Below are 126,083 nucleotides of genomic sequence, written 5' to 3'. Positions count from 1 at the left end.
AAGCTAGATTGATGGCGGCATTCATGAGAGTCCGGAAAGTCTAAACCTTGTCTGTGGTATTCCGAGTAGGACTCTGGGATTGAATGACTGTGACGAACTTCAAACTAGCGAGTGCTAGGCGTAGTGACAGACACAAAAGAAGGGTGAATCCTATTCCAGTATGATCGAGAACCTCAGATGATTAGCCGTGCTGTGACAGAGCATTTGGACCATTTTCACAAGAGGATAGGATGCAGCCATTGACAAGGGTGATGCCTCCAGACGATTAGCCATGCAGTGACAGCGCATCGGACCATTTTCCAGAGAGGATTAAAAGTAGCCATTGACAACGGTGATGTCCTTATATAAAGCCAGCCATGGAAAGGAGTAAGACTGATTGGATGAAGACAGCAGGAAAGCAGAAGTTCAGAGGAACGAAAGCATCTCTATACACTTATCTGAAATTCTCACCAATGATATATATAAGTATTTCTATCCTTATTTTCTATTTATTATTAATATTTGAAAACTTCATAACTATTTTATATCCGCCTGACTGAGATTTACAAGGTGACCATAGCTTGCTTCATACCAACAATCTCTGTGGGATCGACCCTTACTCACATAAGGTTTATTACTTGGACAACCCAGTGCACTTGCTGGTTAGTTGTATCGAAGTTGTGAATGAAAAACGATTTATTAAGACGTGCGTACAGAGTTTCTGGCGCCGTTGCCTGAGATCACAATTTCGTGCACCACCTAGGCTAAGGGAATTGAGTGACCTTAAGTCATTGGGTCTCATTGAATTGGTGATTTGAGAATCCTTAGTGGTCAACTTGATAACCATTGACTCTAGCCTACTACTAAGTCAATTAGTAGCTAGGTTAGGACTTATGGATTGATGTTGATCAAGCCGTTTGACGTACTTCAAGCCTAGGAGTAGATATTACGTACTCGAGACTTTTGTAAGTAGACTTAATGAGCTTGGTTCCTCACAATTGTCAATACATGGTTTGTAGACAAGGATGGTGATCTCAATTACTTATGTCTAGCCAAGAGTTCTTTACCTTGCCTTTATTAATTCTGGATTTACTTTTCTTTCCCATTTAATTTCTTGCCCTTTTATCAATTAAACCCCTTATTCTCTCATAGCCAATAATTGACCACTTCATTGCAATTTCTTGTGAGATGACCCGAGGTTTAAATACTTCGGTTAATTCTTATTGGGGTTTGTACTTGTGACAAAACCAAATTAAATTTGATGTGAGAATTGTTTGTTGGTTTAGAGCTATGCTTACAACGAAGTTCTTATTTCTATAAGAGAAATTCTAGACCGATGATAAATCTCATTGTTAGTTCTTCCACCTTGAGTATTGTTGAAGCCTTGTTGAGACTTCTATTGATCCTTCCATGAGAAGTTAGGATGATTTCTCCAGGAGGAGTTGTAGGTGTTTCCATAGGGTTCTTCCATATAATTCACCTCTTCCATCATGGGTTGATCAGTATCATAGGCATCTCCTTCATAGGAGGTATCTTGAGTGCTGCCAGTTGCAGCTTGCATTCCAATCAAATGCTGAGAGATCATATTGACCTGTTGGGTCAAGATCTTGTTCTGAGCCAATATGACATTCAGAGTATCAACTTCTAGAACTCCTTTCTTCTGAGCTACCCCATTGTTCATAGGGTTCCTCCCAGAAGTGTACATGAATTGGTTATTTGCAACCATTTCAATGAGTTCCTGTGCCTCTTTAGGCGTTTTCTTCAAGTGGAGTGATCCACCTGCAGAATGGTCCAAGGACATCTTGGACAGCTCAGACAGGCCATCATAGAAGATACCAAGATAGACCACTCTGAGAGCATGTCAGGAGGACATCTCCTGATTAGTTGCTTGTATCTTTTCCAACCTTCATAGAGGGATTCACCCTCTTTTTGTCTGAAGGTTTGAACTTTCACCCTGATCTTGCTCATCTTTTGAGGTGGAAAGAATTTGGCCAAGAAAGCATTGACCAACTTCTCCCAAGAGTCTAGGCTTTCCTTAGGTTGAGAATCCAACCACATCCTAGCTCTGTCTCTAACAGCAAAAAGGAAAAGCATAAGCTTATAGACCTCAAGATCCACTCCATTGGTTTTAACAGTATCACAGATTTGCAAGAATTTAGCCAAGAATTGATGTGGATCTTCTAGTGGAAGTCCATGAAACTTGCAATTTTGTTGTATTAGAGAGACTAACTGAGGCTTTAGCTCAAAGTTATTTGCTCTAATGGCAGGTATGGAGATACTTCTTCCATAGAAGTCAGAAGTTGGTGCAGTGCAGTCACCAAGAACCTTCCTTGCATCTCCTTCATTATTAGGCTCGGCTGCCATGTTATCAGCTTCTTGTTCGAAATTCTCTGTGAGGTTTCTTCCGAAGTGTTGTGCTTTAGCTTATTGTAAACGCCTCCTTAGAGTCCTTTCAGGTTATGGATCAGGATTAAAGAGAGGTTCTTTATCCTTGTTCCTGCTCATAAACAAGAAGAAAGAATACAAGAAGAGAAGAAGAAAAGGATTCTCTATGTCAGAGTATAGAGGTCCTTTGTTAGGTAGAGATAGATTAAGAAGAGAAGAAAAGAAGATATCTTTTAATAGAGATAGTTTTCGAAAATAATAAAGAGAGAAGGTGAGATATTTTCGAAAATAGAGAGGAAAAGAGAGAAGGAATTTTTCAAAAAGAAGAGATAGAAAGTAGTTAAGAGATTTTGAAAAAGAAAAAGAGAAAGGATAATAGAAAGAGAATAAGATAAAACATGTAACTAATTAAGAAAGATTTGAAAATAAGATAAGATAGAATATTTGAAAAATATTTGATTTTGAAATTGAAATTGAAACAAGATAAGATAAAGATTTGAAAATAACTTGAAAAGATAAGATTTGAAATAAGATTTTTGAAAAAGATTTGATTTTGAATTAGGATAAGATAGGATAAAGATTTGAAAAAGTTTCGAATTTTAAAATTTAAAAAAAAAAGATAAGATAGAAAAGAATCAAACTAAAAGAGAAGATTTGAAAAGATTTTAAAAAGATAAGATTTGAAATTTGAAATTAAGATAAGATAAGATAATGATTTGAAATTAAAATTTGAAATTTTTTTTTCTAATTTTCGAAAAAAATTTTGAAAAAAAAAAGATAAGGAAAGATATTTTTTGATTTTTTTGAATTATTAAAGAAAGAGAAAAACAGCCAAAAGACACCAAACTTAAAATTTTTAGATCAAAGAGTACTGATTTTCGAAAATTGAAAAGAAAAATACCAATAGACACCAAACTTAAAATTTTTAAGATCAAAACAAGAAAAGAAACAAGAACAACTTGAATACTAAGAAAGAACACAAAGAACAATTCAAAAAATTTAAAGAAAAGATAAACACACAAGGGACACCAAACTTAAGAAGTGACACTAGATTCAAACAAAAGACACTATTTTTAAAAAAATTTTTGAAAAGAAAGAAAGAAAGTTCGAAACTTTTATCAAGAACAAGAACAAAAGACTCAAACAAAAGACAAAGATTGATAAAAAAAAGATTTTTTTGAAAAAATTTTTGATTTTTTTTTTTTGGAAAAGAAGATAAGACTCAAACAAAATATTAAAAAGTACCTAATTTAAGCAACAAAATAATCCGGTAGTTTGTCAAATTCGAACAATCTCCGGCAACGACGCCAAAACTTGGTGCACGAAATTGGCTCCGCAGAATTCGCACAGGTAGACCGGCAAGTATACCGAGTCGTCCAAGTAATACCTCAGGTGAGTGAGGGTCAATCCCATGGAGATTGTTGGTTTGAGCAAGTAGTGGTTACCTTGCAGATCTTAGTTAGGTGGATAGAAAATATATTTTGTCACGGAGAACGCATAAAAACGGATAAATAAAGTTAGAAATACCAGATTGATTGTGAAAACAGTAATGGATAATTAGTTAAGGCTTCGGAGATGCTTTGTCCTTCCGGATTCATCTTTCTCACTGTCTACTTCAAAAGCCTTCAGATTCACTCAATGGCAGCCGTAAGTGATTAACTCATGTCCTCTCATCAAGTTAACCTCTTCCACTGCAACAATCCACCATGTTGCAAGTAACTCATGTCCTCTCATCAAGCCACTGCTAGGTTTCTCACTGTAACAGAAAATGAAGCTCTAAATAGTCCACTCCCCTTCACGATCCTACTCAAGGTGCCATAGACAAGGTAGATCTTCCAGATCAGAAAGTTATACTTCTCTAACCCTAGCCTTGCGCCACAGGGACCTCACGCACCCATAGTCAACAAGATTTCATGTCACGCTATCCAAAGTTGCTCAGATGCTCTATTGGAATCCGCAATGCAATCTCTAGCTTTGGTTCAACACTATCCGGGTCAAGACTCGCACAGAACCCATATAGAACAAGGGTGATTGTCATGGGTCACCCTCAATTCATGAGATGAAGAACGAGAATGCATAAGAGAATAGAATCAGAATTGTAGTGAAATGGAATAGTAATATTATTAATCCATGAAACTCAGCAGAGCTCCTAACCCTAACTTAGGAGGTTAGTGACTCATGCTGATAGAAAAATAAAATAAAAACGTAAAAGTGGGCAAGAGTCCTCAACAAGGGTGAACTCTTATCTATATATACTAATCTAATGACCAAGGATTACAGAAATAAGGTAAACAAAGTTGATAGTGTAAAAATCCACTTTTGGGGCCCACTTGGTGAGTGTTTGGTTTGAGCTTGAGTGTCTCCCACGAGCTAGGGTCCCTTAGGGGCGTTGAACACTGGCTAAGGATCCTCTTTTGGGCGTTGGATGCTAGCTACTCCTTTGTGGGCGTTGAACGCCAGGAATGGGGCAGGTGGCTGGCATTGAATGATAGTTTTGGGCCTTCATTTTCGAAGCAAAGTATAGACTATTATATATTTTTGGAAAGTCTTGGATGTTAGCTTTTCATAGCCGTTGAGAGTGCACCATTTGGACTTCTGTAGCTCCAGAAAAGCTCTTTCGAGTGCATGGAGGTCAGATCCTGACAGCATCTGCAGTGCTTTCTCTGTCTCTGAATCAGACTTTTGCTCAAGCTCCTCAATTTCAGCTAGAAAATACCTGAAATCACCATAAAACATACAAACTCAAATTTGAATCCAAAAATATGAATTTTTCACTAAAACCTATGAAAACATAATAAAACTTAAATAAAACATAATAAAAACTATATGAAAATGATGCCAAAAAGCATATAAAATATTCGCTCATCAGCAGTCGAAGAGGCTGGAACAGATCCTTTCATTGCTAGACCATGGCCATGTTCCTATCGATTCTGGATTTCGCACCATTTATTCCCCTATAACTAGGCAACACAATAGGTTTGAAGTGTTATATTTGTCCTCACATGGTTTTTTGAGGTACTTAGTATAATGTTACCAATTTTTTGTGGCAACTGACCCTGGTGTATTCATGATTCAGTGATGACTGCGGAGTTTTTGTGTATAAGTATCTTTAGTAGTGGTTGCCTGAAGCATTATTGCCAGCTTATAGCCAGGTGAGGACACTTTCGTTTCGTTCAGCTATATTACGATCAGAACAGTTATAACGTTGTGGTTTTGTAAATTTTTCATCTCCTAAATATTCAGGAAGAAGTTCTGAGTTTCCAAAAAGATCTCCTATCGTGCGCTCTGAGTGGGTTGAACACTAACCGGGGTGTTCTCCGTGGCCATGTGAAGGAGTACTTTCGTGAGGCCTATTCGAGAGGAATATTCATTAAAGTCCCCATTAAAGTGCATGCCAAGCAGTCGGGGATAGCCGCTCGAGTAAAGAATAGGCCGAGACAGACTAACAGAAGACGAGGTTGGAACCCAGCTCACTGGGTACGGTGTCTTCGACGAAGGAAAAAACCCCTACTAGGATGAATAAGTGAAGCAGTTTCACCTTGTGCTCTCTACTGTTATCGCATTGTTATGGTTTCACGATGAGGCGTAAGAGGCCTTGTCTTTGTGATTATTTTGGATCGAAATCGAACAGGTTGGGCCTTATCCTGTAGAACTGGGAGCAATTTTTTGTTTAACATTTTGATTTTCATAACACTACGTTGACATAAATATTGAGAAAATTTTTTTTTCTTATGTGATTGAATTGTTGAATTTTTCATGAAGTCAAAATTCATAGGCTGGATGGTGAAAGATTTTTTTGTTGTGACGAATTGGTGTCATCTCTCACCCATAACAAAGTGTTCAAAGGTCATGAAAAACAATGGATAATTATAACACAAACAATTGAGCAGAAATAGGCCAACATACACCAAAAAATTTGGATTCTATCGTAAACTCCCTTTTACACCAACGTAATACACTAATACCAATTATCCAAAATTTTCAAAAACACAAATAAATAATAAAACAACTAAGCTGAACCTACAAATAAAAGTTAGTACATCGAACACTCTAAAACCCACAGCCTAAGTCTACTCCCTATTCCACCTGGTCTTTGCATGCTTCTTGCTATACAATTGTCTTCTTGAAATTACGGTGCGCCTCTTATGCTAACCTCTGCATAATCTGCAACATCAACAACCTCATTTTGTCATCAATCAAAGAATATCATTAAAATCACAATAAAAATGTAACATGGACAAATAATGACTACAACAATCTACTTCCTCATGAGAAGATCTTTGTCAAGCACACTAACTTGAAAACATTATAAGCCATCAAGCCATATGTTCATTTCCTTAAAATAATTTCATTAAAAAAGACTCATCATGCTGATGTTATCAAACATTGAATAAAATGCTCATGATCAAATCCAGTTCATGGCAAAAAAATTTCTATATACATAAGAGAGCTATGGTTATAAATTCTATCAAGAATCATCGATGTTCAGCTAAGATAATTACAACTCTAGTGACAACAATTGTTCAGTTGTTACGATAATCACTTTGTGTGCATTAATAAAAATATCTATTTAGAGTTTCAGCATGTTAGTATCTAGTAAACACAGCAGCTCTTGATTATAGAATAAAATTTTATTATATAAGTGGATTGTACAATCAAATTGTAGAAATTGCAGAAAAATCCCTGTTGAAGCTATGCATCTATTAAACACTAAGACAATATAGAACGAAATAATATAACATGTATAAAGATGTTCTGAACAGACGCTAGGACTATACTTTTTCACAAATTTCAGCATTAATGTATCAATTTCACTCTCTAAATCTAGAAAAAAAAATCAAGACTACTTTACATTTTTAATGCATTAGCATTTTCAAATGGATAAAGATAGAGGACTGGCACATGTATACAAAAAAGAATAATTCATTAACTCATACTTCATAGTTATTTTTTAAAGATGGTATAAAACTAGCAATATAATGTAATTTTATTTCTACAAATGATAAAGTTAATGTGAACATCATATTCTGTAAAAGTCTATTTCTATGCTTTATATCTGTGACTTGTGTTATGTATTATGTATGTAAGACTACAACTAAGCTATTCTATTAATATTAGAATTTTGAAGAACAAATAGAGATGGCTATATAAAGATTGCAGATTACATGTAAACAAGTCTCAAATAAATTAACTCACCCACAACAAGTTTCAAATAAATTAATTCACCCACAATAAGTTCAACTCACAAATCACGATAACAACAACAAGTTGCACGAATAGAAATTTAATTTCAAATTATAATAACAACACACATCATGAAATTAATTGAAATAGATTGTATGAATACAAATTTAATTTCAACAACATCAATAAAAAGAGAAACACAATAATTAAGTACAACTTTGAATCCTTCCATTAATCGTTTCAGATCCTTCAGACCAGGAAAAAAAGAAAAAATAAACAAATTCACATTAAAGTTGAAGTTTTAGTGTATCAAAGTTAAAATCTAATTCCGGAAACACTCGAAAAAGGAGATGACATCAATGAGAAGGAGAAGTGAAGTGGAAGACTTACCATATTTATTGGATGTCTCCGGTACAGGTTGAGAGATGGATCGGGAACTTGCGGGTCGAGGCGGATGCCGGACTATTTGACTGGAGCAAAAAAGGGGGGTGGTACCTGCAAAGACACTCCGACGCTCAAGTCAGAATGGATCTAAGAGGTAAAAAGTGTGAGGAATGAATGAATACCTGTAGGGACTTGGGTCCTCTATTTATAGGTGATGGAAGTTATCTTATCTTATCTTGTTTGATCAAGATAGGGAAGACGTTTGAATTCGAAAGTCGGTTAGGAGTTCTAGAGGGCCAGTTTCGGGCCTTCTAGAAGAGGGAGGCGGGTCGAACCCGGGAAACCGGGTTCGGGTTCAACCTTGGGTCCGGGATCCGTGGGCCGGATCCGTAACAGTTGCCCCCGCAGCAGAAGAGCGAGCAAGGTCGGTCTGTCCCTGGAAGGTGTGGTCTTGACCGCGGGCTAGGTCTTTAGTTTTTCTCGGGCGTTCGTTTGGTTCTTTGGAGGGAGATCAGTGTCTCGGCCCCGATTTTGCTGAAGGTTCGTCTGACCGTTTTGGTTTGACGTGACTCTTCCGAGTCCACTGCGTCCATTGTGTTCTTCGAGGCGTGCTTTATTAGTTTTTTTTTTTTGAGGGGGGCATTTAATGTGAGGGGACATTTTCCTCTTTTGCCCCTACGCGCCTTACCTTGCTTAGGGTTACTTGTGTCTTTCTGCCCCCCCCTTTTGAAACCGTTTTGGCCTTTTACTTTAGTTCCCTCGTTCATTTCATATTCCTTTTGTTCTCTCTTCTGGAAAAAATCTCCTCTTCTTTCTGTGATACTGCTCTCTGGTGTTGCTGCTGCTTCTGCTTCTCAAGCTTTCCCAGGCTTATCTTCTGCATTACTAGGTTGGCATGCTTCGCTTTTCTTGTTTTTTGTTTTGTGGTGCATCTGTTGTTCTGTTTTTGCCATGCATTGTTCTGTCTGTTTTCTCTTTCAATTTTGTACTGCGTTTGGTATTTTTGGGAGGTGGTATTTGAAGGGGCTGAGCACCGCCGTATTTGGTTAGTAGTGGCGGTGCACCACCGTGTTGGGTTGGTAGTGGTGGTAGATTTCTGTCTTGCTTCTGCGTAGGGTTAGTAGGCTGATGGTGGTGCTCCTCCCTGTTTTAGGTATGCATCGGGGGAGAAATGAGGGTGTGGGTGCCCCAATTGCCCTCTTCCAGGGGCATCCCCGCTCGTTACACTTGGGTGACTAGCGATGTGTGGGGCGTTCCGTCACGGATGACGGAGGATGATCTTCAGAGGCTCCATGATCAGGGGGTGATTTATGGTGGTGGTGATGGGGAGAGGCAGTATGAGCTCGTCCTCCCGGATGCCGACGAGCGCGTTTGTTACTTGAACCTCCATTCGCCCACTGTGCCGGACTGGAAGTGGGTTTACGAGTCGATGTTCACTCGGCTCGGCGTGCGGTTCCCTTTTTCTCCGTTTGTTCAGGATTTGCTGAGTCGGTGTTCCGTGGCACCGTCTCAGCTTCACCCGAATAGTTGGGCTGCCGTGCGGTCTTTTGAATTGGTGTGCCGGTATCTTGATCTTCCGGCTTCTGTTCCTGTTTTCCTCTTCCTTTTTTATGCACTCTTCCGACTAAGGAAGGGAAGCATAAGAAGGGGTATATGTCATTCCGTGCTCAGCCTCATCGTTACATTTTTGGGTTGTTTGAGGATTCCTTTCACGGTTTCAAGAGGGAGTATTTTAAAGTGCGCCCTGTCCAGGGGCATCGTCCGTTTTGGTTGACGTCAGAGGGCAAGCGCCGGTTCCCGACATACTGGATCTTCGGTGCCGGCCTGTCGGTTTTGACTAAGGTCACTTATGATGGTCTGTCTCCTGAGGATAAGGACATTTCTAGTGTCCTGTGGCATCTATTTGGCGAGCACCCGTTAAATCCTCGAGACGTCATGGGGGATCCCGAGGCTTGTCGGACGTATATTGGTGTGTGGCTCTCTTTTTTGGTTTTTTGCTTTTGTTCTTCCCGATTTTGTAACTTGATTTTTCTTTGGCTTCTTTCAGTTGAGATGGCTGGTGGTTTGACTTCTTTGGCGCGGTTGAAGGCGGCGATGGGTCGGGAGGAAGGATCGTCGTCTCCTGCTACCCCTGTTTCTAATCCCGTTGTGGATTCTTAGGCTGTTTCTCATGAGGTGGTTTCATCGGGGGTGAGGGCCGACGCTCGGGCTTCGCCTGGTCCTATAAACTCGCCTGAAGTCGTCGTGGTCTCGGCTGCCGAGGCTTCTCGGAAGAGAAAGAGGCCCGAGGAGCCTAGCAGTGAGACTTTTGAGGAGGAGGGTGCTGTGCCAAGTGTTATGGATCGGCGTTTTGATGCTTCTGGGTTTATTGATCAGCACTTGATGCCTGGGACGGAGTAGTTTTTTGACGATTGTGATGTTTCGTTCCAGGCTAAGTCGGTGTATCGTGCCCTCCTCTGATCTGCTGTTGTTGTTTGGAAGGCCGAACCCGTGATGGCTCAGGTTGGTTTATTGGACAAAAACTTCGTCATTCGCACGCTGAGGTGGCTAAATTGAAGGAGCAGCTTGAGGCTGCCGAGGTCGCGAGGGAGAAAGCAGTGAAGTCTTCCGAGGAGGCTGGGGCAGAGATCCTCCGTCTTTCCGAGGTAGAGACTTCACTTCTTTTCCAACTGAGCGCAGAGCGGCAACGGGCTTCCGACGCGGGTTCTCAAGCTGCCGTGTTTCTTAGCGAGCTGGAGGTTCTGAAGGCTGAAGTTGTAGCTCTGAAGAGGGAGAAGACGGAGTTGTTGGCTGATGCTAAGGATGCGATCGCTGCTACTGAGGAGACGATGAAGGCTCAGGCCTTGGTGTTGGCTCCCGGTGTGGACGTGTCTATGATGGGGGCTTTCAAGACCGTCTGTGATGGCCGAATTGTCGACCTTGAGTAGCTTTATATCTTGTATTTTGAATTATGCTTTGAACTTTAGTTTTTCTTTGGGTGTTTGGTTGGCCGTGGGCCATGTAACCGTGAACTCGTAGTTTAAACTTCGTTTAATGGTGTTTGGGCTGTTCGGGCCTCTTTTTGTATTCCGTTTTAAGCTGTTCTATTGTTTATTTGTTCCCTATTTGGGGTGAGCGGACCGTCGTGAGGTCGGTTTTTACATGGATATCCGTATTTCGGGCCTGGGGGGTGATCGGTCCCCCAGTGGTGGCCGTGTTTTTGTTCCGTATTTGGGACACTTTTGAAAAGGAAAAGAGAAAATAGCTTAATGGAATTTTATTGATAGTTGGGCCTCGTTAAAACCCTCCGTCTATTGGCGGGAAAGAGTACCCGGGATTGTCACTTGGGCGATTTCTGAAATTTAATATTGTGAAAGGGGAAGGTAAGTAAAGAAAAGAGATAATGATAATAATAAAAAAAAGGGTGACCTAGGGAGGTCGGTCTAAGTGTAGTATCGTCGTAAGTTGGCGGCGTTCCATGTCCTCGGGACTTCGTTGCCGTTGAGCCGTTCGAGCTTGTATGCTCCCTTTCCGATTGCAGCCTTGATTCTGTATGGTCCTTCCCAATTGGAGGTGAGTTTTTCCTCTCCTGGGGTTGGGGGACCGATGTCGTTTCGTCGTTGGACGAGGTCGTCAGTTGCGAATTCTCGCCGGATGACTCCGTGGTTGTATCTTAGGCTGATTCTCTGTTTTAGGGCTAGCTCTCTGAGATGGGCTATGCTTCTTACTTCGTCTGTGAGGTCTCGTTCTGCTTCTTCGTCGTTACCCCCGATCGTTCTCCGTAGACTGGGGTCTCCTATCTCTAGTGGGATAACAGCCTCCGTGCCGTATGTTAATCGGAAGGGGGTTTTCCCGGTGGCTGTCTTGGGGGTCGTGCGGTACGACCACAAGACCGATCCGAGTTCATCCGCCCATAGTCCTTTGGCTTCGTCGAGCCGTTTCTTGAGTCCTTTGACTATTATTTTGTTTGCGGATTCCACCTGTCCGTTCGTTTGGGGGTGTTCAACTGAGCTAAAACGGTGGGATATGCATAGTCCTTTTAGGAATTCTCTGAATTTTTTGTTGGCGAATTGGGTTCCGTTGTCCGAGATGACGATCTCAGGGATCCCGAATCGGGTGATGATCTGTCGCCAGAGGAACTTTCGACATTGGGTTGCCGTGATAGAGGCCAGTAGCTCGGCCTCGATCCACTTAGTGTAGTAATCTATGGCGACGATGAGATATCGGAGTTGGCCGGGTGCCGTGGGGAAAGGTCCGACAAGGTCGATCCCCCAGGTGCTGAATGGCCGTTCTGCCGATATGATGCTGAGCTAGTGTGGGGTGGCTTCGTGGATATTGGCATGCCTTTGGCATTTGTCGCAGTTTTTTACTAGTTGCATGGAGTCTCGGATGATCGTGGGCCAGAAATAGCCGGCCCGGATAATTTTTTGGGCAAGGGTTTTACCTCTGATGTGGTGGCCGCAACAACCTTCATGGATTTCGCAGAGTATGTACTCCGTGTCCCTGGGCTCGATGCATTTGAGTAGGGGTTGCGAGAATCCGCGTTTGTATAGTTGTCCTGCGACGACTGTATAGTTGGCGGCTTCCCTTTTTGTCTATTTTTCTCTTTGAGGTCCTCGGGCAGTGTTCCTTTGAGGAGATATTGCAGGATGGGGTAGGTCCATGATCCTTGGTGGGAGAGTGTCAGGTAGGCGTTAGCCGTCGTGGATATAGACGGTGATTTGATGACTTCCTGAATTAGGAATTTGTTGCCGTGTCCTGGTTTAGTGCTGGCTAGTTTAGAGAGGAGGTCAGCCCTAGCATTACGTTCCCTGGGGACGTGCCGTATGGTTACGTGATTGAATTCTTCCTTTAATTTGTTAACTTTGGCAAGGTACTGTTGTAGCAGGGGATCTCGTGTTTGGTAGTCTCTATTAATTTGGGAACTGATTACTTGTGAATCCGTGTTTATTTCCAGGACCTTTGCTCTGACTTCTTTGGCTAGGGCTAAGCCCGCCAGGAGGGCCTCATATTCTGCTTGGTTATTTGAGACTGAAAATTCGTATCGTATTGACTGTTCGATCACGACTCCGTTTTGACTTTCGAGAATGACTCCGGCGCCTCCGAAAGTGACGTTCGAGGAGCCGTCAACGTGTAGTTTCCATGATTCGGGGGTGGAGTTTCCCGGTGTCATCTCGGCGATAAAGTCGGCCATGGCCTGCGCTTTGATAGCGTATCGGGGTTCGAACTTGATATCGAACTGGGATAGTTCGATGGACCATGCTAGCATTCTGCCCGCTAGGTCGGGTTTTTGTAGTACCTGTTTAACCGCTTGGTCAGTTCGAACTATCATGGGGTGGGCCTGAAAATATTGTCGTAGACGTCGGGAGGCTGTGAGGAGGGCGAAGGCTAGCTTTTCTAGGCGCGAGTAGTGGATTTTCGTGTCTTGTAGGACTTTGCTTTTGAAGTATATGGGTTTTTGTTCTTTCTTTTCGTTTTCGCGGATAAGTGCCACCGCGAGTGCTTCTTCTGTTATGGAGAGGTACAAGTAGAGAGTCTCCCCTGTTTGGGGTTTGGCGAGGACTGGTGGTTCCGCTAGGACTTTCTTGAAATGTTGGAAAGCTTCTTCACATTTTGCTTCCCATTTGAAGGGGGCTCCTTTTTTCATCAGTTTGAAGAAGGGTATTGCTTTTTGAGCCGATGCTCCGAGAAAGCGAGATAGTGCTGTTAGTCGGTCGGTGAGCTTTTGGATGTCGTTTATGTTTTTTGGGCTTGTCATTTCAAGGACGGCGCGACATTTTTCTGGGTTGGCTTCAACTCCGCGTTGTGTGATCATGAAGCTGAGGAACTTCCCTGCCTCCATTCCGAAAGCGCATTTTGTCGGGTTGAGTCGCATTTGGTGCTTTCGTAGTGTGTTCATTATGACCTTGAGGTCACTGATGAGTTGATCGCCGGAGTCGGTCTTGGCGAGCATGTCGTCTATGTAGACTTCTAGTTTTGTTCCGGACAGGTCTCAGAATATTTTGTTAACGAGCCGTTGGTAGGTGGCTCCGGCGTTCTTCAAGCCGAAGGGCATGACTGTGTAGCAGTACGTTCCGTCGGGGGTGATGAATGCCATTTTTTCCTCGTCGGGTCGGTGCATGGGTATTTGATTATAGCCGGAGTATGTGTCCATGAAGCTGAGGTATCGATGTCCGGATGCGGCGTCCACCAATCCGTCGATGTTTGGCAGGGGAAAGGCGTCTTTTGGACAGGCTTTGTTGAGGTCCGTGTAGTCGACGCACATTCGCCACTTCCCATTGGACTTTTTTACCAGTACGACGTTTGCTAACCACGTCGTGTAGCGTAGTTCTCGGATAAAGTTTGCTTCGAGTAGGGCTTGTACTTGTCTTTTGACCTCGGTCGCTCGGTCTGACGACATTTTCCGTCACCTTTGTGCCACGGGTTTGGCCTTGGGGTCTACGGCTAGCCGGTGGGACATTAAGTCGATGTCTATCCCCGGCATGTCGGCTGGCGTAAAAGCGAACAAGTCTCTGTTTTGTTTCAAAAATTGGGAAAGGTCTTCTTTAAGGTTATATGGGAGGTTCTTGTTGATGAAGGTGTATTCGTCCTTGGTTTGCCCCACTTGTAGTTTTTCCATGTCGCCTTCCGGTTCTGGCCTAGGTTGGCCGTCTTGTCGGGCATCCAGGTCGGCTAGGAATATCCCATCCGCGTCGCGGGATTTTTTCCGTAAAGCCAGGCTGGTGTTGTCGCATTCTGCCGCGACTTCCCGGTCTCCATGGATGGTTCCGATGGAGCCGTCTTCCGTTATGAACTTCATAAGGAGGTATTTGGTAAAGATGATGACCGAGAAGTCATTGATTGTTTTTCTCCCGAGGATGACGTTGTAAGCGGTGGAGTCTTTTAGGACCACGAATTCAGATAGAATTGTCATCCTTTGGTTGCCTGTTCCTATGGTGAGGGGGAGGGTGATGGAACCTTCTGGTTTGAGAAAGTTGTCCCCGAGTCCCGTGACGTCGTTGCGGTGTGTTTGGAGATTTTCATTGCGGAGCCCGAGCTTGTCGAAGGCTCCTCGGAAAAGGATGTTGGAGTCTACACCGGTGTCCACCAGTATTCTCCGGACGAGTCCTGTTCCGATTCTTGCCAAGATGACGAAAGGGGCGTCTTCAGCCGAGGTGCCGTGTTGGCAGTCCTCGGGTAGGAAAGTTATCGTTTTACCGGTGGTGGTGGTTGGAGCTTGGTCCCTAACGGCCAGGATTTTGAGGTCCTTTTTTAGTGTTGTTTTCGATTTACCTGATACGTCCTTGCCCGTGATAACGTTTACTATTATGGTTGGGTCGTCTTCTGGGCTTTCTCTGGGGGTTTGTTTTTGCGTCCTCGGGTTGCGCCCTTCTCTCTCTGGCGACCTATCTCTTTCCACGCGCTTTGGTTCTCTGATGATTTTGGCGAACTCTGGGAGTTTGCCGTCCCTTATGGCTTGTTCGAGGGCGTCCTTAAGGTCAAAACAGTCTTGTGTCCTGTGCCCGTATCCTCGGTGGTAGTCGCAATAAAAGGTTTTGCTGTCGCCCGTTCTTTCTTTTAGTTGCCGGGCTTTTGGGATGATACCTCTGTCCGCTATTTGGTGGTATATCTCGGTAATTGGGGCTGTTAGGGGTGTGTAATTAGAGAACTTGCCGATTCTGGGCGGTCGGTCGGCGTTTGTTGGCTTAGGGTGGTCCCTCTGATTTTCTCTGGGTGGTGGGTTATGCCGGGGCGCCGAACTGCCGTGCTGGGTGTTGCCGTGTTTCCGTTTATTGGCGGTGACGACCTAGCTGACTTCCTCGTCATTGATGTAATCTCTGGCGATATTCTGGATCTCGTGCATGGTCCATACTGGTTTGGTGGTGAGGTGTTTGCGAAAATCTTCGTTCATGAGCCCGTTGGTTAGGCAGAGGCTTGCGACGGAATTCGTGAGTCCGTCGACTGTTAGGCTTTCATCGTTGAAGCGGTCGAGGTACTTCCTTGTGGATTCGTCTTGTTTCTGGGTGACCCCTAGCAGACTGATGGGGTGTTTGGCTTTAGTGATTCTGGTTGTGAATTGGGCCATGAATTTTCGCGAGATGTCGTGGAAGCTGGTTATGGACCCGTTTGGGAGGGTGTTGAACCACTTGATTGCTGGCCCCGCTAAGGTTACCGGGAAAGCTCTGCATCGGACCGTGTCGGCCGCTCCTTCTAGGTTCATTCTGGCCTTGAAGACCGTTAGGTGTTCCTGGGGATCTTTTGTTCCGTCGTACTTCATATCCGTGGGTTTATCAAAACCTTTGGGGAGTTTTGCTTTTAAGATCCTTTCCGTGAAAGGGGTAGCTCCCATTATCGTGTGGTCGTTCCTTGTGCACTTGGTGTCTCGGTGTCGTCGGTCGTCCTCCGTGTAAACGGGGTCGCGGGAGATACTGCGGTCGTATCTTTTGTTATGTCGCCGTTCCAGTGATCTGTCACGTCTTTGACCGCATGAGGTGCTTCTATCATGCCTTTTGGCGTGTCGCCGTTCTGGCGATCTGCCGTGGCGGGATCTGGATCTAGAAGTCGCGTGACTTTCGTTTCCCGTGATGTGTTTTTCTTTGGTGGTGATCCGGCCTTCGAGTTCTTGTACTCGGTGGCAGAGTTCCTAAATTATTTGGGCTGACTTTTCTTCCAGGTTCTCGGGGTGCCGGGTTTTTGTGATGATGGTAGTGTCATCTTTGTTATGGACAGCGCTTGCAATTCTTCTGTGGAGTATGGCTTCTTGGTTTTCCGGGGTAGGTTTTGCGTTCTGGAGTCGTTTCGATGGCTGGCGGAGTGTTCTTCAAATTCGTTCGCCATTCCGACTCGACCGGCCTAGTGTCCCCACAGACAGCGCCAATGTACTGGATGTCTCCGGTACGGGTTAAGAGATGGATCGGGAACTTGCGGGTCGAGGCGGATGCCGGACTATTTGACTGGAGCAAAAAGGGGGGTGGTACCTGCAAAGACACTCCGACGCTCAAGTCAGAATGGATCTAAGAGGTAGAAGGTGTGAGGAATGAATGAATACCTGTAGGGACTTGGGTCCTCTATTTATAGGTGATGGGAGTTATCTTATCTTATCTTGTTTGATCAAGATAGGAAAGACGTTTGAATTCGAAATTCAGTTAGGAGTTCTAGAGGGCCGGTTTCGGGCCTTCTAGAAGAGGGAGGCGGGTCGAACCCGGGAAACTGGGTTCGGGTTCAACCTTGGGTCCGGGATCCGTGGGCCGGATCCGTAACACCATACGTAACGGCGATAATGAGCAATACTTGTTATTATAGACTTCCTACGAACAACAAAAAAAGCCACACAGCTCTTGCGACAACAATAAGAGAGAAATCCCCAAAGGGAAGGATGCGAGCAACATGGTCCATGATTATTTCAAAAACCTTACCCATGGAGGCACTTGCACGACCAATGGAGAAGCTGTGCATGCCCCGTGAAGAACCTCATAAACTCTGCCACTGAACTCCTTCCCTTCCTCCAATCGCCGGTGACTGGGAGTGACTTGGAGACTCTTCAAGGGACCACGAATCAGTACAGAATACCAGAACGGGAGAAACAGTGTGAAATGGCCATGAATGAGTGAAAATTGAAAAAAATTGTAGAATGATGGAGACTCGGATTTGATGGGCATTAAAATGGAGTAAAAATCAGAGTATAGTTTGTGAGAGACACAGAGATATTTACTGAGATTCATTTTGGCGGTTACCACTTCGAATTTTTTAATCTGGGTAAAAGACCATCAAACTGAGAAGTTGAGAGAGAGATAAAACACGCGTTGGTTGTTTCAATTGATTGAGAATAGCGCGTTATTTCCATCCGCAATGAAAAGGAGAAAAGAGAGTTTGTACAAAACATATGTATGTGTATCGTAGTTAACAGTTGGTAAAGTGCGTATTTCGTTGGTGAAATAGACTTTAGATAATTGTACATTTTTGTATTATTTTAAAAATTATTATATATTTTTAGCATCGTTTAATTATGTTTATTTTTTTAAATGATTGTCGTTATTGGAGAACAATTAATGTTTGTAATAGTCTAAAATTAAAAAATAAAAAAAATATATGTTAATACTTTGAGTTCTTCGAAATATGAACCTTAAAGTAAATATATATGATTATGATTAATGATCATAATTGAAAGGCTTTATTTAATTTCGAAGTTTTTTATAACATGTTTGCCTTCAAATTTTATTTCTTTATTGATTGCTATTGTTTTTTTCTGGATTTAATTGTCATTAGTTTCTATCAAATAAAATCTATAGCTTGAAAAAAATGGACATATATTAAAAAAAAAAAAAATTATATTTTTTAATAAAATATTTATGTCACTTTAGTTTTTTTTTTTACACCATATATTATATTTTTTATAATTAAAAGTTTTACACATACAAAAAAATATCAAATTACTAAATATATTATTAAAGATAAATTATTAAATATATTACTAACAAGTATATGTGATACTTACCATAATTTTTATTTTTAATAACAAATATTATTGTATCAAAGTAATGTGTTTTAAAATGTATAATGTGATTTTGATTTAAAAAATATTTACAAAATAGTAAATACTATTTTGTGTTAATTTTATTCTTAATATTTAATTTTAATTTTACTATTAACATTTTAATATATTTCAGTTATACCACTAGAATGAACAACAATAATTATAACTAATCAATTATAATAATTATTTGATTTGAATAACAAAAATATTAAATTATTTAATAAATAAAAATAAGGAAATGAAATAATCCATGAATTCAATTTAAATTATTCTCTTATTGTTATCTATATATGTGAAATCTCTCTCTCTTGTTTTGTATTATTTTTTATTAATAATTCTTAAGCATATTATATTTTGTTTATTAATGTTTCAAATATTTATAATATTTTTGTAGAACTTGATAAATATATTTTTTAATATAATATATTTTTTTAATTTTTTTAATAAGAACATATTTTGGTTTTTGTCTTTTGTCTTTTATATTCATTGCTGATTATAATAGAAAAATTATAAAGTATTTTTTATCAACTATATGCATTGTGTTTTATATCTTCTTCTACTTCTTTTAATTATTTTTTTTACATTATTTTTAATTGAGTAAATGATCAAATTCGTCCTTTTGAATCAAATTTGTCTTTTAAAGATTTTAAGTTAGTCACATTAATTCTTCAACCACTTTTATTATTGACAACATCAAAATTTGCTGATATAGCACATTAAATAACACTATACTCACCACAGCACACACCTAACAGTCCTAATTACATGCTAAAATGATATATTTATAAAATTATATCAAATAAACTCAAAATTGAGGAGGACTTTGAGATATTGCAATTTCTCAATTTAAGATTGATTTGATTTAATTTCATAAATTTATCATATTAGCAGCTAATTAAGACTGTCAGGTATAAATTGTGGTGTTATTTAATGTATCATATTAGTAAATTTTGATACCATCAACAGTGGAAGTAATAGAAAAACTAATTAATGTGATCAACTTAAAATCTTTGAATGACTAATTTGATTTAAAAAAAAATTTCGAAGACTAATTTAGAGAACGAATGACCTCTTAAGGATGAATTTAACCATTTACTCATTTTTAATTAGTTTTTTTACTTTTACTCTTTATATTATATTTTACTTTATCTTAGTTTTAATATTATAGTTATCTTTCAATTGTGTAAAATTAAATAGTTTCTTTCAAAACATGCTTAATTATATTATTATATACAATAATTATAATAAATAAACAAACATAAATTGAATATATAATTTAATTTGAATTTAAAATAAAAACTGAATGAATTTTCAAAAACCAATTTTGTTTTTGTAGTAAATCTCTCTATAGTTACCATAGTTAAAATTATTAATTTATCCTAATTTATGTATACATAAATCTATTTTTTAAATTTAGTAACTCTAATTTCTACTTTCAATTCGAATTCTTCTTCTTTCTTCCTTCTCATCCTTGATTTCACATCTCTCTCTAACTTACTTTTTCTACCTCTCAAGTCCATTACTATGTCACACAATCTCACCTAAAAAAATTATGTTATATTATTATATTAAAAGATATTTTTTATATTTTTCTTTTAAAATATTATTTTTTTATAATAAATATATTATGAATTGTGTTGAATTATATTGACTTGATTATTTTATGATTATTATATTATATATTTTTTTTTTCAAATTATTTCAAAGAATTTCTATAGATACCTGCGAATATCTATATTTTCTGTGGAGATAATTAAATGAAGACTTACAACTAGGGGTGGAAATAGGCCAAACGATCTGTTAGGAACCTGCAATCTGGTCTGTATTTGGCCTGTCCTATTGTAAAATAGGCACATGCTCAAATTTTTATAAAAGTATTAATATGTTAATAAGTCAAGTCTTGATTCAGTAATTAGTTTTATCAGCTTATCAAACTTCCTTGAGCTTAAACTTGTTAAAATATAATTAAATATATAAATATTTTTTAGGGTAAAGTATCGTTTTTGTCCCTAACGTTTGGGGTAAATTCTATTTGTGTCCCTAACGTTTAAATCGTCCTATTTGTATCCCTAACGTTTGTAAAATTGATTCAATGTTATCCTGCCATCAATTACACATCATGAACGCTTTAGTTTGAGTTTTAAAAATCTCTTCTTGAAGTTAGAATACAAATTTCTAGGATAGAATCGATGATCCACTCCGAAAAATAGCTCATCAAAAGTTGAAACTAATTCCTACAACATTTACATAATTCACTTTTCTAGGGATATAATTGAATCTAAACACAAATAGTGGGTATAATATTAAAATCGAACACATCCAAGTGAGATCTAATTGAGAGTGAATATATCCAAATGAGAATAATTGAAAAATATAATCTGATTTGTTAGTATAATTGATAGTAGGATAACAGTGAATCACTTTTATAAACGTTAAGGATACAAATAGGACGATTTAAACATTAAGGACACAAATAGAACTTACCCCAAACGTTAGGGACAAAAACAATACTTTACTCTATTTTTTATTATTAACAAAATTATTAGATATTTTAAATAATTTAAAGTTTACATTTTTTATAAATATTAAATATGACATAAAATATTTTTATTAAAAAATAGTATTTTTTTAAATTACATTTTTATTTTTGTATAAAACAACAATTGTCAAGTCTTTTAACAGATTTTAAGTTTGGTGAGGCTAAATAATAAATCATATTTAGTATTTTAAAAAAAGTTTATAACACATTCCAAACTAAACTCAGACCAATTATCTGTGTGATAAATTTGGCCTGTTAATAGCAAAATCTGATCTAATATATTTTTACCCCTAATCTGTAGCGCTAGCACAACGCAAGGCAACGCAACGCAACGTGATTGGCTAATATCCCTCGACCCTCATGTCGTTATCTAGTTCCCAAAGTTCTTATTCTTCTCTTAGAAGAATGAAGTCACCACCAATCGCTCACTTACTCACAGCAAGAAGAAAAGAGAGATATGGGATTAGCCTCCGTTGTTCACAACGGCATCAAAATCCCATTCAAATTCCAACACAGTGACAGGGTTTCACTCTCACACTCCAAATTCTCTCCCCTCGTCTCTTCCTTTTCCTCTGGTCTATCCTCTCTTCTTTCTATTTAACTTCATATCCTAATCATTTATCGTCTCATCTTCCTTTTCTATAATTTCTTCTGCATTTATAAATTATAATATAACATGAGAGTATCTAACCTTAATTTCCTTTTTCTTTAGCACCTGACAAATTCTATACTTTTACAAAATAATAATAATAAAAAAAATGTGTGGCAGCTTGTCATTCTCGCGGTGCTCTCTTTTTTCCAATTTTGGGCTTCAAACATGTAGATAAGGATGGTAGATTAACTCCCTCAGGTAAATATCTCTGAATAAAAAAGAAGAATTATTTAATTTTTTGTGGATTTTGAAATGTTCATAGCTTTCAGATTATTCAAAATGTAGAAAATGAAAATCAGATTATGCAAGCTCATGACTTGATTTGCTGTTCTAGGTTTGATAAACGATAATAGTGCTGACAATTTTGGCCTGAATGTTAAATGGGCTGAGGCTAAGCTTAAACTTTCGACATTTCGAATTCGATTTATTAGTTCATGCTCTTTATTGATACACATATTCATAGTCAATTTCGTTGAAACAATTAATTGAACCAATAACACTTGAGTTTAAGGTGTTAGTATTTGATGGTATTCTTTTACTGACTCAGTTTTATTTTGTAGCTGAGTGTACGTGTGAAAAGAGATATATTTGTTGGATATTATTCGTTGAGCTAATACGGTTTGGATAATGGTCAATGACCAAATACTAATAGTATGTTTGTTTATTGGTTCATTGAGATTCGAGTGTTTGTGACCATTGGAGTGGTTTTGCGCTTGAGCTTGAGCTAAGAAAATAGGTTTAATATCCCATTGCCAGCCCTATGTATAGATATCTATTTATGGAAGATACCTCTTTCAGATGGAGGCTAGGTTAATCTTTTTGGGTGAATCCCCCTCCCTATTACCAAAGAAGGAGATTAGCCCCCTTTATTTCGAGCAACACTAAGTTTGCTTTTCCAATTGGTGTTCTCTCCAGGAGTAGAACCCATGTTAACTATAGGGTTGTAGTGTTTCTCTGTCATTGTGCCAACAACTTTGTTCATATAGCGCATCTAATTCTGGTGCTTTTATCTCGTTTTTATGATATTTTTGTTGCATTATTCATAAGTGATAGTTGGATGAACATGCAGATGTAAAGAGAATCTACGCTCAACCAAAAGAAGACATTAGCAAGAAGGAGCCATCTAAGGATAAAAGTACACAAGAGTCTCTGGGAGATAAAACTTACAGCTCTTCTGTTAGAAATGTGGTCTTATGGGTTGGAAAATCTCAGCTAACTGTAGTTGATTATTTAGTTTTAGAATGCTTCCTTTTGTATCTTATTTGTTTGTTTATGTTCAAGTTAGTTTATTTATGATTTATCATAGGTGAGCGCGGCAGTGGCATTTGGTGTTGGTTTGGGATTTAAAGAGGGTGTTGACAAGGCATCTGAATTCTTTGCTGGGTAAATTATACAGTTCTAGCATAACTAATGTTCTTGAGGAATCAGACACAGTAATTAGCAAAATTTTCGTTTCCTTATCCATTATGATGTGGCATGCTCTAGATGCTTTCATGCTAGTTTTAATGAACCAGACTTCATCTTGTGTTCTTCTTCTCTACTACCCTTCTTTATATGGGCCTAGAATAGTGTGATTACTAGACTGATCTAAAGCAGGAGTTAAAAGTTAACACATGTTGGATGTTTATTTATAATAACTATGGTTAGATAAAATATTTTATACAAATCTTCCATTCCTCTTTGTTTTAACTTTCTTCAACTTCTTATTGTATTGAACGGGATGGTGGCTTTTGACCATTGTGCACTATTAGATACATATTGGAGCAAAGTCTTTCTGTAGATAATCTCTTTGTCTTCGTTCTGATATTCAAATACTTCAAAGTGCCAATTATGTACCAGGTGATGCATTAACTTCTTTGCCATCATTTTCTTTCTGGATAAACTTGTTGCCATCTTAAACTATGAGATATTCCAAATTGTTGTTGCTCAACTCGTTAATATTGCATCAAATATTTAAAAAGAAAATCTTTGATTGCAAATCAGTTTTTCATTTACTTCTTATTGAATACAGAATCGTGTACTTTCTTATGGTATTGCTGGTGCAGTTATCTTTCGCCTAACGTTAATACTTCTTGGAACAGCCACCCTTGAGGTATAATTTTCTCTTATCATGTCTATGTATTTTCAGTTAGTAATTGGTTAAGCTTAAACTTTCTGATCATCCTGTATCATTTATTATTACACTGATTTCAGACGTTTGAGGCAGTCAACCTTCTATTGGCCGCTATATTACTTTACTCGTCATTTAAGGTGAAGATTTGTAATTTCCAATGTGTTCCCCACATATTTTCTTGGCACAACACTTTCTATGTCTATTACTTTAAAAAATCAATGATCCTTAAAGCATAGAATGTCGTGCAGAGTTCACGTTTCTCTAGCACTAATCTAGGCTTTGACAGGGAAAATGAATATGCCAACTTTATCTCACAGTGGACCTAACATTTAATTATGAACATGAGAGTGGCAAGATTGAACTCTTGACTACCTGGTTAATTATTATTGTATCCTATGAATTCTATGCTTCTCATTGTGATGTTCAGAATTATATGGAATATCGATTTGATTGCAGCATTTTCTTGTTTTTATGAATAGCTATTTGCCGGTGAAGATGATGAGTCGGACTTATCTAATAACTATGTGGTGAAGACATGCCAGAAATTTATCCCTGTAACAAGTAATGTTCTGTGGTCATGCTTATTTCTCTCTTTCCCTAGTTGGAATTTGCTGCTGATTAATCCTGTCATCATTTTTTTTATATTCTTAATTTAGATTGCTTTTAATATAAATGTTCCATTTTGTACTGCTTGATTAGCATATGCAGATATATATACAGAACCACGCAGGCATTTGAACGTATATGTTACTGTTGACAAATCAAGATGGGGAAAATATGCTGTTAGCTTTTGCATTTTGACTTAGCATGTTTCTACCATTCAGCTTATTGAAGTTGTTTTTTTACATTTTGCAGCATATTACGATGGAAATCGTTTCATAACAAGTCAAGATGGACTGTGGAAAGTAAGTGCTTTATAACTGTCCGACCGTTCATTAGTCAGTTACAAATTGATATTACTTCCTTATTGTCTTGGTTCATTCCGTTACCTTCCCACATCTCAAAACCCTTGAACTTCGCTACATTTAGATTCATTGCTTCCCTTCATTTTCAGTGACTATAAATCTGGATTAAATTAATTTCAACTTAATTTCTAACAGGGATAAAACATTTTGGGCAGGCCACCCCTTTGCTTCTTACTGTAGCAGTTGTTGAGTTCAGTGACATTGCATTTGCAGTAGGTTTTCTAATCCCTCTTTGCCATTGCAGCATTTTCTAGTCAATTTGGTACTTGAATGTTGACATGATGTTTTCATTTAGGTTGACTCAATACCTGCAGTTTTTGGCGTAACTCGGGATCCGTTTGTAGTATTTTCGTCTAATCTTTTTGCCATTTTGAGTAAGTTCTGTTGCCTCATTCATTTTTGAATAAATACTAATATATTTGAACTTGGTTCTTGTATAGTTGTATGCCTTAGAAATTATTTTTTCAGTATAATATTTGACATCTGGATTCTTGAAACCCTACAAGTACTTTTCTGCCATGTAAGGGTATTTCATCAGTTTGATTTTCTCATTGAATACATAATGAATAATCTTATGAATGGTAATTCGTTACAAAAAATGGGGTTCTTTTATTCCACAAAATAGACAAATAATTAAACAATTTTTCTCTACTGCATGGCCATGTGAGGTTGGACAGGTGAAAAGATTCATTTTTGCTATTTATCTAACTTCTAAGATGTGAATCTGTCTTAACAGTCAGTTGTGCAAATTGATTTTCGCATGAATAAGCAATAATAAAGTGCTTCCATATTTAATTGTAGGTTTAAGGTCACTTTACCCAATAATATCTGAGGGCATGTCAGAGTTGGAGTACCTGCAGGTAAATGTGACTTAAATTTATATCCCTTTGGTTGGTGCGAGTATTCTTGTGTTTAAGTGTATATATCCCTTAAAAGAAGCAAATATGTTTCTTCTAGACTAAGGTTCAGTTGCCACTCTATCATTGGTGTTTTACTTTAGCATCTTGTCTATGAAGAAATTTGCTACTTCATCTAAATAGTGTTTGAAAATAAACTGGTGCACATGAGCACATAGGAAAGATTGATTTGGGTTATGTTCCTTCTGTCATACCTATTTGACTTAAATTCTATCTGTTAATTTATCCTGAAGGGAAGGTAAAATTTCCATTTCAGCAAAAGGGAAGTGGAAGGTTACATTATCATTGCTCTTATTTGAAAGAATAATTTATTTGCATAATCTGCTACTGAGAATCCCATCTTTCACATAGTTTTAAGCTCAAGGTAATCAATCTCGGAAGGTTACCTCGACTTGTGTAAACATAAATCATAAAATGCAATTTGAGGACCTGAACTCGAGTTTGATAACCTTGTTCAGGCTATTATTTCAATTATGAGTTTGAGATCCCATCCTTCTCACTGATATCTGTCTTTTCGGTCTTGTTAGCCATCCATTGCTGTTGTTCTGGGATTCATTGGGTGCAAGATGATCCTGGACTATTTTGGTGAGTCTGTACTATACAATGAGATGATACTCAATTTGGTACCTAAGTTCTCACTTGATGATCAGTTTGGTTTTTAAGTTTTAAACATACTCCATTTGATCCCTCACAATCATTAATCAAGTTGGTTTTCTATCACCAATCTAGTTAACAGAATGTTTACAGTGTGGTTAACCGCCATTAAAGCAGTTTTACAGCTAGTCCATTCGGTTAACTGTATTGGCGACGAAAGGTTCACTAATTCACGGTTCTAAAACTCAGACCAAACTGAATATTTGGTGAAAATTCAGGGCCTTATATAAGATCCACTATAATTGAATGTTCACGCCTCCTTTCATTAATACAGGAATCCATGTATCAACGGAGGCTTCTCTTGGATTTGTAGTCATATGTCTTACTACAGGAGTGTTATTAAGTGTGGCCAAGAAATCTGATTAACTTGGTAAAACTCCAAGTTTGGGTAGGTTAAGCTGTATTTGGTCGCGCATGTTATCTTGTAGACCTTGTAGTTCCATATTTTTATTTGGATTTAGCTATTTTGTATTTTAAAAGCACATTTTAAGAATATAATAATGTTATTTTTTAAAAAAAAGAATTTGATGTATTCAATTTATTGGAAATATAAAAAAAATTATTTTTTCAATCATTTCTAGTAAAATGTTTTTATAATATTTTTAAATGTCTTTAGAACACATTACCGAAACTCCCTATTTTTCCTTATATTCTAATTTTTTTCCTTCAATATTGGTGTTGACTGCTTTTTGAGTAATGGCTTTAAGGACATGTTTAACGCCAACGCATGATTGGCCATTAAAATTTACAAAAAAAAAAAAAAAAAAAAAAAAAAAAAAAAACACTTTTACTAGTCATACGGGTCTTTAATTCTTTTTCTTTTTATATTGAACAATATTACAAGTTTTATATTTTTTAAGGATTTAGTCTCTAAACACTATGTTTTGAGACATTTCTTACTCTATGAAAGTCTTTGAAATGAACTAGCCTTGTACTTAATTTAAACATGGAAGACGAGTAGATCCAATCATGTAGTTGGTCATTTATTCGCAAATGCTGGTATCTGGAATTTTAGTTTGAGTTAAATCTCAAAGTAGTCTCTGAACTTGCCCTCGTGACTTAAAGTTGTCCTTAAACTTGCATTAGTCCTAATGTTGTCCTTGAATTTAATAAAGATGACTCACGGTCGTCCCTGAAGCATTTTTCAGTGACGGAAAGATGACTTGAATTGACGGATGTCACGCTGGAAGCCAAGCTGGATTTTCAAAACGACGCCGTTTTTTAATTGGCGCCCAAATTGCATAGAAACATCGTCGGTTAGTGTATTAGAGGGGATTTAACATGCAGTGACTATTTCTCTCAATCCAACATAGTCTCTTCTCTTTATTTTCTTCAATGATGCCACTTTGAGAGGGATTTTCTCTGATGCTTTCTGTCAAGCAAAGCAAGCAGTCTTTATTGCACACGTAGTGGTCTGATGAGAAGCATCTTGATTGTTAGAGGTAACCAAAATAGAAAGGAGAAACAAAATAGCTATTATCTACTCCTCTGTTTTTCTTAATCATGGCTTTTTCTACATTGTTAAGTCGATATATATTCATTCGTTCATCCCTTTTATAATGTGTTTTTTTTTTTTTTAAATGTGTTAGGGTTTTCTTCGTATGTTGTTGTTGCATTATTATTGTTTGTTTTTGTCCGTGATGATGGTAGCTATGGTTGTAATGTGCTGAAACTAGTAGTATGTATGTAGTTTCTGTTTCTGCGTATTAGACATATTACGGACACGACACTCATCAACTCTCGTCCTCATATGTGTCTGCTCTCTATTGTGTCTAACCGCATCTTGATAAAAAATAAATTTTTTTTTCAGAGATATTTGGACATACCAAAATATCATCACGTGTCAGCATGTCCAACTTTATTTTCAACATGTATTCTTGGAATGCATCTAGAAATAATATATTATTATTTATTAAAATAAATTTTTTTAAATATTTTATATAATTAAAAAAGACATTAAAAATCATTAAAAAATTATTTTATGTTTTAATATTAATAAAATATCAAAATATCATTATAATTTATCTAAAAAAATATTTTATACTTTATATATATGTCATGTCTCGTATCTTATAAAATTTTAAAATTTGTGTATCCACGTATCCCGTATCATATCGTATCGTGTCCCGTATTTTTACATCATAAATTCTCACTTTGTCTTTCATGTGTTTTTTTTTAGATGATTCAATTTTTTATTCAGAATTTCTTCTGGAAACTTAACAATATCATCACCTCAAGTCATTGATAAAAGAAAAAAACAGGAAAAGGAACTAGAAAGAGAAAAAGCTGAAAGATCTCAAAAGTCAAAACTATAAAAGTGTGCTGGATCCCAAAGTTGTTTCAATAATCCAATTCCAAAAAGAGTAAGAATCTAATAATTGAATCAGATCATATATTCAAACTCTCAAAAAACTTGATTCGGTCAAAACTATGAAAGAAAAACTTAAAAACAATTTTATAAAAATCAAGTTTGATATCCAGTCGTAAAAAAAATAATCATTAGGATTAATAATGTACGAAAAGAAATTGGACGAAATAGGAAAATTGTCAAAAATCAAAACATAATTAGTTGCCCAAGACTATGATCATGAAAAAAGAATTGATTGTGAAAAAATCTTTAAACCAATCACAAGGTTAGAAATAATTGAAATCTTGCTTGTTTTTATTGCTTCTCAAATGATCTCATTGTTCCAAATGGACGCAAAGCCAACCTTCTCAAATAACTTCATATCTAAGAAAATATATGTAAAACAGCCACCTATATTTGAAGATAAGAAGTATCAATTTCAGATGTTTTTGAAAGCATTGTATGATCTCATCAAATTATTTTCTTCCCCGTTTATACTATGTTTTTCTCTTTCATTTCCATCTTTTTCTTGCCTTTGCTGACAGAAATGTCATCGAATACTTTCTAGTATATTATAGGTAATGCATATATATCTCTTTATTACTAATTAATTTATTATCACAATAGTACATGTATCATCAAAGATCACAAGTTGTTGTTACATAGAACATTATTGATTATTATGACACATAACAAACAGACCAATATCTAACTGAACATCAGCATCCCATGAATGCAAAACACTCTATTGGCCGCGTTCTTTTCATCTTAGAGGCCACACTGCAATTCAAAAGTTCACTGCTGTTGGGGCTGCAAAGAGAATATGTAAACAAAGTCATAAATCAATCAAATTAGGACTCTTCAAACATTAACAGTGAAAAAGGATACGTAGCAGTACCAAGAAACGTCTCTTGTAAAGATCAACAAGTTCCTTTCTGTCAAACCTTGTTTGTGTATATGCATCAATCTTGTTCACCTCCTACAAAACATTGAAGAAATTAAGTTTTACTCTCAAATGAAAATCTCTTCCGTAACTACGAAAGTTTGAACATGTTAGTAGCATAGTTAGACATCTTATTATCAATCCCATAGACTGAATTTCAGGGCCAAATTCAAATAGAACACTCTGCTACCACTATTGGTTATTGACATATCGAATAAACTTGTTATTTATATAGAAAATAGCTATCCAGTATCCACATAATGGTAATGTAAGCTATGCGAGACTTCAGAATAACACAAGGAAAAGAAAAGAAATAACCAAAATGACAGCATAAGCAATGTGAAACCACTAAGGCACTCGCAACATGAAAACATAGAAAAGAAAAGTAATAATGTTGTTAGGTCATATGACCCATGGAAACTCCAAGTAATCTAAAGACATGTACCCCTGCGTCAAATTAGCTAATCATATAAATTAATGAAAAACATTGCAATTTCGACAGAAGGGGGAAGAAAAGTTTATAGATAAGAGGCTATAGGGTACCTCAATGAATGCTCTAAGTTTAGGCCTTCCTTCAGTGATGTCATGCTTGAAAACCTCAGCAAAGACCACGTGGAATCTTTCAATGAATGGAAGATAGGCGATATCCACCTGATTATCACAAGCATTTACAAATTATAAAGGGAGAAAAGTCACATATTCATTGATGTAATCATGAGTAAACACCAAACCTCATACCTAATAAAAAAATTGGTAGGATAATGTCGTATTTAAAAATGACAAATTCATTTCCCACCATTAGAGAAAGTGTGACAAATCAATACATGGTGGGTTTGACTACATTGTTTTATGTGAGTAAGGGTTTACAGGTTTATTCTACATTGATTTTTTGCCACTTTTGGGTAAGTGAAACTTTCTTTTATCAAATGCATCATGATGAACATCAGTATCAGTTCCAATTTCTTGAGGTATGAATTAAGAAATCTACTTGAACTTACCCAGCTGAATTGACCAAGGAAGAATGGCCCATCATCAAATTTTCCAAGAGCATTCTCAAAGGAATCAAAGATAGGACCTAATTCAGAGAACCAATTTTAAGACACATTTTTACGTTTGAGAAAACACTCTCCTCAATCAATAAACCTACACTCTTACTTGCTTGTCGTATAGCATCCCCTTTCAATGCAGCATACAAATCTGTGGTGACTGAATCAACTTGTGACACCAATTGCTCACCAAACTCTTTCTTTGCAGGATCCTATAAAAAGTGTGTTCTTAACATCATTAGTTCATTACTCAATTAACTACTGAAAAATGATTAGGGGCCATAATGTGCAAAGAAGAAAGAGATTCGGCAGTTCAAAGTTCTTACCGTTGGAACAAGAGATGGCCCTTCAAAGTTGGCATCTATATATTTGATCAAATCAAGACTTTCTCCAATTACCTTACCATTGTGCTCCAATGACGGCACCTGTAAAAATTAGCAGGAGACGAAAGTCATATATGTGCGTGCAGTAAATTAGTTAATCAAGTGAAACATGTTGTACATAAACTAGAAATGAGTCTATTGAGAGCTTTTTATAAATAGGTAACACTACATTAACAACTAAATAGTTGTCTCTACAAGACAACTTCCATAACATCAAATTTCAGTGTTGATTGTTCTGGTTATTAAAACAAAGAACCATTCATTTACATCTACCATGACTTAAGGTTAATAAGAAATTGTTTATGCATAAACTAGCAAGCAAATTTATTTATCTTCTATCACTAACACAAACTAAAACATATTTTCATGGTAGACTTTCTCCTTGTCAGGATCTCTTTTTTAAAACTATGCTAGCACTGATGTGAGCCTAAGAGTTCAACTGCTATTATCCCATTCTTCTAAATAAAGATTAAATTCCAAGACGAGTTAAAATTTTCTATTTGTTAAAATATAAAACCATTCATGTGCATCTCTATTAAGAAACTGTTTATGTATAAAATAGCAAAGCAATTTATAATATTATCTTTTATCATAATCATCAAGTTACATACCTTATTTTGAGGGTAGACTTTCTCCTTGTACCAAGCAGGCCTGTTTCCAAGGTCAATAGGAATCAATTTGATCTTCTCTTGCAGCCCCTGTAACCAACAGAAGAAACAAATTAAAAGTGGCAAGACCTGAAAAGTATAACAGCAGCAGACCAGAAGAGTAAATAATAATAGAATCATACACTTTTATGACTTAGCAAATAATAATTAAATACATGAGTACTAGTCAACAGTTGATATCTTTTGGGCGTTAAAACTAATTCCATTCTTTTAAGAACTATTGTGTCAGCAACAAAATCATTCAAGTGCTACGTTGGTGGTTCCCTGTTTATTCAATGTATGATTCATAATCATATCAAGGGTGACTAACTAATATGTAATTCATCAAGCAATTGAATTTACCATTATACAAAGATTCAACTATAAAGAAAAGGAGAAAAGGACAAATAGGTCCTTGACCTTTTGGTCAGCGGTCATTTAAGTTCCCGATGATTTGAAAATACATTTAAGTCCTTGACCTTCTTAAAAGCTAGACATATCGATTCTGGGTCTAAATTTATCTCATTTTAAAAACTTTCCTACGTGAGCATCCGTATATCGCTAGATCAGTACAACGGAAGCCATGTTTGATTTTTCCGTTGGGTCTGATAGACCTAAGTAAACAGAAGAATCGATGTGTCTAGGTTTTGAAAATGTCAGAGACTTAAATATATTTTAAATTCTCGGAGACTTAAATGTTCGTGGACCAAAAATCAAAGACTTATTTGTCCTCCAAAGAAAAGGAATAACCTTGTAATTTCTGGTGATCCATGCACGTTGTGCATAGGGGCAATAATAACAGATGTACAACCTAGATAAGAAATTGAGCATGTCAGTACTGAATTTTAGTAAAAACTTGGAAAATCAAAATGTTAAATTACTCTGTCAGTTCATATAGCTTTTACTAAATTTATAATTAAATCCTCATATTTTAAAAGCTTTTGATTAGATCCCTACTCATTTTAAATTTTATAGTTAGGTCATTATCGTACAAAAAATATCAAAATTAATAGAATATTCCCTTTCAAACTTAAAGATACCTATATGTAAAGGATAAATCTCTAAATCTAACCTCTTCTTATTTTTAGAAGATTCTCGTTAACTCTACCATTGGTAACATAAAGACCTAATTACAAATTTACAAAACAGCATAATACTCAATTGAAAGCTTTTAATCTATAAAATTTTAATTACAAATTTTTTGAAACTACCGACCGAATAATTTAACCAAATCAAAATTTTACCGAAAAATAATAAAACCTAGAAAATAAGCAGTTTTATAACAGAGAATGAGAAAGAAAGGAACCTGGTAGTTCCATCAAAAAGAGGCGGTGGTTCGGAAGTTGAAGTTAGTGGAGCAGGACGAGCTTCTTGCACACCACTAAACGTTACACAGAAATTGAGAGAAGATTTAACAAAGAGGAAATTCAAGTGACATAGATATAAGGAAAGTAAAGAATGTAGAATTGACATACGCAGTTGCCATGATCTTGATTCTCTTCAGCGAGCGAATGTATAGTAGTAGTTTAAAGAGTAATTTGATTGTAATTTGTGATGCACAAAACTTTTGGTGGGTACTCACACGCGAGTGAGTTCAAGTATTTATAGTAGCTACCTTGAATTGCATCAGATGTCATCACTGACGATAGATTGCTGTCAAGAAAATTCTGGAAAAAGGAGTAACAAAATTGGACACTGCAAATCCTCGTACGCCACCTACTATTTCACTTATAGTTATGCATTGCGCATCTTATAGATATAGACTTCTGCTACTAATACTAAGTCTTTTTGTATATAAGTCATACAAGTTAATTTTAACCCAACAAAATCTATTTAAATAATGTGCGTTTAAAATCACATTATTCCTCTTTGTATCCCGTGCTCTTTCTCCTCTACCTCTTCTTCTTTCTTATTTTTCTGAGTTTTTCCTCCTTTTTCTTCATGTGTTTTATCTTTATCATTATTTCTTTTAGGAAAAACTACCAAAAGTACCCATGAAGTTTACGAATGCTGACAAAAGTACTCATAAACTAAGAAAATTAACACTGTACCCATGAAAGATGGGTTTCGTATGACAAAAGTATCCAAATCTTAATTTTTTGTTGATTTTTTAATAAAATTTCTAAACTACCCTACACTCAATCTCAACTCACTTTTTCAACCTTTCATAACTCAATTTGCACCAACTCTTGCCATGAAGTCCAAAACTACTCCTACGACAAACCAGACCAAAATCAATGGTAGTGGTGGTGGTGATAGAGAATCGGACCTCAACCGATTCACTCATAAGTTTATAATCCATACCCAAACCAAATTAATCAAACACCAAAAAATACTCAAAACATAAAAATTTTCAAATTCATTCATCCAATTTCAATTCACTTTAGCAAAATTAGAAATAGAAAAAGCCATCAACCATAAAAAATCAACAAATCCATTCATCCAATTTGAAATTTATTTCAGCAAAAATCAGAAGTAGAAGTAGCCATCAACTGGGTCTTCTGTAAATCAATCTCAGCCTTCATAAAAAATAGAAGCAGATTTAAAAAAAAATATAACAGTATCATTTTAGTAGTAACTAAATCAATTTCTGAAAAGAAGAAAAATAAAATAAAAATGTTTAAAAAAAAGAAATACCTTTTTCTTCGCCGGCCGACTGTAACATCGTCAATGGCAAAACCTCCATCCACAGTGGCGCCTCCCTTTCTTCTCTGATTTCTCTTTACCGAACTCGCTTTCTGCATGCAAGAGTACCACGACCCTTCTCTCTCTTCTCAGGTGTGCAACGACGGTGTTCTCCTCGACTGCAACAGGCGCGCCACGGCAGCATTCTCCTCAGGTTGGGTCACAGGTGTGCGATAAAGATGTTGTAGTCACCTTGATAGTGAGAGAGAAAAGCAGTGAGAGGGGAAGAGATTGGCGGTAATGAAGTAGGTGGGTGGCGGACGGCAATGAGGAGGTAGGAGGAGAATTTCTGTGACTCTGTGAGGGTTTTTGAGGGATAAGTGAGGAGAGAGGAAGAAGAGAAGAGAGGGAGTAACAGTAGAATGGGGTTAGGGTGGGGTAGTTTAGGAATTTTATTAAAAAAATCAATAAAAAATTAGGATTTGGATACTTTTGTCATAGGAACCCATCTTTCATGGGTATAGATTTAATTTCCTTAGTTTATGGGTACTTTTGTCAGCGTTCGTAAACTTCATGGGTACTTTTGGTAGCTTTTCCGTTTCTTTTATTACTGTTGTTGTTGCTGCATTTTTTCCCTCCTTCTCTTTCTATTGATTTTGCAATCTTACGTATTTTTTTATTTGATCTTTTCTTCCAAAAAGAATTATGAGAATATGAAATAAAAAATAAGAAGAAGAAGCAACAGAAGATGAGGAGGAAGAAGAAGAGTTTTGAATTATACAAAACTTATCAGCATATATATACCGAAAATTCTTAAATAATACACTTAAATATCTTCGTGTTACATCCAAATTTACTTGCAAATATAGAAAAAATATTTCCTCTACTGCTGTATTTTTTTCTTCTTCTTTTTTCCTTCTTTCTTTCTTTTAGTTGAATGAATGTAAGTTCATCATCTTCCAAGTAATTTTGCAGCATTATGTATTTCTTCTTTTTCTTTTTCTTTGTTTGATTTTTTTTGTTTTTATTCTTGTTAAGAGAGTAAAATAAGAAGAAACTTGAAAAAATAAAATAAAAAAAGAAGAAAATGGTGATAATGTGAGAAAAAGAAGAAGCAGTAGAAGATGAGGGGAAAAAAGTTGAAGAGTTTTAAATTATGCAGAACTTATCAGCACACATACACTGAAAATTCTTAAACAATACGCTCAAATATCTTCATGTTACACCAAAATTTGCTGTAAATACAGAAAAATATTTCCTCTAATGCTACATTTTTTTCTTATTTCTTTCTTTATTTTAGTTGAATGAATAAAAGTTCATCATCTTTCAAGCAATTTTGCAGTATTATGTATTTTTTCTTATTCTTTGTTTGATTTTTTTGTTTTTATTCTTCTTAAGAGAATAAAACAAGAAGAAACTTGAGAAGGTAAAACAAAAAGAAAAAGATGAATAAGAAAAAGAAGAAGAAGAAGATGATGATGATGATGAAGAAAAGACGAAGAAGCAGCAGAAGATGAGGAGGAGGGAAAGGAAGAGTTTTGAATTATGCATAACTTATCAGCACATATACACTGAAAATTCTTAAACAATACACTCAAATATCTTCATGTTACACCCAAATTTGCTGCAAATGTTAGAAAAATATTTCCTCTAAGACTGTATTTTTTCTTCTTTTTTTTTTCTTATTTCTTTCTTTCTTTTAGTTGAATGAATGTAAGTTCATCCTCTTCTAAGTAATTTTGTACCATTATGTTTCTTCTTCTTCTTTGTTTGATTTTTTTTATTCTTGTTAAGAGAGTAAAATAAGAAGAAACTTGATAAGATAAAGCAAGAAAAAAATATGAATAAAAAAAAAGATGATGATGATGATGATGAAAAAGAAGAAGAAGAAGCAACAAAAGATGAGGAGGAGGGAGAAAAAGAGTTTTGAATTATGTAGAACTTATCAGAATAAAAATACACTGAAAAAGTTCTACAATACACTGAAAGATTTCCAAAATACACCGAAAGTTTTCTAAAGTACACCGAAATGAGAATGGAACAGATTCATCACAATAATAATTTAGATTCATAACTCCAACACTGAATTTTTTTATTGATTGCGACACACAAATTCAATTTGAAAATAACACACAAAAATGACTAAATTATCAACAAAACACATCCAAATCAATTTTGGATCAAGCAACGTCATTAATATAGCAAAAATTCTACAATAACGATAACAATAACGACGACAACAATAACAATGATTAAAAGAGTATTTTCGTCAGTTAGAAATTTCACACAAATAATTCCATTGATAGTATAGTTCCCAACCAATAAACAACACTCAATCAAAATTTAATTTTGTTTGTCACGAGTGCAAACCAATAAAAATACCGAGAGTATTAGATCTCGGGTCATCTCTCAAAGGAATTGCAGTGAGGTATGCACATTATTGGTCATAGTATCCAAGGAAGTTTGCAAATAAGGGGACAAGAAAATAAATGACAAGAAAAGTGAAGCAAACAATTAAAGAAAGCAATTACTAAAGAGATACATTCATGGCAAGGATTAAGAATATAGGCTTTCTATCCTAGTCATTAATCATAATACAATAATTATCAAGAGCTAATCCTATTTAGTCATCTCCAACATTGGAAGAAAGTATAATGTTATCTTCACATGAGAGAAAGTCAAATAAGACTAGTTAATCTCAATCCAAAAGTCCTAATCAACTCACTAATTGAATTAGCAAGAGATTAGAGTCAATGAAAATAATATTAACTAACAACTCTAGATCACCAACATGAGTTGGATCTTAATGACTCAAGATTGCCTAATTTCTCTTTCTAAGCCAAGAATGCTCAAAAAGCTACTCTAATATCTAACCAAGCATTTTGTCAAACACTTGGAAGGCATAAAAGGAAAGCATCATAAATTTGTAAGAAATGTAAATCTACAACTACCCAATGCAAGAAATGTAAGATTAACAACTCAAGAAGGCAATAAAAGACATGGAAACATAAATTGCATTAAATAAAATCCAAATCCAACAAGAGTTCATCAACATAAAAGTAACAAAATAAAGGAAATGACAAGTCAAACGAGAGGAGCTAAGGGAAATCAAGACAATAGAACAGGAAATTGTAAAAAAAAAAAAGATAGAAACAAGAAATTAAACCTAGATTTAAGAGAAATTAACCTAATTTTAACCTAATTCTAGAGAGAAGAGGGAGCTTCTCTCTCTAGAAAACTAACTAAAGCATCATCCTAGCTAATCTAATTGCTCTCCCTTTGACTCATCTTAAATTCTGCATGAAATAGTCTCAAGAATCAGTTGAATTTGTGCCTAAGAAGCTTCGAAATTGCCCCCAGCATTTTCACTTTAATGAGGTCACGTGCTGCTTGTGACGTGTACGAATGGGCCACGCGTACGCCTCGTCTGGCGTTTTTCATGTCACGCGTGCGCGTCGCTTGATGGAGGAAAAATGTCGGTACAGATTTTCACTAAATTTATCACGTTTCACGTATAGTCTAAACCAACAAATTATCCTCAGTAAATATTTAAATTGTTTGTCACAACGCAAACCCAATAAAATTAATCGAAGTATTAAACCTTGGGTCGTCTCTCAAGGAATTGCAGGAAAGTATAGTTATTATTGGTTATGCGAAAGTATATTTTTGGGTTTTGAAATAAGGAACAAGTAATGTAAATAACAAAGAAATAAAATAATAACTAAGTAAAAGTCTTAGCAAGGATTGATAATTGGAATTCCTATCCTCATTATCATAGTCACTTGTGATGGTAATTGCCTTTTGCTCTCACTTAGTTAATCTCTAACAATTGAAGGTAAGTCAAGTAAGTAATTCAACTTGAGTTCACAAGTCCTAATCAAAGACTAGAGTTAGTGAAGCTCAAGCCAACTAGCAATTTTCAAACACCAATCAGCAAAAGACTTTTGATAATTCAAGAGTCTCCAAATTACTCAATCTAAGCTAAGAATACAAAAAGCTAGTTTAAAATCCAACCAAGCATTTTATCAAACATTTGGAAGGCACAAAATAAAACCATAGAAAATTAATAAGGGATAATAAAATCTAAACAACTAATTGCAAGGAATCAATAATAACAAATGAAGAAAGAAGCAATAAATATGAAATACTTCAAATTGCATTAAAAGGAAAATTGAATCTAACATGAAGAGTTCATAAACTAAATTGGAGAATAAATAAATCAACAAGAGAGGATAGATAAACTAAAGTGCTAGAACAAATAAGAGTAGAAGAAAATTAAATTAAAACAAGGTAGAATTTTGAAATTGAGAAAAGCTAAACCTAAAAATCCTAAAACCTAGAGAGAGGAGGGAGCCTCTTTCTCTAGAAAACTACATCTAAAACCTAAAGTGTATGAATGAAGTGTGAATGATTGATTCCTCCCATCTAGCTCTACTCTGCAGCCTCTAAACTTCACTTTCGGGTTTGAAACTGGGCCAAAAGCAGCCCAGAAATCGTCCCCAGCGTTTTCTATAAATTGCAGCACGTGACGCTCGTCACACGTACGCGTCGCTGAACAAAATCCTGGTCACACGTACGCGTCATCCACGCGTACGCGTCGCTTGTCTGCTGCACTGGTCACGCGTACGCGTTGCCCACGCGTGCGCGTCGATGCCAGCTTCTCAAAACTTCAATTTCATGTGTTCCTTCCACTTTTGCATGCTTCCTGTTCATCATCTAAGCCATTGCTGCCCTATAAACCTGAAAACACTGAACACACGTATCACGACATCGAATGGTAATAAGAGAGGATTAATAATTAGCGAATTTAAGGGCAAAGAAGCATGTTTTTAATTACAGCACAAAAATAGGAAAGAAAATGTAAAACATGCGATTTATATGAATAAGTGTGAGAATAATGGATAAAATCTACTCAATTCAATACAAAATAAATCGTAAAATATAGGTTTATCAATCTCCCTACACTTAAACATTAGCATGTTCTCATGCTAAGCTCAAGAGAAGCTATAAAGAGTGAAGAGGAATGGTAAAACTTATGAAATGCAACATATCTATATGAATGCAACTAAATGCAAAATACATTTACCTACTTGGTTAAAAATAAATAAATCTTTTAAGAATAAATATGAACTGAATTCCACTAATCAAAATAAAGTATAGATACACTTGCAAGAAGAAAGCTCGTGAAAGTCGGGAACAAAGAATCGAGCATCGAACCCTCACCGGAAGTGTATACACTCTAATCGCTCAGGTGTTTAAGGTTCGATTCTATCCATTCTCTACTAATCTTGCTTTCTAAGACTTGCTCTTCTTCTACTAATCAACAAAAATTTAATGCACAAATACACATATCAAGAGGTCTTTTAAGGGTTGTAATGGGGTTAGGGTCAAGGTAGGATTGTATTTGGTCAACTGGACTAAAATCTGAATCCTCAATTAACCTAAACTTCCCACCTAACTTGAAACAATCCATGTAATCAAAATACAAAATCTAACTATCAATTAACCATATTTACCACATATTCATGCATCCCAATTTTGAGTACAGTGCATATGCATTGCTATCACCATTTACTTTGGGGTATTTGTCCCCTTTTATTCTTTGCTCTTTTTTTTTTCTCTTTTTTCTTCTTTTTTTGTTTTTCTCAATGAATATGATTAAAATATTGAATACATGAACATTGTCATGACCCAAAATGAGCCATGACCGGCTGATGAGCGGATAATTTATACGCTTTTTGACATTATTTTTAGTATGTTTTTAGTAGGATCTAGTTACTTTTAGGGATGTTTTCATTAGTTTTTATGTTAAATTAACATTTCTGGACTTTACTATGAGTTTGTGTGTTTTTCTGTGATTTCAGGTATTTTCTGGCTGAAATTGAGGGACTTGAGCAAAAATCAGATTCAGAGGTTGAAGAAGGACTGCTGATGTTGTTGAATTCTGACCTCCCTGCACTCAAAATGGATTTTCTGGAGCTACAGAACTCAAAATGGCGCGCTTCCAATTGCGTTGGAAAGTATACATCTAGGGCTTTCCAGAAATATATAATAGTCCATACTTTGGCCAAGAATAGACGATGTAAACTGGCGTTCAACGCCAGCTTTCTGCCCAAATCTGGCGTCCAGCGCCAGAAAAGGAGCCAAAACCAGAGTTGAACGCCCAAACTGGCACAAAAACTGGCGTTCAACTCCAGAAAGGACCTCTACATGTGCAACACTCAAGCTCAGCCCAAGCACACACCTAGTGGGCCCCGGAAGTGGATTTATGCATCAACTACTTACTTCTGTAAACCCTAGTAGCTAGATTATTATAAATAGGACCTTTTACTATTGTATTAGGCATCTTTGATCAGTTGTATACAATCTTTGGACGCCTGGTTCTTAGATCAGAGGGGCTGGCCATTCGGCCATGCCTGGACCTTTCACTTATGTATTTTTAACGGTAGAGTTTCTACACTCCATAGATTAAGGTGTGGAGCTCTGCTGTTCCTCAAAGATTAATGCAAAGTACTACTGTTTTCTATTCAATTCATCTTATTTCGCTTCTAAGATATTTATTCGCACTTCAACCTGAATGTGATGAACGTGACAATCATCATCATTCCCTATGAACGCGTGCCTGACAACCACTTACGTTCTACCTTCGACTGAATGAGTATCTCTTAGATCTCTTAATCAGAATCTTTGTGGCGTAAGCTAGAATAATGGCGGCATTCAAGAGAATCCGGAAAGTCTAAACCTTGTCTGTGGTATTCCGAGTAGGATTCAATGAATGAATGACTGTGACGAGCTCCAAACTCGCGATTGCAGGGCGTTAGTGACAGACGCAAAAGGATAGTAAATCCTACTCCAGCATGATCGAGAACCGACAGATGAATAGCCGTGCCGTGACAGGGTGCGTTGACCATTTTCACTGAGAGGATAAGATGAAGCCATTGACAAGGGTGATGTCTCCAGACGATTAGCCGTGTCGTGACAGGGCATTGGATCATTTTCCCGAGAGATGACCGAAAGTAGCCATTGACAGTGGTGATGTATCACATAAAGCCAGCCATGGAAAGGAGTAAGACTGATTGAATGAAGATAGCAGGAAAGCAGAGGTTCAGAGGAACGAAAGCATCTCCATTCGCTTATCTGAAATTCTCACCAATGAATTACATAAGTATTTCTATCCCTATTCTATTAACTATTATTCGAAAACACCATTATCAATTTATATCTGCCTAACTGAGATTTGCAAGGTGACCATAGCTTGCTTCATACCAACAATCTCCGTGGGATTCGACCCTTACTCACGTAAGGTATTACTTGGACGACCCAGTGCACTTGCTGGTTAGTTACACGGAGTTGTGAACCATGGTCTTGGCATCATGTTTTTGGCGCCATTTCCAGGGAAAGAAAGAGCAATGAATTTTACATAATTAAAGTGTAATCACGATTCCGCGTACCAAATTTTTGGCGCCGTTGCCAGGGATTGTTCGAGTTTTCAGCAAGCTTTTGGTCCGGTAACATCAGTGCCAAGTTTGATCCGGCAACAACACCAAATTTTTGGCGCCATTGCCGGGGATTGTTCAAGTTTGGACAACTGACGGTTCATCTTGTTGCTCAGATTAGGTAATTTTCTTTTTGTTTTCTTTTCAAAAAATTTTCAAAAATATTTCAAAATTTTCTCACCTGTTTTCGAAAAAAAAAAAGAGGGTTTTAAAATAAAAATGTTTTCAAAAATATATTTTCTTTTCAGAATTTTTAAGAATGAATTCTAGTGTTTCATGGAGCATGTTGAAGCCTGGCTGGCTGTAAAGCCATGTCTAATTCCTTTGGGAATGAGTATGTCAGGCGTGTCATGTCTGAGTTACTTACTAAAGCTTGGCTGGCTATTAAGCCATGCCTGACCCTTTGATTGGAGCTTTAGAGCATAAGATTCCTGGAATTCATATTAAAAATTTTGGAATCCTTATTTTCTTTTTCAAAATAATTTTTCGAAAAATATAAAATAAAAATCCAAAAAAATTAGAAAATCATAAAAATCAAAAATATTTTTGTGTTTCTTGTTTGAGTCTTGAGTCATATCATAAGTTTGGTGTCACTTGCATATGCATCTTGCATTTTTCGAAAATTTCATGCATTCATAGTGTTCTTCATGATCTTCAAGTTGTTCTTGGTAAGTCTTCTTGTTTGATCTTGATGATTTTTTGTTTTGTGTTGTATGGTGTTTTTCATATGCATTCTTGAATTCTTAGTGCGTAAGCATTAAAGAATTCTAAGTTTGGTGTCTTGCATGTTTTCGTTGCATTAAAGATTTTTCAAAATTGTGTCTATGATGTTCATCCTGACATTCATAGTGTTCTTGGTGTTCATCTTGACACTCATAGCATTCTTACATGCATTCATTGTTTTGATCTAAAAAATTCATGCATTGCATAATTTTTATGTTTTTCTCTCTCATCATAAAAATTCAAAAATAAAAAAATATCTTTCCCTTTTTCTCTCATCAAATTCGAAAATTTGGATTGACTTTTTCAAAAAATTTTAAAAAAATCAAATTGTTTCTTATGAGTCAAATCAAATTTTCAATTTGAAAATCTTATCTTTTTCAAAATCTTTTTCAAAAATAAAATCTTTTTCAAAATTCTTAGTTATTTTCGAAAATTCTAAAAATATTTTTCAAAAATCTTTTTCTTATTTTTATATCAAATTTTCGAAAATAACAATAACAATTAATATTTTGATTCAAAAATTTCAAGTTTGTTACTTGTTAAGAAAGATTCAAACTTTAAGTTCTAGAATCATATCTTGTGATTTCTTATGAATCAAGTCATTAATTGTGATTTTAAAAATCAAATCTTTTTCAAAAACTAATTTCTATCATATCTTTTCAAAAATATCTTCTCATCTTATCTTTTTCAAAAATTTGATTTTCAAAATATCTTTTCTAGCTTCCTAACTTCTTATCTTTTCAAAATTGGTTTTCAAATTTATTTCAACTAACTAACTAACTTTTTGTTTCTTCCCTCTTTTTCAAAAATTTCTTTTTTATTAACTAGTTATTTTTATTTTTGATAAAAAAAAAGTTTCGAAAAAAAATACTAACATTTTTCAAAAATTATTTTCAAAAATTCTTGCTCTCCCATCTTATTCTATTTATTTATTCATTTACTAACATCTCATCTCACATCTCTGCCATCCTCACAGTTGTGTTTCTTCCATTATATTACATTCTTTGTCTCCCCCTCTTCTTCTACTCACACAGGGATCCCTATACTGTGGTATAAAGGATCTCTATTATTATTATTATTATTTTTCTGTGCCCTCTTCTTTGTCATATGAGCAGGAGCAAGGATAAGAACATTCTTGTGGAAGCAGATCCAGAACCTGAAAGGACCCTAAAAAGAAAACTAAGAGAAGCTAAAATACAACAATCCAGAGATAACCTTTCAGAAATTTTCGAACAGGAAGAGGAGATGGCAGCCGAAAATAATAATAATGTAAGGAAGATGCTTGGTGACTTTACTGCACCTAATTCCAATTTACATGGAAGAAGCATCTCCATTCTTGCCATTGGAGCAAACAACTTTGAGCTGAAACCTCAATTAGTTTCTCTGATGCAGCAGAACTGCAAGTTTCATGGACTTCCATCTGAAGATCCTTTTCAGTTCTTAACTGAATTCTTGCAGATATGTGATACTGTTAAGACTAATGGAGTAGATCCTGAAGTCTACAGGCTCATGCTTTTCCCTTTTGCTGTAAGAGATAGAGCTAGATTATGGTTGGATTCTCAACCCAAAGACAGCCTGAACTCTTGGGATAAGCTGGTCACGGCTTTCTTAGCCAAGTACTTTCCTCCTCAAAAGCTGAGCAAGCTTAGAGCTGATGTTCAAACCTTCAGACAGAAAGAAGGTGAATCCCTCTATGAAGCTTGGGAAAGATACAAACAGTTGACCAAAAAGTGTCCTTCTGACATGCTTTCAGAATGGACCATCCTGGATATATTCTATGATGGTTTATCTGAGCTATCAAAGATGTCACTGAACACTTCTGCAGGTGGATCCATTCACCTAAAGAAAACGCTTGCAGAAGCTCAAGAACTCATTGACATGGTTGCTAATAACCAGTTCATGTACACTTCTGAGAGGAATCCTGTGAATAATGGGACGCCTATGAAGAAGGGAGTTCTTGAAATTGATACTCTGAATGCCATATTGGCTCAGAATAAAATATTGACTCAGCAAGTCAATATGATTTCTCAGAGTCTGCATGGAATGCAAGCTGCATCCAACAATACTCAAGAGGCATCTTCTGAAGAAGAAGCTTATGATCCTGAAAACCCTGCAATAGCAGAGGTAAATTATTTAGGTGAACCTTATGGAAACACCTATAACTCATCATGGAGAAATCATCCAAATTTCTCATGGAAGGATCAAAAGCCTCAACAAGGCTTTAATAATGGTGGAAGAAACAGGTTCAGCAATAATAAACCTTTTCCATCATCCACTCAGCAACAGACAGAGAACTCTGAACAAAATACTTCTAATTTGGCAAACTTAGTCTCTGATCTGTCTAAGACTACTGTAAGTTCATGAATGAAACAAGGTCTTCCATTAGAAATTTGGAAGCACAAGTGGGCCAGCTGAGTAAAAGGATCACTGAAATCCCTCCCAGTACTCTCCCAAGCAATACAGAAGAGAACCCAAAAGGAGAGTGCAAAGCCATTGACATAAGCACCATGGCCGAACCCAAAGAGGGAGAGGAGGACGTGAATCCCAAGGAGGAAGACCTCCTGGGACGTCCAGTGATCAATAAGGAGCTTCCCTCTGAGGAACCAAAGGACTCTGAGGCTCATCTAGAGACCATAGAGATTCCATTGAACCTCCTTATGCCCTTCATGAGCTCTGATGAGTATTCCTCTTCTGAAGAGAATAAGGATGTTACTGAAGAGTAAACTGCCAAGTTTCTTGGTGCAATCATGAAGTTGAATGCCAAACTATTTGGCATTGATACTTGGGAAGTTGAACCTCCCTTGTTCATCAATGAACTAAGTGATCTAGATCAACTGACATTGCCTCAGAAGAGACAGGATCCTGGAAAGTTGATAATACCCTGTACCATAGGCACCATGCTCTTTAAGGCTCTGTGTGACCTTGGTTCAGGAATAAACCTCATGCCCCTCTCTGTAATAGAGAAACTGGGAATCTATGGGGTGCAAGCTGCTAAAATCTCATTAGAGATGGCAGACAATTCAAGAAAACAGGCATATGGACAAGTAGAGGACGTGTTAGTAAAGGTTGAAGGCCTTTACATCCCTGCTGATTTCATAGTCCTGGATACTGGAAAGGAAGAGGATGAATCCATCATCCTAGGAAGACCTTTTCTAGCCACAGCAAGAGCTGTGATTGATGTTGACAGAGGTGAACTAGTCCTTCAATGGAATGAGGACTCCCTTGTGTTTAAAACTCAAGGATCTCCCTCTGCAACCATGAAGAGGAAGTATGAAAAGCTTCTCTCAAAGCAGAGTCAATCCAAGCCCCCACAGTCAAACTCTAAGTTTGGTGTTGGGAGGCCACAACCAACCTCTAAGTTTGGTGTTGAAGTCCCATATCCAAACTCTAAGTTTGGTGTTGGAGAGTTTCAACAAAGCTCTGCACATTTGTGAGGCTCCATGAGAGCCCACTGTCAAGCTATTGACATTAAAGAAGCGCTTGTTGGGAGGCAACCCAATTTTTATTTATCTAACTATATTTTTCTTAGTTATATGTCTTTGTAGGTTCATGATCATGTGGAGTCACAAAATAAATATAAAAATTGAAAACGGAATCAAAAACAGCAGAAGAAAAATCATACCCTGGAGGAGCATCTGTCTGGCGTTCAGCGCCAGAACAGAGCATGGTTCTGGCGCTGAACGCCCAAAATGGGCAGCTTTTGGGCGCTGAACGCCAGAACAGGCATGGTTCTGGCGTTCAACGCCAGAAATGGCACACAAATGGGCGTTGAACGCCTAAAATGGGCACCAACCTTGTGCTGAACGCCCAGAGTTGTGTGCAAGGGCATTTTACATGCCTAAATTGGTGCAGGGATGTAAATGCCTTGACACCTCAGGATCTGTGGATCCCACAGGATCATCTCAGGATCTGTGGACCCCACAGGATCCCCACCTACCTCATCATCTCTCTTTCCATTCATGATCATCCCTTCTGTTTTCCATTTACCACTCACATCCATACACCCACTACCTTCAAAATTCAACATCTCTCTCCCACCCAATCCCACCCATATGGCCGAATACACACATCCATCCATCTCCTCCATATCTTCTTCTTCTTCTTCTTCTATTCTTTCTTCTTTTGCTCGAGGGCGAGCAACATTCTAAGTTTGGTGTGGTAAAAGCATAGCTTTTTTGTTTTTTCCATAACCATTGATGGCACCTAAGGCCAGAGAAACCTCTAGAAAGAGGAAAGGGAAGACAAAAGCTTCCATCAAGGGTCTAGCTCAGTGGTAGAATATTTGACTGCAAATCAAGAGATCCCTGAGATACCTCAGGGGATACATTTTCTTCCACACAATTATTGGAAGCAACTAAGGGTGGAACATCAAGAGCACTCCATCATCCTTCATGAAATAAGAGAAGATCAAAAAGCAATGAGGGAGGAGCAACAAAGACAAGGAAGAGACATAGAAGAGCTCAAGGACATCATTGGTTCCTCAAGAAGGAAACGCCACCATCACTAAGAATGATGACTAGGAAACATGTTATTTGATAATCTGAAAAATCATAAAAATGATTCTTGAAGCAAGAAAAAGCAGCAAAGAACAAAGCTTGCAGAAAAAAAAATAGGCGAAAAAAAAATAGAAAGAAAAAGAAAAAGCAAGCAGAAAAAGCCAAAAGCTCTTAAAACCAAGAGGCAAGAGCAAAAAGCCAATAACCCTTAAAACCAAAAGGCAAGGGCAAATAAAAAGGATCCCAAGGCTTTGAGCATCAGTGGATAGGAGGGCCTAAAGGAATAAAATCCTGATCTAAGCGGCTAAACCAAGCTGTCCCTAACCATGTGCTTGTGGCGTGTGATGCACATAAACTAGTTATGCTACGATTTAGGAAATTGCACGATCGGCAAAATTCCTTCCGGCAAGTGCACCGGTTATCGTCAAGTAAAAACTCACAATAGAGTGAGGTCGAATCCCACAAGGATTGGTTGAGTGAGCAATTCGGATTAGAAGTGTGTTCTAGTTGAGCGGAATCAAGATTGAGATGAGAAATTGCGGAATGTAAAGTTGGCGGGAAAAGTAAATGACAAGAAATTAAAATGGCGGAATCTTAAATTGCATGAATTAAAGAGCAGAAACTAAATTGCTGAAATTAAAGGGAATGGGGGTGATTGCATGAATTTAATTGCAGGATGTAAAGAGAAAGTGGAAATCAGAATTGGGGAATTCATTGGGTTAAAGGAGATATTGAGATCTCCGAATCAAAACATGTTTATCTCTTCCTCAAGCAATGCGTTCATTGAATTTTGCTTGGCAATCTTATATGATTGGATCCCAATCCCTTGGCTCACCAATTCTCTCTAAAAATGAACAAATTCCCAATTCCTTGGTTTAAATGTTCATAAGAAGAGATGATGCTCTATCACTGATTATACCACACAATTTCATGAACCACAATTTGGTAGGATTACATGTCACAATATCCATCCAAACCCCAATCCAATTCATTGTGAGAAAGCTTCTCTAGCATGAATCCTCCATTCCTTTCCCAAGGTTCCGAAGGATTCCAATTATGGGTAGTTTCTTTCCCAAGACAACTACCCAATGGAGTTAGATCGAGAAGCTTTCTAACAAAATTCAAGAGAAAAGATTGAAGAAGAAGATAAACTATTATTGATTCATTGAATTACAATAGAGCTCCCTAACCCAATGAAAGGGGGTTTAGTGAGTCATAGCTCTGAATTCAATTACAAAGAAATGAAAACTAGCTCAAAAATGAAAAGTTCCTCTCTCTCCCCCTCAGGGGCTGGATTCCCCTTCAATCCCCCCCGTCTTGAGTCGTCACTTTGTTCTCTTGTCAACCTTGCCAATTTGATGCCAAATATAGACTATTATACCTTGTTGGAAAGCTATGGATGTCAGCTTTCTAACGCAATTGGAAGCACCTCAATTGGATCTCTACAACTCGAGTTATACTCCATGGAAGGTGAAGAGGTCAGCTGGCCTGATTGCATGTTGGTACTATGCTCTTCTATGCACATTACGGGGCTGTTTTCTCCCTCAATTTTTAGTATCCACCATGCATGCCATATATGCTTGGAAAGCTCTAGATGTCTTCTTTCCAATGCATTTTGAATCACCTCATTTGGAGTTTTGTAGCTCAAGTTATTTATGTTTGAAGAAGGCATGGTCAAGCTGTTCCATATAACACGTTTAAGCTTCAGTTTAAGGTTAAACTGAAGCTTAAACGTGGAAATGGAAAAGGTAGCCCTGGAGGTCGAACACGTTTAAGCTCCAGTTTGAGGTCAAACTGGAGCTTAAACGTGGAAATGGAGAGAGCAACCCTGGAGGAGAAAACTTGGTCGAACACGTTTAAGCTCCAGTTTGAGGTCAAACTGGAGCTTAAACGTGGAATGGCTCCCTGGTGCACTTCCCACTTCTGGCGTTTAACCTCCAGTTTAAGGTTAAACTGGAGGTTAAACGTGGAACTCCTTCCTGAGTGGCATTATCATTCTGGCGTTTAACCTCCAGTTTGAGGTCAAACTGGAGGTTAAACGTGGAATGCTTCTTTGGTGAGACTTTTCATTCTGGCGTTTAACCTCCAGTTTGAGGTCAAACTGGAGGTTAAACTTCAATTCCAGCATTTCTTATCCTTCATGATTTTTGGCGTTTAAGCTCCAGTTTAGGCTTAAACTGGAACTTAAACTCCACATGTGATATTCAAGCTTCCTTTATTGATTTTGTTGCTTCCTTGCCTAGCCTCTTCTTCCCTGAAATCATCCAAACATTTGCATCAAAGTCTTGCAAAATTTCATGAGAAATCTTCCATTCATAGCATTCAAGTAATATAACTAAAAACTCATGGAATTTGCATCAAAATCTTCATGTTGAATGATTTAAGACAAGCATGACTATTTGGCCCAAATGATTACTTAAGGCTCAAGAAAATGCATAAAACAACTAAAAATAAAAGAAAAAGGCTAGTGAAACTAGCCTAAGATGCCTTGGCATCACAACACCAAACTTAATCCTTGCTTGTCCCCAAGCAAGTTCTGAATTATTGAGAAGAAAGAATGAAACAGAAAGTAAATTCATTAGCCATATCAGTAAGTAATTGACATTGATTAATGGGGTGTTCATGCAGAAAGTTGTTGCAGCATCACTTTATTGTTTCTTAGGTAAGAATGTCACTTTTTATGTTTCCACTAAAACACTGCTTATGGCCTCTTGTTATTCTCATATCCTTGGCAAGTTTCTTTTCTTTGTTTTTCTTTTTCTTTGAGCTTATTTGCTCCTTGTTGCTCAGTGTCATGTGTTGCTCAAGCCTTTGGCATTTTCTTTTTCTTATTAGTGCACTACACATATCCACTACAGGCATTTTAGTTCACATTTCTTCTTGAGACATTGGTGCCCAGCACCTCTTTGTGTGACTAAATGTTTTGTATTTAGGTTGCTCTTGATAATGGACTTTTGGTTGATAATCCCGGGTTAGTTAACCCAAGTTACCAAGTGTTGAAACACTCCTCAGAACCTATTCATCCAAGCATATCCTTAATACATAAACACCACAGGCATTTGTCTCAGAAGTTCAAACCATTGGTGCCTAGCTTATTTTCTCAATTTTTTGCTTTTTGGTTGCCCTTTTTCAGTGGCTTTTTCTTCTTCTTTTTCTTTCTTTTTCATGGCCAAAGACATTTATTCATCAAGATCCATAGACAGCATCCTAATTTCCACTAAAAGTGACAATTCTAACTTTATTTCTTAGTGAGCTGACTATTCAATCAAACATGCATACCACCACTTAATCTTATTTGATTTCTTACCAAATGGAATTGAGTTACTTTTGTTCAAACATTTCTTTTATTTTATGGAAACAGAACAAGCATGGCAAGCATACATTTAAGAAGATGAAGTTTATCCAGACACTTAGACTATCACTTATTTGGAAATTAAACAGACAAACAAAAACTGCAATGACTCAAACTTAAAGCAGGGGTGCATGCAAACTTCCAATATCAGCAATTCAAAGTACAAGCAATTAAGTGACAATACAACCTTTTAGCATCTTCTTTGTTGTTCATCATCCTTCCTAGCCTTGGTGTTCTCTTTGATGATGATGTATATTCCTTCCATGAGATTGATTGTCTTCCTGCAAAGCTATTAGAAGTTGCTTGTTCCCCAAGCACTTTGAGAATTGGTTAGCATGCATGTATGTTTGTAGGCCTCTGAACTTAGATTGGTGTGTGAACACCAAACTTAGTTCCTTGCCATATGCAACAATTGGGATCATATGCAGAAAACCTCATGTGCTTTTATTAAGAAAATAACTATGAACTAGAAATTAAACTATTGTTTAAGTAGTTTCCCTGATTGGTTGGAGCTAGTGACTAGTCATGCTGAGGTAGAAATGTGCTTTTAATGAAGTTTTTGGTGGAACACCAAACTTAGAATCTCACATTCACCCTTGAATTGTTTTGGTGTGCAACACCAAACTTAGCTCCTTGCAATACAGATAAATCTACTTAACTCTTTTATTGAAATAACTAGAAAAGAAAAACTACCTTTGGTTGGGTTGCCTCCCAACAAGCGCTTCTTTAACGTCATTAGCTTGACATGCTGTTCCTGACTTTCTTCCTCTTCTTCCAGTTTGTTAAGAGGAATGACTTCAAGTGGATAAAGGAGCTAGTTAGTGCCCCTTGTTGTGAATGCTTCTTTCCAGCAAGCTTTCCCTTGTGATTGGCTTGAGTGAACTTGCTTGTTGGCTCAGGAGTTGGATTGTTCTTCGACCTTCTCTTCTTCATGGATATGATCCTTTGTTTCTCGGTCACAATCCTCATTTTGGTGCTTGTTTCTACTGCCTTCACATCCTTGATCTCAGAACTTGGTTGTTGTTGGACAGTTGGAGTATCCTGTTCATCAAAAGCTTCCTGAATTTGTGGTTCAATGAACCCATCCTCTTTGCAACTCTCTGTTTCATTGGAGTGTGATCTCCCTTGATTGACTTTCTCCCTTTCTTGTTCTTCTGATTCCTCCCTTGGGTTTGCCATGGTATCACTAGAAGAATTGTGGGTAGGGATTTGCTTTGATAGATATTCAATTTGAGCTTCTAGCTTTTGAATGGCAGCACCTTGATTTTGTAAGTTGGATATCACTTCTTCCTTAAATCCTTTCAAATCGGCCACATCTCTGCCCATAGTTACAATCATTCCTTTTATCCTGTTTAATTGATCTTGAAATTGTTGGCTCGGATTAGGTTGGTGGGGTTGATTATCTTGGCTGTGATATGGTGGCTGGGAGTATGTGTTTTGTGTGGGCTGATAGAGTCTTTGGTTGGAGTGTTGGTAGTGGTATGACTCTTGTGTGTAGTGGAATGAGTCTTGTGGATAGTGAAATGAATTGTATAAATTTGAGAAGGAATTTTGTGCTGAGAAATGCTCAAGTGATGAAGAATTTGGATATGTAAAACTAGGAGGTGAGGTTGGATAATTCAGAGGTGATGGCTCTTGATGAATGGGGTGTGAATAAGTGAAATCTCTTTGGTTTTGATCTTCCCAGCCACAACTTGAGTAGTGATCAAATTCACCAAAACATGGACCATTTTGTGGCTCTGGGAAGTACCCCGTTTCCTGTTCCTGATACTCCCACCCACCATGAGCATAATAACATGAATCATTCTGTGGTGGTGGAGAGTTTCTCATGAATTTTGATTGACCAAAAGATGATGGATACTCCTTTCTTTTTTGCAATGTGCTCAGTCTCAAACAATACTCATCCAAAGATAGTGGAAATCCCATAGTGAGGCAATATCACAAACAGCTAGTGGTTAGTATGCTAACAAGTGAATAAGCAAAGAAAACAAATTAAAATTTACAGAAATTAGCAGTAATAAACTGAAACAAAAACTATTAACAAAAGAAAAGAAAAATTGCTCAATCTAGTTAACTTCCAATTGGAGAATTGTCAATCGAAAACCAATCCCCGGCAACGGCGCCATAAACTTGATGCACATAAACTAGTTATGCTACGATTTAGGAAATTGCACGATCGGCAAAATTCCTTCCGGCAAGTGCACCGGTTATCGTCAAGTAAAAACTCACAATAGAGTGAGGTCGAATCCCACAAGGATTGGTTGAGTGAGCAATTCGGATTAGAAGTGTGTTCTAGTTGAGCGGAATCAAGATTGAGATGAGAAATTGCGGAATGTAAAGTTGGCGGGAAAAGTAAATGACAAGAAATTAAAATGGCGGAATCTTAAATTGCATGAATTAAAGAGCAGAAACTAAATTGCTGAAATTAAAGGGAATGGGGGTGATTGCATGAATTTAATTGCAGGATGTAAAGAGAAAGTGGAAATCAGAATTGGGGAATTCATTGGGTTAAAGGAGATATTGAGATCTCCGAATCAAAACATGTTTATCTCTTCCTCAAGCAATGCGTTCATTGAATTTTGCTTGGCAATCTTATATGATTGGATCCCAATCCCTTGGCTCACCAATTCTCTCTAAAAATGAACAAATTCCCAATTCCTTGGTTTAAATGTTCATAAGAAGAGATGATGCTCTATCACTGATTATACCACACAATTTCATGAACCACAATTTGGTAGGATTACATGTCACAATATCCATCCAAACCCCAATCCAATTCATTGTGAGAAAGCTTCTCTAGCATGAATCCTCCATTCCTTTCCCAAGGTTCCGAAGGATTCCAATTATGGGTAGTTTCTTTCCCAAGACAACTACCCAATGGAGTTAGATCGAGAAGCTTTCTAACAAAATTCAAGAGAAAAGATTGAAGAAGAAGATAAACTATTATTGATTCATTGAATTACAATAGAGCTCCCTAACCCAATGAAAGGGGGTTTAGTGAGTCATAGCTCTGAATTCAATTACAAAGAAATGAAAACTAGCTCAAAAATGAAAAGTTCCTCTCTCTCCCCCTCAGGGGCTGGATTCCCCTTCAATCCCCCCCGTCTTGAGTCGTCACTTTGTTCTCTTGTCAACCTTGCCAATTTGATGCCAAATATAGACTATTATACCTCGTTGGAAAGCTATGGATGTCAGCTTTCTAACGCAACTGGAAGCACCTCAATTGGATCTCTACAACTCTAGTTATACTCCATGGAAGGTGAAGAGGTCAGCTGGCCTGATTGCATGTTGGTACTATGCTCTTCTATGCACATTACGGGGCTGTTTTCTCCCTCAATTTTTAGTATCCACCATGCATGCCATATATTCTTGGAAAGCTCTAGATGTCTTCTTTCCAATGCATTTTGAATCACCTCATTTGGAGTTTTGTAGCTCAAGTTATTTATGTTTGAAGAAGGCATGGTCAAGCTGTTCCATATAACACGTTTAAGCTTCAGTTTAAGGTTAAACTGAAGCTTAAACGTGGAAATGGAAAAGGTAGCCCTGGAGGTCGAACACGTTTAAGCTCCAGTTTGAGGTCAAACTGGAGCTTAAACGTGGAAATGGAGAGAGCAACCCTGGAGGAGAAAACTTGGTCGAACACGTTTAAGCTCCAGTTTGAGGTCAAACTGGAGCTTAAACGTGGAATGGCTCCCTGGTGCACTTCCCACTTCTGGCGTTTAACCTCCAGTTTAAGGTTAAACTAGAGGTTAAACGTGGAACTCCTTCCTGAGTGGCATTATCATTCTGGCGTTTAACCTCCAGTTTGAGGTCAAACTGGAGGTTAAACGTGGAATGCTTCTTTGGTGAGACTTTTCATTCTGGCGTTTAACCTCCAGTTTGAGGTCAAACTGGAGGTTAAACTTCAATTCCAGCATTTCTTATCCTTCATGATTTTTGGCGTTTAAGCTCCAGTTTAGGCTTAAACTGGAACTTAAACTCCACATGTGATATTCAAGCTTCCTTTATTGATTTTGTTGCTTCCTTGCCTAGCCTCTTCTTCCCTGAAATCATCCAAACATTTGCATCAAAGTCTTGCAAAATTTCATGAGAAATCTTCCATTCATAGCATTCAAGTAATATAACTAAAAACTCATGGAATTTGCATCAAAATCTTCATGTTGAATGATTTAAGACAAGCATGACTATTTGGCCCAAATGATTACTTAAGGCTCAAGAAAATGCATAAAACAACTAAAAATAAAAGAAAAAGGCTAGTGAAACTAGCCTAAGATGCCTTGGCATCAGCGTGTAGGTGTCAAGTGAAAACTTGAGACTGAGCGGTTAAAGTCAAGGTCCAAAGCAAAAAAAGAGTGTGCTTAAGAACCCTGGACACCTCTAATTGGGGACTTTAGCAAAGCTGAGTCACAATCTGAAAAGGTTCACCCAATTATGTGTCTGTAGCATTGATGTATCCGGTGGTAATACTGGAAAACAAAGTGCTTAGGGCCACGGCCAAGACTCATAAAGAAGCTGTGTTCAAGAATCATCATACTGAACTAGGAGAATCAATAACACTATCTGAACTCTGAGTTCCTATAGATGCCAATCATTCTGAACTTCAATGGATAAAGTGAGATGCCAAAACTATTCAAGAGGCAAAAAGCTATAAGTCCCGCTCATATGATTGAAGCTATGTTTCATTGATAGTTTGGAATTTATAGTATATTCTCTTCTTTTTATCCTATTTGATTTTCAGTTGCTTGGGGACAAGCAACAATTTAAGTTTGGTGTTGTGATGAGCGGATAATTTATACGCTTTTTGACATTGTTTTTAGTATGTTTTTAGTAGGATCTAGTTACTTTTAGGGATGTTTTCATTAGTTTTTATGTTAAATTCACATTTCTGGACTTTACTATAAGTTTGTGTGTTTTTCTGTGATTTCAGATATTTTCTGGCTGAAATTGAGGAACTTGAGCAAAAATCAGATTCAGAGGTTGAAGAAGGACTGCTGATGCTGTTGGATTCTGACCTCCCTGCACTCAAAATGGATTTTCTAGAGCTACAGAACTCAAAATGGTGCGCTTCCAATTGCGTTGGAAAGTAGACATCCAGGGATTTTCAGAAATATATAATAGTCTATACTTTGGCCAAGAATAGATGACGTAAACTGGCGTTCAACGCCAGCTTTCTGCCCAAATCTGGCGTCCAGCGCCAGAAAAGGAGCCAAAACCAGAGTTGAACGCCCAAACTGGCACAAAAGCTGGCGTTCAACTCCAGAAAGGACCTCTACACGTGCAACACTCAAGCTCAGCCCAAGCACACACCTAGTGGGCCCCGGAAGTGGATTTATGCATCAACTACTTACTTCTGTAAACCCTAGTAGCTAGATTATTATAAATAGGACCTTTTACTATTGTATTAGGCATCTTTGATCAGTTGTATACAATCTTTGGACGCCTGGTTCTTAGATCAGAGGGGATGGCCATTCGGCCATGCCTGGACCTTTCACTTATGTATTTTTAACGGTAGAGTTTCTACACTCCATAGATTAAGGTGTGGAGCTCTGCTGTTCCTCAAAGATTAATGTAAAGTACTACTGTTTTCTATTCAATTCATCTTATTTCGCTTCTAAGATATTCATTCGCACTTCAACCTGAATGTGATGAACGTGACAATCATCATCATTCCCTATGAACGCGTGCCTGACAACCACTTCCGTTCTACCTTCGACTGAATGAGTATCTCTTAGATCTCTTAATCAGAATCTTCGTGGCGTAAGCTAGAATAATGGCGGCATTCAAGAGAATCCGGAAAGTCTAAACCTTGTCTGTGGTATTCCGAGTAGGATTCAATGAATGAATGACTGTGACGAGCTCCAAACTCGCGATTGCAGGGCGTTAGTGACAGACGCAAAAGGATAGTAAATCCTACTCCAGCATGATCGAGAACCGACAGATGAATAGCCGTGCCGTGACAGGGTGCGTTGACCATTTTCACTGAGAGGATAAGATGAAGCCATTGACAAGGGTGATGCCTCCAGACGATTAGCCGTGCCGTGACAGGGCATTGGATCATTTTCCCGAGAGATGACCGAAAGTAGCCATTGACAGTGGTGATGTATCACATAAAGCCAGCCATGGAAAGGAGTAAGACTGATTGAATGAAGAAAGCAGGAAAGCAGAGGTTCAGAGGAACGAAAGCATCTCCATTCGCTTATCTGAAATTCTCACCAATGAATTACATAAGTATTTCTATCCCTATTCTATTAACTATTATTCGAAAACACCATTATCAATTTATATCTGCCTAACTGAGATTTGCAAGGTGACCATAGCTTGCTTCATACCAACAATCTCCGTGGGATTCGACCCTTACTCACGTAAGGTATTACTTGGACGACCCAGTGCACTTGCTGGTTAGTTACACGGAGTTGTGAACCATGGTCTTGGCATCATGTTTTTGGCGCCATTTCCAGGGAAAGAAAGAGCAATGAATTTTACATAATTAAAGTGTAATCACGATTCCGCGTACCACCGGCGCTCAGGAAAATAATCCTATAGCAAGCCTAACATAATCAAATATAAGTTGAATAAGCAAGTTACAAATATTTTACAAGTTCTAAAATAAATAATTATATTTTTTTAACAAAAAAATTAAAATAACTAAGAATGGTTGGATCCTGTCTGTGACATATGGAGCATATACTTCTAGGAATTCGACAAAGAATGGGTACTCATTGTAGACCGTTGTTACTCTTGAATAGAAAGTCTCACATAATCAAATATTTGTCCCTGAAAAATATTTTTTTTTTAAAAAAAGGATGAGTTTTGCAACTCAGTGACTAGACAATACATCTATAATCGACATGAGACCATATAAATATTATTATCAAAGTAATATTAATTAGAAAGTAATAGTTGATAATAATAGGTGAATCAATAAGGGAGTTCTCATACAGAAATCAAATCAAAAGTCCACACATGGATGGCTCCACCTCTATGGGTAGCCCTTTCCTCCTGTGTGTCCTAACAGAATAACAGATCTAACGTGTGGCCTACACGTTAGGCTAGCAACACCCCTGCTAGCTGGAGTCTGAGTCAGATGCATCTAAGTTATCGTCATAACCGCCGTTAACTACAGTTTTCTAATACGAGCCTCCCAAACCAATTCAAAACATATAGTTTCAAATACAATAAATCTTTAATCTCTCAGATATATATAAGGTATCGAATCAAATCAATCAAATAATACTTTCTTATCAGAAATCTTTTCAAATCATATTTTCTCAATCATAAAAACATATCTCATAATTTAAAAGTGAGTGCCAACAAATACTTTAATATTTCAAAAGTATATATTCGAATAAAATCAATATTCTAAATTAATATAAAGCTTTATCAAATACATATATAGTCTCATATAAAATTTCTAAAGTATGAATTTTGTAAAAATAATTACTCAGCTATAATAAATCAATTATTCTAATCAAATCAAAGTTCTTCAATAATAGTTTTATAAATATAATTAAAAACTCATAATAGCATAAACCAAAAGCTTAACGGTTATAAATGTAAAGCCTACTCATAGCATGGTCCTAACGGACCGAAGAGACCGAACCCAGAGTGTCGAATTAAAGGGTACGAAACTGCGCAGAATTTGGACTCGGGTAATAGCAATAACTTCAATTCTCACTGCAGTAACATCAACAACATCCCTAGTTGCAATGGGCAACAGCGAATCCAACCGCCTACGGTGGTTTAAAATTGAGCAAAGGCAGACAAGGACATCAAGCAGGATAGGACAAAGTGAATAATAGAGCTTTACGGCAAGACATGGCAGAACAAGAGTAGTCTTACCAAAAGAAACAAGAGCATGGAGCATCAGCAGCTCCGGTGATCCTCATCGGCAAGGACAAACCGGCGGAAATAAAGCGGAGCTAGGGCAAACTTCTAGAGTTTCCGGCGGTGACTTCCGGTGACGTCAGCTCGGTTTAAAATTGAGCAAAGGCAGACAAGGACATCAAGCAGGATAGGACAAAGTGAATAATAGAGCTTTAAAATTGAGGGTGGTTTAAAATTGAGCAAAGGCAGACAAGGACATCAAGCAGGATAGGACAAAGTGAATAATAGAGCTTTACGGCAAGACATGGCAGAACAAGAGTAGTCTTACTAAAAGAAACAAGAGCATGGAGCATCAGCAGCTCCGGTGATCCTCATCGGCAAGGACAAACCGGCGGAAATAAAGTGGAGCTAGGGCAAACTTGTAGAGTTTCCGGCGGTGGCTTCCGGTGACGTCAGCTTGGTTCCCGGCGACCAGAGGCACAGTGGCACAGCCTGCAGCAACAGCGGAGGCATACCAGCTCCCGCCTCCTCGCAAGACTTTCCTCTCTGGCCATTGCGTTTCTCTCTCCTCTGCGAGCTCCTCTCTCCTTCGAAGCCCCCTACCCGTAGCCGCGACGGTGACGACGGAGCTCTCCTTTCAGCGGCGGCGACAAGGCGCGGCGGCAACACGATGTCGTCCCCTTCCTCTGTTCTGTGTCACGTCTTTTTCTTCCACGTGCGGTGGCTTCTCGTGGGGCGATGGAGTCCTCGACGACGGCAGTGGAAGCTCTGGCGATGGCGAGACAGCACCTCCTCTCTCGCACTTCTTCCTTTCTCCTTCCCCCATTCCCTGTTTCGATCTCCTTCTCCCCGTCTCTTCCTGATCTGCGACAACGACGGCGACAGCGGCTCCCAGCCCCACCAACGCTGTCCCTTCCTCCCCTCTCTTCTTCTTCCCAATCCTCACTCTCTTTGCTTCTTTTCTCTGATTTGGGGGTGGGTGTGTGCTGGTGATTTAGGAAGTTAGGGTTAAGTTTGGTTTGAGAAAAAGATGAGTAAAGGTATTATAGGGATTTTAAATTCTATCCTCCTTATAAAAATTTTTGCCCTCGAAAATTGATATAATCTGCAAGACTTTACATGGTTTTAGTACTTATCAAACATGAGAAAGAAGTATAAAGAGGTGCAAAAGTTACAAGATAGGTTTCTGTTAAAATGATGCAGTTGACATCCACCGACTCGTCTTCCCTTGACAGCTCAGATGTACATAGCACTCTTCACTTCGTTCGTCAATCTCCTCAAAATACAATCTTACTTCATACTCTCCTTGGTTCTGTAGTATATATCCATGGAAGCAACCGGTCTTACGTCATGTCTTAGAATTACAACTTTTCGAACTTCAGCATCAATAAGCTGTGTCCTAATGAACTAACGTATCGTTTGCTATTTGGGAGACGCACGTGACACCAAAACAAGCACGAGTTTACTCAAGAGGATTCAAAACTTAGGAAGAGAAGAGCAAACCTCACAGATGGTGTTCGCACGAACGTGGAAGGATGCTTAAGTTTGCAATTAAGCAATGATGTACATAAACAATGAAGTGTTCTAGAAAGAGAGAATTGAATCTTAACGAGAAAATCTGAATCAAGAAATTTTGATAGAAACAATAAAAAAAAGATAGTGCATTAGGTCAAAACAAGTTTAAGTGGAATCAAAGAAGTACAAAGTTCACCAAAAGAAGGAAACCAAAGTCAATGGCAAATTTTTTTTTTGTTTGAAAGATTTAAGTGGATGATTAGGAACACGATAAGGCAAGAAAAGAATCAAATCAAAAACTTTTTCAAATAAGATTTGGAATAAGAATTCAAGAATACTAAAAGATATGATGTATCACAGTAAAGCAAGCTTAGATTACATCAAGGAGTTACATAATTCACGTAAAGGAATGCAATGTCAACACCTACGTTGTCGCTATGGGATAGCCAAAAGCACGATAAGATCGAGATATGCATAAGATGTAGGACATGAAACAAAATAATCAAATTTCATTTCAACAAGAATTAAAACAAGGAACTCCCGATATGGAATATAGCGGAATGAACGATAAATAAAATCACGCGGCACGATTATAGCATATACTTCAATACAAACCATCCCAAGAAGAACACCTAACGTTCCCAAACTTAACGATTACCATTACTTAAATAAAAGAAACGAAAGACTTTAGAAGAACTATTTCTTGTAGGTTATAGTTTCTAGTCGTCCGTATGCACCTTGCTCAACAATCATACCACAAGATGTGACAATGCAAGATAGAATATACATTTTTTTTAACAAAACTAGAAAGCAAACAAAACAAAATAAAGTCATCAGAACAATATCATCATAGCATAAAAGGCTTTAGGACATAAGTAAATGTTGAAATCACCGAAAAACTTCACCATATTCCTCATCAACATCATCAAGACTCTAAAAAAGCCAAAATGATGTATTGCAAATAATTGAAAGAACAAATTAGGAAACAGACATAGATGTTGCATCCAAAATTAGAAGCTAGTATATAAAAAAATGGTATCGCCTGGAGATTTCTACTTCTAAACATCAAAAACAATAACAAAACAAAATATTCAAACACAATCAATCAAAGTATAGTAATAAAAAAGTATTTAGAACGAGCAAAGGCAACATATGAAAAAAAAATATAAAATAAATTAACCAACTAAAAATAGGAAACACATCAAAAGAAAAGAAAATATTGATAATTTTACACCTCCAAAATTAAGCTATGATCAATCCATACCCATAATTTCTCAGGTCAACAAGTTATAACGAAACAACTCAAGATTAAAGCCATTGACTCAAAATGAACCTATCGGTTTATTTAGAGTTTAGACATCTCCAATCTTCATACATTGTAAATAAGTACTAAAGTTATCCTAAAATTAGAAAAGTAATCATTTTTTTCAATGCCTACTTTATAATAATCCGTGAATATAATAAGGAGAAAAACTCATATAAGAATTTGTTCAACTTTAAGGAATTAGATATCCAATCTTTTCCATCCGAAATCGTCAGAAATTCTCCAATATCTAAGACCTACAATCTCAATCTCACGAACCCAGAAAACCAATCTTCCCAAATCTCAGAGAATAATGACAATAGTTGAGAACAGAGGAATTTTCAAAAAGGCAAAGGCTAAGAAATTTTTTCAAGTTTCAGATCTTAGCCAAAAAACAAAGTTCAGGTTTTATTCACAAAAAAAACAAGCGTTCACAATCTATGTTTCACCTTCACATGCATTATCTGTTTGAGAATAGTCCAAGTTCATTCACAATGAATAAACTGAGATACCACTCAAGCAAATATCCAGTTTTAAATCAAATTCAAACAACAAAGTAGCATTACTACTATCACAGTTACAGTTATATATCTGAAATCAGCTAATAAAAAGAATAAAAGACAAACATCACCAAAACAAATAAAATTATCAAAGCTGATTCTAACACACCCTCATCCATACATAAACGAAATTTTTGTCATGATAATACACATAAAATAGGTTGTTTGAGCTACCCTTTAGTAAGGCATTCGCGTCTAAATGTAATCCACTGTTGCAAGTCTTGCAATAATGAAATCAAAGCATAGCACATAATTATTAAAAGACACAGACACATCAGATGTGATGTGCACTTCTAAAGTCAGACTAACCAAATTATTTCGACTTTCAGTTTTAAAATAATGAACATGACCATAAAAATTCACTTGAAAGTATGAAGTCATTTCGACATGGTCACAAAAAAAATGTTTCTTAATCTAACTAATGATAAACTTGAAAAAGTATAAAGGTAGTATAATAGAAAACCTGTTGAGATTTACTTCCATCTAAATAGAATAGAAAGGATCCCATTGAATAGATAGAAAGTTGTGTGAACCAATAAAATATTATATTGTAAGAATCCAAAAGTTAAATAATTTCTCTCCTTGTTTCTCAATTTAACTCTCTGCAAAATTAGCTCTCACCTCTTTCTTCAAGTATCATATATTTCTTATATATCTCTTGAAATAACTAATTTCTTTCACAAACATCACATTCACCAGAAATTATTAGAATTCAGCAACAATAAAACAAAATTATAGAACATAATCACAATAATTCTGTGACAGAAAAACCATGTCCAGCAACACAATACTATAATAAAATCAGATCATCAAATTAGAAAAATTCAAACAAACTTCTAAATCGAAAAGATCTTCGATCCATCTAACTAGTCACCCAAATAATTCACTATACCTAAACAGATAAATTCACCAGTTCGATAAACAACAATAACACTCCATTACATGCTCATTGCATAATTCTTCTCCTTGAAAAATTGAATAACAGTTTTCAAAATTCTTAATTTAAAAGAAAGGATCACAAGCAGATCAGAATTTTGTCATAACTTCAATGATTATCAACATAAAAAGAAAAACTCCGATATCGCTTATCAAGTCCAGAACAAAGCATCTCGTTCAGTAACTCAACGAATTCATGCAATCCACAATTTCAAATACAGTTCTATAGAGGAATTAGAAAGTAAATCACAGCAAACACCGATTGGATCTTCTAAGTAATTCATGAAATATTGACATCAGGAATTATAGAGAATAACATGTAGATGAAAAAGATTAAAGCATGCATTCACAAAAATCGGGGAGATTTGAACTAGCTACGAGAGAAATCGCGAATCGGAACCAAAACTAAAACCTTCGCAAAAACACGTTCAAGAAAAATCAACCAAAGAATAAGTCAAGATTGGGTATAAAAGAATAGTAGTAGTAAGAAGCGATAGAGAACACATGATCACAATCAAAATACAAAAATGACACAGAGGACAAGGATGACATTCTTATAGGCCTTTGATAGTGCCACAATTTGTAAAAATAGGCGCGCTTCTATTTATACAATTGTGATCCTACCATAGGACACTTGCTCCATATTACACAGATTAAACCTAAGCTCTGATACCACTTTGTCATGACCCAAAATGAGCCATGACCGGCGCTTAGGAAAATAATCCTATAGCAAGCCTAACATAATCAAATATAAGTTGAATAAGCAAGTTACAAATATTTTACAAGTTTTAAAATAAATAATTATATTTTTTTAACAAAAAAATTAAAATAACTAAGAATGGTTGGATCCTGCCTGTGACATATGGAGCATATACTTCTAGGAATTCGACAAAGAATGGGTACTCATTGCAGACCGTTACTCTTGAATAGAAAGTCTCACATAATCAAATATTTGTCCCTAAAAAATATTTTTTTTAAAAAAAAGGATGAGTTTTGCAACTCAGTGACTAGACAATATATCTATAATCGACATGAGACCATATAAATATTATTATCAAATTAATATTAATTAGAAAGTAATAGTTGATAATAATAGGTGAATCAATAAGGGAGTTCTCATACAGAAATCAAATCAAAAGTCCACACATGGATGGCTCCACCTCTATGGGTAGCTCTTTCCTCCTGTGTGTCCTAACAGAATAATAGATCTAACGTGTGGCCTACACGTTAGGCTAGCAACACCCCTGCTAGCTGGAGTCTGAGTCAGATGCATCTAAGTTAACGTCATAACCGCCATTAACTACGGTTTTCTAATACGAGCCTCCCAAACCAATTCAAAACATATAGTTTCAAATACAATAAATTTTTAATCTCTCAGATATATATAAGGTATCGAATCAAATCAATCAAATAATACTTTCTTATCAGAAATCTTTTCAAATCATATTTTCTCAATCATAAAAACATATCTCATAATTTAAAAGTGAGTGCCAACAAATACTTTAATATTTTAAAAGTATATATTCGAATAAAATCAATATTCTAAATCAATATAAAGCTTTATCAAACACATATATAGTCTCATATAAAATTTCTAAAGTATGAATTTCATAAAAATAATTACTCAGCTATAATAAATCAATTATTCTAATCAAATCAAAGTTCTTCAACAATAGTTTTATAAATATAATTAAAAACTCATAATAGCATAAACCAAAAGCTTAACTGTTATAAATGTAAAGCCTACTCACAGCATGGTCCTAACGGACCGAAGAGACCGAACCCAGAGTGTCGAATTAAAGGGTACGAAACTGCGCAGAATTTGGACTCGGGTAATAGCAATAACTTCAATTCTCACTGCAGTAACATCAACAACATCCCTAGTAGCAAGGGGCAACAGCAAATCCAACCGCCTACGGTGGTTTAAAATTGAGCAAAGGCAGACAAGGGACATCAAGCAGGATAGGACAAAGTGAATAATAGAGCTTTACGGCAAGACATGGCAGAACAAGAGTAGTCTTACCAAAAGAAACAAGAGCATGGAGCATCAGCAGCTCCGGTGATCCTCACCGGCAAGGACAAACCGGCGGAAATAAAGCGGAGCTAGGGCAAACTTGTAGAGTTTCCGGCGGTGGCTTCCGGTGACGTCAGCTTGGTTTCCGGCGACCAGAGGCACGGTGGCACAGCCTGCAGCAACAGCGGAGGCATACCAGCTCCCGCCTCCTCGCAAGACTTTCCTCTCTGGCCATTGCGTTTCTCTCTCCTCTGCGAGCTCCTCTCTCCTTCGAAGCCCCCTACCCGTAGCCGCGACGTTGACGACAGAGCTCTCCTTTCAGTGGCGGCGACAAGGCGCGACGGCAATGAGATGTCGTCCCCTTCCTCTGTTCTGTGTCATGTCTTTTTCTTCCACGTGCGGTGGCTTCTCGTGGGGCGATGGAGTCCTCGACGACGGCAGTGAAAGCTCTGGTGACGGCGAGACAGCACCTCCTCTCTCGCACTTCTTCCTTTCTCCTTCCCCCATTCCCTGTTTCGATCTCCTTCTCCCCCTCTCTTCCTGATCCGCGACAACGACGGCGACGGCGGCTCCTAGCCCCGCCAGTGCTGTCCCTTCCTCCCCTCTCTTCTTCTTCCCGATCCTCACTCTCTTTGCTTCTCTTCTCTGATTTGGGGGTGGGTGTGTGCTAGTGATTTAGGAAGTTAGGGTTAAGTTTGGTTTGAGAAAAAGATGAGTAAGGGTATTATAGGAATTTTACAAACATATCCTCAATATTTTTTTTCACATTTTAATAAAAATACACAACACCCAATTTCCAAACCAAACGTTTCCAATCCAATTTCTCCACACTTAATTCATGAGCACCCTCACTAGTCTAAGCTAACCAAGGATTCAAATTAATGATAATATTGTTTTTCGCTTAGAGTTAGTGATGAGCTAAAGTAAAAAACAAATGGGATAAGTAGGCTTAACATTGGCTTGCAAAGGATAATGAAAAGGTTAAGGCCATATGGGTATGTAAGCTCAGTGAAACAAAGGCCCCAATTATATAAGTGCATGCATACATCAAACCATGGACATATAGAATCAAGCAAGATATAGATCACAATTTTAGAGAGAACAACACACACCAAAATAAAATAGTGGTTGATAAAATACAACCAATCAAATAGGCTCAGAAATCTTACTGGGTTTTATGTGTTCGAGCTCTAAAATCATGTTACAAATTAAAATCTTCAAACAAATTTAACAAAAATTTTAATTCAAATTAGTGAATGCTCTAAAAAGTTTCTTGAAAAAAAAATATTACTTCAACCAAGTAGTAGCTAAATACAAGAAATTAACTACACATGAAACCTATTATGCAATGCAACAATTAACCAACAAAGAAAACTAAACATTGGTGTTGAAAACAAAGTAACTAACCCATGGAAGTCGGTATAGACCCAAAAATTTGACGAAGAAAAAATGTCGGTAAAGATTTTCACTAAATTTATCGCGTTGCAAGTATAGTTTAAACCAACAAATTATCCTCAGTCAATATTTAAATTGTTTGTCACAAAGCAAACCCAATAAAATTAACCGAAGTATTAAACCTCGGATCGTCTCTCAAGGAATTGCAGGGAATTGTAGTTATTATTGGTTATGGGAAAGTATATTTTTGGGTTTTGAAATAAGGAACAAGTAATGTAAATAACAAGGAAATAAAATAACAACTAAGAAAAAGTCCTAGCAAGGATTGATATTTGGAATTCCTATCCCATTATCATAGTCACTTGTGATGGTAATTGCCTTTTACTCTTACTTAGTTTACCTCTAACAATTGAAGGTAAGTCAAGTGAGCAATTCAACTTGAGTTCACAAGTCCTAATCAAAGACTAGAGTTAGTGAAGTTCAAGCCAACTAGTAACTTTCAAACACTAATCAACAAAAGACTTTTGATAATTCAAGAGTCTCTAAATTACTCAATATAAGCTAAGAATACAAACAACTAATTTAAAATCCAACCAAGCATTTTATCAAATACTTGAAAGGTACAAAATAAAAGTATAGAAAATTAATAAGGGATAATAAAATCTAAACAACCAATTGCAAGGAATCAATAACAACAAATGAAGAAAGAAGCAATAAACATGAAATACTTCAAATTGCATTAAAAGAGAAATTGAATCTAACATGAAGAGTTCATAAACTAAATTGGAGAATAAATAAATCAACAAGAGAGGATAGATAAACTAAAGTGCTAGAACAAATAAGAGTAGAAAAAAATTAAATTAAAACAAGGTAGAATTTTGAAATTAAGAAAAGTTAAACCTAAAAATCCTAAAACCTAGAGAGATGAGAGAGCCTCTCTCTCTAGAAAACTACATCTAAAACCTAAAGTGTATGAATGAAGTGTGAATGATTGATTCTCCCCATCCAGCTCTACTCTGCAGCCTTTAAGCTTCACTTTCGGGCTTGAAACTGGGCCAAAAGCAGCCTAGAAATCGTCCCCAGCGTTTTCTGTAAATTGCAGCATGTGACGCTCGTCACGCGTACGCGTCAGCAACGCGTATGCATCGCTGAACAAAATCCTGGTCACGTGTACGCATCATCCACGCGTACGCGTCGCTTGTCTGCTGCACTGGTCACGCGTACGCGTCGCCCACACGTGCGCGTCGATGCCATCTTCTCACAACTTCAATTTCATGTGTTCCTTCCACTTTTGCATACTTCCTGTCCATCCTCTAAGTCATTGCTGCCCTATAAAACCTAAAAACACTAAACACACATATGACGGCATCGAATGGTAATAAGAGAGGATTAATAATTAGCGAATTTAAGGCCAAAGAAGCATGTTTTCAATTACAGCACAAAATTAGGAAGAAAAATATAAAACATGTGATTTATATGAATAAGTGTGAGAATAATGGATAAAATCCACTCAATTCAATACAAAATAAACCATAAAATAGCGATTTATCATCGCTCTAAGCATTCCAAATCCTTGTTTTTCTATGAATCCTCCTTTTTGCATGCTTTTCTCTTCACCTCTTCCATCCAATACTTGCCTTATGAATCTGAAATCACTCAACTGACATAACAAGGCATTGAATGGAATTAAAGTGAATTAAATTTAGCTATTTTAAGGCCTAAAAATCATGTTTTCACACTTAAGCACAAATTTAGGGAGAATTACAAAATCTTGCTATTTCATTGAATAAATGTGAGATAAGTTGATAAAATCCCCTAAATTAAGCACAAGATAAACCACAAAATTGAGGTTTATCAATGATACGTATAAGAAGAAGACGACGATGACTATAACGATAATGATCATGATGATGAAGGTGATGGAGAAGGAGGAAAAGGAAGGAGGATGAAGATGATGGAGGAGAAGGAGGAAAAGGAAGGAGGAAGATGAGGAGGAGAGGAGATGATGATGTTGGTGAGGGCGATAACGAAGTATCAGGAGTGATGAAGAAGCGCGTGAGATAAATTAGGTTAAAAGAACTTGTATAGACTTTATGTCAAAATGATTTATATGTGGAGAATATCTCTAGATATATACAGTGAATATTAACATTTTGAGTAAATATAATTTCCGCCTCCAACCATGATCAAAGGATAAAGTAGTCTTTTCAAATTTAAAAATCTCTAGTCAATTTTAAATTATTTAAATAATTAATCTAAGTGATTTTTATTATTGTCTACTACTTAGATGATTAAAGATTTGATTATTTTAAATTATAAAAAAATATTTTATTTTTTAAATAAATAATCCAAAGTTAAAAAAGATATTTACTCTAACATTTAATATTATTTTTTGGATAATCATCAAAATTAATAGGGTTTTTAATATAATTAAATTAAAAAAATAATTAATAATATTTTTTACATGATGCAACATTATTGATATATATGTGGTAAACTTTTTACAAGTATAGCGGAGGACATTATTTTACAAAAAGATAAGTGATTTATTCTTTTAGTGTCTTCAAAAAGATAAGGGGGCTACGATAAAGTTGTCATTTTTATCTTTTTGTAAAGACGTTTTCTATTTTGTGGTTGTTATTGATTTAAAAACGTATCACTAAAAGTGTTGCTTAAAGAGAAAGTGTTACTCTTAATCGTTAACTTGGTTCTGATACTGTAAGACCCGATTAATTAACGGCTAATTAACCCATAAATGAGAATTTATTCTAGAAAGCCAAAAATGATATTTTTAGGGCTAAATGTGATAGAGAAAATTTAGACGAGAATTTCGGTACCAATTTTATAGAAATCGGACCAAGATTGGACCGAACGGGCCAAACCGGGCCAACCGGACCCAAAGTGGGCACTTGGCCCAACATAACTAAACCAAAACCCTAGTTTTCAGCACTCTCTCTCCTCGCTTAGCACTCAAACACGCTGAAAATTAAGATGGAGGGGGGAAGAACACTCTCTCAAGTTCTCTCCCTTGGTTGATCTTCAAACCACCATAACTTTTGATCTAGAGTTCCGATTGCCGCTCCGTTTGCGGCCACGCGTTCACCGCGGAGAGCTCTACAAAACCCATACAATCAATCTTGAGGTAAGCCACGTTTTGCTCTTCGAATTTCCAGCCTTGATTTCGAGTTTCTTGAGCAAAAATGTTGAGATTTTGGGTTCTTTGATGTTATAGGATCCAACTCTCTTGAAGGAGAAGGTTAATCTTGTCTCCTTGGACCTTGGGTGTGGTAAGATTCTCAACCCTAGTGTAATTTGTTGTTCTTTGTGGTTTGGGTATTGAGATGTTGTGTATGGGTATGATGATTGTGGCTTAGGTTGTGTATATGTGAATATTGGAGCTTGATTGGTGATTTTGGAAAGCTTGGAAGAGGGTTTTGTGTGATAAAATCTGTTCTTGGAGGTGTTGATACCTTGAGAGCTTGTGGACAAGTGGTTTGGAAGTGCTCCGATTGAGCGTGGGAAATTGGCTAAGGTATGGTTTCGGTTTCCCGTATCTAATATGTAATGTGGTAGGAAATACTTAGGCTAGAGGCCCTAAGATAGGCATTGAATTGATGATGTTGTTGAATGATTGAGATATATGATGTGATCATATATGTGATTATGAATATTGATGCCTTGATTGTGTGATATATGAGAAAATGCATGTTGTGATATATGCTTGATGAATGATTGAGGTTGAATTGATGGGTGGTACCATGTTGATGGTGAGTATGATGATGATTATGTATAATGATAGTTGATTGGAAATGGAATTATTGGAAATTGGGATGAGGAAGGATGTATGACATGATATTGTGTTTGTCCTTTAGCCATTTGATTGAGAAGTGTTAAAATGGTTGGATGTGGTTTTGGAAATTTTGGTAAAGTGTCAATGTGTGAGTTGAGGATGGCTTGATGTTGATTTTGATACATTTTGAATGATTTCAAAGAAAAGGGTTGAAATTGGCATGTTTTGATTGATTTTGAAAAGAGTTGAAAGTGGCTTGTTTTGAAAATGGCACTTTGTGGTTTTGTATGAAAACTTGGTTTTTGGGCATACTTTGATGGGACATAACCTGGACTACGGATCTCTGATTTGTGCCAAATCTATTTAGAAATGAAATTGGATCCGGGATGTCCATGCCGTTCGAAGAACGGGTGAAAAATGATTTAAAATGAGAGAGTTATGACCGTCGGAAGATTGGGAGTTGAACCTGTGAATTCTGCAGCTTTTAACTTAGAAAATTTTTAGCAGAATAACCCTCCGCGCGTAGGCGCACTTGGCGCGTGCGCGCCATTCTTCCAGGAAGCACCATCTACGCGTGCGCGTAGTGTGCGCGGGCGCGTCGATGCGCTGCGCCATATGCCCAACTATTTTCCAGAGAGTTGTGCCAGAATTGTGCCAGTTTTGTGTCTGGGCGCAAGAGCACCCACGCGTACGCGTGGCTGACGCTTGCGCGTCGATGAGTTTTTGGCCATCCGCGCGTTCGCGTGGAGTGCGCGTACGCGTGGCCCTATTTTCATCCCAAAGTTGATTTTTGAGTTTTAAAAGCCAAATTTCATACTTCTAAGCCTCCGATCTCACCACTTATGTCTTAAATCATTATGATATGCCTAGCATGAGGAAAAGGACTAGTGAATGTGGTAACTTGCGAGTGAAGCAAGGAAAAAATGAATGATCCATGAGGATCAAAGATGATTATGTGAGATGTGGAGGATGGCGGTGGAAGTGCTTGTTATGCCATGGGCCGAAGGGCCGTAATTGTTAATGAATTGGCTGGTTATGGATTTAACCGTGAGCCGGATGGCTGGATTATGCCGTGTGACGGCGGAGCCATGTTTATGGCTAAGTATAAATGCATATATGCTGTTGAATGAATTGTGAATGTTTGCACTTCTACCATTGGAGATGAGGGTTTCCCTGGGTAGTAGCAGTGGCTAGCTACCACGTGCTCCAGGTTGAGACTCGAAGCTCTTTTGACCCTATGTCGTAAGTGTGGCCAGGCACTGTGAAAGGCCCGGATGAGCTCGCCCCCATAAATATTCACCAGTGATGGTGATGGATAAATATTCACCAGTGAGGGTGATGGATATGGATCATGATTATGATCAAGTTTATGATGAGTATAACTCGAGTTGGGGATGCACGACAGAGGGACAGTCCAATGGTTAGCTACTAGGACTTGTCGGGTTGGCTCTATAACCGACAGATGATATCATCAGCCATTAGGGACAGGCATGCATCATAAGTATACTACATGAATTGTTTGAGATTGCCTATTTGACTGCATATTACTTGCTAATTGTCAAAATGCCTTATCTGTTTCTATTTGTAAATCTCTTGTCTGAAATAATTGTGTTTGCTATATTATACTTCTGCTAGTGATTGGGAGGTCTGAAGGAATTGGAAAGGGAAGTATTAGTTAGACTGAATGATCTTTAGTCAGTTGCCACTTACGGTTTAGCTTGTTTATAAGCTTTGATATTATCTGGAGGAAGTTCTAGGATTGCCTTCGGCTTTCCTCTATTATTATATATTATATATGTGGAAGCTTTTACCATGCTGGGGACCTCTGGTTCTCACCCATGCGGATTTTGTGGTTTTCAGATGCAGGACGCGAAGCTTCTCGTTGAGGCATGCTGGAGACTTCTGGATTAGCGAAGATCCTTTGTTCTTGGGACTCTGTTTTGGTTTATATATCTTGTTTAGTTACTTTTATCTCCATTAAATAATACAAACTGTGATGACTCCTTCTAGAGGGGATTTTTGGAGAATAGGTTTTCTGTATTTGTGTCCCTTTGGGTTTCCTTTGGGGTTTCCCCTTATTTTATCATATGTATATATTGCTATGCTCAGGCCGGTTATCTTCGCGGCCGGATTTTGAGTCTTGATATTCCTGTTTTTCACACTCTTTTGTATATATGATCTTGCGTTAGCTTATCCCGGTTCGTCACGTTTATCGATCGGAGTGTTGCGCTTTCGAGTTACGGTTTTTGTTTACTGGTGCACGAAATTGTGATGTCCAGGCTCAAACAATCCCTAGCAACGTGAGCAACTTGGTGCGCGGATCTCAATACATAATTGTCACAACTTCGATACAACTAACCAGCAAGTGCACTGGGTCGTCCAAGTAATACCTTACGTGAGTAAGGGTCGAATCCCACGGAGATTGTTGGTATGAAGCAAGCTATGGTCACCTTGTAAATCTCAGTCAGGTAGATATAAAGTGATAATGGTGTTTTCGAATATGATATAATAAAAGAGGGATAGAGATACTTATGTAATTCATTGGTAGGAATTTCAGATAAGAGAATGGAGATGCTTTCGTTCCTCTGAACCTCTGCTTTCCTGCTATCTTCATCTAGTCAGTCTTACTCCTTTCCATGGCTGGCTTTATGCAAGGGCATCACCGTTGTCAGTGGCTACATCCCCTCCTCTCAGTGAATAATATGCTCACGCACCCTGTCACGGCACGGCTATTCATCTGTCGGTTCTCGATCATGCTGGAATAGGATTCACCCTCCTTTTGCGTCTGTCACTAACGCCCAGCACTCGCGAGTTTGAAGCTCGTCACAGTCATTCTATCATTGAATCCTACTCGGAATACCACAGACAAGGTTTAGACCTTCTGGATTCTCTTGAATGCCGCCATCATTCTAGCTTACGCCACGAAGATTCCGGTTAGGAGATCTAAGAGATATTCATTCTAGCTTATTTCATGTAGAACAGAAGTGTTTGTCAGGCACGCGTTCATAAGGGAGAAGGATGATGAGCGTCACACATAATCATCACCTTCATCACGTTCTTGGGTGCGAATGGATATCTTAGAAGAGAAATAAGAAGAATTGAATAGAAAACAGTAGTACTTTGCATTAATCTTTGAGGAACAGCAGAGCTCCACACCTTAATCTATGGAGTGTAGAAACTCTACCGTTAAAAATACATAAGTGAAGGTCCAGGCATGGCCGAGATGGCCAGCCCCCTAAAACGTGATCAAAGGATCCTAAGGTAATCCAAAGATGCCTAATACAATAGTAAGAGGTCCTATTTATAATAAACTAGCTACTAGGGTTTACATGAGTAAGTATTTGATGTATAAATCCACTTCCGGGGCCCACTTGGTGTGTGTTTGGGCTGAGCTTAAGTGTTACACGTGCAGAGGCCATTTGTGGAGTTGAACGCCAGTTTTTGTGCCAGTTTGGGCGTTCAACTCTGGTTTTGGATCCTTTTCTGGCGCTGGACGCCAGATTTGGGTAGAAAGCTGGCGTTGAACGCCAGTTTACGTCATCTATTCTTGGCCAAAGTATAGACTATTATATATTGCTGGAAAGCCCTGGATGTCTACTTTCCAACGCAATTGGAAGCGCGCCATTTCGAGTTCTGTAGCTCCAGAAAATCCACTTTGAGTGCAGGGAGGTCAGAATCCAACAGCATCAGCAGTCCTTTTTCAACCTCTGAATCTGATTTCTGCTCAAGTCCCTCAATTTCAGCCAGAAAATACCTGAAATCACAGAAAAATACACAAACTCATAGTAAAGTCCAGAAATGTGAATTTAACATAAAATCTATTAAAAACATCCCTAAAAGTAACTAGATCCTACTAAAAACATACTAAAAACAATGTCAAAAAGCGTATAAATTATCCGCTCATCACAACACCAAACTTAAATTGTTGCTTGTCCCCAAGCAACTGAAAATCAAAATAGGATAAAAAGAATAGAATATACTATAAATTCCAAACTATCAATGAAACAGAGCTTCAATCATATGAGCGGGACTTATAGCTTTTTGCCTCTTGAATAGTTTTGGCATCTCACTTTATCCATTGAGGTTCAGAATGATTGGCATCTATAGGAACTCAGAATTCAGATAGTGTTATTGATTCTCCTAGTTCAGTATGATGATTCTTGAACACAGCTATTTTATGAGTCTTGGCCGTGGCCCTAAGCACTTTGTTTTCCAGTATTACCACCGGATACATAAATGCCACAGACACATAATTGGGTGAACCTTTTCAGATTGTGACTCAGCTTTGCTAAAGTCCCCAATTAGAGGTGTCCAGGGTTATTAAGCACACTCTTTTTTTGCTTTGGACCTTGACTTTAACCGCTCAGTCTCAAGTTTTCACTTGACACCTACACGCCACAAGTACATGGTTAGGGACAACTTGGTTTAGCCGCTTAGACCAGGATTTTATTCCTTTAGGCCCTCCTATCCACTGATGCTCAAAGCCTTGGGATCCTTTTTATTTGCCCTTGCCTTTTGGTTTTAAGGGTTATTGGCTTTTTGCTCTTGCCTCTTGGTTTTAAGAGCTTTTGGCTTTTTCTGCTTGCTTTTTCTTTTTCTTTCTAATTTTTTTTCGCCTATTTTTTTTCTATTTTTTTCTGCAAGCTTTGTTCTTTGCTGCTTTTTCTTGCTTCAAGAATCATTTTTATGATTTTTCAGATTATCAAATAACATGTCTCCTAGTCATCATTCTTTCAAGAGCCAACATATTTAACATTCTTAAACAACAACTTCAAAAGACATATGCACTGTTCAAGCATACATTCAGAAAACAAGAAGCATTGTCACCACATCAATATAATTAAACTAAGTTCAAGGATAAATTCGAAACTCATGTACTTCTTGTTCTTTTGAATTAAAACATTTTTCATTTAAGAGAGGTGATGGATTCATAGGACATTTATAACTTTAAGACATAGTTACTAACTACTAATGATTATGAAATGAAGACACAAACACAGATAAGCACATAACATAGAAAACGAAAAACAGAAGAAATAAGAACAAGGAATGAATCCACCTTAGTAATGTTGGCGTTTCCTTCTTGAGGAACTAATGATGTCCTTGAGCTCTTCTATGTCTCTTCCTTGTCTTTGTTGCTCCTCCTTCATTGCTTTTAGATCTTCTCTGATTTCATGAAGGATGATGGAGTGCTCTTGATGTTCCACCCTTAGTTGCTTCCAATAATTGTGTGGAAGAAAATGTATCCCCTGAGGTATCTTAGGGATCTCTTGATTTGCAGTCAAATGTTCTACCACTGAGCTATAGACCCTTGATGGAAGCTTTTGTCTTCCCTTTCCTCTTTCTAGAGGTTTCTCTGGCCTTAGGTGCCATCAATGGTTATGGAAAAAACAAAAAAGCTATGCTTTTACCACACCAAACTTAGAATGTTGCTCGCCCTCGAGCAAAAGAAGAAAGAATAGAAGAAGAAGAGGATATGGAGGAAATGGATGGCTGTGTGTATTCGGCCATATGGGTGGGATTGGGTGGGGAAGAGATGTTGAATTTTGAAGGAAAGTGGGTGTTTGGGAAAGAGTTAATAGGGAAGAGTGTTTATTGGGAATAGAGGATGATTGAGAAGAGAGAAGAGAGTGAGTGGAGGTAGGTGGGGATCCTGTGGGGTCCACAGATCCTGAGGTGATCCTGTGAGGTCCACAGATCTTGAGGTGTCAAGGCATTTACATCCCTGCACCAATTTAGGCATGCAAAATGCCCTTGCACACAACTCTGGGCATTCAGCGCCAGGTTGGTGCCCATTTTGGGCGTTCAACCCCCATTTGCTGCCATTTCTGGCGTTGAACGCCAGAACCATGCTTGTTCTGGGCGTTCAGCGCCAGGATGCTCCCATTCTGGGCGTTCAGCGCCAGAACTATGCTCTGTTCTGGCGTTTGAACGCCAGACAGATGCTCCTCCAGGGTGTGATTTTTCTTCTGCTGTTTTTGATTCTGTTTTTGAATTTTTTGTTTATTTTGTGACTCCACATGATCATGAACCTAAGAAAACATGAAAAACAATAAAAATAAGAATTAGATAAACATTGGGTTGCCTCCCAACAAGCGCTTCTTTAATGTCAATAGCTTGACAGTGGGCTCTCATGGAGCCTCACAGATGTGCAGAGCTTTGTTGAGACTCTCCAACACCAAACTTAGAGTTTGGATATGGGAGTTCAACACCAAACTTAGAGTTTGGTTGTGGCCTCCCAACACCAAACTTAGAGTTTGACTGTGGGGGCTCTAGTTGACTCTGCTTGGAGAGAAGCTTTTTCTGCTTCCTCCCATGGTTGCAGAGGGAGATCCTTGAGTTTTAAACACAAGGGAGTCCTCATTCCATTGAAGGAATATTTCACCTCTGTCAACATCAATCACAGCTCTTGCTGTGGCCAGGAAAGGTCTTCCTAGGATGATGGATTCATCCTCTTCCTTTCCAGTATCCAGGACTATGAAATCAGCAGGGATGTAAAGGCCCTCAACCTTTACTAATACATCTTCTACTTGTCCATAAGCCTGTTTTCTTGAGCTGTCTGCCATCTCTAGTGAGATTTTAGCAGCTTGCACCCCATAGATTCCCAGTTTCTCTATTACAGAGAGGGGCATGAGGTTTATTCCTGAACCAAGGTCACATAGAGCCTTAAAGATCATGGTGCCTATGGTACAGGGTATTATGAACTTTCCAGGATCCTGTCTCTTCTGAGGCAATGTCAGTTGATCCAGATCACTTAGTTCATTGATGAACAAGGGAGGTTCAACTTCCCAAGTATCAATGCCAAATAATTTGGCATTCAGCTTCATGATTGCACCAAGAAACTTGGCAGTTTGCTCTTCAGTAACATCCTCATTCTCTTCAGAAGAGGAATACTCATCAGAGCTCATGAAGGGCATAAGGAGGTTCAATGGAATCTCTATGGTCTCTAGATGAGCCTCAGAGTCCTTTGATTCCTCAGAGGGAAGCTCCTTATTGATCACTGGACGTCCCAGGAGGTCTTCCTCCTTGGGATTCACGTCCTCTCCTCTCCTCACAGGTTCGGCCATGGCGCTTATGTCAATGGCCTTGCACTCTCCTTTTGGGTTCTCTTCTGTATTGCTTGGGAGAGTACTAGGAGGGATTTCAGTGATCCTTTTACTCAGCTGGCCCACTTGTGCTTCCAGATTTCTAATGGAAGACCTTGTTTCATTCATGAAACTTACAGTGGCCTTAGATAGATCAGAGACTAAATTTGCTAAATTAGAAGCATTTTGTTCAGAGTTCTCTGTCTGTTGCTGAGTGGATGATGGAAAAGGCTTGCTATTGCTAAACCTGTTTCTTCCATCATTGTTAAAGCCTTGTTGAGGCTTTTGATCCTTCCATGAGAAATTTGGATGATTTCTCCATGATGAGTTATAGGTGTTTCCATAAGGTTCACCTAAGTAATTTACCTCTGCTATTGCAGGGTTCTCAGGATCATAAGCTTCTTCTTCATGAGAAGCCTCTTGAGTACTGTTGGATGCAGCTTGCATTCCATGCAGACTCTGAGAGATCATATTGACTTGCTGAGTCAATATTTTATTCTGAGCCAATATGGCATTCAGAGTATCAACTTCAAGAACTCCCTTCTTCATAGGCGTCCCATTGCTCATAGGATTCCTTTCAGAAGTGTACATGAACTGGTTATTAGCAACCATGTCAATGAGTTCTTGAGCTTCTGCAGGCGTTTTCTTTAGGTGAATGGATCCACCTGCAGAAGTGTCCAGTGACATCTTTGATAGCTCAGATAAACCATCATAGAATATATCCAGGATGGTCCATTCTGAAAGCATGTCAGAAGGACACTTTTTGGTCAACTGTTTGTATCTTTCCCAAGCTTCATAGAGGGATTCACCTTCTTTCTGTCTGAAGGTTTGAACATCAGCTCTAAGCTTGCTCAGCTTTTGAGGAGGAAAGTACTTGGCTAAGAAAGCCGTGACCAGCTTATCCCAAGAGTTCAGGCTGTCTTTGGGTTGAGAATCCAACCATAATCTAGCTCTGTCTCTTACAGCAAAAGGGAAAAGCATGAGCCTGTAGACTTCAGGATCTACTCCATTAGTCTTAACAGTATCACATATCTGCAAGAATTCAGTTAAGAACTGAAAAGGATCTTCAGATGGAAGTCCATGAAACTTGCAGTTCTGCTGCATCAGAGAAACTAATTGAGGTTTCAGCTCAAAGTTGTTTGCTCCAATGGCAGGAATGGAGATGCTTCTTCCATGTAAATTGGAATTAGGTGCAGTAAAGTCACCAAGCATCTTCCTTATATTATTATTATTTTCGGCTGCCATCCCCTCTTCCTGTTCGAAAATTTCTGAAAGGTTATCTCTGGATTGTTGTATTTTGGCTTCTCTTAATTTTCTCTTCAGAGTCCTTTCAGGTTCTGGATCTGCTTCCACAAGAATGTTCTTATCCTTGCTCCTGCTCATATGACAAAGAAGAAGGCACAGAAAAATAATAATAATAATGGAGATCCTTTATACCACAGTATAGGGATTCCTGTGTGAGTGGAAGAAGAGGGGGAGACAAAGAATGTAATATAATGGAAGAAACACAACTGTGAGGATGGAAGAGAGGTGAGATGAGATGTTAGGATATGAATGAATAAATAGAATGAGATGGGGGAGGGATACTTTTCGAAAATTATTTTGAAAAAGAGTTAGTGATTTTCGAAAATGGTTTTTGAAAAATGTTAGTAATTTTTCGAAAATTTTTGAAATAAAAAATAAAAAATAAAAATAATTAGTTAATTAAAAAGAAATTTTTGAAAAAGAGGGAAGATATTTTCGAAAATGAGAGAGAGAAAGTTAGTTAGGTGGTTTTGAAAAAGTTAAGAAACAAACAAAAAGTTAGTTAGTTAGTTGAAACAAATTTTTAGGAAGTTAGAAAAGATATTTTGAAAAGATATGATAGAAATTAGTTTTGAAAAAGATTTGATTTTTAAAATCACAATTAATGACTTGATTCATAAGAAATCACAAGATATGATTCTAGAACTCAAAGTTTGAATCTTTCTTAACAAGCAAGTAACAAACTTCAAATTTTTTGAATCAAAACATTAATTGATTATGTTATTTTCGAAAATTTGATTTAAAAATAAGAAAAAGATTTTTGAAAAATATTTTTAGAATTTTTGAAAATAACTAAGAAATTTGAAAAAGATTTGATTTTTGAAAAAGATTTTGAAAAAGATAAGATTTTCAAATTGAAAATTTGATTTGACTCATGAGAAAGAACTTGATTTTAAAAATTTTTGAAAAAGTCAACTCAAATTTTCGAATTTGATGAGAGAAAAAAGGAAAAGATATTTTTTTTTATTTTTGAATTTTTATGATGCAAGGGAAAAACAAGAAAAATGATGCAATGCATGAAATTTTTAGATCAAAACAATGAATGCATGCATGAATGATATGAGTGTCAAGATGAACACCAAGAACACTTTGAATGTCAAGATGAACATCAAGAACATATTTTTGAAAAATTTTTGATGCAAAGAAAACATGTAAGACACCAAACTTAGAATTCTTTAATGCTTAGGTACTAAGAATTCAAGAATGCATATGATAAACATGAAAAGACACAAAACAAAAAATCATCAAGATCAAACAAGAAGACTTACCAAGAACAACTTGAAGATCATGAAGAACACTATGAATGCATGAAATTTTCGAAAAATGCAAGATGCATATGCAAATGACACCAAACTTATGATATGACTCAAGACTCAAACAAGAAACAGAAAATTATTTTTTGATTTTTTTTTATTTTCTAATTTTTTGTATTTTTATTTATTTTTTTTTTTCGAAAATTATCGTGAAAAATAAAAATAAGGATTTCAAAATTTTTAATATGAATTCCAGGAATCTTGCCATGTTAGTCTTAAAGCTCCAATCAAAGGGTCAGGCATGGCTTAATAGCCAGCCAAGCTTTAGCATATAATTACATGGACTGGAGTGATTAGTTGGATGCCAATCCCAAAATAGTTTGGGTATGGCTTTACAGCCAGATAGGCTTCAACATGCTTCATGAAACACTAGAATTCATTCTTAAAAATTCTGAAGAAAAATAATATTTTTGAAAACATTTTTTTTTTCAAAAACAAGTGAGAAAATTTTGAAATATTTTTGAAAAATTTTTGAAAAGAAAACAAAAAGAAAATTACCTAATCTGAGCAACAAGATGAACCGTCAGTTGTCCAAACTCAAACAATCCCCGGCAACGGCGCCAAAAACTTGGTGCACGAAATTGTGATGTCCAGGCTCAAACAATTCCTGGCAACGTGAGCAACTTGGTGCGCGGATCTCAATACATAATTGTCACAACTTCGATACAACTAACCAGCAAGTGCACTGGGTCGTCCAAGTAATACCTTACGTGAGTAAGGGTCGAATCCCACGGAGATTGTTGGTATGAAGCAAGCTATGGTCACCTTGTAAATCTCAGTCAGGTAGATATAAAGTGATAATGGTGTTTTCGAATATGATATAATAAAAGAGGGATAGAGATACTTATGTAATTCATTGGTAGGAATTTCAGATAAGCGAATGGAGATGCTTTCGTTCCTCTAAACCTCTGCTTTCCTGCTATCTTCATCTAGTCAGTCTTACTCCTTTCCATGGCTGGCTTTATGCAAGGGCATCACCGTTGTCAGTGGCTACATCCCCTCCTCTCAGTGAATAATATGCTCACGCACCCTGTCACGGCACGGCTATTCATCTGTCGGTTCTCGATCATGCTGGAATAGGATTCACCCTCCTTTTGCGTCTGTCACTAACGCCCAGCACTCGCGAGTTTGAAGCTCGTCACAGTCATTCAATCATTGAATCCTACTCGGAATACCACAGACAAGGTTTAGACCTTCCGGATTCTCTTGAATGCCGCCATCATTCTAGCTTACGCCACGAAGATTCCGGTTAGGAGATCTAAGAGATATTCATTCTAGCTTATTTCATGTAGAACAGAAGTGTTTGTCAGGCACGCGTTCATAAGGGAGAAGGATGATGAGCGTCACACATAATCATCACCTTCATCACGTTCTTGGGTGCGAATGGATATCTTAGAAGAGAAATAAGAAGAATTGAATAGAAAACAGTAGTACTTTGTATTAATCTTTGAGGAACAGCAGAGCTCCACACCTTAATCTATGGAGTGTAGAAACTCTACCGTTAAAAATACATAAGTGAAGGTCCAGGCATGGCCGAGATGGCCAGCCCCCTAAAACGTGATCAAAGGATCCTAAGGTAATCCAAAGATGCCTAATACAATAGTAAGAGGTCCTATTTATAATAAACTAGCTACTAGGGTTTACATGAGTAAGTATTTGATGTATAAATCCACTTCCGGGGCCCACTTGGTGTGTGTTTGGGCTGAGCTTAAGTGTTGCACGTGCAGAGGCCATTTGTGGAGTTGAACGCCAGTTTTTGTGCCAGTTTGGGCGTTCAACTCTGGTTTTGGATCCTTTTCTGGCGCTGGACGCCAGATTTGGGTAGAAAGCTGGCGTTGAACGCCAGTTTACATCGTCTATTTTTGGCCAAAGTATGGACTATTATATATTGTTGGAAAGCCCTGGATGTCTACTTTCTAACGCAATTGGAAGCGCGCCATTTCGAGTTCTGTAGCTCCAGAAAATCCACTTTGAGTGCAGGGAGGTCAGAATCCAACAGCATCAGCAGTCCTTTTTCAACCTCTGAATCTGATTTCTGCTCAAGTCCCTCAATTTCAGCCAGAAAATACCTGAAATCACAGAAAAACACACAAACTCATAGTAAAGTCCAGAAATGTGAATTTAACATAAAATCTATTAAAAACATCCCTAAAAGTAACTAGATCCTACTAAAAACATACTAAAAACAATGTCAAAAAGCGTATAAATTATCCGCTCATCATTTACCCTCTTTTTCTACAAAGGCTCCTAGTTATAATCAATTATTCATACTACTATACGTACTAAATTTTTGTTTTAGAGGTCGTAATACCTTGCCATCTCTGAATTATGACTTAAGCATAAGACTTTGTATGGTAGGGTGTTACATTATGGTATCAGAGCAGTTCATTCCTGTAGAGCCTGGGGAATGGACTGACTATGCTTCTGTGCATTCTCTGTGTGTGTGTTATGTGCTACTAGTATATCTGCTTGATATAATTGGCATAAACGTTCATGAGCATGCATTAGAGACTTTGAAGCACTAGACTTTCGATATTGAGACTGATCAACTTAATATCGATTGTTTGGTGTGTATAGGGACCAGATGGCGCCTCGTGTACGCGGTAGAGGTCGTGGGAGAGGTTGTACTAATGCTCGTGCGCCGGAGACCAACCCTAATGATCCGGTGAACTTTATGAGTGCGTTGGAGAACATGGCTGCTGTTATGCAAGCCACTGCTGAGGCTCTTGGTCAACAAATGAACAACCATGGTAATGACGGAGGTAGAGTACAAGGCCCGATGACACTGGCAAACTTTTTGAAGGTTAATCCACCGAAGTTCAAGGGAACTACTAGCCCGACTGAAGCCGATACGTGGTTTCAGGCTATGGGACGAGCACTGCAAGCGCAGGTGGTACCTGAAGGGCAGCGTGTGGAGTTCGCTACCTATTTGCTCACTGGTGAAGCGTCGCATTGGTGGCAAGGAATCCAACGCCTCCTGCAGCAGGGTGATGATTATATCACCTGGGACGTCTTCCAAGAGGAGTTCTATAAGAAGTACTTTCCGACTTCTGCTAGGACGGCCAAGGAGCTTGAATTGTTGCAGCTGAAGCAGGATACTATGTCCGTATCTGAGTATACTGACAAGTTTGAGGAGCTGTTCAGATTCTCTCGTATGTGTCAAGGGACTCCGGTGGAATATGAGGAATGGAAGTGTGTTAAGTACGAAGGAGGACTCCGGAGCGATATTTTCAGTTCAGTGGGACCAATAGAGATTAGGACTTTCTCCGAGTTGGTGAACAAGTGTAGGGTTACTGAAGAGTGTGTGAAGAGGGCAGCCACCGAGAAAGGGAGTCACAAAGGACCATTTCCACAGAACCGAGGGAAGAATTTTGCACCTAGAGGTCCGTCTTTCAAAAGGGGAGGTTCTTTTAGGTGGCCCAACAATAACTACTCCCAAGGGAAAAGGTTTGGGAAGCAGCCTCAGAATGATCAAGCTTGTACTAGGTGTGGGAGTCACCATCCGGGAGTACCATGCAAGGCCGGATGGGGTTTGTGCTACAATTGTGGAAAGGCGGGGCATAAAGCCTCAAGTTGTCCAGAGAAGCAAAAGCAAGGTGCTGGGAAAGCACAACAGACTGGTCGGGTGTTCACCACCTCAGCTGTGGGTGCAGAGGGATCCGAGACACTCATTCGAGGTAACTGTGAAATGGCTGGTCAAACTTTAAATGCTTTATTTGATTCGGGAGCATCGCATTCATTCATTGCATTTGAGAAAGCCCATGAGTTAGGGTTGAAGATTGTAACCTTAGGTTATGACTTAAAAGTGTATAATGCTACCCATGAAGCCATGGTAACTAGGCTAGGATGCTCGAAAGTTTCGTTTAGGTTCAAGCAGCGTGATTTTGTCCATAATTTAATCTGCGTACCGATGATCGGTCTTGACCTTATCTTGGGATTGGACTGGTTATCCGAGAACCATGTCCTGCTTGATTGCTCTACAAAGTCGGTGTACTTTATGCCGGAAGATACAGAAGGGTCGGTCGTGGTGAATAATTATTACTTGAATTCGATGATGGTGAACTGTTCCGGAATCGAATGTCAGGGTATCCTGTTGTTAACCGCGGGTGTTTCGGGTGATGATCAAAGGTTGGATCAGATTCCGGTAGTGTGTGAGTTTCCGGAAGTGTTTCCCGATGATATCGAGGAATTTCCACCTAACCGAGAGGTCGAGTTTGCTATTGAATTAGTGCCTGGGGCGGGACTAATCTCAAGTGCTCCTTATAGAATGTCACCGTTAGAGATGGCTGAGCTAAAGTCTCAGTTAGAGGAATTTTTGGGTAAGAACTTTATCCGACCAAGTGTTTCCCCGTGGGGTGCTCCAGTGTTACTGGTAAAGAAGAAAGATGGAAGTATGCGACTCTGTGTGGATTACAGGCAGCTGAACAAGGTCACCATAAAGAATAAGTACCCATTGCCGATGATTGATGATCTCATGGATCAGTTACAAGGAGCTGGGGTTTTCTCTAAGATCGATTTGCGATCCGGTTATCACCAGATAAGGGTGAGGGGTGAGGATATCCCTAAGACCACTTTCAAGACTCGTTATGGTCATTACGAGTATACTGTAATGTCCTTTGGGTTGACGAACGCTCCTGCAGTATTCATGGATTACATGAATAGAGTATTCCGTCCGTTTCTGGATAAATTCGTTGTTGTCTTCATTGACGACATACTGATTTACTCCAAGACTGAAGAAGAGCACGCAGAACACTTGAGGACCGTGTTGCAGATTTTAAAGGAGAAGAAACTCTATGCGAAACTGTCTAAGTGTGAGTTCTGGAAGAGTGAGGTGAAGTTTTTGGGTCACGTGGTGAGTAAGAAGGGAATAGTCGTAGATCCAACCAAGGTAGAAGCTGTGATGGATTGGAAGCAACCAACCACAGTAACTGAGATAAGGAGTTTTCTGGGTTTAGCTGGCTATTACCGAAGGTTCATCAAAGGCTTTTCGCAATTAGCCTTGCCGTTAACAAAGTTAACCCGCAAAGACACTCCGTTTGTTTTGACTCCTGAGTGCGAGGAGAGCTTTCAAACATTGAAGAAAAAGTTGACCACTGCACCTGTGTTAGTGTTACCTGAGCCGAACGAGCCTTTTGAGGTGTACTGTGATGCATCGTTAAAGGGTCTAGGGTGCGTGCTGATGCAGCATCATAATGTGGTGGCGTATGCCTCACGACAGTTGAGACCTCATGAAGTTAGTTATCCTACGCACGATCTGGAACTGCGGTCGTGTTTGCCTTGAAGGTGTGGAGGCATTATCTCTATGGGGTTAAGTTCCAAGTCTTCTCCGATCACAAGAGCTTGAAATATCTCTTTGATCAGAAAGAGCTTAATATGAGGCAAAGGAGGTGGATGGAATTGTTGAAAGACTATGACTTTGAGTTAAATTACCATCCTGGAAAGGCGAATATAGTGGCGGATGCGTTAAGTCGGAAGTCGTTATATGTGTCTTGGATGATGCTTCAAGAGGAGAAGTTGCTCAAGGGATTCGAGAGTCTAAAAATTGGTGCTCGAGAAGTATCTGGAACCTTGTGTTTGAGCCGATTAGAAATCTCAAGTGACTTTAAGTCCGAACTCCTAAAGGCTCATGAAAACGATGAAGCGTTATGGAAGGTGTTACCGGCTATCGAGCAAGGAAAACAGTGGAGAGTGTCAGAAGAAAAAGATGGGTTATGGAGATTCAAGGGTAGGATCATTGTGCCGAATGTTGGTACTTTGAGGCAAGATATCTTAAAGGAGGCACACAAAAGCGGATTCTCCATTCACCCGGGGAGTACTAAGATGTACCATGATTTAAAGGCGATGTTTTGGTGGCTGGGTATGAAGAATGATGTGGCGGAATATGTTTCAAAGTGCTTAACTTGTCAAAAGGTAAAGATTGAACATCAAAGACCTTCTGGGATGTTGCAACCTTTAGAGGTTCCGCAATGGAAGTGGGAGAGTATTGCAATGGACTTTGTGTCAGGATTGCCAAGGACTAGGACTGGTTTTGATGCTATCTGGGTGATTGTGGACCGACTGACGAAGTCAGCTCACTTTTTACCCGTTCGGATGACTTACACCCTTGAGAAGCTAGCTCGGTTATACATAAAGAAGATTGTGAGACTTCATGGTGTACCTACTACTATAATCTCTGATAGAGATCCTCGTTTCACTTCGAGGTTCTGGGGTGCATTTCAGAAAGCTTTTGGAACCCGATTAAGCTTGAGTACAGCTTACCATCCTCAAACAGATGGTCAATCTGAGAGGACGATCCAAACCCTAGAAGATATGTTGAGAGCTTGTGTTTTGGACCAACCGGCGAGTTGGGATCGGTATATGCCGTTAGTGGAGTTTGCATACAATAATAGTTACCATGCGAGCATCGGAATGGCTCCGTATGAGGCATTGTATGGGAGGAAATGTCAATCTCCGCTATGTTGGTATGAAGTTGGAGAGAAAGGCTTGTTGGGGCCGGAAATGATAGCTGAGACCACTGATCAAGTTAAAAAAATCCGAGATAGGATGCTTACGGCGCAGAGTCGCCAGAAAAGTTATGCCGATCAAAGGCGGAAGCCCTTGGAATTTGAGGAAGGAGATCATGTTTTCTTGAAGGTTACTCCAACCACAGGAGTAGGTAGGGCGATTAAAGCAAAGAAGTTGAATCCTCGATACATTGGTCCATTTCAGATCCTGGAGAGGATTGGGCCGGTGGCGTATCGGGTGGCTCTACCACCTCATCTTTTGAACCTGCACGATGTGTTTCACGTGTCGCAGCTTCGGAAGTACACTCCTGATGCTAGCCATGTATTAGAACCTGAATCGGTTCAGTTAAGGGAAGATTCGACGCTTCCAGTGGCTCCAATCAGAATCGATGATACTAGTATCAAGTGGTTGCGTGGAAAAGAGGTTTCATTAGTCAAAGTGGCTTGGAGTCGAGGCGGTATTGAGGAACACACTTGGGAACTTGAGTCGGAGATGCGAACGGACTATCCGCACTTATTCTCAGGTAATTGAATTTGAATTTTGTGGGCAAAATTCCCAATTAGGTGGGTAGAATGTAAGACCCGATTAATTAACGGCTAATTAACCCATAAATGAGAATTTATTCTAGAAAGCCAAAAATGATATTTTTAGGGCTAAATGTGATAGAGAAAATTGAGACGAGAATTTCGGTACCAATTTTATAGAAATCGGACCAAGATTGGACCGAACGGGCCAAACCGGGCCAACCGGACCCAAAGTGGGTCCTTGGCCCAACATAACTAAACCAAAACCCTAGTTTTCAGCACTCTCTCTCCTCGCTTAGCACTCAAACACGCTGAAAATTAAGATGGAGGGGGGAAGAACACTCTCTCAAGTTCTCTCCCTTGGTTGATCTTCAAACCACCATAACTTTTGATCTAGAGTTCCGATTGCCGCTCCGTTTACGGCCACGCGTTCACCGCGAAGAGCTCTACAAAACCCATACAATCAATCTTGAGGTAAGCCACGTTTTGCTCTTCGAATTTCCAGCCTTGATTTCGAGTTTCTTGAGCAAAAATGTTGAGATTTTGGGTTCTTTGATGTTATAGGATCCAACTCTCTTGAAGGAGAAGGTTAATCTTGTCTCCTTGGACCTTGGGTGTGGTAAGATTCTCAACCCTAGTGTAATTTGTTGTTCTTTGTGGTTTGGGTATTGAGATGTTGTGTATGGGTATGATGATTGTGGCTTAGGTTGTGTATATGTGAATATTGGAGCTTGATTGGTGATTTTGGAAAGCTTGGAAGAGGGTTTTGTGTGATAAAATCTATTCTTGGAGGTGTTGATACCTTGAGAGCTTGTGGACAAGTGGTTTGGAAGTGCTCCGATTGAGCGTGGGAAATCGGCTAAGGTATGGTTTCGGTTTCCCGTATCTAATATGTAATGTGGTAGGAAATACTTAGGCTAGAGGCCTTAAGATAGGCATTGAATTGATGATGTTGTTGAATGATTGAGATATATGATGTGATCATATATGTGATTATGAATATTGATGCCTTGATTGTGTGATATATGAGAAAATGCATGTTGTGATATATGCTTGATGAATGATTGAGGTTGAATTGATGGGTGGTACCATGTTGATGGTGAGTATGATGATGATTATGTATAATGATGGTTGATTGGAAATGGAATTATTGGAAATTGGGATGAGGAAGGATGTATGACATGATATTGTGTTTGTCCTTTAGCCATTTGATTGAGAAGTGTTAAAATGGTTGGATGTGGTTTTGGAAATTTTGGTAAAGTGTCAATGTGTGAGTTGAGGATGGCTTGATGTTGATTTTGGTACATTTTGAATGATTTCAAAGAAAAGGGTTGAAATTGGCATGTTTTGATTGATTTTGAAAAGAGTTGAAAGTGGCTTGTTTTGAAAATGGCACTTTGTGGTTTTGTATGAAAACTTGGTTTTTGGGCATACTTTGACGGGACATAACCTGGACTACGGATCTCTGATTTGTGCCAAATCTGTTTAGAAATGAAATTGGATCCGGGATGTCCATGCCGTTCGAAGAACGGGTGAAAAATGATTTAAAATGAGAGAGTTATGACCGTCGGAAGATTGGGAGTTGAACCTGTGAATTCTGCAGCTTTTAACTTAGAAAATTTTTAGCAGAATAACCCTCCGCGCGTAGGCGCACTTGGCGCGTGCGCGCCATTCTTCCAGGAAGCACCATCTACGCGTGCGCGTGGTGTGTGCGGGCGCGTCGATGCGCTGCGCCATATGCCCAGCTATTTTCCAGAGAGTTGTGCCAGAATTGTGCCAGTTTTGTGCCTGGGCGCAAGAGCACCCACGCGTACGCGTGGCTGACGCTTGCGCGTCGATGAGTTTTTGGCCATCCGCGCGTTCGCGTGGAGTGCGCGTACGCGTGGCCCTGTTTTCATCCCAAAGTTGATTTTTGAGTTTTAAAAGCCAAATTTCATACTTCTAAGCCTCCGATCTCACCACTTATGTCTTAAATCATTATGATATGCCTAGCATGAGGAAAAGGACTAGTGAATGTGGTAACTTGCGAGTGAAGCAAGGGAAAAATGAATGATCCATGAGGATCAAAGATGATTATGTGAGATGTGGAGGATGGCGGTGGAAGTGCTTGTTATGCCATGGGCCGAAGGGCCGTAATTGTTAATGAATTGGCTGGTTATGGATTTAACCGTGAGCTGGATGGCTGGATTATGCCGTGTGACGGCGGAGCCATGTTTATGGCTAAGTATAAATGCATATATGCTGTTGAATGAATTGTGAATGTTTGCACTTCCACCATTGGAGATGAAGGTTTCCCTGGGTAGTAGCAGTGGCTAGCTACCACGTACTCCAGGTTGAGACTCGAAGCTCTTTTGACCCTATGTCGTAAGTGTGGCCAGGTACTGTGAAAGGCCCGGATGAGCTCGCCCCCATAAATATTCACCAGTGATGGTGATGGATAAATATTCACCAGTGAGGGTGATGGATATGGATCATGATTATGATTAAGTTTATGATGAGTATAACTCGAGTTGGGGATGTACGACAGAGGGACAGTCCAATGGTTAGCTACTAGGACTTGTCGGATTGGCTCTATAACCGACAGATGATATCATCAGCCATTAGGGACAGGCATGCATCATAAGTATACTACATGAATTGTTTGAGATTGCCTATTTGACTGCATATTACTTGCTAATTGTCAAAATGCCTTATCTATTTCTATTTGTAAATCTCTTGTCTGAAATAATTGTGTTTGCTATATTATACTTCTGCTAGTGATTGGGAGGTCTGAAGGAATTGGAAAGGGAAGTATTAGTTAGACTGAATGATCTTTAGTCAGTTGCCACTTACGGTTTAGCTTGTTTATAAGCTTTGATATTTTCTGGAGGAAGTTCTAGGATTGCCTTCGGCTTTCCTCTATTATTATGTATTATATATGTGGAAGCTTTTACCATGCTGGGGACCTCTGGTTCTCACCCATGCGGATTTTGTGGTTTTCAGATGCAGGACGCGAAGCTTCTCGTTGAGGCATGCTGGAGACTTCTGGATTAGCGAAGATCCTTTGTTCTTGGGACTCTGTTTTGGTTTATATATCTTGTTTAGTTACTTTTATCTCCATTAAATAATACAAACTGTGATGACTCCTTCTAGAGGGGATTTTTGGAGAATAGGTTTTCTGTATTTGTGTCCCTTTGGGGTTTCCCCTTATTTTATCATATGTATATATTGCTATGCTCAGGCCGGTTATCTTCGCAGCCGGATTTTGAGTCTTGATATTCCTGTTTTTGACACTCTTTTGTATATATGATCTTGCGTTAGCTTATCCCGGTTCGTCACGTTTATCGATCGGAGTGTTGCGCTTTCGAGTTACGGTTTTTGTTTACCCTCTTTTTCTACAAAGGCTCCTAGTTATAATCAATTATTCATACTACTATACGTACTAAATTTTTGTTTTAGAGGTCGTAATACCTTGCCATCTCTGAATTATGACTTAAGCATAAGACTTTGTATGGTAGGGTGTTACAGATACCAATTTTTTAATTTCGACTTTTCTTTTAATTCTTCTTTCGAAATTTCTACTAACTCTTCATATTTTGCTTCGAATAAGTTTATAATTTGTATAGATTCAATTGGTGGTGCTCTATTCAAAGGATTTTGATAAAAATAATTTGTAACTTCATAATCTGAAGTATTAACCATTTCTACAATTTCTCTTGTATTTGTTATATGATTATTTATTACTAGTCCTTGATGTATATGTATAATTCTGATTTCATATTTATAATTTTTTTAATTCTGTTCTAATTTCTATCATAATTATAATATTCTTTTTTACATGGATTATTATATATATAATCTTTTATCTGTTTGTCTTTTTCTTTAATATAATTTCTTAAATCCTCAATAACTTCTTTTATTTCTACACTTTCTCTTGTTTCTAAATATCTTTCTAATTTTTCAATTTCATTCTCCATCTTTTCTTTCAACAGCTTTAATTCTTTTAAATCGTAATATGGTTTTTCAGGCATTTATAAATTTTCTAAATTTAATTCGAACTTGTTTATAATTATTCTTATTTCTATTTTTTTTATTATAAGATCATCAATTTCGTCCTGAAGATTATTTAATTCTTTTTTATACTCCTCTATTTTATTTTTTAATTTTTTCGCTCTTTTCCTTTTTATTTTATTTTCTGGTTTTTTAATCTTTTTTATGCTTCATAAATTAGGTAATCTTATTATAATTCCTAAAAATAGTTTTGTTTAACATTATTTATTTTAGAATTTCTGCAAACTCTATCATCGATTCATGACTATTTTCTAGAGATTCTATTAATTTTTCTACCTCTTCAACTTCTTTTTTCAGCTTGTTATAGATTATTTTTAGAGCTTCAAATGCTCTTTGATTTATTTCAGAAAACTGCAAATAATTCAAATGATTCTCTCTTTCAAAGAGCTCTTGTTTCTTATCTTGATAAGTTACATATATTTCTTCCTTATCTATTGTCATAATTTAATATTTAGGGTTTTATTTAATTTTTGACCTTTTTTGTTAATTCTTTTATTTCAGAGTTTTCTTCTTTAATTTTTAATTTAGATAAACTTAAAGGACTATTGATTTTAGATTCTCTTATCTGAAAATTTGATAAAAATGATCTTCTTGATGGTTCTTTTAATAATAGAACTGGATTTTCAATAGCTTTATATTTTAGTAATCCTGTTTTTATAATTTTCTGAAATAATTCATCGACATAAATTCTTTCTCTGTTTTTAAATATTATACTATGATGGCTATTTGTTAAAGCATAATTTATTGCATATGTAATTGAAAATGGTTCATCATCTTGTTCCATTAAACTTTTTCTATGAAATTTATAAGCTAAACTTATAGATCTTCCAAGATTTTCAGTTGATAAAGGTATAGCATATCCAAGATGGGCATTAAATTTAACATTTACATTTGCCAAATTTCCATGATCAATTCCAATTATTTGATCTATTAGGTCATCAGTAATTCTTTTGTCACAGATTGCTAAACTTATTGGTGAATTAATTCCTTTCATATATGTATATTTGATTAAGACTTGTATGGTACTAATATGAATCCATCCAATTTTAGATCTTTTTTGTTGATCCTTAATTTTCTCAATCTGTTTACTCAATTCTTCATCATTTATCAAAGCTATTTCAAGTTTTTCATTAGCAGATTTTATTTTTACAGGGGCTTCAAGTTGAATTTTTCCATAGTATATTATATTTTTTCTATTAAAAACTTCTTTTAAAAGACTTTGTTTATTACAATTTTCATTTGATTTGAGATTTAGTTCTATTTTTAGAACAGCCTGTTTTTCATTATCTAATAAAGCAGTTAATCTATAATAATCAGATTTTTCTGTTAATTCTAGGCTTTTTAAATAATTCATAACTAAGAGACTAGGATAAAGATGTACCTTTCTGGAGAAAAACTTCCTTTATTTAGTATATTTTACATAAGTTGTTTTTATCTCCAGAGGGGAGATTGTAGATATTAACTCCAGAGGGGAGTTTAAAACTATTTTTTCCTAAGGGAATTCTTTGTCAGACTACAGAATCGCCTCGGCAGCTTTCTCCTTGCTCTCCTAGCATATGAGTACTCTTAGCCTTCTACTTTCTGTTTTCTGATACTTTCTACAATTGCCTAAGCAATCTATTTATAATGGTTGGGTCTGATGGACAATTCTCATCCTTACCCTTTTTATGAAATTATTGCTTACGTCATTGTTTACTATCTTGCACCAGCTATGTTATTGGTGCTTTATGACCTAAGCGCTTACGTCATTATGCAATAATGTTGAGGGATGCTTCAGATGCACTGTCCTCCTCTTTTATCATGTGGGTGGATCCCATTTCATTATTGTTTTCTTCAGATATTTCTGAGGTGCATAGCTGGCTCCTGTGGTCTTCTCTGTCTTTTATTAAATAGCAAAGATTCCTTCTTATCCCTTCAGGAAGCTTTTCTAAAAGTCCAAATAAATTGTAGAATGCTAATTCAAATTCCACCAAGAGTCTCATTTCTCTTTCTTCAATTTCATTTCTTTTACTGTACACAAGCAGAGTATTTCTACTTTTATAATTAATTCTATTGTGAGATTCCTTTGTTATTTTTTGAGTTCTTTCAAAGACCTTGCTAATGTGCTGGCTAGTCTTCCTTCATGACTGTAAATTGTTAAATCTTGAATTTGATCAATTGGTTGAAAATTTCCTGAAAAAATGGACATGAATATTACTTGGTATGCTGGAACCAAGCATTCTTCTTCTTCATTAAAAATAGGTTGACTATTTGTAAATTTTAGGGATACATCCCTTGGATTTACATTGTCAATCATATTTTTAAATCTCTTTACTGCATCAACGAATCCTGCAGGAAACTCACTAATAATTTTTAGATCATTAAAAATTAAAATTGTATCAATTAATCCATACTGAAAAAACTGATAAGTGTCAGATGGGGAGGCATCTGGAAAAATAACTAGCTTTGTTAGCTGTTCTTTGGCAATAGGATAATATCCCAAAATTGTCCTTTTTTCTTCAATCCAATTCAGGATTATATTAAGGGTTTCTCTGAGATTTGATCTACAGACCATTTTTTTTTCCTTGATTTCAGCCCTTGTAAAAATGTTTATCATTATTCCTATTCTCTGGACTTGAATTGGAGCTTTATCTGCTCTTCTTAGGGTTTGCTTTGGGTGAAGAGATTCATATTCCTTGAAGGACTCCTTTGCCTCTTCCAGCGTTAAAAATCCTCCTTTATGAATTATCTTTGATTGATGTGTGAATGGTGCTGCTTTTTCCCAGGCATCATATACTCCTTTCATGGGGCCATTATAAATTACATAATATTTTTTATCTTGGGTGATTTTTTTAGTAATTTCAGCAATTATTTTATTTTCTGAAATTTTTTCTCCTCCTAGTTTGTCCACCATGCTTAGCTGGCTAAACTCTGATGGTTTTGCTTGTTGTGTTGATTTCATTGCTTCAATGGCCTTCTTGAGGGATTGGATCTGTGTCCTTATTTGCTGACAATGCTTGCATTTTTTGAGTTCTTGCTCATATTTTTGAATTTCTTGATCTAATGCGTTGTAAACGAACTCCATTCTCTTGTTAATGTATCTGCAATAATATTTTTGTCACCCTTGATATATTCAATTTTTATTGGATGTTGTAACAAAAATAATTGCCATCTTACCAATCGACCATGATTATAATCAACTTTTAAATTATATCGTATGAAACCTGTTAGGTAACTTGAATTTGTCCTTAATGTAAATTCTTTGGGTAGTAAATCAATTTTCTATTTTTTAAGAGTTTTAATTGCTGCTAGAGTTTCCTTTTCATGAGTAGTATATCTCTGTTCTGTTGGTGTAAATGTCCCTGAAATATACCTGCAAAGTAATTCCTTTGGAAAATATTTAGAATCTAGTGATTCTTTTTCTTGTTCCAAATTTTTTATAGCTTTCTTAGCTTTTAGACATCCTGACCAGGTTATGTCTGAAGCATCTGTTTCTACTATTAAGTAGTCGTTTTCTTCTTGAATATAAAGTTCTGGAAGCTTTTTACATAATTCTTTGACTTTTTGAATTTGCATACTATCTTTTTCTTCCCATTTTCATTCTTTTTTAGTACTTATTTTTGGAAATAAGTTTTTAGTGTATTCTGTTATATTCTTTAAAAATTCTTGATCAGAAATATAATTTATACACCCTAAAAATCTTTGTAATTGTTTTCTATCTTCTATTTTATTAGAAAATAAATTTACCTTTTCTAAAATATTTGGTTGAAATTTTAACTTTCCTTGAGTGAATAGAATTAATCCAAGAAATTCTATTTCTTGTTTTGCTATTCTTGCTTTCTTTTTGCTAAGAACTAATCCTTTTTCTTTACATCTTTCTAATACTATTAATAATTTTTGAAGATGATCTTCTTTATCCTGTTTTGTAAAAATTAATATATCATCAATGTAAACTAAAACAAATTCATTTAATTCTTTTAGATTTTCTTCCATAAATCTTTGATAAATACCTGGGGCTTGTTTTAATCCGAATGGTAAAACATTCCATTTATAGAGCAACACACTTATTGATTCTTTTGTTGGGCAAGTAAAAGAAGTTAATTTCTTTGTTTCTTCGTCTAAACGAAGTTGCCAATATCCTGATTTTGCATCGAGAGATGAAAACCAAGTTGCTCCTTTGATTTTTTCTAAAATAGAATCTTTTCTTGGAAGTTTATGAGCATCACCAACAGTTGCTTCATTCATCTTCTTATAATTAATTACCATTCTTCGTTTTCCCCTTTTAATTTTATTATTGTTTTCGACATAAAAGGCTGGAGTCGCATGAGAACTTTTACTTAATCTTATAATTCCTTTTTTCAAAAGATCTTTACATTCTAATGAGAACTCCTCTCTATCTCTTATGGAATAAGGGATTTTATTTGGAAGATTTATTTCCTTTGTAGGATCTTTTAATTTAATGCTTACTAATTTTTTATTTGTATTTTTAATATCTAAAGGATTATCAGCGCAAATTTCACCCAAAAGTTCTTCTATTTTTATTTCAAGATTATTTTTTGGGATATTTATCTGAAAATATAAATTTAAATAACATGTTTCTAATATAGAAAATATTTTAAATTTTAAAATCTTATCTATAGTAGTAGTTGGTATTTTTATACGTTTTGATTTTTGATTTATTGAAGAATCGTGTGGAGCTTTTAAAACTATATATGTTAATTCTTGAATGAATGGATGATATAGCTTTAAGAAATTATTTCCTATGATAAAATTCATTCCAGAATCTAACATATATATGGATGGAACAATGAACCTATAATTTTGAATAAATATTTCAACCATTTCTACTTTTTGATCAATTTTATGTATTGATTTGTCAGCTATTCTAACTCTTAACGGTTTCTTTAATTTTTTTCAATCAAGTTTTATATTTGTACTAGAAAAATATTGTGTTGCTCCAGTATCTATGAAAGTATTTATAAACTTTTCTGTTATTTTTATAGAAATAAATATAGCATTATTGCTCAGTCTTTGAGTCTGTTTCTGAGATATATTCAAAAATATAGACTAAATTATCATCTGATTCTTCTAATGGTTCCATAAAACAAGACTTAGCAATTTCTAATTGTTTAGTAAGGTCCTTTTTATCCTTCTTTTTTGGACATTCATTTGCATAGTGTCTTTCTTCTTGGCAATACCAACACTTACAATTTTCTTTTTTATTTGGGCAATAGTTATTTTTTTGTCTTTTGTTTTTATTGTTATTTCTTTTTCTAAAATACCTCTTTTTTCTTCAGTTTGGATAGTATTTTCTTTTTCTAAATTAATATTTTTTTTCTTTAAAAATTTTTATTAAGACCATATTTTTGAGGAATTTCTTCATTATCTTGACAGCAAATTCTAATTATATTTTCAAATCTTTTTTGAGTCGCTTCTTGCATACAACGTTCTTTTATTTCCTCTCTTATTGCAGAGGTTGCTCCGCCAAAATTATTTTCAATTGTTCCTTTATTTATTTCTCTTATAAATCTTCCCATTATAAATTCATTAATAGGGTATGGAAGTTTTGTTATATACATACTAAGATAATGGTCTTTATCTTCTTCTTTTAATTTTATAATAATGTATTCTATATTCACATATATAAGATTCCACATTACATAAATCATATATTTGAATATTAGCTAAATGGTTTTTTGCTTCTTGATATTCTTTATTATAAACTTCTTGTCTATGATCTATAATATTTTTTCTGAAAAATTCTCTATACAGAATCATCATTATATGTAATATCTTATCATAAACTGATGTTTTTATTGCTTCTATTATTTTGTTTTCTATTGATGTCATATAATCTCTTACAGTTCCTTTAGTATGAAACCCTATATAATTCCAGATATCTCCTCCAAACAATTCACTAAGTTTTGGATTAGTAAAGGCTTCTAATAAGAAGGAATTCAACCAGTTCTTGAAAATTTCTTTTTCATTCTTTTTACAGTCTAAATCGAGCATTCTTTCTCCTTCCAGTTCCTGGATTTTAGAAACGTATTTGATGGTATTTTTGTATACTTTGAATTTTTATTCATAAATCCCTTTTTAAAAGCATAATTTTTAAAACCTGTTTCCCATTTAAATTGAGATTGATTATCCTTGGATGTTCCAGCTTCATTTTTTACTTGTATTAGAATTGCTGGTTCTTCATCACTTGAATAGTCTAGAATGTGTTCTTCATTTTTTATATTTTCAGAATTTACTAGTTCTTCTTCTATTTGAAATTCTTGTTCCATAATATTATTTTCTTGAGCCATTTTTAATTGTTTAAAAAGCATTGTAACTTCTTCTAATTTTTCTTAAATATTCATAATTTTAATGGTGGTTTTACTTTTAGTTCTGTTATGTTGGCTATATTTTGAAATTTTTCTTTTTTGGGATTATCTTTTTGAAAATATTTATTTAATATCTGTTCAATTTCGTTTATATTAGGTTTTTCTTTTTCCTTATTTCTTTGAAATTTTATGGATACTAATATTTCTTCAAACATATCTACTATAGAATTTAATTGTGGGTTAAAATTATGATAAAGATGTGGAGAATCATTTCCATGGTAACATTTTTTAGAAACTCCGTGTGAAATATAAGTTTTTTCAGGTTTTTGAAGTCCTTCAATAAAATTTATAGTAAAATAAAAATTTTGAGAAAAATTATTTTGTATTGATTTTAAGAATTCGGTGTCATTACAATTAACATTAGTTAAAATCATTAGTTTTTGATCTATTAATTTTGATAATTTAATTATTTCTTCTCTTAAATCTTCTGATTTACTTTTTTCCATTAGGTGACGCTTTTTTTATAAAATGCTATGATTTTAAGTGTTTTGTAATGAAAAATGTGGCTTAGAATGTATGGTTTAGGTCTTGCCACGTAGGCATCTTTAATAAAAATTGTTTTTGAGATCTTTTATCTTAGTGGTGGCTAAAAGATAAATGATTGCAATAACAAAAAACGAATTAATTATTTTAAAATTCTGAAGTTATTTAAAATTCTCCGAAGAAATAGCCATCAACAAGAGTGAACATGGCCAGCTCGGTGGGTAAGAAGTCAGACTCAATGAATAGTTTCTTTGACAATTCGACTTTTACAAGATTTTCAGCTGGAGCATGCAAGTTCAGCGAACATCAATAAATAGCAACAATGAGTTGCCTTCTAACTCCCAAACAAGTAAATCGCAAAAGGCCCGTACATCTTAAACTGTAACTCATAAATTTCGTTATATTGGTGCGACTTATATATAGGAAAAAAAAAAGTCTTGACCAAAAAAAAAATATATATATATATATAGGAAAAATAGCATAGTCACATTTAAATGCATATTAAACAAATGTCATATCCATTCTAAGAGATTTAGCTAACTAGTCCTTTCTTTGTTTTCCACCATTTTTAATTAATGTCATATCTGTTCATTCATGCATGTAAATTTTATTGGCATGTCTAAAATAAGCACAATAATTTTGTGCTTATTGAATGTGTTCTATGATGCACGGACGTTGATATGGATATGGAATACGACACAATACGGAATATGCTGACACGCAAATTTTAAAATTTTATGACACAGAGACACTCATACATATAAAATATAAAGTATTTTTTAGACAAATTGTAGTGATTTTTTTTATATTTTCTGATATTAAAATGTAAATAATTTTTTAATTATTTTTAATGTCTTATTTTAATTATATAAATTATTTAAAATATTTTTTGTTTTAATAAATAATAATATATACTATTTTTAAATTTATTTTAAGAATAGATGTTAAGAATAAGACTAAACACGCTGACATGTGATGGTATTTAACTGTGTCCAAGCGTGTATGTCAAGAGAAGAATTTTTTATTTGTTATTAAGACACGGTTAGATACAGCAGACACGCATGTCGGACGAGTGTCGGTGAGTATCGTAGTCGTGTCTGAAATGTTTCCGACACACGGACATAGTAACACAACGAAGTGTCCGTGTTTCATAGAATGTATCTTATATATTATTATAAATCATTTGATTTTATTAAATATAAATCAAAAGCTACCATAAAAAAAGAATATTAGTAGACCATAATAAATATAAAACACACTAATCATCACTAGTATATAAATAAATATCTTTTAATATATAATATTTTAAATGAAAAACATAACTTTTTATTTTCAAATAATAAATATAAAATATATAAATACCAAAAACTATAAATCTTTTTTATTTATTAAGATCAACAATTATCATGCAATAAAAATTTTTATAATATTAAAAAATTATATTAAAATAATATTTTTAACTGCAACATAAAAATATAAAATAATTAAAATTTATTTTATATTATTTAATAAATAATTTAGATTGTTATATCAAAATTTTATTAAATAATTACTTTGTTAAAAATATTATTATATAATATAAATTTTTATTGAAATATTTATAAAAATTTAATTTATCAAAAATATTTATTGAGGTAATTAGTTAATAAAATTTCAATACAAAAATATTATTATATAAATTTGTCGGAAATATTTCAATACAAATTTATATTATATAATAATATTTTTATTAACTAATTACGTTAATAAATATAGTTAAAATAATTTCCGGCAATATTCTCATTCCTGTTTTTTTTTCGGAAGCTACACTCTTAAAATATTTATTGACGTAATTTATTATTAAATATATAAAATAATATTTACACCTTCTAGGAAGCTACACTTTTAAATAAATTACATTTTTATATATATTTCAATAAAAATTTATATTATATAATAATATTTTTAATAAAATAATTATTTAACAAAATTTTAATACAATAATTTAAATTATTTATTAAGTAATATAAAATAAAATTTAATTATGTTATATTTTTATGTTGTAATTAAAAATATTATTTTAATATAATTTTTTAATATTATAAAATTTTTATTGCATGATAATTGTTGATCTTAATAAATAAAAAAAATTTATATTTTTATATTTATATATTTTATATTTATTATTTGAAAATAAAAAATTATATTTTTTATTTAAAGTATTGTATATTAAAAAATATTTATTTATTTATACATTAGTGATGTCTAGTATATTCTATATTTATTATGATCCATCAATATTTTATTTTATAGTAATTTTTTATTTATAATTAATGAAATTCAATAATTTATAATAATAAGACATATTTAATAAGCACAGAGTTTGTTGTGTTTATTTTAGATATATCCAATTCTATTTCAAATGATGTGTAATTTTTTTTAATTGAACAATTTCTAATGCTAGGCATTATATTATAAGTTCATTCATATTCAATATTTGCATACCTAATTTAAGAGTTTTTATTTACTACTTGATTTTCGTCAAATTTTAAACAGGCATATAGCATATTAAAAAGGCACATAATTTCCTACTTAAATAAAGTCTTAGCTGCGTCTATAAACATGTTCAATGTTTGTTCTTTTATAGATATTGTTTGGACAAAAAGATAAATTGATCCTTAATTTTTTAGTCTGCGAATATTTAAGTTCCTAAAGATTTAAAAATACATTTAACTTTCTAACTTTCTCAAAATTTGGACATATCGATCCATGGATTTAATTTGTCCCATTTTAAAAACTCTCCCACATGAACATTCATATCGGCCGAGTCAGTATAATGAGAGTCACATTTAACTTTTTCATTAGGTCTGACAAACTCAAATGAACAGTAAAAATCAATGTATCCAAATTTTGAGAAGGTCAAAAACTTAAATATATGTAAGCCAAAAAGTCAAGCACCTCTTTATCTTTTTCTCTATTAATTGAGTACTTTTAAAATGGACCCAAAAAATTTGTGCTTACTAGATGCTTAACTTTTTATGAAATAGATGAGACTTTTGTTGAATGACAATATATGGTGCCTCTTAATATGTTGCAATTGAATTCAAACCTTAGTAATGGCCAAATAGTGAATAGAACCTTAAATATGTGTGTATAGTGTGCGTGAGTTTGTGATGTTTAGAATTAGAAGTTGTCTAATTTATCTGACAAAAATAAAATTTTTTTAGAAATGATTAAATTTTATTAAATAAAAATTTAAAGAAATTATAAAACAAAAAATATTAATAGACTTTATAAATATAGAATATATTAATACATGCATACATAAATATATTTAAATATATAATATTTTTAAAATGACAAGTGTAGTTTTTTGTTTTTAAATGAATATAAAACATATAAATGCATACAAAAATATTTTTTATTTAGTTTAATCATTATGCATTGAAAATTTTATAATATTAAAAACTTTATATCAAAATATTAATTTTAATTACAAAATATATATTAATTAAATTGTAAAAATAAATATAAAATATTATTTACAGTCTTCTATCATTTAATGAAATAATAACATAGGGAGGCATTTGCTCTAGAACCTCACTAAAAGAATATTAATTTGTAACTTTCTAAAAACCTTCAAGAACTGTGAGAATTGTTTGTCCTTGGTCTCCTTTTGGAGCTTCTGGACGTGTACTTTGGTACTCTCAGTCTTTTCTGATTTCTCTGACCCTTCAGCAACCTGTACTTCCTCCTTTGCCACTGGTTCACTTACCACTGTGATGACCTTGCACTATTCTCTTGGATTAGGCACTGTGTTACTAGGAAGAGTGTTAGAGAGTCTCTCAGGTATTTGCTTACTCAACTGACCCACTTGTATCTCCAAGTTCCGAAGTGAAGCCCTGGTCTCCTGCATAAAACTGTGAGTATTCTTGGAGAGTTCTGCAACTATAGAGGCTAAGTCAGGAGTATTCTGAGACCGAGTGAGCGCTTGCGGTGGCTGAGAGGCTTGAAATTGGTGGTTATTGAAATTATTCTGATTAAAACTGCCCTGAGAGTTATTGAAGTTTGATTGCTTTTGAGATTGGTCTCTCCACCCAAAGTTAGGATGATTCCTCTATCCCTGATTAAATGTCTTAGAGTAAGGATCATTGTTAGAATTTCTGGAGGAGTTGTCCATGAAATTAACTGGCTCAAGAATAAACTGGCCATGGTTATAAGTCTCACCTTGAGAGAAACCACCACTCATATCATAAGAAGCGTCTTGAGTACTGACGGCTAAGACTTATATTCCACTCAAGTGTTGTGTAATGGCATTGATTTGTTGAGACATAGCCTTATTCTGGGTAAGAATAGCATCCAATGTATCCAACTCAATGACTCCCTTCGTCACAGAGGTCCTTTCAAAAGAGTATAAGTACTGGTTGTTAGCAACCATTTCATTCAGCTCCATGGCCTCATCAGGGGTCTTTTTCATGTGGAATGACCCTCCTATAGAATTATCTAGAGACATTTTGGAAATCTCAGAAACTCCATCATAGAATATCTTCACTTGAATCTAGTCTGAGAACATATCAGGAGGACACTTTCTGAGTATCTACTTATACCTTTTCCAGGCTTTATAGAGAGACTCTACCTCTCTCTGCCTGAAGGTCTGAACATCTGTCCTCAGCTTAATCAGCTTTTGAGGACGAAAGAACTTAGTCATAAACCTGTTGACCACCTTGTGCCAAGTGTCCAAGCTCTCCTTGGGCTGAATATCAAGCCACTGCTTTGCTCTATCCTCATAGCAAATGGAAAGAGAAGTAGCTTGTAGACATTAGGATTCACACCATTAGTCTTCACAATATCATAGATCTACAAGAAATTTGAAATAAACAAGTTGGGATCTTCTTGCGGGAGTCCGTGAAACTAGCAATTTTGTTGCATTAGAGTGATCAACTGAGGTTTCAGCTCAAAGTTGTTAGCAGCAACAGGGGGTACAACAATGCTATTCCCATAGAAATCCAGGCTAGGAGCAGTATAAGAGCCAAGAGTCCTCCTAGGTTGCCCATTAGCATTCTGATTAACAACATTTGCATTGACTGCATTGTTGTTGTTGTTGTTGAGCTCCATAGTGGACTCTTCAACCTCCTTATCAAAATTATCCCTGAGGTTTTCACCAGCTTTATAAGCTCTTGCTTGTTGTAAGCACCACCTCAAAGTCTTTTGGTGCACGAAATTGTGATGTCCAGGCTCGAACAATCCCTGGCAACGTGAGCAACTTGGTACGCGTAATCGTGATTACACTGTAATTATGTAAAATTCATGGCTCTTTCTTTCCCTGGCAATGGCGCCAATAACATGGTGCCAATACCATGGTTCACAACTTCGATACAACTAACCAGCAAGTGCACTGGGTCGTCCAAGTAATACCTTACGTGAGTAAGGGTCGAATCCCACGGAGATTGTTGGTATGAAGCAAGCTATGGTCACCTTGTAAATCTCAGTCAGGCAGATATAAATTGATAATGATGTTTTCGAATAATAAATAATAGAATAGGGATAGAGGTACTTATGTAAATCATTGGTAGGAATTTCAGATAAGCAAATGGAGATGCTTTTCATTCCTCTGAACCTCTGCTTTCCTGCTATCTTCATCCAATCATTCTTACTCCTTTCCATGGCTAGCTTTATGTGATACATCACCACTGTCAATGGCTACTTTCGGTCATCTCTCGGGAAAATGATCCAATACCCTGTCACGGCACGGCTAATCGTCTGGAGGCATCACCCTTGTCAATGGCTTCATCTTATCCTCTCAGTGAATAATATGCTCACGCACCCTGTCACAGCACGGCTATTCATCTGTCGGTTCTCGATCATGCTGGAATAGGATTTACTATCCTTTTGCGTCTGTCACTAACGCCCTGCAATCGCGAGTTCGGAGCTCGTCACAGTCATTCAACCATTGAATCCTACTCGGAATACCACAGACAAGGTTTAGACTTTCTGGATTCTCTTGAATGCCGCCATCATTCTAGCTTATGCCACGAAGATTCTGGTTAGGAGATCTAAGAGATACTCATTCAAGCTTATTTCATGTAGAACGGAAGTGTTTGTCAGGCACGTGTTCATAGGGGAGAATGGTGATGAGCGGCACACATAATCATCACCTTCATCACGTTCTTGGGTGCGAATGGATATCTTAGAAGCGAAATAAGATGAATTGAATAGAAAATAGTAGTACTTTGCATTAATCTTTGAGGAACAGCAGAGCTCCACACCTTAATCTATGGAGTGTAGAAACTCTACCGTTAAAAATACATAAGTGATAGTCCAGGCATGGTCGAGAGGCCAGCCCTCAATTGTGATCTAAGATAGCATACAACTGATCAAAGATGCCTAATACAATAGTAAATGGTCCTATTTATAATAAACTAGCTACTAGGGTTTACATGGGTAAGTAATTGATGCATAAATCCACTTCCTGGGCCCACTTGGTGTGTGCTTGGGATGAGCCTGAGTGTTGCACGTGTAGAGGTCCCTCTTGGAGTTGAACGCCAGCTTTTGTGCCAGTTTGGGCGTTCAACTCTGGTTTTGGCTCCTTTTCTGGCGCTGGACGCCAGGTTTGGGTAGAAAGCTGGCGTTGAACGCCAGTTTACGTCGTCTATTCTTGGCTAAAGTATGGACTATTATATATTGCTGGAAAGCCCTGGATGTCTACTTTCCAACGCAATTAGAAGCGCGCCATTTCGAGTTTTGTAGCTCCAGAAAATCCACTTTGAGTGCAGAGAGGTTAGAATCCAACAGCATCAGCAGTCCTTCTTCAACCTCTGAATATGATTTTTGCTCAAGTCCCTCAATTTCAGCCAGAAAATACCTGAAATCACAGAAAAACACACAAACTCATAGTAAAGTCCAGAAATGTGAATTTAACATAAAACTAATAAAAACATCCCTAAAAGTAGCTAGATCCTACTAAAAACATACTAAAAACAATGCCAAAAAGCGTATAAATTATCCGCTCATCACAACACCAAACTTAAATTGTTGCTTGTCCCCAAGCAACTGAAAATCAAATAGGATAAAAAGAAGAGAATATACTATAAATTCCAAACTATCAATGAAACAGAGCTTTAATCATATGAGCGGGACTTATAGCTTTTTGCCTCTTGAATAGTTTTGGCATCTCACTTTATCCATTGAAGTTTAGAATGATTGGCATCTATAGGAACTTCAGATTTCGAATAGTGTTATTGACTCTCCTAGTTCAGTATGATGATTCTTGAACACAACTTCTTTATGAGTCTTGGCCGTGGCCCTAAGCACTTTGTTTTCCAGTATTACCACCGGAAACATAAATGCCACAGACACATAATTGGGTGAACCTTTTCAAATTGTGACTCAGCTTTGCTAAAGTCCCCAATTAGAGGTGTCCAGGGTTCTTAAGCACACTCTTTTTTTGCTTTGGACCTTGACTTTAACCGCTCAGTCTCAAGTTTTCACTTGACACTTACACGCCACAAGCACATGGTTAGGGACAGCTTGGTTTAGCCGCTTAGACCAGGATTTTATTCCTTTAGGCCCTCCTATCCACTGATACTCAAAGCCTTGGGATCCTTTTTATTTGCCCTTGCCTTTTGGTTTTAAGAGCTTTTGGCTTTTTCTGCTTGCTTTTTTTTTCTATTTTTTTTTCTCGCCTATTTTTTTTTTCTGCAAGCTTTGTTCTTTGCTGCTTTTTCTTGCTTCAAGAATCATTTTTATGATTTTTCAGATTATCAAATAACATGTCTCCTAGTCATCATTCTTTCAAGAGCCAACATATTTAACATTCTTAAACAACAACTTCAAAAGACATATGCACTGTTCAAGCATTCATTCAGAAAATAAGAAGCATTGTCACCACATCAATATAATTAAACTAAGTTCAAGGATAAATTCAAAACTCATGTACTTCTTGTTCTTTTGAATTAAAACATTTTTCATTTAAGAGAGGTGATGGATTCATAGGACATTTATAACTTTAAGACAAAGTTACTAACTACTAATGATCATGTAATGAAGACACAAACATAGATAAGCACATAACATAGAAAACGAAAAACAGAGAAAGCAAGAACAAGGAATGAATCCACCTTAGTGATGGTGGCGTTTCCTTCTTGAGGAACCAATGATGTCCTTGAGCTCTTCTATGTCTCTTCCTTGTCTTTGTTGCTCCTCCCTCATTGCTTTCTGATCTTCTCTTATTTCATGAAGCATGATGGAGTGCTCTTGATGTTCCACCCTTAGTTGTCCCATATTGGAACTCAATTCTCCTAGGGAGGTGTTGATTTGCTCCCAATAATTTTGTGGAGGAAAGTGCATTTGAGGTATCTCCGGGATCTCATGGAAATGAGCTTCTTGCGCCTCTTGAGCTCCATGACTGGGCTCTCTTGCTTGCTCCATCTTTTTCTTAGTGATGGGCTTGTCCTCTTTAATGAGGATATCTCCTTCTATGAAAGCTCCAGCTGAGTAACATAGATGACAAATGAGGTGAGGGAAGGCTAACCTTGCCATAGTGGAGGACTTGTCAGCCACCTTGTAGAGTTCTTGAGGTATAATCTCATGAACTTCCACCTCTTCTCCAATCATGATACTATGGATCATGATGGCCCGGTCTATAGTAACTTCAGACCGGTTGCTAGTGGGAATGATTGAGCATTGAATGAACTCCAACCATCCTCTAGCTACAGGCTTGAGGTCCAATCTTCTTAGTTGAACCGGCTTGCCTTTAGAGTCAATCTTCCATTGAGCTCCTTCTACACATATGTCGATAAGGACTTGGTCCAACCTTTGATCAAAGTTGACTCTCCTTGTGTAGGGGCGTGCGTTCTCTTCCATGTTTGGCAAGTTGAACGCCAACCTCACATTCTCCGGACTAAAATCTAAGTATTTCCCCCGAACCATTGTAACATAGTTCTTTGGATCCGGGTTCTTACTTTGATCATGGTTCTTGGTGATCCATGCATTGGCATAGAACTCTTGAACCATTAGGATGCCGACTTGTTGGATGGGATTTGTTAGAACTTCCCAACCTCAGGGATCACCTTCTTCTTGGCCACAACATCATAGAAGTGGTCTTGATGGGCTTTGGAGATGAACCTTTCCATTTCCCATGACTCGGATGTGGAAGCTTTTTGTCTTCCCTTTCCCCTTTCTAGAGGATTCTCCGGTCTTAGGTGCCATCAATGGTAATGGAAAAACAAAAAAAGCTATGCTTTTACCACACCAAACTTAGAATATTGCTCGCCCTCGAGCAATAAACAAAAGAATAGAAGAAGAAGAAGAAGAAATATGGAGAGGGAGAGGGAGATGTGGTTTCGGCCAAGAGGAGTGTAGAGGGGTGTGTTGTGTGAAGTTGATGAAGAATGGAGGGCTTTATATAGGGAAGGGAGGGGGGTTAAGGTTCGGCCATATGGGTGGGTTTGGGTGGGAAATTGGTTTTGAATTTTGAAGGTAGGTGGAGTTTATGAGGTAGGTTTATGGGGAAGAGTGGATGGATGTGAGTGGTGAAGAGGTGATGGGGAAGAGAGTTTGAGGTGATTGGTGAAGGGTTTTTGGGGAAGAGTGTTTATGGGGTTGTGTGAAAGAAAGTGGTGAGAAGAAGTGAGTAGAGGTAGGTGGGGATCCTGTGGGGTCCACAGATTCTGAGTGGATCCTGTGGGGTCCACAGATCCTGAGGTGTTCAAGGATTTACGTCCCTGCACCCATTAGGCATGTAAAAATGCCTTTGTACCCAACTCTGGGCGTTCAACGCCCATTTGTGTGCCATTTCTGGCGTTGAACGCCAGAACCATGCCTGTTCTGGCGTTCAGCGCCTAGAAGCTGCCCATTTTGGGCGTTCAGCGCCAACACCATGCTCTGTTCTGGCGCTGAACGCCAGATAGATGCTCCTCCAGGGTGTGATTTTTCTTCTGCTGTTTTTGATTCCGTTTTCAATTTTTATATTTATTTTGTGACTCCACATGATCATGAACCTACAAAGACATATAACTAAGGAAAATATAGTTAGATAAATAAAAATTGGGTTGCCTCCCAACAAGCGCTTCTTTAGTGTCAATAGCTTGACAGTGGGCTCTCATGGAGCCTCACAGATGTGCAGAGCTTTGTTGAGACTCTCCAATACCAAACTTAGAGTTTGGATATGGGAGTTCAACACCAAACTTAGAGTTTGGTTGTGGCCTCCCAACACCAAACTTAGAGTTTGACTGTAGGGGCTCTGGTTGACTCTGCTTTGAGAGAAGCTTTTTCTGCTTCCTCTCTATGTTTGCAGAGGGAGATTCTTGAGTTTTAAACACAAGGGAGTCCTCATTCCATCGAAGGACTAGTTCACCTCTGTCAACATCAATCACAGCTCTTGCTGTGACCAGGAAAGGTCTTCCTAGGATGATGGATTCGTCCTCTTCCTTTCCAGTATCCAGGACTATGAAATCAGTAGGGATGTAAAGGCCCTCAACCTTTACTAACACATCCTCTACTTGTCCATAAGCTTGTTTTCTTGAGTTGTCTGCCATCTCTAATGAGATTCTAGCAGCTTGCACCCCATAGATTCCCAGTTTCTCTATTACAGAGAGGGGCATGAGGTTTATTCCTGAACCAAGGTCACACAGAGCCTTAAAGATCATGGTGCCTATGGTACAAGGTATTATGAACTTTCTAGGATCCTGTCTCTTCTGAGGCAATGTCAGTTGATCCAGATCACTTAGTTCATTGATGAACAAGGGAGGTTCAACTTCCCAAGTATCAATGCCAAATAATTTGGCATTCAGCTTCATGATTGCACCAAGAAACTTGGCAGTTTGCTCTTTAGTAACATCCTCATTCTCTTCAGAAGAGGAATACTCATCAGAGCTCATGAAGGGCATAAGGAGGTTCAATGGAATCTCTATGGTCTCTAGATAAGTCTCAGATTCCTTTGGTTCCTCAGAGGGAAGCTCCTTATTGGTCACTAGACGTCCCAGGAGGTCTTCCTCCTTGGGATTCACGTTCTCCTCTCCCTCATTGGGTTCGGCCATTTTGCTTATGTCAATGGCCTTGCACTCTCCTTTTGGGTTCTCTTCTGTATTGCTTGGGAGAGTACTGGGAGGGATTTCAGTGATCCTTTTACTCAGCTGGCCCACTTGTGCTTCCAAATTTCTAATGGAAGACCTTGTTTTATTCATGAAACTCACAGTGGCCTTAGATAGATCAGAGACTAAGTTTGCTAAATTAGAAGCATTTTGTTCAGAGTTCTCTGTCTGTTGCTGAGTGGATGATGGAAAAGGTTTATTATTATTAAACCTGTTTCTTCCACCATTATTAAAGCCTTGTTGAGGCTTTTGATCCTTCCATGAGAAATTTGGATGATTTCTCCATGATGAGTTATAGGTGTTTCCATAAGGTTCACCTAAGTAATTCACCTCTGCTATTGCAGGGTTCTCAGGATCATAAGCTTCTTCTTCATAAGAAGCCTCTTGAGTACTGTTGGATGCAGCTTGCATTCCATGCAGACTCTGAGAGATCATATTGACTTGCTGAGTCAATATTTTATTCTGAGCCAATATGGCATTCAGAGTATCAACTTCAAGAACTCCCTTCTTCATAGGCGTCCCATTACTCACAGGATTCCTTTCAGAAGTGTACATGAACTGGTTATTAGCAACCATGTCAATGAGTTCTTGAGCTTCTGCAGGCGTTTTCTTTAGGTGAATGGATCCACTTGCAGAAGTGTCCAGTGACATTTTTGATAGCTCAGATAAACCATCATAGAATATATCCAGGATGGTCCATTCTGAAAGCATGTCAGAAGGACACTTTTTGGTCAACTGTTTGTATCTTTCCCAAGCTTCATAGAGGGATTCACCTTCTTTCTGTCTGAAGGTTTGAACATCAGCTCTAAGCTTGCTCAGCTTTTGAGGAGGAAAGTACTTGGCTAAGAAAGCCGTGACCAGCTTATCCCAAGAGTTCAGGCTGTCTTTGGGTTGAGAATCCAACCATAATCTAGCTCTGTCTCTTACAGCAAAAGGGAAAAGCATGAGCCTGTAGACTTCAGGATCTACTCCATTAGTCTTAACAGTATCACATATCTGCAAGAATTCAGTTAAGAACTGAAAAGGATCTTCAGATGGAAGTCCATGAAACTTGCAGTTCTGCTGCATCAGAGAAACTAATTGAGGTTTCAGCTCAAAGTTGTTTGCTCCAATGGCAGGAATGGAGATGCTTCTTCCATGTAAATTGGAATTAGGTGCAGTAAAGTCACCAAGCATCTTCCTTACATTATTATTATTTTCGGCTGCCATCTCCTTTTCCTGTTCGAAAATTTCTGAAAGGTTATTTCTGGATTGTTGTAATTTAGCTTCTCTTAATTTTCTCTTCAGAGTCCTTTCAGGTTCTGGATCTGCTTCCACAAGAATGTTCTTATCCTTGCTCCTGCTCATATGACAAAGAAGAAGGCACAGAAAAATAATAATAATAATAGAGATCCTTTATACCACAGTATAGGGATCCCTGTGTGAGTAAAAGAAGAGGGGGAGACAAAGAATGTAATATAATGGAAGAAACACAACTGTGAGGAGGCTAGATATGTGAGATGAGATGTTAGGATATGAATGAATAAATAGAATGAGATGGGAGAGGGAGAATTTTCGAAAATTATTTTGAAAAAGAGTTAGTGATTTTCGAAAATGGTTTTTGAAAATTGTTAGTATTTTTTCGAAAAATTTTTAAAATTAAAAATAAAAATAAGAATAATTAGTTAATTAAAAAGAAATTTTTTTGAAAAAGAGGGGAGATATTTTCGAAAATTAGAGAGAGAGAGAGAGTTAGTTAGGTAGTTTTGAAAAAGGTAAGAAGCAAACAAAAAGTTAGTTAGTTAGTTGAAACAAATTTTGAAAAGATAAGAGGTTAGGAAGTTAGAAAAGATATTTTGAAATCAAATTTTTAAAAAAGATAAGATAAGAAGATATTTTTTGAAAAGATATGATAGAAATTAGTTTTGAAAAAGATTTGATTTTTAAAACCACAATTAATGACTTGATTCATGAGAAATCACAAGATATGATTCTAGAACTTAAAGTTTGAATCTTTCTTAACAAGCAAGTAACAAACTTCAAATTTTTGAATCAAAACATTAATTGTTATTGTTATTTTCGAAAATTTGTGATAAAAATAAGAAAAAGACTTTTGAAAAATATTTTTGGAATTTTCAAAAATAACCAAAAATTTTGAAAAAGATTTGATTTTTGAAAAAGATTTTGAAAAAGATAAGATTTTCAAATTGAAAATTTGATTTGACTCATGAGAAACGATTTGATTTTAAAAATTTTTGAAAAAGTCAATTCAAATTTTCGAATTTGATGAGAGAAAAAGGGAAAGATATTTTTTGATTTTTGAATTTTTTTGATGAGAGAGAAAAACAAGAAAAAGATGCAATGCATGAAATTTTTAGATCAAAACATGAAATTTTTTTTTGATGAGAGAGAAAAACAAGAAAGCAATGAATGCGTGCAAGAATGCTATGAATGTCAAGATGAACACCAAGAACACTATGAATGTCAAGATGAACATCATAGACATAATTTTGAAAAATTTTTAATGCAAAGAAAACATGCAAGACACCAAACTTAGAATTCTTTAATGCTTACGCACTAAGAATTCAAGAATGCATATGATAAACATGAAAAGACACAAAACAAAAAATCATCAAGATCAAACAAGAAGACTTACCAAGAACAACTTGAAGACCATGAAGAACACCATGAATGCATGAGAATTTTCGAAAAATGCAAGATGCACATGCAATTGACACCAAACTTATAACATGACTCAAGACTCAAACAAGAAACAAAAAAATATTTTTGATTTTTATGATTTTCTAATTTTTTTGGATTTTTTTTTCGAAAATTATATGAAAAAGAAAAAATAAGGATTCCAAAATTTTTAACATGAATTCCAGGAATGTTGCATTCTTAGTCTAAAGCTTCAGTCCAGGAATTAGACATGGCTCACTAGCCAGCCAAGCTTTCAATGAAAGCTCCGGTCCAAAACACTAGACATGGCCAATGGTATGAAGCAAGCTATGGTCACCTTGTAAATCTCAGTCAGGCAGATATAAATTGATAATGATGTTTTCGAATAATAAATAATAGAATAGGGATAGAGGTACTTATGTAAATCATTGGTAGGAATTTCAGATAAGCGAATGGAGATGCTTTTCATTCCTCTGAACCTCTGTTTTCCTGCTATCTTCATCCAATCATTCTTACTCCTTTCCATGGCTAGCTTTATGTGATACATCACCACTGTCAATGGCTACTTTCGGTCATCTCTCGGGAAAATGATCCAATGCCCTGTCACGGCACGGCTAATCGTCTGGAGGCATCACCCTTGTCAATGGCTTCATCTTATCCTCTCAGTGAATAATATGCTCACGCACCCTGTCACGGCACGGCTATTCATCTGTCGGTTCTCGATCATGCTGGAATAGGATTTACTATCCTTTTGCGTCTGTCACTAACGCCCTGCAATCGCGAGTTCGGAGCTCGTCACAGTCATTCAATCATTGAATCCTACTCGGAATACCACAGACAAGGTTTAGACTTTCCGGATTCTCTTGAATGCCGCCATCATTCTAGCTTACGCCACGAAGATTCTGGTTAGGAGATCTAAGAGATACTCATTCAAGCTTATTTCATGTAGAACGGAAGTGTTTGTCAGGCACGTGTTCATAGGGGAGAATGGTGATGAGCGTCACACATAATTATCACCTTCATCACGTTCTTGGGTGCGAATGGATATCTTAAAAGTGAAATAAGATGAATTGAATAGAAAATAGTAGTACTTTGCATTAATCTTTGAGGAACAGCAGAGCTCCACACCTTAATCTATGGAGTGTAGAAACTCTACCGTTAAAAATACATAAGTGATAGTCCAGGCATGGACGAGAGGCCAGCCCTCAATTGTGATCTAAGATAGCATACAACTGATCAAAGATGCCTAATACAATAGTAAAATGTCCTATTTATAATAAACTAGCTACTAGGGTTTACATGGGTAAGTAATTGATGCATAAATCCACTTCCTGGGCCCACTTGGTGTGTGCTTGGGCTGAGCCTGAGTGTTTCACGTGTAGAGGTCCCTCTTGGAGTTGAACGCCAGCTTTTGTGCCAGTTTGGGCGTTCAACTCTGGTTTTGGCTCCTTTTCTGGCACTGGACGCCAGGTTTGGGTAGAAAGCTGACGTTGAACGCCAGTTTACGTCGTCTATTCTTGGCTAAAGTATAGACTATTATATATTGCTGGAAAGCCCTGGATGTCTACTTTCCAACGCAATTAGAAGCGCGCCATTTCGAGTTCTGTAGCTCCAGAAAATCCACTTTGAGTGCAGGGAGGTTAGAATCCAATAGCATCAGCAGTCCTTCTTCAACCTCTGAATCTGATTTTTGCTCAAGTCCCTCAATTTCAGCCAGAAAATACCTGAAATCACAGAAAAACACACAAACTCATAGTAAAGTCCAGAAATGTGAATTTAACATAAAACTAATAAAAACATCCTTAAAAGTAGCTAGATCCTACTAAAAACATACTAAAAACAATGCCAAAAAGCGTATAAATTATCCGCTTATCATCTTCTCAATTTCAGGATCAAAATCTAGGAGAGGTTCTTTGTTCCTATTCCTGCTCATAAACAATAGAAAACAGAGAAAAGGTGGGAATCTCTATGTCAGAGTGCAGAGAATTTTCAATGAAGCATCCTGTGTGAAAAAAATAAAATAAATAAAATTAAACTGAACAAATAACACAAAGAATTCGAAAATCAGCAGCTAAGGAAGTAAACACTAAATTCAAAAATAACTGAAAAAAACTAGTCGAGAAAAAAAAATAAAATTACTAAGGGGCACACCAAACTTAATTTCAAAAATTAAGAGAAAATTTTAAAATAAAATTAAACTAAATTTTCAAAAATTAAAGAACAAAATAAATAAAAAATCAAAAGCTAAAAATGCCTAATCTAAGCAATCAGACAACGGTTAGTTGTCAATCACAGTCAATCTCCGGCAACGGCGCTAAAAATTTGGTGTGGATTTTTGGAATGTCCACAACTGAACCGGCAAGTGCACCAGGTCGTACCAATTAATACCTCAGATGAGTAAGGGTCAATCCCACGAGGATTAATGGATTGAAAAATAATAGTCGAATGACTCACTTAGTCAGGCAAGCAGAAAGTGATGATTTGGGGTTCAAAAGCATTAAATAGTGATTCAAAGAGTAAAAAAGCAAACAGTGGATTTTGGTGTAAAATATATGAGAGAAGGCAGTTGAGGTTTTTGAGTTATTTATTTTTCTAGATTAAGGTTTCTTACCAACTATTTTAATCATGTAAGATTCATTTCATGACAAACTATCAGTGACTAAACCTTAATGTCTTAGTGATTTAGTGTCCTCTAACCTAGTTAACCGCCAATGTCTTGGTCACTTAATTTTGATTAGAGAGTTAGGTTCAATTCTAGCTTATTGGCCACAAAAATCCTAATTACCCATATATAAGAGGATTATATGTCACGTATCTTGTTAAGTCCCAGTAATTAGCAATTTAGGAGGAATTTACATTCAAGCTAGTGTTCAAGCGAGATAACTCTGTTGAGAATCACAAGAACGCATATAGAATAAGGGTTATTCTTTCGATCTACCCAGATTCATAAGATAAAGAACGAAAGTAATCCTTGAAACTGAATCAATACATTAATTAAAACAGAATAATAATAGTCTTAATCTATATAAATAAACAGAGCTGCTAACCTTAACCAAGGAGGTTTAGTGGCTCATGCTTCAGAGAGAAAACCAGGGTTCGAATAATGTGAAAGTGCATAAGAGAGAAGATCTCTCGAAGAGTGAATCTTTTCCCTTTTATATCTAATCTAATTTGATTTGAAACTAAAATAAAATAATAAATTCTAAATCTAAAAGATTTTGTTTGTAATTAAAAATAATTAAAAATAACTAAAATAAAGTGAAATAAAACAATTAAAAGCTAAATCTAACTAAAGATGCTCCATTGGTGAGAATGTGATCTGGATTGCTGGCGGTAAATGCCAGTTGCAGCGTTTAGCGCCCTTGTTGGTAGGAAGCTCCCTTTCGATTTTGAGTTCCTGGTGTTAAACGCTAGGTTTGGCGTTTAGCGCCCCAATGGGTAGAGGGCTTCCACGCTTCTCTGAGCTCTTGGCGCTAAACGCCCAGGTCCGTGTTTAGCGCCAGCTTGGTAGCTTCCAATTCTTCTCTTTTCTTGCATACAAACTCTGCCAAACTGATCCGAACTTTACCAGAAATAATTAAAACACCAAAACAATTCAAAGTAGTATCCAAAGAGGATTAATTAAACTCAATAAATTCTAACTTAAAATAAATAGAAAATAAGGAAAAGATGCTCACGCATCCAGTTACACCCATATTAAATAAATTTTTAGGCAGGGTTACCGTGATTGGGTAAGTCTTGGTATGTTTGGCGAAATTGAGTGAGCTATGTGAGTTATGAGCATGCATTGATTGTGCTGTGGTAAAATTGTTTAGTTTGGAATTGTTGTGAAAGATATATGAAATTGGATTTGGATGATAAAATTATTGATTTTGAGTTTGAATGTGAAAGAATACAATTTTGGGAATGGAAATTAATGTTTGGTGAATAATTGAGTGTTTGGTGAGTTATGGTATATTGTTAAGATTGGAATTATTGTAAATGTACTATGAGATTAGATTGTAATGATTGATTGATGGTTGTTTGGGAGTTACAAGAAGGTGGGATTAAGAAGGAGGTAAAGTTGGGTAATTGATTAAAATTATTGGTTTTGAGATTTGAATGAAAATGATATGATTTTTAGAATTGATATTAATAATTGATTGTAAATGATGCATGGAGTTGATTGATATGGGTGTTAAAAGAAAAGGATTTGAGAAATGGTATAAATGAATTGTGTAGAAATTGTGTAATTTGGTAATTTTAGCCAACTTCGATGGGTCATAAATTGGCATTCGGAGCTTGAAATTGAGTGAAATTTATCTTGAATTAAAATTGAGAATGTCTACTTTAAGACAGTCGAAGAACAGAAGGAAAACGATTTTTGTAGAAAAGTTATGGGTGTTGAAAAATTGGTATTTAAAACTAAAATATGCAGAATTTGCAGAATTAGTGGCCAAACCAAGATTTGCGCGTACGCACGATTCCCATTTCTTGCGAGACCTGTTTCAGGTTCCATACATACGTATAAGGCATGTAAACGCACGATTTCCTATTTTTGCTGAAATGCTATTTTTGAACTATTTATTTTTTTTCAGTGAGTTTTTAATCCCCCGTAACCTCCTTGTGAACTCTAAAAACCATACTTTTGACCTTAATATCATTGGGGATGAAATTAATAAATTTAAATTGGGTTATCCCCTTATAAAACCTATAAACAAAATATCTCAAATGTTGTAGGGATGGTGGTTCGTCCCTCCTACGGTGAAGACGATAGCATAGTCCTGCTCGCGAGTTGAGGAGGTTGATTAATTTAATAATTTAATGGGGTTATGATTTGTTATATCTTCTGAAATTGGTTGAAATGAGAATTAGAATTGATGTTGTGGGATGGTGGTTCGTCCCGCCCACGGTGAGAACGGTGGCTTTGTCCCACTTACGGATTGACAATGGTAGTTGTTTTAATAACAGAAGGGGTTATGATTGGTTGAGAATATGATTATGGTTGAGTCAATTGATTAGAGGCTTATGTCATAACGTGAGGATTTATATGAGGATTAGGATAAAAACTATGATTGAGATATATACTAGTGACTATGATTAGTGGTGAATCTGATATGATTATGGGTTGATGCACGGAAACTTGTCTCTCAACAAATTTTCCTTCGGATAGTATACCAAATTGTCGTCAAGTAAAAACTCACAATAGAGTGAGGTTGAATCCCACAGGAATTGATTGGTCAAGCAACTTTAATTAGAGGAATATTCTAGTTGAGCTAAGCAGAAATTGAGTTGAGAAATTGCAGAAAACTAAATGGCGGGAAAGCAAATAACAGAAAATGTAAGTGTTAGAAATAAATGGCGGAATGTAAATTGCAGAATCTTAAATGGGGATTTGGGGAGATGAGCATAAAAGTAAATGACAGAAGGTAAAGAGAATGGGTAGGATCTGAAATGGGGAATTCATTGGGCATAGGAGATGTTGTATTCTCCGAATCAAGTTCATTCTCATCTCTTCCTCAATCAATGCATTCATTGATCTCCTTGGCAATCTTAAGTGATTGGATCCCAATTCCTTGGCAACCCAATCTCTTTAAGCTTGAACAATTGCCCAATTCCTTGATTTAATTGCTCATGGGAAGAGATGAAGTATGGTCACTGATTATACCACATGTATTTCCAAATCAAAGTGTTGTTAGGATTATATGTCACTATATCCATCCAAACCCCAATTTGGTACAACATGAGAAAGTAATTCTAGCATGATCTCCTCATCTCTTTTTCAAGGCTTAGAGGAGATCCAATTATGGAGAGTTTCTTTTTCAAGACAACTAACCAATTGATTTAAGATCGAAAGCTTTCTAGTAAATCAAGAGAAAAGAAAGAAGAAGAAGAATGAAAACTATAATTGATCCATCAAATTACAACAGAGCTCCCTAACCCAATGAAAAGGAGTTTAGTTGTTCATAGCTCTGGAAATGGAAGATGATAGAGAATAGTGCATTCTGTAATTAAACTAGAAATTTGCAGAGAAAGTAAAATGTACAAAAGTGTCGCCCTCCAAATTACAGATCCCTCCTCCCCTTTTCTAGTTCAAAAATACCCCTATATATACTACTCTTCTCTGATCTTCTAGTTAGCTCTTCAAGTCTTGGGTATGGGCCTTTGATCCTTAGTTGACGCAGTTACAATCTTCAGTGGGCTCAGCCTTGCTTGCAGGAAAAGAGTGAGTCAGGTATGGCATGCAGTTAGTTGGGACGTTAGTGAAGTTAACATTAAGTGCAGATTCTGGTTCGAAGACGTTAGTGACACTAACTTTATCACTAACGGCCCAACCCAAATGCACCACGTTAACTTCAACGTTAGTGGCACTAACGTGACCACCAACGTGGCCTCTTAGTCCTTCGCTAGCATTATTGGCACTTACTTTTGCCAATAATGCTGCTCCTTGTCCCTTTTTCCCACGTTAACGGTCGACGTTAGTGTAACTAACATGGCCCTTAACGTAGGCATGCCAAGGTTCGAGGGCGTTAGTGACACTTACCTTTGTCACTAACGCTTCAAAATGCGCCTTCCTTCCACGTTAGTGCTTCACGTTAATGGCATTAACATGACAACTAATGTGGGTGTGCTTGCCATCTCCAACGTTAGTGACAAAGGTTAGTGTCACTAACGTTGGCATATCATCCCTTGCTCCACGTTACCATTCACGTTAGTAGTCTTAACGTGACCACTAACGTAGGCAATCTTGGCCTGATTCAGCGTTAGTGACAAAGGTGAGTGTCACTAACGTTGGCGATCTCTTCTTATTCCACGTTAGAGTTCACGTTAATTGGATTAATGTGACTCTTAACGTGGCTATGTGTGGTCTTTTGGAACGTTAGTGGTGTTTACTTTTACCACTAATGTTGCAAGCTTGCTCCCATTCCATGTTAGTGGTCACGTTAGTGAGACTAACGTGGTTGCTAACATGGCTCTTCTTTGCATCCTTTGTCCTGAAATCAAACAAACAAGGTGCATCAAAGGTTTGTTTCAAGTCATGAGATCATGCATCATCCATTTTATCATTCAATTCATGCATAATTCTCATGAAATCATGTAAAGTTCACAATGTTTGCTTGAATCAAGATGTAAGTGTATATTCACCCAAAACTTGCTTATTTACTAAGAAAATGCATGAAACTACCCTAAAATAGTAAAGAAAAAGGTTAGTGAAACTGGCCAAGATGTCCTGGCATCACAACACCAAACTTAAAGCTTGCTTGTCCCTAAGCAGGTACTAAAACATAAGAATGATGAATGAAAGAACAAGAGAAACAAATCCTTATTATAGAAGTCAAGTTCTTTGTCTATGGGGTTTCATACATAACAACTTAGGTTCATTCCTTTACTGGTTTTCAGGTCCTTATCATGCTCTTGAATACTCGCTCGATTGCATCCTATGAGATCCTTATTCATTGATCTCCCCCTTCTTTTCAGGGTTTATTGTATTCTTAGGCTAAGTATTTTGTGAGGGGGCGACTCTTTAAGATAAGCTTTCAGCCAACACTCCCGAACCAGTTGGTTTAAGGTGCTAGGTGTTGAAACACCCCTAAGGACCTACTCCCTCAAGTCTCTCTCCCCCATACATGCACACCACAGGCATATGGTTTGTTATTTTCTTTTCTTGAGGCCTTGGTGTCCAGCACCTCTTTGGGTTACTAAGTGTTCTGCAGCAAGGTTGCTCTTGATAGTGGATTTTCAGTTGATAATCCCGGGTTAGTTAACCTAAGTTACCAAGTGATGAAGCACTCCTGAGAACTTATTCATCCAAGCAGATCCTTTGCATAAAAACACCACCGACACATGCCTCAAGATTAAAACCCTTGGTGCCTAGCCTTATTCCTTGTTTCCTTCTTTCCTTTCTTTCTCTTTCCTTTATTATTGGGATCTTATTATTTAGCTAGTCTCATAGAATGTACTTCAAGAATATGATTCAAGACACATAATTGTCCTTGTACCTTGTTGGCTGATGAGCGGATAATTTATACGCTTTTTGGCACTGTTTTTAGTATGTTTTTAGTAGAATCTGGTTACTTTTAGGGATATTTTCATTAGTTTTTATGTTAAATTCACATTTCTGGACTTTACTATGAGTTTGTGTGTTTTTCTGTAATTTCAGGTATTTTCTGGCTGAAATTGAGGGACTTGAGCAAAAATCATATTCAGAGGTTGAAGAAGGACTGCTGATGCTGTTGGATTCTGACCTCCCTGCACTCAAAGTGGATTTTCTAGAGCTACAAAACTCAAAATGGCGCGCTTCTAATTGCGTTGGAAAGTAGACATCTAGGGCTTTCCAGCAATATATAATAGTCCATACTTTAGCTGAGTTTAGATGACGTAAAAGGGCGTTGAACACCAGTTCTACGCTGCTGTCTGGAGTTAAACGCCAGAAACACGTCACAAACCAGAGTTGAACGCTAGAAACACGTTACAACCTGGCGTTCAACTCTAGAAAGAGCCTCTGCACGTGTAACATTCAAGCTCAGCCCAAGCACACACCATGTGGGCCCCGGAAGTGGATTTATGCATCAATTACCTATTTCTGTAAACCCTAGTAGCTAGTTTATTATAAATAGAACTTTTTACTATTGTATTAGATATCTTTGATCAGTTTTATGCTATCTTAGACTTTCATGGGGGCTGGCCATTTGGCCATGCCTGGACCATTATCACTTATGTATTTTCATACGGTAGAGTTTCTGCACTCCATAGATTAAGGTGTGGAGCTCTGCTGTTCCTCAAAGATTAATGCAAAGTACTACTGTTTTTCTATTCAATTCAACTTATTCCGCTTCTAAGATATTCATTCGCACTTCAACCTGATTGTGATGAATGTGACAATCATCATCATTCCCCCACGAACGCGTGCCTGACAACCACTTCCGTTCCACCTTAGATTGAATGAGTATCTCTTGGATCTCTTAATCAGAATCTTCGTGGTATAAGCTAGATTGATGGCGGCATTCATGAGAGTCCGGAAAGTCTAAACCTTGTCTGTGGTATTCCGAGTAGGACTCTGGGATTGAATGACTGTGACGAACTTCAAATTCGCGAGTGCTGGGCGTGGTGACAGACGCAAAAGGAGGGTGAATCCTATTCCAGTATGATCGAGAACCTCAGATGATTAGCCGTGCTGTGACAGAGCATTTGGACCATTTTCACAAGAGGATGGGATGCAGCCATTGACAAGGGTGATGCCTCCAGACGATTAGCCATGCAGTGACAGCGCATCGGACCATTTTCCAGAGAGGATAAAAAGTAGCCATTGACAATGGTGATGTCCTTACATAAAGCCAGCCATGGAAAGGAGTAAGATTGATTGGATGAAGACAGCAGGAAAGCAGAGGTTCAGAGGAACGAATGCATTTCTATACGCTTATCTGAAATTCTAACCAATGAATTACATAAGTATTTCTATCCTTATTTTCTATTTATTATTAATATTCGAAAACTCCATAACTATTTGATATCCGCCTGACTGAGATTTACAAGGTGACCATAGCTTGCTTCAAGCCGACAATCTCCGTGGGATCGACCCTTACTCACGTAAGTTTTATTACTTGGACGACCCAGTGCACTTGCTGGTTAGTTGTATCGAAGTTGTGAATGAAAAACGATTTATTAAGACGTGCGTACAGAGTTTCTGGCGCCGTTGCCTGAGATCACAATTTCGTGCACCAAGTTTTTGGCGCCGTTGCCGGGGATTGTTCGAGTTTGGACAACTGACGGTTCATCTTGTTGCTCGGATTAGGTAATTTTCTTTTTGTTTTATTTTCAAAAATTTTTCAAAAACCTTTCAAAAATTTCTCATCTGTTTTCGAAAAAAAAAATAAATCTTTTCAAAAATATATTTTTCTTTAGAATTTTTAAGAATGAATTCTAGAGTTTCATGAAGCATGTTGAAGCCTGGCTGGCTATAAAGCCATGTCTAATTCTTTTGGATAGAGGCTTCCAACCATCAGCATAGAGGCAAGTTAATTGGAATGTCAGCCGTGGCATGTCTGAGTTACATACTAAAACTTGGCTGGCTATTAAGCCATGCCTAACCCTCGGATTGGAGCTTTAGACTAAGAATACAAGATTCCTGGAATTCATATTAAAAAAATTTTGAAATCCTTATTTTCTTTTTCCTATATGTTTTTTCGAAAAAAATATACAAAAATCCAAAAAAATAAAAAAATCATAAAAATAAAAAATATTTCATGTTTCTTGTTTGAGTCTTGAGTCAAGTTGAAAGTTTGGTGTCAATTGCATATTCATCTTGCATTTTTCGAAAAATTCATGCATTCATAGTGTTCTTCATGATCTTCAAATTGTTCTTGGTAAGTCTTCTTGTTTGATCTTGATGTTTTCTTGTTTTGTGTCTTTTCTTGTTTTTCATATGCATTCTTGCATCCAGAGTCTAAACATGAAAAATTTCTAAGTTTGGTGTCTTGCATGTTTTCTTTGCATAAAAAAAAATTTTCAAAAATAAGTTCTTGATGTTCATCTTGACATTCAAAGTGTTCTTGGTGTTCATCTTGGCATTCATAGTGTTCTTGCATTCATCACATACTTTGATCCAAAAATTTTCATGCATTGAGTCTTTTTCATGTTTTTCCCTCTCATCATTAAAAATTCAAAAATAAAAAAAAATATCTTTTCCTTTTTCACTCATAAATTTCGAAAATTTGAGTTAACTTTTTCAAAACTTTTTAAAATCTAGTTGTTTTTATGAGTCAAATCAAATTTTCAATTTAAAAATCTTATCTTTTTCAAAATCTTTTTCAAAAATCAAATCTTTTTCATTTTTCTTATTTATTTTCGAAAATTTTAAAAATATTTTTCAAAAATCTTTTTCTTATCTTTATCTCCTAATTTTCGAAAATAACATCATCAATTAATGTTTTGATTCAAAAATTTCAAGTTTGTTACTTGCTTGTTAAGAAAGATTCAAACTTTGAGTTCTAGAATCATATCTTGTGATTTCTTGTAAATCAAGTCATTAATTGTGATTTTAAAAATCAAATCTTTTTCAAAACTAATTTCAATCATATCTTTTCAAAAATATCTCTTTATCTTATCTTTTTCAAAATTTGATTTTAAAATATCATTTCTAACTTCTTATCTTCTTATCTTTTCAAAATTGATTTTCAAATTTGTTTCAACTAACTATCTAACTTTTTGTTTGTTTCTTATCTTTTTCAAAACTACCTAACTAACTCTCTCTCTCTAATTTTCGAAAATATCTTCCCTCTTTTTCAAAATTTTTTTAATTAACTAATTATTTTAATTTTTGATTTTAATTTTCAAAAAATTACTAACCTTTTTCAAAAACTATTTTCGAAAACCACTAACTCTTTTTCAAAAATAATTTTCAAAAATTCTCCTTCTCTCTCATCTCCTTCTATTTATTTATTCATCTACTAACACCTCTCTTCATCCCACATCTCTGCTCTCCTTACCCTTGTGTTTCTTTCTTTATATTACATTCTTTTCTTCTTCTACTCACACAGGGGAACCTCTATACCTGTGGTAAAAAGGATCCCTATTATTATTTTTCTGTCCCTCTTTTTCATATGAGCAGGAGCAAGGACAAGAACATTCTTGTTGAAGTAAATCCAGAACCTGAAAGGATTCTGAAGAGGAAACTAAGAGAAGCTAAATTACAACAATCCAGCAAGCACCTTTCAGAAATTTTCGAACAAGAAGAGGAGATGGCAGCCGAAAATAATAATAATGCAAGGAGGATGCTTGGTGACTTTACTGCACCTAATTCCAATTTACATAGAAGAAGCATCTCCATTCCTGCCATTGGAGCAAACAATTTTGAGCTGAAACCTCAATTAGTTTCTCTGATGCAGCAGAACTGCAAGTTTCATGGACTTCCATCTGAAGATCCTTTTCAGTTCTTAACTGAATTCTTGTAGATATGTGATACTGTTAAGACTAATGGAGTAGATCCTGAAGTCTACAGGCTCATGCTTTTCCCTTTTCCTGTAAGAGACAAAGCTAGAGTATGGTTGGACTCTCAACCCAAAGATAGCCTGAACTCTTGGGATAAGCTGATCAAGGCTTTCTTAGCCAAGTTCTTTCCTCCTCAAAAGCTGAGTAAGCTTAGAGTGGATGTTCAGACCTTTAGATAGAAAGAAGGTGAATCCCTCTATGAAGCTTGGGAGAGATACAAAGAACTGACCAAAAAGTGTCCTTCTGACATGCTTTCAGAATGGACCATCCTGGACATATTCTATGATGGTCTGTCTGAATTAGCTAAAATGTCATTGGATACCTCTGCAGGTGGATCTATTCACTTAAAGAAAATGCCTGCAGAAGCTCAAGAACTCATTGACATGGTTGCTAATAACCAGTTCATGTACACTTCTGAGAGGAATCCTGTGAGTAATGGGACGCCTATGAAGAAGGGAGTTCTTGAAATTGATACTCTGAATGCCATATTGGCTCAGAAAAAAATATTGACTCAGCAAGTCAATATGATTTCTCAGAGTCTGAATGGAATGCAAGCTGCATCCAACAGTACTCAAGAGGCATCTTCTGAAGAAGAAGCTTATGATCCTGAAAACCTTGCAATAGTAGAGGTGAATTATATGGGTGAACCTTATGGAAACACCTATAACCCCTCATGGAGAAATCATCCAAATCTCTCATGGAAGGATCAAAGGCCTCAACAAGGCTTTAATAATGGTGGAAAAAACAGGTTTAACAGTAGTAAACCTTTTCCATCATCTTCTCAGCAACAGACAGAGAACTCTGAACAAAATACCCCTAATTTAGCAAACTTAATCTCTGATCTGTCCAAGGCCACTGTGAGTTTCATGAATGAAACAAGGTCCTCCATTAGAAATTTGGAAGCACAAGTGGGCCAGCTGAGTAAAAGGATCATTGAAATCCCTCCTAGTACTCTCCCAAGCAATACAGAAGAAAATCCAAAAGGAGAGTGCAAGGCCACTGAATTGATCACCATGGCCAAATCTGTAAGGGAGGGAGAGGACGTGAATCCCAGTGAGGAAGATCTCCTAGGACGTCCAGTGATCAATAAGGAGTTTTCCTTTGAGGAACCAAAGGAATCTGAGGCTCAACTAGAGACCAAAGAGATTCCATTAAACCTCTTTATGCCATTCATGAGCTCTGATGAGTATTCCTCTTCTGAAGAGAATGAGGATGTTACTAAGGAGCAAGTTACCAAGTACCTTGGTGCAATCATGAAGCTGAATGCCAATTTAATTGGTAATGAGACTTGGGAAGATGAACCTCCCTTGTTCACCAATGAACTAAGTGATCTGGATCAACTGACATTGCCTCAGAAGAAACAGGATCCTGGAAAGTTCGTAATACCTTGTACCATAGGCAACATGATCTTTGAAAAGGCTCTGTGTGACCTTGGTTCAGGGATAAACCTCATGCCCCTCTCTGTAATAGAGAAACTGGGAATCTTTGGGGTTCAAGCTACTAAAATCTCATTAGAGATGGCAGACAATTCAAGAAAACAGGCTTATGGACAAGTAGAGGACGTGTTAGTAAAGGTTGAAGGCCTTTACATCCCTGCTGATTTCATAATCCTTGATACTGGGAAGGATGAGGATGAATCCATCATCCTTGGAAGACCTTTCCTAGCCACAGTAAGAGCTGTGATTGATGTTGACAGAGGTGAATTATTCCTTCAATTGAATGAGGACTCCCTTGTGTTTACAACTCAAGGTTACCCTTCTGTAAACATGGAAAAGAGGCACAGTAAGCTTCTCTCAAAACAGAGTCAACCAGAGCCCCCACAGTTAAACTCTAAGTTTGGTGTTGGGAGGTCACAACCAAACTCTAAGTTTGGTGTTGAACTCCCATATCCAAACTCTAAATTTGGTGTTGGGAAGTCTCAACAATGCTCTGAACATCTGTGAGGCTCCATGAGAGCCCACTGTCAAGCTATTGACATTAAAGAAGTGCTTGTTGGGAGGCAACCCAATTTTTATTTATCTAATTTTATTTTTCTTGTTCTTTCATGTTTTATTAGGTTCATGATCATGTGGAGTCACAAAATAAATATAAAAATTGAAAACGGAATCAAAAACAGCAGAAGAAAAATCACACCCTGGAGGAAGACCTTACTGGCATTTAAACGCCAGTAAGAAGCATCTGGCTGGCGTTCAACACCAGAACAGAGCATGGTTCTGGTGCTGAACGCCCAAAATGGGCAGCATCTGGGCGTTTGAACGCCAGAATTGCACCCTGGAAAAGAGCTGGCACTGAACGCCCAGAACAAGCATGGTTCTGGCGTTCAACGCCAGAAATGGGCAACAAATGGGCGTTCAACGCCCAGAACAAGCACCAATCTGGCGCTGAACGCCCAGAGTTGTGTGCAAGGGCATTTTGCTTGCCTAATTTGGTGCAAGGTTGTAAATCCTTGAACACCTCAGGATCTGTGGACCCCACAGGATCCCCACCTACCTCCACTCACTTCTTCTCACCCCTCTTTCACACAATCCCATAAACACTCTTCCCCAAAACTCTTCACCAATCACCTCAATCTCTCTTCTCTATAACCACTTCACCACTCACATCCATCCACTCTTCTCCATAAACCTACCTCATATACCCCACCTACCTTCAAAATTCAAAATCAATTTCCCACCCAAAACCCACCCTTATGGCCGAACCTTACCCCCTCCCTTCCCTATATAAAGCCCTCCATTCTTCTTCATTTTCACACAACACAACCCTCTCTTCCCCTTCTTGGCCGAATACACCCCTCCCCCCCTCTCCTCCATATTTTCTTCTTCTTCTTCATCTATTCTTTCTTCTCTTGCTCGAGGGCGAGCAATATTCTAAGTTTGGTGTGGTAAAAACATAAGCTTTTTGTTTTTCCATTACCATTGATGGCACCCAAGACCGAAGAATCCTCTAGAAAAGGGAAAGGGAAGACAAAAGCTTCCACCTCCGAGTCATGGGAGATGGAAAGATTCATCTCCAAAGCTCATCAAGACCACTTCTATGATGTTGTGGTCAAGAAGAAGGTGATCCCCGAGGTCTCTTTCAAGCTCAAGAAGAATGAGTATCCG

At 36.8% G+C, this 126,083-nt stretch overlaps 2 protein-coding genes, 4 non-coding genes and 2 pseudogenes across 7 annotated transcripts; 3 read left to right on the top strand and 5 right to left on the bottom strand.

The window, feature by feature from the left end:
* The first annotated feature begins 21,326 nt into the window (after positions 1-21,326).
* On the top strand, positions 21,327-27,812 carry LOC107625245 (thylakoid membrane protein TERC, chloroplastic). Of its 2 annotated transcripts, none has more exons than XM_016327832.3 (15): positions 21,327-21,538; positions 21,733-21,813; positions 22,685-22,812; positions 22,922-22,998; positions 23,367-23,454; positions 23,627-23,707; positions 23,809-23,865; positions 24,208-24,289; positions 24,584-24,633; positions 24,849-24,905; positions 24,989-25,067; positions 25,495-25,553; positions 26,138-26,195; positions 26,539-26,652; positions 27,403-27,541. In XM_016327832.3, the coding sequence occupies exons 1-14, from the start codon at positions 21,421-21,423 to the stop codon at positions 26,628-26,630; spliced, it is 1,107 nt and encodes a 368-aa protein (XP_016183318.1). In that variant the 5' UTR covers positions 21,327-21,420; the 3' UTR covers positions 26,631-26,652; positions 27,403-27,541. The 2 variants fall into 2 exon arrangements, with proteins under 2 accessions (XP_016183318.1, XP_016183316.1); XM_016327830.3 differs by having other exon boundaries at positions 21,329-21,538; positions 27,413-27,812.
* Positions 27,813-29,183: 1,371 nt separating this feature from the next.
* Positions 29,184-33,351, bottom strand: LOC107625246 (glutathione S-transferase L3). The gene is made up of 10 exons (XM_016327833.3): positions 33,106-33,351; positions 32,937-33,011; positions 32,381-32,441; positions 31,595-31,681; positions 30,927-31,025; positions 30,710-30,812; positions 30,553-30,629; positions 30,098-30,205; positions 29,510-29,590; positions 29,184-29,421 (listed from the first exon to the last, which is right to left on the bottom strand). The coding sequence occupies exons 1-10, from the start codon at positions 33,114-33,116 to the stop codon at positions 29,407-29,409; spliced, it is 717 nt and encodes a 238-aa protein (XP_016183319.1). The 5' UTR covers positions 33,117-33,351; the 3' UTR covers positions 29,184-29,406.
* A 10,764-nt stretch (positions 33,352-44,115) lies between these two features.
* On the bottom strand, positions 44,116-44,223 carry LOC148573606 (small nucleolar RNA R71). Its single transcript, XR_015905670.1, has one exon. It is a non-coding gene; the product is annotated as a small nucleolar RNA R71 (small nucleolar RNA).
* Positions 44,224-58,554: 14,331 nt separating this feature from the next.
* On the bottom strand, positions 58,555-64,414 carry LOC148573605 (uncharacterized; annotated as a pseudogene).
* A 149-nt stretch (positions 64,415-64,563) lies between these two features.
* LOC148573603 (uncharacterized) lies at positions 64,564-102,382 on the bottom strand (annotated as a pseudogene).
* Positions 77,486-77,593, top strand: LOC148573604 (small nucleolar RNA R71). Its single transcript, XR_015905669.1, has one exon. It is a non-coding gene; the product is annotated as a small nucleolar RNA R71 (small nucleolar RNA).
* Positions 102,383-109,062: 6,680 nt separating the features above from the next.
* Positions 109,063-109,170, top strand: LOC148573602 (small nucleolar RNA R71). Its single transcript, XR_015905668.1, has one exon. It is a non-coding gene; the product is annotated as a small nucleolar RNA R71 (small nucleolar RNA).
* A 13,958-nt stretch (positions 109,171-123,128) lies between these two features.
* Positions 123,129-123,236, bottom strand: LOC148573601 (small nucleolar RNA R71). The gene has a single exon (XR_015906872.1). It is a non-coding gene; the product is annotated as a small nucleolar RNA R71 (small nucleolar RNA).
* Positions 123,237-126,083: the final 2,847 nt, after the last annotated feature.

The sequence above is a fragment of the Arachis ipaensis genome, chromosome B2 (assembly GCF_059453495.1).
Source record: "Arachis ipaensis isolate K30076 ecotype BB chromosome B2, ASM5945349v1, whole genome shotgun sequence".
Classification (NCBI taxonomy): domain Eukaryota; kingdom Viridiplantae; phylum Streptophyta; class Magnoliopsida; order Fabales; family Fabaceae; genus Arachis; species Arachis ipaensis.
The sequence above is the reverse complement of the archived record's forward strand: the minus strand, read 5'-3'. Positions and strand labels throughout refer to the sequence as shown.

Excerpts from the sequence above, each read along its gene's own strand:
- LOC107625245 (XM_016327830.3), top strand. The coding sequence starts at position 21,421 with ATGGGATTAGCCTCCGTTGTTCACAACGGCATCAAAATCCCATTCAAA. Across the intron at positions 23,866-24,207 it reads TACTTTACTCGTCATTTAAG|CTATTTGCCGGTGAAGATGA; the intron begins GTGAAGATTTGT and ends TTTTATGAATAG. Across the intron at positions 24,290-24,583 it reads GAAATTTATCCCTGTAACAA|CATATTACGATGGAAATCGT; the intron begins GTAATGTTCTGT and ends TACATTTTGCAG.
- LOC107625246 (XM_016327833.3), bottom strand. Across the intron at positions 31,682-32,380 it reads GGATCACCAGAAATTACAAG|GGGCTGCAAGAGAAGATCAA; the intron begins GTTATTCCTTTT and ends TGTTGGTTACAG. Across the intron at positions 30,813-30,926 it reads GGCCATCTCTTGTTCCAACG|GATCCTGCAAAGAAAGAGTT; the intron begins GTAAGAACTTTG and ends CACTTTTTATAG.